The sequence below is a fragment of the Podarcis vaucheri genome, assembly GCF_965113315.1.
Source record: "Podarcis vaucheri genome assembly, chromosome: 4".
Taxonomy (NCBI): Eukaryota; Metazoa; Chordata; class Lepidosauria; order Squamata; family Lacertidae; genus Podarcis; species Podarcis vaucheri.
The window spans coordinates 83,726,977-83,871,155 of NC_138762.1; the positions used below are offsets into that span (position 1 = coordinate 83,726,977).

General features: G+C 43.6%; 1 protein-coding gene and 1 pseudogene across 4 annotated transcripts; one reads left to right on the plus strand and one right to left on the minus strand.

Annotated features, from left to right (window-relative positions):
• The first annotated feature begins 3,536 nt into the window (after positions 1-3,536).
• On the plus strand, positions 3,537-58,267 carry EFNB2 (ephrin B2). 3 transcript variants are annotated; one of them, XM_082218826.1, is made up of 5 exons: positions 3,544-4,515; positions 30,678-30,961; positions 51,293-51,385; positions 52,157-52,270; positions 54,447-58,267. In XM_082218826.1, the coding sequence occupies exons 1-5, from the start codon at positions 4,388-4,390 to the stop codon at positions 54,827-54,829; spliced, it is 1,002 nt and encodes a 333-aa protein (XP_082074952.1). In that variant the 5' UTR covers positions 3,544-4,387; the 3' UTR covers positions 54,830-58,267. The 3 variants fall into 3 exon arrangements, with proteins under 3 accessions (XP_082074953.1, XP_082074952.1, XP_082074954.1); XM_082218828.1 differs by lacking the exon at positions 3,544-4,515 and adding an exon at positions 5,202-5,442; XM_082218827.1 differs by lacking the exon at positions 52,157-52,270 and having other exon boundaries at positions 3,537-4,515.
• A 73,972-nt stretch (positions 58,268-132,239) lies between these two features.
• Positions 132,240-132,809, minus strand: LOC309531582 (small ribosomal subunit protein uS19 pseudogene; annotated as a pseudogene). Its single transcript has one exon. The product of its transcript is annotated as a small ribosomal subunit protein uS19 pseudogene (transcript).
• Positions 132,810-144,179: the final 11,370 nt, after the last annotated feature.

Consider the following 144,179-nt stretch of genomic DNA (forward strand, 5'->3'; position numbering starts at 1 on the left):
AAATGTTATTAAGGGGATATGCGTGCAATCCCGAACAAGCAACCCGAAGTTTGTGATTCTGAGCTCGCTCGCAACGGTGGCGCAACCCGCTTTCCATGGAAAGGAAGATTTGGGTTCGGGGTGTTGTAAGTCGCTTGATGGAAACCCTGCCGGTCCCCTTGGCTGGATTTTCCACGGGGCTGCAGTCCGGATCCTCTGCAAACTGTTTCCACGGTCGTGGGTCGGAGGAGGGACTTCTTGTATCCCAAAGCAGAAGTTGACCAGAAGGGCGACTTTATCGCTCGCCACTTTGCGCACCAGCCTCGTGCGCGCAGAAGCAGCTGCCCAACTTTTCGCCAGGAGCAGCGCTTGCTTGGGAACCGCGCCGGCGAAGTGGCCACTGAACTTTGGTGGAAGCCTCTTCAGGGTTGAGGAGGGCCAGATCAGACCGATTTCTTAAAAGAAATACTTTTATTTTATTTTTTAAGTTCTAAAACAAGCCCGCAGTTCTCCACCTACTTACCTGGACGCAAATCCCAGTAAACACAATGGGGCTTCCTGCTGAGTAGACACACACACATATATGATTGAATTGTCGAGCGTATTTACACGTGTAACCTTCAGAGCCTCCCTGAATCGCTAGAGAGTTTGCTTTTAAAAGGGGAATCGGATTGTTCCCCTGTAAGAAAATGTTGCTTGTTTGTTTTTCTTACTTTTTTTTTTTTTTAAAAAAAAATGGTATTCCGCTCTCAGACATGGCTATTTACAGCTGCCCTTTCTTGCAGCCAAATCTCTTTTGTGACGTCCCGTATTTTTAGCTCCTTGGGGCTATTTTTAGGCTTTCCAGATGTGCCTCTTTCTTCGAAAGGGGACCCCCCCTCCTTCTTTGACAAGGTTAACCCTGATTCCGGAGCCTGGAAGAGGAAAAGGGACACGAGGCGCCCTCCCTGCCCCCCAAGCCCGAGGCTGGCACTAATTTTGGACAGGCTTTTCTTCGCCGGGCTAGCCTCTTTTTCAGCCTCTTTTCGTTTCCACCGGACACTCAGCACCACGGAGGATGCAATCAGAAGCCGTTTCCATATATACTGTATATAGAAACGGCTTCTCGTGTGTGTGTGTGTGTGTGTGTGTGTGTCCTAAAACACATATGCACACCTTCTTCCTTACTTTAACAGCAACTCAACCGGCGCGTTTCTAAACAAACAACCCCCGTCTCTCCAAAGTTCACCTAACTTTATCTCGGGTCCTTGCAAAAATCCGTTGACGGGCTTCCTGGCTCTTGTGAAAGATCCACCTTATCTATGCAAAAGTACCGGTATCTTTACCTTTGCAAAAGTTTGGACAGAGAATCTCTCCAAGTGAGCAAATGGTGTGTAAATGACGCCTTTTTTGGGCCCCCTCCCGACCTTTCACCTTCGGATATCTGAGTCACCTTTCCAGCGATTGTCTCCTGGGTGCGAATCCGGATTTCCTCCTCCTCCTCCCCCCCTCCTCCTCCTCTCTGGTTGGCGTCGGGTCTCCCCCGACAAAGGACACCGAATTCACAGTAGACTCAGCCCCGCTTGGCACTTTTGCGAGAGAGAAACCGACTGGGAGGGAGGCGAGAGACCCCGGCGCGCCTCGGACGCGCGTCTGTCGTGCAACTGGCGAAGGCAAGCTCGGGACGGAGTGCTAATTCGGACCAAACGGTGCCGGGAAAGCAGAGTCGCACGGCTTTGGGAAAGGGGAGTTTCACCCGCGGCTTCTTCCAAAAGGAATCAAGACCATGCTTTCTTCAACTCTTAAAAAAAATAAAATTCCAACAAAACTCTTATACACCTCCCCACCACCCAGAATTGTCTTAAAAATAAAAAAGGGTTTCTTCATCCCAAAATATTAAGATATTTGGGTTGTTTTAATCAAATGAGAAGAAACGGATGAGTTTTAAAGCGGGGGGAGTGCGGGCAGGAGAAAGAAATATGCATGGATTTAAGATAACTTTTCTACTGTCTTTGGTTTTTGATGTTCCAAACTTGGGAGAAAGTTTCCAGCTTCTAAATTCTGACAGAGCAGTTTGTGGCCTCGCTCGCTGAGTCTCTCCAAATGTTTATAAGAGGGCAATCCAAAAATGATCGGATCGTGCCAGATTAGAGACCGCATCTCCTTCGAAACATTGCAGGGAAATTGCTTGATTGTTCTATCCATTGCAATTCGTATCATTCCACGTAATGTCGGGTTGCTAACTGCCCCGCTACGCAAAGTTCTAATCCGGAACATATGCGAAAGTGGGATTTTCCCTGGCGCGCTCCTCGGTTTTGGCCAGCATCCCGGGATGCAGAGGTGATCGAAAGCAGGACATTTCACCAACAAATCTCCAAAGCTCCCCTTTTAATTTTTTTTTAAAAAATCAAGATGAAGCGCGCGCGCGCGCGTGTGAATGGAAAGGCTCCCTATTCAACTGCAGCGCAAAGCTGCGCTCAGGATCGCGCCGCTGAAGCGCCCGAGCGGGGCTGTAATCGGCTGCGGTTACCGTCGCGGCCGCTAGTGGGCGCTGTGGCTCCACGGAATTGTGCAGGGAGGCCGGCTCCGCTTCGCAGCGCAGACCCGGCGGCGGCCGGGTTTGCGGAGCCGGGGAACCTGCCGCGCTGCCGGGTCGGGCCTCCCTCTCCGCGGGCTGCTGCCCCGCTTTCCCTCTCGTGGGAATGGGGGGGGGGGGCTTCCATTTTTCAGCCGGGCTCCACTCTTTCCAAGCCGCGCCACCCAAAGACGCCCCCCCTTCCTGAGCGCCCTCAGACCCCCGGGGGCCGTGTGGGTTTTTTTTGGGGGGGGGTGTGATATGCGAGTGGATGAGCCAGAACCGAAGGGAGAAGCCCCGTTTGCAGCCTCCCGAAGTGGGAACGAGGCGCCCCTCAGCATAAGGAACCCCCCTCGTTTCCATGGGGAACCAGCGGCGCCCAGGTGTCTCCGAGGTCTCCCGCTCGCCTCAGGAGTTTCTGTCACGGCCTCCTCTAATGCGTGTGAGGGGTTGTGGCGCGCTCTGCGCCTCGTGAGGGGAGTTAAGGCTTCGAGCTTCTCAAGCCAGTGGTCCTCAAGGGACTTTCGCGAGGGTTATACGGCGCCGTGGCGCTGTGGCATTGCGGGGCGGCTCGGCCCAGCGAGCGCTGCGCTCCAGCCGCCTCAGGAGCGCCGGTCCGTCCCTCCCTCAAAGTTTGGGAGCCCAAAGAAGCCGCCCTGCGCTCCCCCGACGCCTTCAAAACAAAGGTTTTTATTTTAATTCAAACGGAGCAAAAATCGACGTGCGCTTTTATTTTCAAACTAAAAAATACTCGGCTGGGAAAGAGCGTTTGCGACCTATAACGATCCCCACCCTATGAGGTGACTGACTGGAGCTACCTGTCGCCGCCCTTCCCTCCCTCCCTCCCTCCCTCCCGCCACCTCTCCCCCTCCCCTCGCGCGCAGGTCCCGCCCCTTTCGGAATGCGGGGCCTGAGCCTGGGCGCGAGGTTGGCGTAAGTGACAGCGGCGTCGCCCAACCAGCGCCGCCGTTGCCGGGGAAGGGGGGTGACCGCGTTTATAGAGAGGAGCGAGGACGCGGCGCTCGGAGCCTCACTCTCGCCTCTGGAGCCCACGAGGAGTCCGCGGCGGGGAAGTCCGGCAGCCGGCGGCGAGGAGCGCTTGTAGCCGCGCGGGGAGGAGGAGGAGGAGGAAGCGGACCACAGCGCGGGGACGAGGGGAAGTTGAGGGGGGAAAGGAAAGAGAAGCGGGAAAGCAAAGAGAAAAAAAGGGGGCTGCTGCTGCTGCTGCGGAGAGCGAGAGCGCGCCTTCCTCGGTGCGCCTTCGCCAGCCGTGAGCTCTTCGCCTCGCCTGGTCGTCTTCGGCGCGGGCGCTGGGAGCCCGCCGGAGCCTTCTCGCTTGCCTCGGAGGCCGGGAGGAAGGCTGCCTATTTTTGCGGGTTGGTTTTGCCCTCATCCCGGGCCAAGGAGAGGATGAAGCCCCGTGGATGCGCCGGGCGGGACCTGCTGCGTCTCCTTCTCCAGGTGGATTTATAGAGGCGGCCAAGGACGCGCCGGCGGGGGACTTGGGCGTTCCGCCGCTTTTCTCCCCTGCTCTTGCCGGCCTTCGCTCCGGTCCTTGGGGCGGCGGCGGCGGCGGCGGGCGTCTCTCTCCTTGGCGGGCGCTTCCAGTTGGGGATTGCGGCTCCTCCTCCTCCTCCATGCCGGCGCCCGGGCGCCCGACGCACTGAGCCGGCAGGGCGAGCTCCTTCCCTGCCCGGGATCTGCTGGTGGTTGTGGCTCCTTCTTCTTGGCGGAGGAATTGTGGACGCCGCCTTCGCTTGCCTGGTCGTCGTCGTCCTCGTCGTCGTCGTCTTCCTCCGCGGAGTTGGCGAGCCTTTGGGACAGGACCCGGCGGCGGCGGCAGCGCCCCCGACCATGGTAGCGCGCCGGGGGGGATCCCCGTTCGGGAGGTGCTGCTGGGGGATCTGGGTGCTTTTGTGCCGGACGGTGCTGGCCAGCTCGCTGGTGCTCGAGCCCATCTACTGGAACTCCTCCAACTCCAAGTAAGTGCGCGGGGAGCCCGGATCTCTCCCCGGACCGGGGTTTGGGGACGGGGGGCGGTGCGCAAGGACAGGCAGGTGGGTGGGCACGTCTGGCATCCCTCGCGCGCCCAAGGCCCTTTCGCCAGGCCGCAGGATCTGGTCTGGGGGTGCGCTTGGGGATCGGTTCTGCTCTCGGAGTAAATGGAGGAAAAGTCTTGGCCCTTCTAGGTGGCCTGCTTCTTCTACACAGTGCGGAGCTCTGGGCCTTGGTTAGCGGGTGGCGAGGCTCTCTCTCTCTCTCTCTCTCTCTCTACCAGAGTACCCGTGCGTGCGTAAAGGAGGAAGGTTCAGCTATTTTTGCTACGTGCGCGCGCGCGCACATCACCGATCCTAAACGCACCGGATTCCCCCGATCCACAAGCGAAGGTTGGAGCCTGAGCCTGCCCTCTGGGTCCTACTCTCGGGTTTTTCGTGTGAATGAATGGAGCGCAGCGGAAGACACTTGTGTGTTTATTCTGCCGCTGATTTTGCGGGAAGCAAAGCTAACCAGAAAACAACCCTCTTGGACCCGGTTGTGTGGCGCCCAGGAAGCTGGCAGAAGTTTAGACAGTTTTGACAATGGGTCTACTTGAGGGCAGCGCTGCAGTGGTGTGGAGTGAGGAGCCAGCATGAGAAAGTAGGGAAGGGTGCCAGAATACACCAGCTGTTCCCTCTCCACTGCTACATAAACTCCCAGTTAGCTTGACCATTAGGTGAAGTGAAGTCTCTTAGATCCTTGGGAACACGGCTGATGAGTCATGATGAACCCAGCTTTTTCACTTCTGGCCTTCCATTACTAAACCATGCAGAACAAAGATTATGGAGGTGGCCCCAGCAGGGTCAGAGCATGTCTGTACGCATAACTGTTGGAGTGGATTGAGATCGTTTCTCCAGAAAACCATTGATGCAGTAAGGCAAAAGGTGGGAGTTTGAGAGGAGTTTCCACCTTGATTCCTGTGGATTTAAGATTATATCTCTATGTGCCACCTATCAAAACCTCTGGGTAAAAAGACTAGGAGAAGGCATGGCCTGTTTGTAGTTCAGGAGCATGTGAATCCATGAAATGCATGCAGCGGTGGACGGCAAATAGTGAACTTTAGGTATACTTGGAATAAAGTGAGGCTTCTGGGAAGAGAGATTTCTCTTGCTTTGGAAGATGTTTTGCTATAGATAAAACTGACTATTCAAACTTTGAGAAGCCTCTTTAGGGTCAGGTTTCTTCATTAGTGTGTGTGTGTGTGTGTGAGAGAGAGAGAAAGATGTACAAGTGAAAGTCTGGCCCGTGCCCTCATCTGGAGAATTAATTTTCGAGAAGACGTGATAAACGGTGCCTTGTTTAATGATGTCTTAGGAAGTAGTTTATTCAAAATGAGCAGAGCACAACATGCCTATAAAACCTGAGCAAGCTTGCTGGATGTGAACAGAAGACAGGCTCTCATATAAAACACGGTCAAACGGCTGTTAAAATACCTTTAAATGAGCAACGCATTGAGGAAATGGTCCGGTTCACAAGTGCGAAATAGCTCTTCGGTTGGGCGCTGTGTGTGTTGCTTGCAGGCTCCGTGTGAAATGACGCAAGTTTGGATTTAGACCTAGAAAGCCAAAGGAGTTTATTCGGTAAATCACATTCTGACTCCATTTTTCTTCTGCTCCCTTTTAGATTTCTCTTCCTGTCCTTTTCCAAGGAAAGGAAGATTTATGAGCAGGCTTCTGGACCTTGATAACATGCAGGGCTTTTTTTTTTAATGTGGAAAAGCAAAGAGGGGCCATTTGTTTTCATTATAATGCAGGAGCCTTGGTCCATCTTTAGCGGGATCTCAGCCCAGCGGTGCTTTCTTCCCTTCCCTAGGCAGACATACAAAGAAATTGCTTCTCTCTCTCCCCCTCTCTCTCTGTCTCTGTGTGCAGAAAACGGTCCTTGCTTGCAGTTGACACTATGGATTTGAGCTTGTTGTTCCAGTTCTCTCTCAAACCTGGAAAATGTCAGATAGGACATTTGTGTTTAATCAAGGAAGGTGCCTGTTCTTAAGGGGAAGATGCATTTCTTGAAATTATTGTGTGTGTGTGTGTGTATTTGTTGGGAGTGGGAAAACCCACATAGCTGATAGCATTAAGTTTAGCCTTAGAGGAGAATGGCATATTCTCCCGCCTGCTGCTGCAGTCTAGTGATCGCTTTATTCCTACAGAGGTCACTCTTCCAATATATATCGGTATTCTGCTGTGCTGTGGTCATTATTCTTCTGGCTGCTTCCAGGCCTAACCTGCCTTCAGGGCGCACCCCCCTTTTTACAGAAAGCTTTCCTTTTCAGTCTCAAATGGCCTGAGTCGCTATTTACAGTGCGTGGCCTTGCCCTCAAAGCAGTAATTCTATCTAACATCTTCCCCTTGTTGCGTAAACTTATAAAAAGCCGAACGTTTATCAAGACTACAGTTGAATTACTTGTGCTTTTATTCCCAACTTAAAATGTAGTACTTGTTTGTCCGCTGCTGTGATTTTAAATTTTGTTTACCCAAATAGATTAGTCTTACTCAGCGCGCTGGCAGAAGCATGCTAAAAGTGACCTGAGGTTTGTGCTCGCTCTCTCTCTTTAAAAATGGCTGTGGCCTGTGATTTTTATAGGCCTTGCGGAGGCCTGCACTTAAGGAAAATTTTCAAATGTACATTATTCGTATTGCTGTAAGTGGTGGCAGGATCTTCACTTTTCAGAGAGCGTATTTCAGTTTAGAATTCATCACTGTTGTCTGCCTGAAGAAGAATAGCTAATGTTTCCTTATTAAATTGGAAATAAAATGCAGTTGTCTTCTGGAGAGCTTCCCTCCCACCTCAGTAACTTCTCAGGAGAATGTTAAGACCAATTCCAAAGATAACTGCCCCGGAATTAAGTGTTTAATTCATTTAATGAAGTTAAATACGAACCGTTTACGATTCATATCTCTGTTATACAGGGAAGCAATAAAAGAAAGAATTTTAGCCAGGCTCATAGTGGATATGTGATAAGACTGTAGAAGAAAGTAATCCAAAATCCTTCATGGCCTCCTAAACTGCGATTGCTCTGTGAGTTGCTTTAGTGACCAGAATTTTTAGCAGGTGGTAAGGAAGGGATGACAAGAAGACACCCAGATTGTATTTTCAATTGTATTCTGCTGTAACCTAATAGCTCCTTCATTTAAATATTCCATGTTTTTGTGAGTGAAGGATACATTGCCTGTATCGCTTTGCCTAAAAGGTGTGAGCATATAGGTAGGATGAAAGGAATATTTTGCTTGGATGCCACTTTTGATGTTGTAAGGCTTCAGACAACGAGGAACCCAGGTTCTAGGAAAGCATAGCAAAATAGACTTTTAGTTCACTACAGGGACACTTCTCAACATAGGATATTTCCCTTCTTCCACTCTCATTTCCTCAGTGGAGCTAACATGACCACAACTGCCCAACTTAATAGTACAAACCACAAACTGCAGTTTATTCAGTACCTTTTAGTTTGAAGTAGATGGAGCTTTCCTTATCAATAACATTGGCTAAATTGATGTTGCCTTACCCCTTAAATGGAGTAGTTCTGTCAGCTAATCATTTTTCTTTATCCGCCAACCCTGGGACTATTTTCCTTAGCAAGATGTAATTTGACCAAGGGAAGGCAAACAAATAGCTAAATAATATCTCTGATAACCTATTACACGTAAAAGTCCGCCACAGTTAGCCTGAGTAAACACTAACCTGTCAAGGACTGATAAAACGGCCTACAATTGATGGCCCAATTTAAGCCATCTTTTCAGTGGCAAAAACCAGCCTGCTTCTCATTGTTTGTTTGTGAAATTCTTATTTTTTTTTTGTAGGCAAACAAATGCACATTCACTGCCGACTGAATAGCCCCTTGAACTGTGCTCTGCAATTTGTGTTTGGGTTAATCTTGTCGGTTTTAATATAGAGAAGTGGGGGGCGGGGAGGGGACAAAGTGCCAAGGATAGAGTGAATTGTTAGTGCTGCCACATCCCCATTCCTTGCATTTTGTCAGGATGATAAACTGTAAGTAATGGACAGTCTTGCTTCACAAGAAAACTCGGCCTACTGGAGCATAAAGAGCTTGCTGAAATGCTATCTTGCAGCGCGTTTGGAAGCACTCCTACTTGACAAGGATTTATTTGGGAATCCTGGAGCTTTGCTTCTTAATCCTAACCATTATAGAGTTACATTGGAGAAACGCAATATATTATATATGAAGATGCTTGGAGCTGGCTCGCACACTGGATTATGTATCAAATGGTTGGGTACTTCCTTCTGAGCTAGCAAATCTGAAAATGGAACACTTGCACGCCTCTTCTTTGATAGGGCAGGCAAGTAGCATACCCCAAAACCTTTCAGGTATTTTTTGCATTAACTAGGCTGCCAAAGCTCATAAAATTTTGCCTGGCAGTGGCCTAGTACTTCCAGCGCTGAGCGAGCCAAGACTGTTCCTTTTAACAGCTATTTCTGGTGTGCTTTGTGCCAGTCAAGCTGAACTTAACAAACCAAAACACTTTGTTTTTTTCAGATTTCATCTAAAACATAGGGTTGGATCCCAGACATGTCATGCGTAGGGTAGACCCACTGAAATCAATGGCCGTGAAGTTAGCCATGCCTTCAAAAGATCTATTGTAATCATGGCTATCTCTGAATCCAAGCCACGATTTTGCCACTTACTGCTCAAAGGCAAAGTCCCAGGCAGCGCAAAACTTATTTTATTTACTATGCTTGTAATTCTGTGTCTTTCCTCCAAGGAGCTCCTTCCAACTCTGATTCTCACTCTAAGCTCAAGTCAGTGTGCATGGTTCTCACCCACCATCTTATCTTCACAACAACCCTTTGAGGTTAGGCTGAGAGGTCTGGGATCACCATTGAGCTTTGTAGCTGAGTGGGGATTTTAACATGAGTCTCCCAGGTGCTGTTCTGAGAACACGAACCACTATGTTGCTACGCTACACTGGATTTAGGTATGTTTAATCAATTCAGTGTGGTTTACTCCCAGGTAAAATGTCTATAGGATGGCAGCCTTTAAATGCTGTACGTTCCTTACAATGTTTGCAGGACGTTAACATCTTACATTTGGTGACTCTCTTAAACATCTGCATGACACTTAGAGAATTTCTGGACTGTCGTTTTTCGACGGTCAGTTAGAACACACGATCGGTCACAATCAAAATTGCTGTAATTACAGCAGTCATCTCAAAGCCTCTTATCCGCATGCCTTCTAAAGTAAAGTTCTTACCTGGGAGTAAGTCCAGTTAAACTCAGTGCACCTACTTTTGATTAGACATGTCTAGAATCACATTGCCAGTTCAGTAAAGGTAAATTGCTATCGTATAAACTTGAAAGTGAAGTCATAATAGGAAAGGGCGCTCCCCACCCTTTGTCCTATTTTAAGGGCCACAGAACAACTTTCTGCTCAGGAAACATTTCTTGAGTAGGAATTTGGTAGAAAGTTTACCTCAGGATAAGTCTCTGTGAGATGTTGCACCTTTAGGAAGTCTGTTAGAGATGCTACAATTATGTGGGGTTTTGTGGTAGATGGGTACAGATCTAGTCTTAAACAAGCTTGGCTACTCACAACTTTACTGATGCAAGCAAAAGACATGATATTCTGGGAAATAAGTGTTCAGAACTCCACCCCCCCCCCCAAATTCATTTATGGCCTTTATGTAAACTTGCCATTAGCATGATGTTAGGAAGGCTTGAGTGGTTAAACATTTTGATTAAAGCATGGGAACTTAATAACTTTAAATGCCGTGCTTGGAACTTAAAATGTTTTCATATTTTCAAGTTATAGATCCCCCCCCCCAATTTGTATCTGGCAAATGTAAAGTAGACTGCCGGGGGGGGGGGTGTGATGGCCCAAGACAGTATAAGAACTGCTTGGAAAGAGAATTCCCGTGGCTCCATTGTTTCTCTGCAAAGCTGGTGCAGACAAAGACATAACGCTATTCATCCCTTCACCCATGATGGAAAATGTAAACCGTTGACACGGTCCCTCTTGTTTAACTTGTTTAATTCTCATTTTAAATTCAGTAGTATAGCGGCCGTGTGAACTCTGGAGATTTCTTTGGTAATCCATTTTGTAGTTCCGAATCAAAAACAAAGTGAAAAGGTCTGACACAATTTGCTTTTATTTTTAGGCAAATCAACCCTGCTCCTAGTTAATAAGGGGATTACAACCCAGACTAGGCCTTTACAGATGTAATGTAAATCAAGGGCAGGGTATAAAGAAAGTGATCCCCTTTGATTGAAGTATGGTAAAAAGGCATAGAGAAACTAGCAGCGGTAATCTGATTGTATGGCAATAAAACCACCATTTTCTGTCTTTCAGATAAAAATAATGTGGTAAATCCATGCAGCTCATAAGATGTAAAGGCAGATAAAGGGGGGTGCCATGGCAACATATAGATTAGCTTGATGTTAGAAATGACACGTCTATGAAAGGAGAAACTAAGGGTCTTGCTTCGGGGCTGCAAGGTATTATGTGAGAATTGCAAAAAAAAAACTTGGGGGCTGGGATTAGGAAGTATGAAAGGCCTACTTGTAGCCTGGCTGGTTGAAGCAGCAAAGAAAAGCTGCTCAGTTCTTGCTCATTGGTAGCGTATAATATGGTAAAGGTAGATTTCATTTACTGCCTTTTTTATTGCTCGAGATTTGGGCTGCTTAAAACTTCGGATGACTGCAATTGTTCTGGCGTAGAAGTTTTTCCTTTTTAACTCCTGGCCCAGCGGCGACGGTCATTCTGTAGGATTAGCTGCACTTGGGAGTTTGTTTCCTTAATCTATTTGGGATATTCAGGCAGGGACATGCTGGCAAGGAACAGAGAGCAGAGGGGATAGGTGGCGTTGAGGTTATCTGAAAAGAAAAGAGAGGAGGCTTTTGATTCTAGCCATCTTTCAGACAGGGCCCTTGCAGCTCACACACCACAGGAGAAGCTAAAATAAACATTCCACATTGTCCTTTCCCCTTGGCCAGATGATCCTTCTGGAGATATTTTTTTAAAAAAATTGTTTCTTATTTCGCAACCCCCGAGAAGAGAAAAGAAGTGGAGAAATCCTTCTTTACATTTTTCCAGACACCCCAAATAAACTTGAAGCGCTTAATCCAGGTGGCATTTATTTCTGAAGGGCTGAAGCCTGAAGCTCGAATTCCACGGTGGACCTACTTCACTTTAGAAACAGTTGGATCAAACTCTCTTGCATTAATTTCAATGGAATTAGGCCAGCATAAAGGAAGTTTACCCCTGCTGACTGCCATATATCCTTAGGGCTTGTAGTAGCTGTAAAAGTAAGAAAAGAAATGGTTTGCTGCTGCACGCATTCTTCAGTACATCTGCTTTTAACTGCCCTTTATAAAATAACTTAAGACTCCTGTCTTGCTAGAGCCCTCACAGTTAGTAAAAAGAAGCCAAAAGCTAGTCAACTATTATTACATAATGAGCCACCATATTACAGATGAGAAGCTCCTTCTTTTATCACTTGTCTGCATGACAGAAAAAGCCAAATAAATTGTAAGTCTATATGTAGAAAAACAAAAGGCAATTGGTGTAAAGTAGATCATGGAGTAAGTTTGGCAAAAACCCACATGTCAGCACTTCCTGGCTAGCTGTAATATGTTGTTTTTGTGGGTTACTGCGCTTTAGAGTTTTGGCATATTGAGAGAAAGCCAACTGATTTCACCCCCCCCCCCAAACTTGCAGCATTTTCCTTTCCTTTTGCAGAACCTCTGTGAAACATTCTTTTGACCCATAACCATTTTTCCAAACCCAAAATTGACATGCTGCTCAAAGTTAATATGGTTTAATAAATGCATTGGTGAGGGTTGAGTGTATTTGTGTAATGTCTAAAGTCTCATGCACGGCGATGTTCTCCAGTGTCCCAGCTTAACCTTCAGAAATCTATAGCAAAATATCCATTTCTGCTGCAGATACTATGCAAAGCTCAGGGGCAATGCCCTCTACTTTACAGGCTGGTCACATCCAAGCACCTTGCATTCTGCATTTGACAATGATTGCTAATGGGCTATTCAACTAAAGTATTTGCTTGTTCACAGGGAACAGGGCATGATAAATGTCCAGCAAGCTTGCGGCCTCCTTCAGCTTTTCAAATGCAGACTGGTGCATATTTATGGAAGGCAAATCACAAAAGAAGCAGCTGAATTACTCTGGCCTTACCCTTTCTGTTGGAACAAGGGTTAAAGTGATTAAAGAAATAATGCAAGAACCAATGTCATTTGTTTGCTAACCATTATCCAACATTTAGCTTTCGAACCTACCTGTCATGTCACATTTCAGAAACATCACAGATAAAACTGTGCACATTTAATACTGCATAGGAGAAGAGGAAATTGTTTATGAAGTGCTTCCTGTGCAGTAGCCGTCAAGCAGGCTTCTTTATGTCATCCCCTCTTGAAAGCAAGTGTGGATGCAAATCTTAACATTGTACTTACCTGTATACACGTCTTCAAGTGCAGTACATGAAATTTTGCAGCTGGGAGATAGTGCTTTCTCTTGCAAAGCATATTCGCAACACACAAAGGAAGCCATTAGCGCTTGATCTGTTGCTATAACTAATTTTGCACTTAAAAGCAGCAATTTTTTGTGGCACTAGTTTGTCCATTCCCTTCTTTTAAAACAAACGAACCCATAAATTGAGACTGTTTTACATTAAGGGCCCACGGAATAACTTCTGCACGCTGGACATGCCATCATTTTAATGATACCGAATTATGTTACCATTGCATTCCTCTGAGGTCAGTGGAAATCTGGGTCTAACTCAACTCAGTTTTGGAGATAGTATGTTGCAGCAGTCAATTTACCTTTTGCTTTGCAATCAAAATGTTTTGTCCGTTTCAGAAGGAATGGTTTGACTCCAAATATAGAAATATTTATAAAATATGTGTTTACACATGTGTGTTGTGTAAAAGGCCACAATTCAGGCCTTTTGGAATATGGTTCCCCCCGCCCCCGTAATACATACCCCTCTGAACTATTGAGTACCCAAGAGTCATACAGCAGTCTAATAAATGCATTTCCGTACTTGCGTTGAAATTAATGTGAAGCTTGGATCCAAGTGACTCTGGTCATGCTGCTGCTGAAAGATTAAGGGTCTGCAGCATGCGATGGGTGATGCGATGAAGCATTGCTATGCTTAAATGTACCCTCCAGCCCATCCACCTTGGGTCTTCACTGCATCTGATATTTAGACCCAGATTGCACAGGTTGCTTTCGTCCAATCTCTGAGAGCACTTTGGGTTATCCAATCCATTAAAAGAAACATTATCATTAACACATTGTTACATCATCTTTCAAAAGACATGCGTAATTAAGTCCTCAAGTCATCTCCCATTAGAATAATTGGAAATACATTAGGAGTTGGGTTAAAAGCAAAAAAGGAAAAGAAAAGCTGGATCAGCTCCTAAAAAGTTTACAGTATTTAAGGAGTTGAAATTCAGTTTCCTGCTGATTTGCAGCTGTTGCAATTTACTTCACAGGAGTTATAACATAGCTAATATGTAGTACAAAGTAGCCAGTTTAACTAAAAAAAAAAAAAGAACTTGAGTGGATTTGATAAATGGTGCAGTATCCATGTCCTGTATAGCGTGTCTACACTAAGATTACAGCAGAGGGAACATTGCGAACATTGCTGCAGATTCCCCCTTTGCTTGCTTTCTGTAAAAGTGCAACACAACACCTTTGTTGTGTGCAATACAAAGATGTATTGTGTTGCACTGTAAAAGTGCAACACAATACATCTTTGACCTGTATCTAGTGGTAACAGTTAGAAGGTAGCAGGGTGAGTGGAGCAGTGGAAGTTTGTTTTTATTCCTAGTCAAGTGTACCTGCGTGGTTGCCTCATTTTGGTGGACCTTTACAGAGTAACGTGTAAACAAAACATACACGTAGCAGACTACTTAATGTTTATATTATTATTATTATTTTATTATAGTTATACCCCACCCATCTGGGAGGTTTCCAACAAAATATTAAAATACAGCAGTGCATCAAACATTAAAAGGGTCCCTAAACAGGCCTGCCTTCAGATGTCTTCTAAAAGTCTGGTAGTTTTTCTCTTTGATATCTGGTGGGAGGGCTTTTCACGGGTGGGTGCCACTACCAAGAAGGCCCTCTGCCTGGTTCCCTGTAACTTGGCTTTAACCTGGAAGCAGCAAAATGCCATATTTTAAGGTTTGAAAAAGTTGCCTTCATATAGCTGCGTCTTGTCCAGAATGAACTATATAAAGGCTGATGGGTTTATGTCTCCTCATTGTGCCCAAAGAGTTTATACAACACTTGCGAAACTGCAGAGCTATTAAAAGGAATAGACAAGAATAAACCCCAGGGTCACATCCTCTAGGATCTTCCAGCTATCAGTGTCAGGTTTGTGCTGCATTATTAATCCTTGGTTAATAAATCGCATCGGACTGATGACCCTTCTTCTGAAGCTGTGGGGGAAAGTTACGGATAACATCCAGCTTGACTTCTATTAAAAGCTTGTGTGTGCCCTTTTAGAATTAGAGATCCTTCGGAACACACCATTCTATTCTGGATATAGAAACTCCTGCCAATTGTGGGAGCGGAACAGCCAGATGTGTCCAGAACGTTTTGTATTCAGCAAAATCCAATGCCTCGAAATAAGACTTGAGTCTATCCTGGTAGTTGTCTACAGTAATCCAATAACAAATTGGGATGTACGTATTCTTATTTATATATCACATTATTGATGGGGTTAGCCAACATGATGAACATGAGGCCTTCAACTGGCACCTGCATAGTGTCTTAGCACCCTCTCCACTAATGAAAAGTGTACAGTTAAAGGTGGAAGTTGGAAGAGTGAAGTTCTCTTCCACCTCTTTCTAGGTACATTTTCATCATACCAGATCAAGCTTTAACCCAGATCTCATGGGAAAGTAAAGCATGTGTACATGCAGTTTCTATTTTTCTTTCTGTTGTTGGGGTGATCTGGAAGTATAAAGGTAAAGGGACCCCTGACCATTAGGTCCAGTCATGGCCGACTCTGGGGTTGCGACACTCATCTCGGTTTATTGGCCGAGGGAGCCAGCTTCCGGGTCATTTGGCCAGCATGACTAAGCTGCTCCTGGCGAACCAGAGCACCGCATGGAAACGCCGTTTACCTTCCTGCAGGAGCGGTACCTATTTATCTACTTGCACTTTGATGTGCTTTCAAACTGCTAGGTTGGCAGGAGCAGGGACCAAGCAACTGGAGCTCACCCCGTTGCGGGGATTCGAACCGCTGACCTTCTGATCGGCAAGTCCTAGGCTCTGTGGTTTAACCCACAGCGCCACCTGTGTCCAATCTGGAGGTATACAGGGAGAGAATTCACCAGAGGGGATGTTGCCCACAGGACTCAAATCAAATTTTGCAAGGCATGCCTATACTGTATATTTAAAATATTTATATATTTAAAACATCTTTACTCCCTTTCGCCACTGCTTGAGGCAGCTTGAATTGAGAACTGATGTTACTGGGCAGCCTGTGTATAACTAAAATAAACAGCATTGTGAAATGTTGCAACATAAACAAGAAAAGTCAGTTCCCTACCTGCGGTGCTTCCCATCTAAATTTGGCACAGGGCTGGAGGGCAGGAATATTTTTTAGCCAGGCAGGCCAGACTGTTGTCTTCCCACCCCTTCATGGGCCAAGTTTGACAAGTGGGAGGAGCTGCCCACCCATCAAATCACCCAACATTGCAATAACATCAGGCACCAGTTTTTGCCCACGGGGGTCCTCATAAGCTTGTTCAAAATGCAGGGCAAGGTTGCACTTTGAGAGAAACTTCTGAAGGCTTCGTCAGAAGTCTCAAAGCACAACTCATATTGATTAAATTTTTTATGTATATATTTCAACAATCCCAAAGTTTGAGAGTGTGGAGCATAGATGTAAAGGTAGAGTGTCATGGTTAAGTTGGCTGTTCTGCTGAAGAGTGCTTAAATTCTTTATGCACATTGTCTCTAGAAAATGACATTGCAAGGAAGCTCTCAGAGGATGAAACTGTAGGTGCGCAGCTTGCTAGAAAAACCAGAAAAAAGAGTGTTTTTGCAAACGTGCTTCATGTTATATGAGATAATTCAGTAGAGCAAGTTTAATCAAAATTGGAGATGTAGTAGTTACATTTTTAAAAATGTGGTGATCTGTTGTGGAACAATCCCACTGAACCGTGATTACCTACACCTTGATGCCGATTGCGAAGGGGCCCCCGTAACAATTCAGGGCCCCCAAAATGTAGGTCCACCGCTGAAGTTAGGTAGGAGTGACATAGCAAAATGACATAATGGGCCAAATGGAGAGACTTGGTGGGCCGAAAGTTCCCCTAGCCCTGGTATGGGGGAATGCATTGGGGGGTGGGAGAATACTATTGAGGCAATGGATGTGCACAGATGCAGTGAATATGTACTTGGGCATGGACGTTTCCTTTGGTGCAGAATTCCATGCTGACCGAAATGTTTTGCGCATGCTACCTTTGATGAGTCTTAACCATGCTGGGGCGAAGGCAGAAACCACAAGAGCCCCTTCCCCATTTCCTATTGTGCAAAGTGATTCTTTTCACCACAAGCCCACTCTTCTTACCAGAGGTCTCAGAGGCAGGAGAAAGGTCTCCTCTTGCTTCTGTAAATTCCAACATAGTGAAATGTCCTTTGGTTTTAAGTTACTTCATTTCACAGACAACTCTTGAGAGAAGGGTTGGTTTTTTGTGTGTGGATCCTTCATGGCATTGGAAGCGACTGAGTTTGTGAACCCTAGAATGAGTTGTGTCCCTTTCTCGATTACCCAGCCACGCGCCACGGGGTGCCATGCCATTTTGCCAGTTGGAATTCTTGCTGCTCTAGCAGGGTAGTCGTTCTGCAGAGCACCAGCTCACAATGCCAGCATAATGTCACCAGCTGTGATGTGCTGCTGTAGGAGCTATTGGGCCTCGCCCTGAACACACATTTGGCATGGAAAAGGGGAAGCAAACAAATCGACTTCGTTTTGCAACAAGCTAGCACAGTTCACTCCTGAACATCAAAACCTTCATTAAAGCTTACCTGCTTTGGCAAGTGGGGTTCAAGGAGTCTGGGCAGCCCTGTAGTTAAATCTGCACATCGCTGTACGGTTGGCTCTCATTGAGTGAGGTATCTTCACTACAGGTCTACTTCGGCTGGTGCTTACCATCTGTTTAACTGGTGCCCAAGCAGCGGTTGATTTGTATGCCTCAGTGGGCAAAATTGCCATTTGGCATTAGCATCACCTTGACTCCTGCGAGGGGCTCTGCCGTCCTTTTGCGTCTTCTGTCCACACTCCAGTTGTTTTCTTCACATTTAATTAATTTTCAGTTTTATTTCAGGAGCAGTCTGGTTTAGTCATTCTACAGAGCTTAACCTTTATCTCCACCCCCCCTCTTTTTCTTTTCTCAAGGTAATTCTAGATTTTATTAGTGAGCTGAGCAGGGAAAATCATGTTGGCTGGCAAGGCAGCCAAGCTGTGTGAGAGAAGGGTTTTTGTTTTTGTTTTAGCAGCACAGTCCTATGCACCATCTACCTGGAAGTTAGTTCCATTGAGTTCACACCATGAGCAGCTCATTGCAAGCCGCAACAGTCGCCTGATTGTTGACACTTGTCAACTGCATGGGCAAGAACATGTCACCTGGTCATAGCTGTCAACTTTCCCCTTTTCTTGTGAGGAATCCTATTTGGACTAAGGGAATTTCCATTAAAAAATGGGAAACGTTGACAGCTATGCACCTGGTGCCATCTTCATTATTATTATTTATTAAATCTGTATACAGTTGTATCTCGGCTCCCAAATGATCAAAAACCGGAAGTGAGTGTTCCGGTTTTTGAATATTCTTTCGGAAGCCGAACGTCTGCTGGGGCTTCCGCGGCTTCCAATTTGGAAGTCAAATGTTTTGGAAGTTGAATGGACTTTCGGAACGGATTCTGTTTGACTTCTGAGGTATGACTGTATATCCCTTCCTCCGAAGATCACTGGGTGGTTCACAATACACAATATAAGCATGTCCCATTCTGCCCCCCAAAGGGCCTGCGTATCATTTGGACCCACTTAAAATGGTTGCCACCTGTATAAAAATATAAAATGAGAACACCTAATACAATAACCCCCTTCCCACAAACACATTCAAAAGGCCATAGAATGTTAATCAGCCAAAGGCCTGGGTATAGAGAAAACATCATTGTGATCTGAGGAGATTGAAATGTGGGTGACCCCATGGGCTTAGCCAATTAAAGCAATAGAAATACTTAACTAACTGACCAATCAACTGTCCCCCTAACAAGAGTTCTGCCCCCCCATAAGATTCTGGCTACACCCATGGGTGACCCCTTCCTTTCAAACTTAGCCCACAGAGACTGGATGGGTGGGTGGAATAGGTTAGGCCTACTGACCAAATTCTGTTCACTGGCACACACCATAGGCTTTTATCACCCAGATGCAAAGCACCACACACCTGCGTCCATATGCACAACTCCCGTGCCTGAGTCACTGCCTAATTTGCCTCACACCCTTGGGAGAGATGGTTCTAGATAAACACTTGGCAGGACAGGAGGAGTCAAAAATAGGCTCAGTAGAAGGTTTTTCCGGTGGACCCAATTCTGTTCTCCCTCACCCACACACAGGAATTGTGACACGAAGCCATTGTTTTCATTAGCCCTGGCCTGTGTGCAATAATGAACTGACTTTGTCCTTTTTGAGCCACCATAATTGGGCATCACAAGGATTCCATATTGGACAAGTCTTCAGTGAGAGTATACATACTCCGATGGCCTCAAATGTTTTTGTTGTTCATTTTTGGCTTCTAGCAGTCTACGGTGTTAAATATATTCTGGGTGCATCTGTGGGCGTGTTCTTGGTGTTTTTAGATTTACACTTCTGCTGTTTTACATGTACAGTGATACCTTGGTTTAAAAACAGTCCAGTTAAGAACGATTTGGTTTGCAAACTCTGCAAAACCCGAAACAGTGTCTTGGTTTGAGAACTTTACCTCGGTCTAAGAACTGAATCTGAACAGTGGAAGGGCACCGGCGGCGGGAGGTCTCATTAGGGAAAGCATGCCTCGATTTGAGAACAGTTTTAGTTTAAGAATGGACTTCCTGAATGGATTAAGTTCCTAAACTGAGGTACCACTGTACACCTAAAAATGTTAGAAATGGTTTCTTGTCAAAGTACTTGGGAAGCCGCACACGAAAAAGCAAATGGAGGTTTGTGTTTTTCCTGTGTGTGAAGCACCAATTTTGGGTCCCAGCGAACTATGCAGCCCAAACTGTGAGGTGCTTGCTTGTATATTAGGTGTGTGTCAGTGCCTAACACAGCACCATGGGATACAAGGTGAATTGTGGTGCTGGTGTGTTCCGTGGTTGTATAGATGGCGGGCTATAATAAACACCATGTTCTTTATTTATTTTCGCTTTTACAGACAACCTTTTTGTTCCATCTTGCAATCCTTTTCACATTTCTTCTGCCAAAGTTGTAGTAAATTCCCTGACTAGGAAACTGGATTAGATCAAGATTGCACATGAGGTATTTAGATTTGGGGTTTTTTTTTTTTTTTTTTGCTCTTTCCTAACAAATCTTCCCTACAGTGTTTTTTGGTGTGTTTTTTTAAAGTTGACGATGGATAAACAGTTTGAATGGGAATACTTTGACACAAAGATGTTTGGGAACTCCACATGTAAATTCTAAAATTTACGTGAAACGGATTTGAGCTTGATTCATTCACTTTATATATGCACATTCTCAATTACCTCAGGAGATCTGCATGATGAGTACCCTTCTTCAGGTAAAAAGAAGCTTGATTTCTGTACTGGCTGAACCCTGCAATTTTAATTTTTTTGAGGCTTGTGACTGTGTGTATCTTTTGGGCCTAGTATTCACAAGTGTGGTATTACGAGGCAACTGCAATAATCAGTTTGCATAGGGGCAGGGGAAAGTAAGTTTTGGTGTGAATTGGCCACAACTGCTGACACTGCCATTGTTAGAAATGACTGGTGCTACACATCCCAGCTTGAAAACAAGTGTGCTTTAAGGAAGCTTGTGGTTTCTTCAACTAGGCAAAAACCACATGCTCTCTTTCTCTCAAGGAACAGCAAAACCAGTATCTCTTCTGACACATAAGTCAGTGCTTGAACATTCCAGCCAAAGGACACGGGAGTCCCCACCCTCTTTTGTTCTTGCTGTGTGACTCAGAACAAGACTGCACAGGTGCTGACAAATTGTAATTAAGAGGAAGGAGTCTCAAAACTTTTAAGGGTTGCCTCCTTACACTCTTACGTCTTGAAAAGGGGATTTCTGAATCAGGGGCGCTGAGCTTCTGCTAGACTGCCACAGTCTTGTTGCATTGTCTCTACCAGCTTCGGCTTGTGATTTATGGTGCCCTTTAAAAAGTGCACTCTGGCAGATACCAGCTGGTCTCTCTGCAAGCTTGGAAAGAGCTGAGATTCAGAACTTTTGAAAAGAGGTGCTTGCTAGGCTTTCCACTCTCTCCTCTTACACACTTAAATCTTTACATCTTTGCAAGGAAAGGGTGTTTCCTGCTTCCCAGATTGCAGAGCTCCCACAAGAATTCTCTTGAGTCAAGATATATATATATCTTTGCAGCAAGTTATGGTGCAGAGTATTTTTATTTTATTTTAGGTACTGTTTTGGCAAATTTGCTGCCATTATTTAGACAGAATAGCCATAAAACGATCTGTGCAGTATATTTTGAATAGTGTGCATGCGAACACATGCAGAATCAAGCTCTTCCTGTATGTTGTGGCTACAAAACAGAATGTCAGTCTTTATATCGAAAGGGAGTCTGTTTTCATTGCAGTGCAGGTTCGGTTGCACAGTGCTGTAGGCAGTGAAATTTAATATTATTGTGACTTGTTTAGTAATTTTAGGATGACAGAAGGAAATGGATTAAAGTTTAAATATAAAGGCACACATGGCTTTTGTCAAATGGAATCCGAGGTTACTTACGGAGGGAGTGCCTTCTTTCCCATTGTCAGTATGAATTAGTAGTTTCCAAATAATCAGCCGCTAGGCGGTAGATTCAGTGTCTTGTCGTCAAAAAAAGGAGGTTTACAGAGGCATGGCCACACATACAGACTTGACAGCAAAGTAACACTTCAGAGCTGTTGAACTGGTTTGGTGCTGTAGGCTTTCAGAATTTGGGTTTCTCATTCATTGTGCACTTGCATTAAAATATTTTTTGTTTGTTTGCCACTATATAAAGATCTGGCGGGGGGGGGGGAAGGAAATAGCATACTCTACCCTTCAGACTCTGCAAATGCAGCCTTGTGGCCTCCCAGCACATTGCCTCTTTGCTATGCCTTTCTTTCCGTAACTATAACAAACCAGCCTCTACTGTTTTGCCTTGGAAATGTCCGAAAGTAGGTTTGCCTGAAATAACAGGAAAGACCCCCAAGTGTGGATGTGCCTATACAAAGGCAGGTGATTTCTGTTTAACCCCCTAGTCACTGACTTGTTCTGTAGCTGCTTGAAATGAATTGACTCACCATCCTTACGGTTTGCATCTTTGGCAATTACTCTAATGCTTCAAAACACAGCGTTTGACAGCCTATTGCTGTGTGAACCTACAGCACTGTTGCCCTCTTGTTATCTTGCTGGTATTTAGAACAGTGCATTCATGCTCAAACCTGTTCTAATGTTACAAGTGCAAAAGGGGGCAGTAAAGTGCTATCCAGAAAATGCTATCTTTTTGAAGAGTGGGGATCTACTTTTTTTTATTGCAGATACTCATTTTACTCTCAATTTGTTATCTCAGTTATTCATTGGTTAGTTATTTTAGGGGACACTTTTCTGCATTTAGTGGTTTTTAAGTGTAGTGGATGTGTGTTTGCAAAAGACTTACCAATTTTAACAATAAATGCAGTGGCGGGGAATGGTACTTCAGCTCCTGTCTGAAGTTGCTTTTCCCTTTTATTCCCCCCCCCCTCTTTTTGCAAACGGCCAGAACTCTTCCGTACATACACATGTCTGACAAAGTGCTTTTGTAAAGAGCTTCAGTTAACAGTTTCTCTTATGTGTGCTGTACTTCCAGCACTGTATTCCTATGGAAACTATGTCCTCCCCCCCCACACACACACAAAAGAGGGGGAGAACGTTGAGAGTTGGGGCTGACATGAGATGTGGAGAAGTAAAATGTGGAGTGGGGTCAAGGAGTCAAGTGTTGGGCTCTTGGCCAGAGGTGCATGCATGATTCACCAAGAAGTGGTAGGAATGAGCATCTAATTGCCCTCCATTTACCAGTTACTTTTTCCATCTGCTCATTCTGTGGGGCCAATTCATCTCTATAAGGACATGCCCATGATTTTACTAAAGGTGTACAGTGGTACCTCGGGTTACATACGCTTCAGGTTACAGACTCTGCTAACCCAGAAATAGTACCTCGGGTTAAGAACTTTGCTTCAGGATGATGACAGAAATCGTGCTCCAGCAGCGCGGCAGCAGCAGGAGGCCCCATTAGCTAAAGTGGTGCTTCAGGTTAAGAACAGTTTCAGGTTAAGAACAAACCTCCAGAACAAATTAAGTACTTAACCCGAGGTACCACTGTACTATGAATGTATATGTACCGTATTTTTCGCTCTATAACACGCACCCAACCATAACACGCACGTAGTTTTTAGAGGAGGAAAATCCGTAGGCATGCCACCCGTAGGCATTCCCTCCATAACATGCACAGACATTTCCCCTTACTTTTTAGGAGGAAAAAAGTGAGTGTTATGGTGCAAAAAATACGGTATACGTATCTGTGTACGTAAGGGCAAAAAAAGTATACTGTATGCATATGTAGGTATGACTCCCTATCCCCACCTGCAGAGCAGGCAAATACAATATTATAGTGTGATGTTCAGCAGTGAATTCTGGGGAATGCAGCTTCCTGCTGTGTCGATTGGTGGTTTTCTGATGGTGGCATGAGTCCACTGCAGTTGACAAGATTCATATGGCTTTTTAAAAAAAGCTACCAGGGTGATAATGCAATTCTAAAATAGAATATTCATCATATCCATAAAGCATTTTTTTTTTCATTTAGTAGACCAAAAAATAAAAAAGACACTGCTGCGCATTAGCTGGTTCTTTGTGGGAGCTGAAATTGATTTAGCAAATGGAAGAAAGCTCTCTAGTGTGACAAGTACTTACAGCATTCCAGTAATTGTTCAGCACAATATTGCAAAAATAATAAATAATAAAATGAAAATAGTTGTGATGTTACTATGTAAGGAGGTCATTTGTAAAAGTACCATTTATAACTCATCATTTTCAGCTAAAACAGGCTGTCCCTGCCCCCCCCAGTAAACAATGCGTGAACTACCATATTTTTCGCTCTATAACACGCACCAGACCATAACACACACGTAGTTTTTAGAAGAGGAAAACAAGGGAAAAAATATTCTAAACGAAATAGTGGATATATGATTTTTGTGGTTCATGCTGTGGCCACAGACATGTGATCTGACAGTGAGTTTGGAGTAGCGCAATGCAAAAATGCTGAGGATCCATGTGGATCCATGCTTTGTAACCATGGAGAAGGGAAGGAAGGGGAACCATGGATCCTCTGCTCACGACTGCAGATCCCCCCCGCCACCCGCAGGCATTCGCTCCATAACACGCACAGACATTTCCCCTTACTTTCTAGGAGGAAAAAAGTGAGTGTTATGGTGCAAAAAATACGGTACATACCTCCCAATTCACATTCTTTTAAATCTTAGATACCCAACGTAAAACAGTCTTGGCTATATGAGAGTAGTGCAGGCGGGAGAAGATTCTGTATATAGTTTTTCATTTGGGAAAAGCTCTCAGCAAATGATACTGTTCCAGTGGGAAGATCATTAAGCTTGCTGCATTGCTGCCAGTCTCTAGGCTCAAATTCATGTGTTAAAAGTATTGCATGAAGCTTTAGTCTCTCCTCATGTTTTTACAATAAATACATGGTCCTGCAATGTGCATTTAAACAAATGCTTTTCCTTTCTTACATTTAGCAAGTAAACAAGAGGCGGTTTACTAAACAATCTCTATCAGTTATAACCTCTTGGATGTAAACTATTAGGCCCAGTTCATTTCAGTGTCTTGATGTTGGAAGACCTTGCATAGTGTCAGTTCGGTTGTCAATTTCCACTTAGCAAAATGGGCTTATGAAGACCCTTGAGCGCAAAGTACTGCTGCACAGAACTCTTGTGGGAGGACTAGGAGAGTGACATGGTAATATTTTTCACATATGATGATAAAAGTATCCTCGAGCTCTGCTGGCCTTGCTTGTATGCCCACATGATTGTGTTAATGTGGGATCAAGAAGGCATCTTGAAATAGGATGTGTATTTTTGTAGCCAGTATTAATACTGCTCTGTATTCTCAAGTGAAAACACACTTCTAGTCCCATGTGTGAAAATACTCTCAGAGTAGGCTGGTGATTGAGGTTGGACGGTAGTTTTGTAGCTGATTCAGGTTGCACCTGGCGTATTGTGGGGGTGGGGGGGCAGGCACTGTGTGTGGCAATAATGCAACAAAACAACAACACCACAAACTGGTTTATAATAACTAGAATAGAGATAGACTTGTAACCGTTCAAGCAACAAACATACTAAGGTCCCATGTGCAAAACAAAGCCTGGAGATACTGTAAACATAGAGTGGATAAATGTACAAGTTACATGTGCAATAAACGTTTATTCTAGTTATTATTCTAGTAAATTTGGTTTTATACTTATAAGCCAGTTTGTGGTGTTGATGTTTTGTTGCGTTATTATTACTGTCACCAGATTTGATGCTTTGTGTATATACTGTGTGGGAGCCTGCTGAATCATCGTTAATATGGCTAGTTTTAGCTTTGTCTGTTTTATTTTGTATTAATGTTTATTTTCAATAGATTTTAATGTAACCTGCTCTGGGATTAGGGCTGGGCGATATGTCATCCAAAACAGATTTGAAGTCCAAAACATGATATTGTGTTTGTGTGTATGTGTGTGTGTTTGTGTGTGTGTGAGAGAGAGATGGGAAAAAAATCACAATGCAGGGAAAACCGTGAAGCCAGCCAATGCCTCTCTATACCTCCATCCTTATTTCAGACATTGTCACATGCCAGTGTATCGTGATGTTTAGCTGGTGATATATCACAATGTTGAAAACCAGATATCGCCCAGCCCTATCTGTCTGGGATTGCCTTGGCAATGAAGTATTTCATAAAAATGCATAAAGAAGGAAGTTCAGTAACCATGGGAACTAGAAAACACTGGGAGAGGCAGAGTACACCTAAATAGTTGGGGATTTTTAAAAAAATGTCATTTGGGAAGAGAGATTACAGAAGAGTTGAGGCATGTACAGAGGCAACATCTGTAGTGTATTGGAAGTCTTCATACTCCTGCAGCAAATGATACACATGAGTTGTTTCCTGCTATTTCATGTTTGTCATAATATGTATATTACTTGGCATCCTGACACTGTAGAGGAACAGCCTTCCCACACTCTTTTACCACACACAGGTAATACAGTGGTACCTCAGGTTACAAACACTTCAGGTTACAGACTCCACTAACCCAGAAATAGTACCTTGGGTTAAGAACCTTGCTTCAGGATGAGAACAGAAATCGTGCTCCGGCGGCGCGGCAGCAGCAGGAGGCCCCATTAGCTAAAGTGGTGCTTCAGGTTAAGAACAGTTTCAGGTTAAAAACGGACCTCCGGAATGAATTAAGTACTTAACCCGTGGTACCACTATATAGCATATGAAATGGATCCCACATGGACTTCCTATTTCATACGTTATATCATCTGTGTGACCAAGGTGCCTGGTGTTCTTCCACCAGATGTAACTCCCAAGCAATGGATTCCTCCGTTAAATAATTTCTGGCAAACAGGTTTTTCAGGTTTTCAAAGATTTTCTTAAAATAAATACAGTGGTACCTCAGGTTAAGTACTTAATTTGTTCTGGAGGTCCGTTCTTAACCTGAAGCACCACTTTAGCTAATGGGGCCTCCCGCTGCCGCTGTGCCGCTGCCGCGCAATTTCTGTTCTCATCCTGAAGCAAAGTTTTTAACCCGAGGTACTATTTCTGGGTTAGTGGAGACTGTAACCTGAAAAGTATGTAACCTGAAGCATATATAACCCGAGGTACCACTGTACCTCTTCCCCTGAAGAACAGCTTTTGCACGTTTGAAATGCATTTGGAATCATGGACTGAATATATTTTGTACACATGCATAGGAGCCTGTTGTCCTCTTTTCATATTCTAAGCATCACTGCATTTCATTTATAATGAGCGAGCATCTTATGTTTGAAATGTCACCATTCAGACTCACATTTGGGGAGTAAAAACAACAACAAGGAGGCTTTTCTTTCTTTTTTTTAAAAGGAATGAAAACAACTTGACATCTGTTTCTGAAGCTTGTGTATTTCATGTTCAAATCGCTTGCCCCAGTGCTTCGGTATAGAAGCTGGCTACGCGTTGGCAAAGGGTGCCATCAGTCTGTACCTCTTGGCTGCTGGAATGGTTCCTAGCAGCCATATGCAGCTCCATATTTTCTGTTGCAGGAGCCACGAGAAGGGCAAATAAGGCAGACATAGGGAGATTAAAACCAATTTTGTTCATCAGCTCCATCTGGTTCTGTACGCCAGCCCTAAAAGTAATATGTTCTCTGTCTCCCCTTATCTTGCATCTATGTACACGTGATTAACAGCGCACCATTTGCTTGTTTGTACCCTGCTCAATTTCAACGGGGTTCTTGTTTGAATGTAAATTTGCGGTGAGAATGAACAGTGAAACGGCTGGAGGTTTTGCATTAGAGCTCTAGGGTTTTGCATTTGGATTTGGTGCTTTGCATCGCATACCTTTGCTCTGCAAGATAACCCAACAGCTGCAGACATAATGAAACTGCCCTTCCTGTGCAGCTTTCAGCTGAACTCTTTAGAGGACATGTCCTTGCCATCATTGGTTTGGCACCAGGTGTGGGTTTGGGGAGACTTTTGCTTTTGTGTATTAGTTACAGTTCTGTTTGAACCAATTTTTTAAAAGTTACTGTATTTTTTGCTCTCACTTTTTCCCTCCTAAAAAGTAAGGGGAAATGTGTGTGTGTGTCTTATGGAGCGAATGCAGGCTGCGCAGCTATCCCAGAAGCCAGAACAGCAAGAGGGATTGCCGCTTTCACTGTGCAGCGATCCCTCTTGCTGTTCTCCCTTCTGAGATTCAGAATATTTTTTTCTTGTTTTCCTCCTCCAAAAGCTAGGTGGGTCTTGTGGTCTGGTGCGTCTTATAGAGCGAAAAATACGGTAGCTAAAGCACTACCACCTTTTTCAAAGTGTTGTCAGGGAATCTGACTGGATTGTGGATATGTAAAATCTCTAAAGACTGTATGTCCCACACAGATGGTGGCACAAGTACACCAGCAGCCTCTGCTTCGTGAATGCAAAACGTCACAGAATACTTAATGCCACAGTCGATAAATCAATTAAGCCTTGCTTTAAGGTGAATCAGAAGTTGCGGTCATTCCAGTTAAGACAGTAAAATCATTTAAAATATTTACTGATGGCTTATTGTAAAACGCTTACACTCTGCCTTTCCAAAACAGCTCAAGGCTACCTGAAAAGCAAGAGAGAGAAAAGGAATACTAAAGATAAGTGAATGAATGGGACAGATCAATTAAAAATACAATACATTTGAGGTCTTGTGGGAGCTAAACTCAGAATGATACATCCATAAGACCCGTTGTAAAAGCCTGTCAACAAAAAAATCACTAAAATCACTAACAGCCAAGCCTTTCTACCTTCACAAAGTACCTAAACTTTCTGCCCTATTAAATTGGAGTTTACATAACTTTCTTATTTCTAAGCTTCCTCATAAATATCTGGACAGCCTCTTTTTGCCTCTCTAATCCCGTGCCTTGTAAATTAATATGTAGTTTTTGAAGTAAAATGGCTGCAGAGCAAGTGACTTAAGGAAACAATAAACACCCACACATTTTTCTTCATGTATCTTTTAAAGAATACATTTACAATATATTTATTGACTATCAGGCTGTGTTCTTTTTGAATGACTCCGCCATTCCAGGGGCAATTGTAAGCCTCCTTACCTGATCTTTTAAATTAAAGATGACATATAAAAGCTGGAAGAAGGAAGGAGGGAAGTCAGTTGGGAGAGCAAGAACAAATGTGAAACATAATGTATGTGTATGTATAGTATGTAACTAAAAATTCAATAAAGATCATCTGAAAAGAGAGAGAGAGAGAGCAAGCCCCTTTTAACTTGGTGGGACTTAATTCCAAGGAAGCATGCACAGGATTGCACAAACAGATTGTTTTTGGGTGAAGATGCAAAAATAAAACAAAACGGTGATCTCTGCAACCTTTTAACAGTTTTTAGGCAAGCTGAGATCCATTTCTAGCTCACAAACTCACAATTAAGAGTCTCTGAACCATCGTCACCATCTTCTTGCACGCACCTTTTTAAGTGCATGCTAAGGCACAGTCCAAGTGTCCCTGTTTTCCAGGGACAGTCCCGGATTTACAGAAGCCGTCCTGGTTTCTGATTTGATCCAGGAATGTCCTGCTTTCCCTTAGGACATATGGTACTTGCTTTCATCAGAGAAATGTTGGAGGGTATCCTAAGGCAGCCTTTCCCAACCTGGTGCCATCCATATATTGTAGCCCACAGCTCCCATCGGCGAGCATGGGAGGGTCAGGGAAGGCTGGGGCAAGTTATTGGTAGGCATATTTAATCAAGCGCAAGATAACAGGAACCTCTGGTTTAATTATTAAGCTTTCATAATGGAGCAAGCACAAATGTTTGTATGTTTGTGTATATGAGGGAGAAAGATTGCTCTTGCGTTTTAATGCTCGCTGTTGGATAGGGCCATTCCTTAGGAAGCCATTCCTTTCAGTCTTCAGAGACATTTTCTATTAAGGAAGATCTCTGCAGCAATATGGCTGACAGGAAAGATTTAGGAAGAGGGAAAGGAGGCTTTCAGCTGTAGGTATTAGGGGGATATTGTATCCATAGCTCTAAAGAGCAGCTTCAGCTTCGAGGCATTAATTGGAACACATGCATCCAGGCATGGGGGTGGGGGAGAAAGATTGCAGTGGCCTTTGTTGCTTACGAGAGCGTGTCTTCATTTTGCGGTTGAATCAATATTACAAGCAATTATTTTAATTTTGAAACGTTTATTTTGTTTAAGGCACCACATTAAAATGAAGACGGTTGCTTGACTGATGAGTAGCCAACTCGATCAGGAATCTGAAATATTTCAGATAACCATCTGATACCAGACAGTGCACACTTTAATGGTTTACGTAGACCTGCCCTAGTTTTAAGGGAAGGCAAAGCTTTCCTTTCCTTTCCTTTTTTTTAACGAAAGGAATGAGGGAAGGAGATGAGTTGGAAGCCTTCTAAAGGATCAGCAAGCAGAGGGAGGTATTGTGGACAAAAGGAGGTCAGATGTGTATCCATTGCCTGGAAGCTGAAGCAACTGTTGGTTCATTGCCTGTCCATATGGTAGGCTAGGAAGGGGCCAGCCAATGCCTCTGTTACAGTTGAAATTGCTCTGTGTAACATTTAATTATCTAGCACATTTATCACATACCTTCCTTAAATCATGCAGCTCATGAATGGCTTCCCAGGCAGTCTCCCATCCAGGCACTCACCAGACACAGACCTGCTTAGCTTCAGCAGCAGCATCTGCCCTAGACAGTGCCTGTGATATCACTGAAAAGCAACATAAACCCCACCTACGCCATTATGAGGGTTATGTCGTATTGGAGAAATGTAACTTTAACAAGCTTTCTAGGGTGATTGCTTCCATGAGCAAGGCTAACATCATGGAATTGTAGAGGTGTAAGGGACTGTGAGGGTCCTCTAGCCCAAACCCCTGCAATGCAAGGAATCTCAACTAAACCACCCAGCTTCTGCTTTAAAGCTTCTTTGAAGCCGCTAAGGAGTGCACAGCCTTAAAAAGTGGGGTTTGTGTGCGAAATAGAGGTCTTGTGGCCTGTAGCTCCTGTCCCATTCATTTCCTTTAGCAACTTAGATGTGGGTTTTTATCCCCAGTTTTCAAGCTGTATTTTGTTCCCTTTGCTGCCTCCTTTTCAAAATATGTTTCCAAGTGTCTTGACATTTTCTCTTTCCCCCCTGATTCTTTTTAGATTCCATCCTGGACAAGGACTGGTACTATACCCAAAGATCGGAGACAAACTGGATATTATATGCCCGAAGGTGGACTCTAAAACTAGTGGCCAGTATGAATACTATAAGGTCTATATGGTTGATAAAGACCAAGCAGATAGTTGCACTATTAAAAAGGACAACACACCTCTGCTCAACTGTGCCAAGCCTGATCAAGATGTTAAGTTTACCATCAAGTTTCAAGAATTCAGCCCTAACCTCTGGGGACTGGAATTTCAGAGAAACAAAGATTATTACATCATATGTAAGTGAACAATGACTTTTGTTTCCTTTTCCTTCTGTCTTGCTGCTTCTTAATTTATTCATTGTATTCAATCAAGTAAGAAGCTTAAAGGATTTATATTGTTTTCTTTAAAGTATTTTCATGGCAGCTTATTATTAACCAACTCCCTGCTGCTTTAGAGCTTTTTTTATTTATTAAAGAAAAGGTTCCAGGTTTTCATAGATGTGAGCTGTGTAATTGTGGTAGCGATGCTCATAATGCAATTTATGGAAAACACGGGCATCTTAATCTGGTTCCAGCCAATGCATAGAGGGCTAAGGCACCGCCAGAAACAGCAGCTCTGCATTTACCCAAAGCCTTGAGTACACATTATGTATGTATGTTATTATTTTTTAATGTTACAGTATCGCCCCTCTGAAATATGGTATGTCAATCACTGCGCATTGAATGGTGAACAGCAATAATTAAGTATAATATACTACAGTTTTGTAAATCCTAATTTTAAGCAAACAGAGGAAGGGGGAAGTAGGAGAAAATAGCTCAAGATGTGAAGTAATCTTTCTGGGTAGGAAAAAAAAAGAAGAAGTTTCTAAAATATCACCTTGGTAGATAATTCACAAATTGATCATTTACATCAAAAAGTGGGTTTGGTTTCTATTTGCATAATCTTAAGTGTTCCGTCTCCAAAGCTTCAGAGAAACTGGAGACTTACAGCTTTCTTTTTCTTTATGCATGCCTTGCCTTTCAGGATAAGTCCTATCAAGCTGGCTTACCTTTTCTTTTTTTAAAAGCAAATATTCATTTAAGATGCAGTTGGAAATAGCTAAAAATTAAAATGTACACTTACTTGAAGGTTAGTTCACTGATATCAGTAGGACATTACCAGATAGGTGGGCACTGAATTACAGCACCAATGTGCTCTCATTTCCCCACTCTATTGTTTTGTTTGCAGGACCCATAGTGAAAGTTAAAGAAAGATCCGAATTATGGCCTTATCTTTGAGTGCAGTCTTAACAGTCCTTCTCTGTTGATGTCTGTTAGGGTTAGAATCAGTGCCGGAGTTACATATAAGCTAAACAAGCTATAGCTTAGGGCCCCACTCTCTTGGGGGCCCCCAAAAAAATTAAAGGAAAAAAATAAGATAAAAAATAAAATAAAATAAAACCTGCATACAGCAACAGTGTTTTGTAGGCTCCTATGATGTAAGTAGTGGATCCCCCCTGCTAGCCTGCTCCCTAAGATATCACCGGTTTGCTCATTTCTTCATATAGGATGCCTACATTCTGCATGGACTGGTTGCATGGAAACATGTAGCAGTCAGCTGCACATTGCAGTGCAGCACAGTTGAATGTAGGTCAAGCTGTTGTACCTGTTATCTAATATTAAATTATTTCACTATTAATATACTTCTTAATTGTATTTCAGTTCAGCATATATTCAATACAAAAAACAGCGACAATTTGTTGTTGACAAAGGACAGCTGGACATCTAAAGGGCCCCATTACCTCCAGCAGCTTAGGGCAGGGGTCAGCAAACTTTTTCAGCAGGGGGCTGGTCCACTGTCCCTCGGACCTTGTGGGGGGCTGGACTATATTTTGAAAAAATTATCATGAACGAATTCCTATGCCCCACAAATAACCCAAAGATACATTTTAAATAAAAGGACACATTCTACTCATGTAAGAAGACCAGGCAGGCCCCACAAATAACCCAGAGATGCATTTTAAATAAAGGGACACAGTCTACTCATGTAAGAACACTCTGATTCCTGGACCATTTAGAAGGCGATTAGGCCAGATCTGGGCCCCGGGCCTTAGTTTGGCTACCCATGTTTTAAAGCCTCATCAAACCTAAATTCGGCCCTGATTAGAATGGTGCGTAGCTGCCTCTCTGCCAGCCTTTGCCTGGGGAAAGCCGTATGGCAAATAACTGCTATAGTGGAACACCTGAGATTGGTCTGGTAGGCAGGTTGCTATTGCCAGCATTTCAGAGCAGAGGCTGAGCTTAGAGGCTGTGGGTCCTAGAAATCTGAACACTTCAAATATTTATAATAACTGAAAAATAGATAAAATTGGGCATGGGGAATAGCAATGAAAGTAAATAGCTATTTCAAAGTTACAGTCATTCTCCTTGTTTCCAGTAGATTCATTTATAAATAAGAAACAGGAAAATAGTCGCAGCAACTTCAGTGTAATTAAAACCTGCAGCAATCAGAGAGTTGATGAAATAACGATTGTGGAATATTTAAAAATGCAATTTGCTGGGTTGTAAGATTATGTTGTAAAAACGCACTGCGCTGTCTTGGTGGGTAGAAATGCTGTTGCCTGTGACTTTTTGCAGAAATGCGCAAGGGAATTTCTATTTTGCTTGAGTGAGAAGTGCAGCGCCGAAAGCAGAGACAGTTGCCAGTAGGCCTGATGAGAAAGTGCAACATAAAAACGTCTGTCTGTGCTCAAATAGCTGGTTCTGAGGATGAAATATTTCAGTTATCTAATGCTAGGGGGATTAATTCTCCACAGTAGGCCAACTGTGACATAAATGGCACCATTTTAATTATGACTTGAGAGTTATGGACACAAACGGAACTTCATGGTAGACTGTCAGCTTTGTCGTATCTGTGTCAGTAATCCCTCAGAGTAAATCCATAAGTAGGACTCATTTTCTTCATTTTTGTATAATTATTTCATTATGGCAATAAGGTATAATAGACATTACATTTCCGGGAGGATTAGGACATTCTTTAGGGGTTACAGAATTCACTGTCCCTTCAGCCTGGTGCCTTGGATATGGCATGAGATTTATCATAATGCCTCAGGAAGACATATTACTTGAAATAGGAACGTCCTGACAGGACGTTATGCATGATTGGCTGGTGGTGCCTTAAAGGTCTGGTTTCAGATCACCTGTGACCAAAGCTGAAACTTAGTGAGGCATATATTTTCTTCACAAAAACAGGACACCAACATGGTAGAAGTTCCCTCCATTTCTCAACTCCTCCGGATGTCCAGTTATGATCCTGCATTAGCACCAAGAATAGGACTTGTAATATTTGGATTGTCAGCCATAATTGTTCTTGCCACAAAGGGTATGTGACTGGGGAACAGCAGGTACTGCTTCCCCTTAGGAGGAAAGATAGGAGGCTGTCTTGCAAGAGAGTCAAATCATTGGTTCATCTAGACACTGGGGCCTTCCTCATGTGGTGCTCACACTCTGTCACTGAGCTTCAGCTCTTTTCCCTTGAGGAAAGAAAAGCCCCAAACCTATTATGAACAAAAGCAACAACTTTTTTTTGTATTTTTAATGAATACAATTTGCAACCAGAGAATTAGTATGCAAAAGCTTTCTTTATCCGACAAATACCTGAAGTAATTATTTGTAGGCGTCAGATACAAACATGTGGCTGAAGCGAAGTAATGCTGGGAGCTTCTGAGGGAAATGTGGCTTCCCTACCACTTCTTCATTCTTTGGAGAAAAAGGATGTGGACACTAGATGAGAAGAAAGACAGGAATGAGGATGAGTAATGGAATTGGTGTGTTGTTCCATCCTCGTCACATTTATTGAGTAGGAGTGACTACTTAACTTGCTCAGATGTTCACAGAACCTGTTCAGACTAATTTACCTTAATTCAGTCTGTTTCCAAGCCCATTCTGTGGCTTGACGCCTCTGCTCCGCCTGTGGTGTAATTCAGGTGCGAGAAAAACCCCACAAACATGGGATAAAAGACCATATCCAAACATAAATAGCTGTTGAAAGCATATCTCAGTTGCTTGTGCATGGAATCAACTTTTCATCATCATCATCATCATCAGCTTAAATCGGTACAGAATTAGTCTTTACTTTAGGATAGATTATCCCATTAATTATTGTTTTCATGGAGGCCCTTTCTCTTGTTGTGATGCCTGTCCCCCCTCCAATGGAAGAGAACCTGGGAACAGGAAGCACAGAATTCCTCTGGGACCTTGAGCTAATCAGGGGCCAAGGAAGAAAGAAGCAGAGGTCATTTCCTGCTCAACTTTCCACCAGCCTGAAAACTGGGCAGCTCTTCCATCACAATACAAATTGCAGTCGAGGTGGAGGGTTATTTTGAAATCTGCTCTCTCTCTTTTTTTTAATTGTCCCATTCTTTATCCAAAAAACCCCTCTCAGAATAGTAACGATGAGCATAAGTGACAGTCCTTGCCATCACGCTTAGACTCTAAAAGACACAACACGTAAGAAAAATGGGGTGGGAGGTGGAGAAGAGTTGGGGGGAGCTTAAGGATCAGTTCATAAAGTTACAGTGCTTATGTCGCCTAGCTGGGATAGAAACTGTTCAGTTAGCCCGATGGAACTGCCAACACTAGTTCACAATTGGGGAGAGCCAAAATCTTTCAGCCTAGGTACTAGAGTAGTACTGATTCCCTATTCTTGTTCCCTTTTATTTAAATTAATGACTCACTACTTACATACCATTTTCCTGGCAGAGATTAAAATAGTCATTTGTCCAGCCCAGCCTTTAGTCCAGGCATCCCCAACCTGCGGCCCTCCAGATGTTTTGGCCTACAACTCCCATGATCCCTAGCTAACAGGACCAGTGGTCAGGGATGATGGGAACTGTAGTCCAAAACATCTGGAGGGCTGAAGATTGGGGATGCCTGCTTTAGTTTCTAGAGGTTGCTGGACTACAACTCCCATCACCCCTCACCAGCATGGCCAGTGGTCAGGGATGATGGGAGCTGTAGTCAAGAACACCTGGGGACCCCAAGGTTGCAAAAGGCTGGTGTAGCACATCATAAATGCCTTTACTGAATTATGCCACATTTGATGCAAACAATTGTGGAAAGAAATAATAATAATAATAATAATAATAATAATAATAATAATAATAATAATAATAATAATACAGAAAAGTGTAGAGAGTTTTCTGTGTGGATAAAACAGTATCAACTATTTGTATAATGTGGCTGGGATTATGAGTGTCCAATTCAATGCTTTAAGATAAATCTTGCTGGTCTTAGTACCTCAACAGAAGCCTGAAGGAGAATTTACAGGGTTACTTAACACATGTCATACACTTTAACACAGAGCCTTCCACTTAGTCACACAGCCAGGAATGAATATTACTAAATGAATTGCCTTCCAAAAATTAATTGAAGGCCAGGTTGATTATCTTAATTTGAAGGTCCTCCAGATGTTGTTGTACTCCAGCTCCCATTGGCTCCAGACAACATGGCCCAGTGGTCAAAGGTGATGAGAGTTGCAGTCCAGCAACATCTGGGGGCCCACAGATACTCCAACCCCATTGTGAAGTAATAGATATAGATCTGTTTGGGATTGTGAGAAAACACAATTTGTTTGGAATATTGTCAAGCAGTGGGACTATTGACAGGTTGCTAGAACAGAAGCTGTTCCTTGGATTTTCCTGTTCAGTTTCTCAGATAGTTTGACAAAATCTCTAGACCAGGCTGCAGTTTGCTTATTTATTAATTTTATGTCCCACCCTTCCACACAAAGTACCTATGGGTAGCTAATTATGGGTCTTAATTAGCGCTCTCATTTGCTCTCTCATTACTATGTTGATCTAGTCCAAACCACAATACAGTGATACCCTGGGTTAAGTACTTAATTCATTCCGGCCAGCCGTTCTTAACCTGAAACGGTTCTTAACCTGAAGACCACTTTAGCTAATGGGCCTCCTGCTGCCGCAGCACGATTTCTGTTCTCATCCTGAAGCAACGTTCTTAACCCGAGGTACTATTTCTGGGTTAGCGAAGTCTGTAACCTGAAGCGTATGTAACCTGAAGTGTATGTAACCCGAGGTACCACTGTAAATGAACCTTTCCTGGGTTGGAGACCTAATTTCATGTGGGTTCCATAGTATGTAAGAGTAGTGATAATGGAGTCCCTCAAGAATATATATTTGTTTCTGATAAGGCATTTGAAAGACGGACCTAGTGCTTCATCGCCATGGTTTAATTCAGTTTAACATCTGGAGCTGCTGTCTGCATACTCTTAAGATAACCATTGGCTTTGCTAGCAGAACAGAATATATGGCTTTCCTTCTTCTTTTTTGCCAACTTTTTCAAGTGACCCATTTTTGTAACTGCCTTCTGACTAAGATTAACAGAAAGAAAAACAAAGGTTATGCACAATGCAGAACTTGCAGCAACAGCAGACAATCCTCCTGGATGGAATAAATTCTTATGTCTGCTGGTCCCACTATAAACTCTGAGCAACTTCCGATAAAACATGCCTAAGATCAAGCCGAGGGGTGTAATCAACCTGGCATGTATTAAAAAGAGTGTTTTGTGTCTCTTGTTAAAGGCAAGTTTTTTAATGGATGGAATTTTCAACAGGCCATAAAGTTGTTTTGTTTCCTAGCGGACAGTCTTCGGTTCCCTGCTTGATGTCTCCACCCCCATAAGACACATATATTGTTATTTGGTCAGTTCCTAAATTACATTTGTGCAATAGAAAACACGCTTTTGCAAAACAAAGCTAACAGACAACATTTTATTCATATGCCGCTTGTGTTTGCTAAGCATCTGAACAGCCACACATCAGGAAAGAAGGCCAGTTAAAAAACTAAAAAAACTGGGGAAGGATTCTGGCAAAAATAGAAGCAGGCAAGCTCAGAACAAAACACAGTCACTTAGCCATTTTGTTCACTATATCAGGGGATCTACTGTGGTCGAAGGAGGTGTGCACTATGTCAAATGATAAAGCTTCTGCATGCTCTCAGTTTTCTTTTCTTTTTAAAATTTATCTGAAAAAATGAGTTTTCTTTTGAGACAAATCTTAGGAATGGTGGTTCATCCTGTCCCTGAGTTTTATTTATAAAAATATGTATATACCCCCCTTTCATGTCTGGGTGGTGTAAAGTAATATAAAACCATAAAGAAGCATTTTTGGATTGAGGCATAACAAAGAAACTACAGTTCCGCTTCTTTTTGCAATATATAAATAACAATATCTCTCTGTATATATATGTGAATAAAAGTTATTACTGGTTTCTGAACAGTTGCTCAACATCACCCTCTCTCAGTTGATTCCGTATGCCTTGTTTTGTTTTAATAGACTGAGCTGATTTGTTTTTTCCACAGCTGCATTATCATCCTTATTTTTAAAAGAATAAAGTTGTGTTTACTTTCAGAAACAGAACATTTGTGGCTATAGCCTGCCCTCCATGCAGTAGGGAAATGCTTATCTTGAAAGCCACCTTCGGTCGGCAAATTGCATTCCTTGCTCTCTTTCTCCTACCTACGTCTTCCAAAAGAATAAACAAATTACCTTCAGCCCCTCTTAACTATAAGATGATATATGGTGGTCAGTTATTGCGAGCCTTTTAAAGGGACTCTTGTTCAGCTGTGGTGGAATTAAATATAATTTTCACAAATAAAATTACTGGGTAACCCCCCCCCCAACATTTGCAGAGCTTCAGATTCCTGTACAAAGCTGGTGAGGCTAATGGAGGTTCAGTCTGCTGGGTCTGCCTTCCCAACCCACATAGGTCCTATAAACTGAACGGAGCTGCTGTAGATTGCCTTTGTTCATATTAAGGTGCCATTATCTAGGCAGAGTGCTGGCTGCTCATCTCATTTAAAACTAGCTGGAATGGTAGTACAGCAGGAAATATGTAAGTACCCCTTGCTTCATTCTCAAGTGTAGCAAATGAGAGGACAGGATGGCTTTGCTTCTTAATAAGTGGGAACTACTGAGCGAAAAATGAACCCCCCTCAAATTCGCTAATGTGTACTAGATATGAAAGAAGACAGGAAACAAGGAGTGATGGCTTAGAAAGGAAGAATTATTATTTAGGAATTGCTCAGACTTGAAAGGGTTTTTAATATTTTATCATATGTAGTTGAATATTTCCAGCTTCTGTTTATTTATAGCATTCCCCCACCCACACGCTCTGCTTTGTAAATGATTTAACAATGCCAAGGATAAAATGATGCCACAAAGGAGAAAGCCATTTCTCTGCTTAAGGAGCTTTTATATATTCATTATGTAGATTAGCATTAAATGAACTAAAATGCTTTAAACAAAATAAATAACTTAAGCCACTGTGTTACAAAGGCTTACACACACAGAGGTTTAATTTTATGTATATAAAGCATCTCTGTGACTTAAGTAGGACTACTCCCATGTGTAAAGTTAACTACTGGTGTAAAACTCTGCAAAATGAGTGCCCTAAGGCCCTTTCCCTCTTGCTATGGGATTTGAAGAACTCTCATTAAATCAAAGGGAGTCATTTGCATCCTGCTAAAGAGTAGGCCCATTAAAGAAGAGCAAGAATAAATTTAAATGAGCAACATAATACGTTTTGGAAATGTGCTTAATGTTTCTTTACATAGATATGGGCAAGCAGAATTTTTATATATGTGTGTGTGTACATATGGTATGATATGATATGAATATTGGTATTGGAGCAAACCCCACATACAGCGAAACCCATTTATAGATTTCCACCTGCAAGTTTTATATATAATTTTTGCCTTGATGTATTTCATTTATGTTTAATTTAACAGAGATCGGAATCTTGTGCCAAAAATAATGAGTATTATTTTTATTCCAAAACGAGCACTGATTTATTCCGCGCACCCCTTATTTCTGCACCATGGTAGAAATGACTGAAAAAAATGAGTAAACTGCCTTTTTTATGTATAAAAATGTTATTTTGTAGGAACCTTTTAAAGGCTTAAATAGTTGCCAACTCAAAATATCAAGGGACACAACTTGCAGCAGTATACTGAATCATTTTCTGCATAAAAACGATGCATCGATTATATTTTGTTAAAAGTGTAATTATGCCTGGGCGATATATCAATATATCGCCCAGGACTGATATGAGGGGCAGTCTGTGACGACAGCTTCACTCAGCAGTATATTGCTAGTGAAATCTCCACCGCTGCAGAGTCCCTCTGCTACTTACCAGTGGCAGGATGGAGGCTCCGTTAAAGTGCTCCCCCCACCCTCGTCTGAAGGAGCCCCGATCCTTCTTCTGCTCATGTGCAAACCAGAGAAACATCGGAGCTCCCCCAACTGGAGAGCAGGAGGCTTCCCGCTCCCCAGCTGAGCAGCGCAGATCTTTTTCCTGTTTGTGTTCAAAGAAGTCCCCGTCTCTTGCACTTCACTGCCCCATCCCTCCGGCTCATTGTGTACGTTCTGGAGGGGCTGGTGGGCTTTCTCAGCCAGTGGGGGGGGGGCAGACAAGCTACCTCTTTCTTGGGGAATGGGGGGCGAGTGAGCTGTCTCTTGCTCCTGGGAGAAAGAGGTAGCTATGCCATACTCCCCTCCCCACCGGCGAAGGCAGAGGGAGTCCTGCAAACAGAGCCTGTCACATAGCACCTTTCTGGGTGCTGCTTCCAATGTGTGGAAGATGGTGCCTGCTTGCATGTTGCCCTTGTTGCTTTTGAGGGCTGAAGTTTTATCGCTTTTTTCTGCAAACTCAGAAACGTGTTTTGTGTGCATTTTCAGCATTTGATTATGTAGCAGGAAGCCAAATTTATTACCGGGGCAGTGATTTCTGCCTAAAATATTTAAGGATGTGACAGTACAGAGCATACTGATAAAACTTTGCTTATCTGTTTGATAGGCAATATACATAGGTTGCATTGTTCATAGCCAGTTCTACTAAATTTCAGAAGATTATGAACTAGTGGGTTGTCATGAAGGTTTAGATGCTTGGCAGGGTAAGCTTTGCTGCTCAATGTTGCCTTTTGTGCACAAGAAACTTGATTTTTGTTAATTGTTCATTTTCCTACAAAGACTTTAATGATAAAGGCAACAGTATTGATGCATATTCAGTAATCCATGTACCAGTTTATAAGCCTGTTTTAATATTATTCTCTGAAGCAAACTGGGGGTGGAGTTTTTGCTCTACTTGAGTGGGGAAGTGAGGTGAAAATTCAAAATACCACTGAAATCAGTCTTAATAAAAATATTTTTCTAACTCTATGCATAAACCTCTTCAGTACATACCCTTAAAACAACAGCTGTGCTAAACTTCTCTCTCTTGCTTGTTTACTTGCTTTTCAAAATTTCATTTACAAAGCATGAAAACAATAAGCAACTTCCTTGTAATATTAAATAATATTATGTTTATATTATTTAATGTTACAAGGAGGTTGCTTATTGTTAAGCAAGGAAAAATAACTGTGTTATCTTTCTTGATAGGCTCCATAACTGACCTGGAGACTTAAAATGCCAAATCATTTTTGTGTGTGTGATAGACAATGGCCAGAGGATCTAAATAGCTTTTTGTGTTCTGCAATAAAGCTTGCTTCTGTTTTTGCTAGAAGTAAAAGCGGGAGATGAAGGTATTCTTTTATTGAAGTAAACATGTGGAAAATTGCACTAGATTGTTATAGTAGAGAATATCTCCCCTGAAAGGAATGAGGTTCATCTGTAGGGCAAACCCTTACTGTGTCACTGCGTTGGGGGTTACTGCTGGACTCTCTTGCGGTCACTGCAAATAACGTCATGTCCATCTAAGCCATTAGAGCCGTGCGAGTGGCACATTTTCTCATCTGTAGTGTTATATTCTAAAATGTCACTAGGCATTAACTCTGTCAATGGTGATGTCCTACCACCTAGAGATGAACCCTGCCTCAAGATGATGTTTTCCACTCCAGTGCCACTCTTACAGCAATTACTGGGTCATTAATATCATTGCATGCAATTAGTGACAGCAGACTGCACACAAGGAGTTTGCAATATTTTTTTCCAACCCCCCCCTCCCCACAGGAACTTTTTATTCTAACCTTTTTACTAAGAGGGGAAAAGGAGGCGAGAGGTTTAGCAAATAAAACTGTAGAAGATTTAAGGGATGCAGATGGAAATCATTGAGGGCAAATCTGTTGACGGATAATATCTTCCCATGCTCCCTTAAGGCAGCCATTTTTCCATGGGCAAACCCATGCATCATTTAGAACAATTGGTGTAACTCAAATATGAATTCGTTTTATCCATTTTTTTGCTCAGCTGAAGGTTTAAGAAAATATCATAGAACGGGGCTGGGAAGTATTTCTTGGACTCTTTCCAAGCTTGAGGTATATAAATATATAAAGAGAGAAGCCTCTCTAGTATGAAGAAACAGCATGTAGAAACGGCAGGTTTTTCCATTGGTTTGTTTATAGAAAACATATATAGCGGATTTCAGCACATAAACTGTGGTATTGGTCCTACAGAGAGAGAGAGAGAGAGAGAAAGAGAGAAAATTGAAGCTTGGTGATTCCTTTTTATTGTGTCAGTGTGACTCAAATATATTCAAAGGCAGCGTTTGAGTTGCACAGAAGACTTAAATCCGGTATAAGTTGTCCAGAACAGATATATTGTGGGAGCAGGCTGATAATGCCGTTTTGATAAATGCCACTCTTTTCTGTATGGCTTTGACTTAACCTTTGCATTGTCAGCCCAAGCTGCAACCAACATCTTTGCCCATCTTATTCTCTATTTCCTGTCCTGTGTTGTTTCCACGCTGTCTTATTTTAGACACCAGCCCTTGATGGTGATATCAAGTAACAATGGTGCATAGCATCCTCTATGGGCCACTGGTTTGGGTGGTGCCTCCGTCAGGGTACCTTAGCTGTACCTGATAGGGTGGTAAGCTCCCACTGTGGCAGGAGGCAACAAGAGTCCTAGAAAAGAGGTGTTTCAGGTCATAGTGCTCGCAGCGTTGAGTTTTCTGGATCCAAAGCCCTGCAGATCCCCTGTGAACCTTGAGGCCCTTCAGCTGTACACAACCTGGCTAAAGTGAGCAGTAAGCTTCGGATAAGGAGGTGTATCTGCTGGGTTTGGATGGCTCTGCACAAAAGTAAATGCTTCATTGTGCCAATAAAGGCCTTTCCAGGTGAAAAACATTCAAGTTTGGGGGAAATCCATATTCCTTTCCCCTTAAGCCTAGTGCCTTCCCCCCATTTCTTCTTCATTGTTTTTTTTCCTGGATAATGTATCTTTTCCAAAGAAAGGAAATTCCTTTGGGGAAATGTGATTCTCCTTTCCCCTCTTCTTAGTCGTGCTTGCATTTGTGAAAGCAGTACGAGCAGAGTCTGCGTGAATATTTGCAGATTGCTAGTGCCTGTGATACTTATTGGTGAGCAGTGATATACTCACTGTCCTAAATCTGCAAATAAAGGGGGGGGGATATGGGCAGCAATACAATGGTGTGCCCAGTGGTGAGACAGTATGGGAGAAAAGGTAGATCGGCAGAGATTTGGTCAGGTTTTAAAAGTAAATTAATTATTATTTTTAAATGCTTTGAATTTACAAAGACAAAAGAGTTCATTTCCACTGGAATCGGTGGAACACTCTGCTTCTAATTATATTCTGCTGCTCCACTTCTAAAAAGGGGACTGACCTTCTTTTCAGCAAAGCTACTTGCATCCACGTGCATTGTGGGATCAGAGAACTTTGGTGTTGACTCTTGTGGGAGTGTTGCAGCACTATCTCTTGTTATGACCACAATTCTGGTTTTTCTTCCCATCTCAAAAGGCTGTGAAAACATTCCCAGGAGCAATTCCTGATAGAGAGAACACGCTAACTGAAACAACAATGCAGAAAACTCTTAGCTGTAATGGAACATTTGGATTGTGTAAATTATCACTCTTCATAAAGTAGACTTCCAATTATTATTATTTTAAAAAACTTTAAATTGTGTGTGTATGTGTGGCATTTAGAAATAAGCTACCATGTTCTGGTCTCCTTGCCTGCCACTGAATAAGCAACTTGAGATTCAAGAGGAGAAAACTGTTAGCTGAGAGACGTCCTGTGCTTGCAACCGTCACCCTTTTCCAATGAACACTGCATGCATTTCTTCATGTAATGGAGGGCCAGGATGGTTCTGCTTGACTAAAATGGGCTCCCCCTGTTGTGTGGAGGATCCCGGCATGGACTGCAATGTACACATGGAAACCCAGTTCTCAGAGTGAAGGTGGGTGGGAGGGGGCTATTCAGGAGAAGAGGGCTCCTGATCACTGGTCTTGTCACATTTACAGTCTTAAGAAAACACGTGACACACATGACAAAGGGCATTGAGAAGTAGATGATTGTTGGGGGGGCTTGTAGGTGGTGGTAGGTCATCAGCTGGAGGGGGTCCCTGGCACAGGCATCCCCTGCACTGATGGTCTCAGAAGTATGGAAACATGTGAATTGTCTGGACCTTCTCATGGGAGGAATGAGTCCTCTGGTCCTCAGCTCCCTGGTTGCATGTGCATAATGTTAAATCAGCAGTAGAAATGTCTTCTTTATGAGCAGCAAGACCTATGTGTTGCTTCACCTCGTGATACCATTAGAAAGCACTTTGAATTCAGGATTCAGTATAATTTAAAATGGCGTGTTGCTTATTTTTGTTAGTTAAACAAACAAGGAAGCGCACTCCTTCCCCAACGTAAATTTGACATGGATCAACAAGCACAGCAATGGAGCAACTCAATGTGCTTAAAATGAGTTTCTTCTACATCTTCCAGGCTCTCGAAGCTCTGGGATCAGAGGATTGGTGTAAGAAAAAAAAGCAACTTTAATACCATTTAATTAAAAAAACACAGTGCTCAGATCACCACAGCTGGTTTATGTGCAATTTCTAGTTGTTCCAGAAACAAGCACCTTGATTTGTAGTTTTTCAGTCTGTGTGGTTCTGGGTATTTTTAAATCTGTCTTGTAAAATTAGATAACACATGTGTAAGAAGAAGTAATTACTTGATGCTTTACCAAGGAAAGCATTTAATGAAGGTAAAAGCAACTGGCAGCAGCTACGTTACAGATATGCAATCCCATGGCAAGCACACACACTTCTATTTTTTGTTAAGACCATGTACTCAATAATCCTGTGAATTCACATTAGATCAAGCACAGCTTTGCATCAAGAATAGTTCTTTTTGCTATAACTGTATCTAAAGCTTTGGTGATTTCCCCCCTCTTAGGATTCCCCCCCTTTTTTTTACTGATCTGTCTTTTAAGGATAGCATTTGCTGAAATTTGGATAATAGCCCACATTTGCAGGTTGCCTTAGCTTTTAAGAACCTTAATTTTTAAGTACCTAAATTTTTGAAAATAGGGTTTTAACTATCTAGAGGAGCCTTGACAGTTCTTTGGATGACATGCCGCTCAGTTGTAATGCTGCTGAAGACAGTAAGATGAGGTGGGTTGAGGATAGTAGCCAGAGATGGCTCTCCCAGGAGAAGACTTTGTTGACCTTGCAGCAGGTTCATTGGCATGATAAGTTTTGTCCTAGCTACTCTTACTCACATATGTACTAAGCTCAGAGAAGCTATAAAGGGACCCCTGACCATTAGGTCCAGTCGTGGCCGACTCTGGGGTTGCGGCGCTCATCTCGCTTTATTGGCCGAGGGAGCCGGCGTTCAGCTTCCGGGTCATGTGGCCAGCATGACTAAGCCGCTTCTGGCGAACCAGAGCAGCGCACGGAAATGCCGTTTACCTTCCCGCTGGAGCGGTACCTATTTATCTACTTGCACTTTGAGGTGCTTTCGAACTGCTAGGTTGGCAGGAGCAGGGACTGAGCAACAGGAGCTCACCCTGTTGCAGGGATTCGAACCGCTGACCTTCTGATCAGCAAGCCCTAGGCTCTGTGGTTTAACCCACAGCACCACTACCTCTGTGTAAACAGTTTCCAAAAACCTGTTTGATCTGATACAAGAGGACTATAGGAGGAGACAGCCCCATTCAAAACACTGTCATCTCTTTTAAAAACCTTAGTTCTTAGGCCAAGACACATTACCACCATCACCCTCGTGTGTGTGTGTGTGTGTGTGTGTGTGTGTGTGTGTTTAGGGTCAGAGATGGTTAACGTTTTAAGCTTTGTTATCCCACCACTGCCAAGAATCGGTTTATATCTTCACAACAATACCGAGAAGCAGCTTGAGGAACTGAACCAACCAAATATATAGATAAAGTACCATGAATGCTTTTGGATGGTATTCGAAATCCAACAGCTCTGATAAAAGCAGAACATTCCATTGTTTGTTTGCTTGTTTGTTGTTGTTTTTGCACAGTGACCATTTTTGGGTGCCGCAATCTCTTCCTGAAAAAAAAAACACTTTTCAAGGCCATGATCTTGTGCGCGTCATGTGACTTGTGTAGGAGTGTGGACCTGGAAAACCACATCCCATTTACTCACCTGGGACTGTGTGATATCTAGAGTGCAGTAGTTATAGTACTGGACAAGGACTTGGGTTCATATCCTCACTCAGCTATGGAACTCAGTGGGTGATGGGTCAACCTAAGCTCTCTCACAAGGCTATTGTGTGTGTGTGGGGGGGGAAATGGAGGGGAAGAGGGGCATGCACACAGAGACCAGTACAAATTTTAAAGCAATTAATTTTTTCTTATCCAGTTGTACATAGTGGTTTTACAGGGCTGCTTGTATAGGGTAATGCAAACAAATAGATCCTCCACTTTTTTTAACATCGAATATTAACTGATTGCTTGAGTTATGCTAGCTTAGCCCAAAATATTTAATATTAAATTTTAAAAGGGGGAGGGATTGTGGTTGAAGTGGACACCATCACCCAGCACATAAAATACAATCGGTAGCTGATGCCTAGGACCTGTGGTTTCACTGCAGTACATTCCTCTTGCTTTTAAAAAGCAATTTTGCATTCTGTTTGGAAGAGGGACATGTGTCTTGATTTTGTGTGTGTCTTTGCTTCATTTCTAATCTCTTAGTGAATGAAAGGCTGTATCCAGGCACAAATCCAGCAGCTTAATTCTCCATCTGATTAGAGCAATGTTACTAACCTGATGGGTTGAAAACAGCCAAGATCCAGGCAGTGGCTTAGCCTCCTGGGAGGCAGAGTAATAACAATCAAATGAAGATGTATTAAAATGTAATATTACTTGCGCTCCATAGGGACTGGATGGAAATCATAACCCAGAAACTTTCTTGTCTGTCTGTCTCACTGATTTCTTTTCCTCTGCATTTAGAGTGAGCCCACTTCATTCTATAAGCAGTGGTGGCATAGCTTTTGAAGCATATAAATGTGACGAATCAAAACTTGGTTTATAGGATTTTCAGTGCTTTTAATGTAAGATTACCCTTTGAAGGCCAGACTTTTCAGCCAAGTAAAATGTTCCTTGAGCTTTAAACCATGTTTAGAATTGTATTTTTGAATTGCTCTGTGTTCCCCTCAGATTTTTCATTGTGTTTGTTAATTGTGCATTTTTTTAAAAAACCGAAAACAAGGAATAATCATGCAAGCCCTGCTTTCTTTATAGAAATATAATTCCTGTAACTTCAGTGTATGCGATACAAGTTGGGATACAGAGATAAAATAACATAACAGTGACAAAAACATGTTACACTAGTTTATTCATTACGTTGATATTTTGTCTCTATCTCTGGGCGATTTACAGAAATAAAAAAGCAAGCGCAAAATTTAAATGATAAAAATGCTAAAACCAATTATAAATCGAGACAGCCAAGGTCACAACACAAGCACTGCAACTAAAACCAACATAAAAGCAGCAGGGGGAATATCTCAGCCTGCAGAAATCGGCACTCACCAAGCAAAATGCAGCCTAGTGAGTATATATGTGGCCAGTTTTGCTAACTTACATGGGCAGCAAAAGCAGCAGGTTCATAAAGTCCTCAGTGGACTGGTGTTTATTTATTTAAAATTTATATCCCAGCTATCTGCCTGAAAACGAAGCACCCCAGTCAGGCACAACTGTATCCAACTATCTAGAATACAAACAGTATAAAAAATAAACTTCAGATCATGTTCCGAGAGCAGAAACAGTATCAGTCACAGAGATATGAGACTGTCCTTGGCAGGGTCAGTCAAAAACAAATTGTGTAGGAGACAATAATGGGAAAACAACCTTTTTTGTCTTCAGCTTTATTATTATTATTATTCTGAATTATTTATTTTCTTTAGCGTTAAGTTATTCACTGATTCAAACGGGCTTCCAGTTGTGGTTTTCTGCGTAACAAGTTTGTTGAGTAATAAACAATATTGAGATTGAGGTTAAGAGATATGAATGAGACAGGGCTGTATAGGTCAGTTGGTTGGAGCGTGGTGCTGATAATGCCAAGGTTGCAAGTTTGATCCCCATAAGGGACAGTTGCACATTATTGCATTTCAGGGGGTTGGACTAGATGATCCTCAGGATCCCTTCCAACTTTATGGTTTATATATATATAGAGGGGGGGGACAGAGAGAGAGAGATTTAAACTTGGAGAGATTTATTTATTTTTATGTCGGTGAAAACCTTACTGTTTCCTTACATGGAATAGAAATGGCTCCGATTTCATAGAAAGGCAAGCTAGACCTTTTCATCCATGTTGGGAGCCTGAGTTCGTCGTCTTTAGTTTGCGGGGTGATACCAGCAAAAGGAGGACAAACCACTGTTCTGTTCCTAAGTAACTGCAATTTGAGAGGGGGAGGGGAATTCATTTGACAAGTTACTATGACAGTTCAGTTTTTATTATGGTGCCAACATTAGACCATGTGATGACTGTCGGCTGCCCTGTGGTGAAGTAATGCTTTCATTTATATGGATGTGGATAGTGTCATAGCATAGCTTGGGCCATTGGGTGGCGCTGGACTTAGTCTTAGCTCAGTGGAGTCAAGAGCTCCTTGTTGCTGTTCTGTTCTTCTTTAAGAGACATTTAACACACTTGTTGATATGTCCTTTAAGCCTTCATTGGAGAATGGCCTCTCAGCTGCGTTAGGGCTATGAAGGAGTCACTTAAACAAAAAAATCTATATATTTAGCTGAAAGGAATAAATGTTTCAGAATATAACAGTTCTATTTTAATTGCAACTTTGATTCTAAAGAAGTAAGGCATGCAGGGATCCTTTAGGAGCGCAGTGGTATAACAACTCCTATATTCCTTTTGGGACACTAGTTTTGAGATTTCGTCTTCTGCAGCGTTCTTTGCTGTGTCATACAGAGGTTAAGCTGTGAATTGTTTAGGTTGCATTGCCATTGCCTAGATCATGGGTTAAACAAGATGGTCTCTCTCTTTTTTTTTACAGTGTAGAAAGACACCGACTGCAGTCTGACTCTATTATGTTTTAATCTGCAAAAGGCAGCTGAATTCCTGAAGCTTAGTATTAAGAGCAGAATGGTCATTGTTTATTTACTATTTTCTCTACCGAAGTTCTATTTCAGTATTTCTGTACGCTGTTGGCCAGAGTACAGATTACAAGGACAGAAACAAAGAGGTCATAAAAAAAAACACACAGCAAAAGATGCATTTGATTTATGTCCCAAACTGGTTCTTAGTATTGATTTTTCTTTTCTCTGAGGGGGAGAAAAAAGATCTCAACAAAACAAAGCTATACATCTCCATTATTTTCCGAGCTTGGCCCCGCAGATGTGCACAATTTTCCCAAGCCAAATTTCTCACTTTAAAAATGCACATGCAAGGAGTCAGAAAACAGAGAGGTGAAATTTGGCCAGCTAACATTTGTGTGAGATGGAAAGCCAGAATTAGCCCGGGATGCCTGGGCAAGCTCAGCTACAAGGATAATATGAGAGGGAGCTGCAAGAAGGAAGTTCATGTAGTGAGGAATTATGTTACACCCACAAGGAGGGCGAAGTAGAACAAAAGCAGGAACTAGATCAAAGGGAAGGAAAAGGTTCATAGTTTTTGCAGCTAGTGAGAAGATTAGAGAAAGAAAAATATCAACATGGGGCTGGGAAGACACTTAGTGAAAGGCGGTCCGGGAGTATGAAGGAACTCAGGAATGAATATAAGGTACATCTTTCTAAGAAAAAGAAAGAGTTATGGGGCCATATCTAAATTAGATGAAAAGGAGATTCTTCTTAGTACCAGAAGTGCCGCTTAATTGCTTTTTCTTCATGTAAACCCCCTGCAAGGACTTTCATGGCCTTCCCCTTTCCTTTAATAGTTTAGTAAGTTAGCAGATGTTGTTGCAAATGTGCCTTGGAAAGGCTATAGAGCACTAGGGTAGGAGAAAGTACTGGGGAAAACCCCCAATAAAGTTGATACCAGATTTATTAGGGCTATAATCAGTTAGTAATATTAAAAGTTGTCATGGCATTATTCATCAAGATAGATAGTCTGTGCAGCTATTTCTGCTCAGTGCATGAAATATTGTTTGCAACTTCAAAATCCTTGCAATAGATAAATAATGTCCGTTCTCAAAGTCCCATGAATTAGAATGGGGAACTGCAGGTTCCATTCAGCCCATTCTTGCCTTCAGAGTTTCCCTGCCTTGCAACTAGATAATTAGAATACCAAGAGCTAGCCCAGCCCCCCCCATCCAATCCCACTCTTCTTGCAGCTTTCTTGAGCAATTTGCCAGTGACCTCTTCCCCTCCCTTTTGGCTCTCAACTGATCAGCAACTTCCCCTAGAATTTGGGAGTGTGCATTGGTCTCTGGGAAGAGAATTTGCTGCAGTGGGATTTTTGCCAAATTCTATTTGCCCTTAAGGGGAGATGGATAGGTAGAATATCTCCCTGATGAGTTAGGCAAGCTAAGGAAGCATAAATGAAAAGCTGTCTTTGAGTCTTCATTTTGTCTGTTTTTGCTTGAGTGTGTGCATCAGTTTGTTGAAAACTTAGTCTTGGGAGTTCATAAAGCATCCTGGGCCACAGTTTCCTTGCCCTTCAGGTGAAGGCAGAAATGGAAATACATTGGTACCTCGGGTTACATACGCTTCAGGTTACATACGCTTCAGGTTACAGACTCCGCTAACCCAGAAATAGTACCTCGGGTTAAGAACTTTGCTTCAGGATGATGACAGAAATCGTGCTCCAGCAGCGCGGCAGCAGCAGGAGGCCCTATTAGCTAAAGTGGTGCTTCAGGTTAAGAACAGTTTCAGGTTAAGAACGGACCTCCAGAACAAATTAAGTACTTAACCTGAGGTACCACTGTAGATGCAGATAGGTTTAGTCCAAGTGATAATACGCACAGGTACTGGAGTACACAAATGAGCAACTGCAAATTCTGAGTTGTGTTTTTTTCAATCGGTAGGACTCTCTGGCTTGAGAGGAATGCAAGTTACTTGCTTTGCTGAGGCTGGCAGGACTCCCTTTTCTTTCCAGCCAAATCCCAGTTTTTCAGGGCAGTGTAGGTGTAGGTGTGGAGAACTGTCTACTCTTTCAACCAGTGGCATAATAACAAGACAGCCAATTGTTCATGAAAGAAAAGTGCCTGGATAAGTTAGAAACCCGATAATGCATTCCAGCTTTAGGTATACAACACAGCCTGCTCTGTTTGCCTGGCTGTCAAGCGTTTCACAACTTTTTCTGGGTAAACCTGAACAGCAGGAGTGAATTTGAACAGATAACATCTATTTTCAGGTACTCTTGCTTTGTGTAACTTCACCTGGTAGCATCCTGAAATCTTTCACTCTTGTGTTTTTGTTTTTTCAATCAGCAACATCTAATGGATCACTGGAAGGCCTGGATAACCAGGAGGGAGGGGTGTGTCAGACAAAAGCCATGAAGATCCTAATGAAAGTTGGACAAGGTAAAGACCATCTGTGTTTTTCATCAAACAACTTTGATCAGCCCCTGGGCCCCATTGAGTGTCTCAGCTTCTGCTAATAAGGTGAAACAGCATGAAACAGCGGAGTCTATATTAGTCTGCCTTTCTTTGGATTCTGAAGGCAAAGCCTATTTTCTGCACCTAAGTTACTGACAGATTTTACAGGAAGAGAGTTAATGCAATAAGATCTCTTCATTGGAGAGCTCTCCTTGGAAAGAAAGGTCACCCATGAACAACATGTGCTGCAGTTATTCTTGCTTGCGTTCTAAACATTAAAGCACAGTTTCAGAGCTCAGAATTATTTAAAACAAATGAAAAGGAAAGGGGGCTAATGCTCCCTTCATTTGCTTGTGGCAAATCCTCCCTAAAGAAGAGAGGGTTTTGTTCATTGTCCTTTTCTCATATACAGATAACCTATTGTGCAGAAAAAAACCTATTCTTTCTAATTAGAGGTTGGTTTAGTAGTCAATCAACTTGCCTGCTATGCTGAAATGTCATCTGCAAAGGTTTTCCTGCCAATTTCAGGAATCCCCTTCATTTTCTGCCACTAGCTTCACAATCTAAATCTCTGAAATAACTCTATAGCTTTTTCTCTCTTGCTTGCTTTAAAGGAGAAAATTACATTCTCATATCTTCTTGTATTCCTGCATAAAGGATCTTCTGTTCAAAGCCATTCATGCCTCGTGAAAATTGATAACCAGCTTATAAAGCACATTATTGTTAGTTTGTAGTGAATAATTTGTGTTGTTTCAGTTCCCAATTCTGGTGGGTCCCCAAATAATGCTGATCCAACTAAACGCCCGGAACAGGAAGCTGGTACCAACGGGAAAAGCTCTACAACAAGTCCCTTTGTAAAGGATCATGCAGGTAAACAGGAGAGCTTTTAGATTTTGAAGGAGGTGATTTTAAAGGCTATTTCTTATACATTTTATCTCCCACCATTAAGGGTTTATTATATAATAAGAAACAATAAAAGCAAGCATTTGCATAGGGAGAGGAAGCATGCGTACCAGTGTGTGAGAGGTCAAAGATCATTACTTCTGCAAAAGTAAGCCTCTCTTCATTTGCATTTCATAGAAATGGAATGGTTCCATCTGGAAATACTGCTGACTTCAAAAAGAAGGGGGGGAGAGAGAGGCAGGAATCGAAGTAGTTATAACAAGCTTACCAGAAGAGATGAGTTGGTGGTCATTGGTTGCAATCCAGTTCATGGTTAAGCACACTTGACTCAAGCCTAATTGAAGTCAACTAAAGGATCCTTAACTGAGCACTAGATTGTAGCCATTGTCTTCTGGCAGTATTTATGAAGAGTTTATCATTGGCACTTATCAGGCTTGCTTTAAAACATGCATAATTACTGCTGTCATCCTCTGGCGGATCACATTGGCACTCTGAATAACTCATCTAAGCAATATATAATGACTGAGCTGATTCTTGGATGAGTATAAGACGAGTATTTATCTTAAATGTCAGAATGACAAAAATAGCAGTAGCAGCCATTGAGGTGGTTCACGGGGTGAAATGTATCCAGCAGCAGCACATCTATGGAGGGGGAGCAGCCTTTCTGCTCTTACTTCTCTGAAGGTGGCAGTAGAGGTACGGGATATTGCATAAACGTTGTGCAAGGGGTATGGTCATTGCGATGGCATCAGCCACCCTCACCTATGGCTGGGCAAACCTCTCAGGCAGCCATGGGATTGCACAGTTCTGGCTGTGTCATCCCATGTCTGCCTTGCCATTGGCGGATATGGGTAGGAAGTCCCCTTGTCCGCCATTGCCATCTCTTTCACCTCGCAAACCACCGCATGGGCCACCACTGTAAGACCAGTTTCTTATCTTTATTTCACTTGAATGAAGAAGAATAGTGAGGGGAAGTCAGCGAGGAGAAGAATCTCAGACTAAGACCACTGCTCAGTCAGTTGACTTCAGTGCCATCATTGGGTTTTTTTTTAATAACTCCTTAACCTGTGCACCATTATTTGCCATATGCCATTAAATCTTTTGCTTGTCAGTTACTTGAGCAGGCATCAGCAATTTTGTGCTAAGGGAGGATTTTTCTACCCAAATTTAGCCTCCACAGCAATATTTTCTCTTGAAAATAGGCATCAAGTTGCAGCAAAACCTATTAAAGGTTTTCTCAGCGACAAAGCACCAAATTTGATTTAATTTAAAACATGCTTGTTGTGTGAGCTCCAGATCAGTTTGCATCCTTGTTACCACTATTCTAGCTGCAGGTACATGGGAATCTTGTTCCCAGCAAAGCCCCCTTGCTACCAGCTATGACCAGCACTCATCCCTGCTGGCCTCTGTAGATCTAGTGGGCTAAATAGCTCCACTGGATGCTACACAGAAGGGCAGGGCAGGTGCCCATCTCTGCCCTAGCAGATCTGTGTGAGCTGATTGACCCAGGATGAGGCTAGACCCTCTGAGGCATCCGTCTGAGGCTGTTCCCACCTGCCCTGTTTTAACTAAACCGTAGTTAAAACAACCAAAACGTAACAAAATGAAGCAATATCTCTTGGGGTCTCTTAGCATTTCAACCTGCTTTCCACCTGGCAACACAGATGCGTCTCCAGATAGAGGTTAAGCGCACAATGGCAAAGTTTAGTCCAAATTAGTGTTTGGAAAAGAAAGTGGCAGGGGAATAGTGAGTCTTGAGAATTTCCTCCCCCACCCCCGTTTTTATCCCTATTAGCTGCTTTGAGCTGACCAACATCTGTTAAGACATGGTGTGCATCAAAGGCTGCCTTGTCAGTGCCAGTCCTTGCTGCTGATGGGTGATGATAGATGAAAAGAACACAGTGTGGTTTGGGAGCAACATAAAAGTGAGAGAAACAGACACAAGCGTCTTGCTGAATGTGAATGGCTGACTTGTGGCTGGTTGTTCCTAGATGTCTTGCGGGGTAATTGGTTTGTCAAAAGTTCAGTCAACAGTCAAGTCTTTCAGTGCTGCAAACTGGTGATGGGACAATGATCGTTTTGAACTTAGATCTCTCTCGCTCTGTCTCTCCCCTCTGCCCCTTCCTTCCAACTTTATCCCTAGGTCCCAACTCAGATGGAAGCAAGGCTGGACATTCCAGTATCCTTGGTTCAGAGGTGGCCTTATTCGCAGGGATAGCTTCAGGGTCCATCATATTCCTCATCATCATCATAACTCTGGTGGTTCTATTGTTGAAGTATCGGCGGAGACACAGGAAGCATTCTCCCCAGCACACGACGACACTGTCACTTAGTACATTAGCCACCCCCAAACGCAGTGGGAACAACAATGGGTCTGAACCCAGTGACATTATCATTCCTCTGAGGACTGCAGATAGTGTCTTTTGCCCACACTATGAAAAAGTCAGCGGCGACTATGGACACCCAGTGTACATCGTTCAAGAAATGCCCCCTCAGAGCCCAGCAAACATTTATTACAAGGTCTGATGAACACTCAGCGCGGTACCTTTTTTGAAGCTCTCTCTCTCTGGTCAAAATGCTATCCGTGACGTGGGGTGGGGTGGGGTGGGGGGTTGTGATGAGCCCCTGCACTGGTTACTGGACCAGGTGCAGCGGAGGGAACGGCAAGCCCCACCCTGTGACAAGAGAGCCACGTTGAGATGGACAGCTTCCCTAGTCTGTAGAATTCCTGCCTTGGTGAACAAGCATTTACTTGGAAGCTGGAAGGATTTGCATAGAAGATACCTGCCCCCATTGCTGTACGTTCATCACCTCCGAAGCCATGTGCTGCTGGCATCCAGACACGTACGAAAAGCCCAGGGAAGATGGAGCAACTCATGGATGCTAATGGTTTTTAGGCGTTTGGGGAGGGAGTCGGAAGTCATCAAGCTTGAAATGCAGCCCTGTGACTTTGTGTGTACTCTTAAGAACTTGCGGATTTGTCATACAGACCTGCTTTTAAGTAAGACTTTTTAATCATCCTTCTTGCTTTTAGTCAATCCCTGATGCATTTTGCTTCAGCCGGGTAGCATTCTCCACACTAGCATTCATTCACACTCCTCAACCTACATCACTACTGTAAAGCATACAATTATTATTATTTTATTTTTGTCATTCCATACACCATCCGTTTGTGGTAGCAGCCTCACTTGAATGATTAGTGCTTTTGGGATGGGTGGGGAGGGGAGGGTAAAACCGGGCTTGCTTAATAAAGGAATCTTCCGTCCCGAAGCTAGCTTGTCAGCAGAGCCAAGAATATGAGGAGGAAGGGCTGATCGACTGTTGTTGCCTCTGGAATATCAACTGGGCCAAGCCAGACAATTTAGGCAGCGCAGCACTTTTGATATCTGGAGTTCTAGGAAGCAAGTTGGAACACACAGCAACACAAGCAGCTGAATAGGGTCTGCATTTGAAGGATGCCAAGGTTGTTCTCCAATAGCAATGTGCGGGAGAGAATAGTTCTCTCCCTTTAAAGTAGGACAAAGAGTGTAAGTAAATGGACGTGCCTGGGAGACAAGACAATAGTGATATATGAGGGCAGGACTGCTGGGGTACTTACTGTGCCAGCAATAAGATGTACAGCTTTGAACTAGCTGTAGCAAAATCTCGGTCTGCTTCAAATGACATTTCTTTTTCTTTCTTTCTTTCCTTCCTTTTTTTTTGAAAAAAAATAAAAAAGCAGACTCCGCTGCTACGCTTATCACATTTTAATTAATCACAGGACAGGGGAAAATTTGTTTAAGAAAACAGCAACATCTGACATAGAAAAAATCACATGCTTAACAGTCAAGAGGGCTATAATTCCATCACTTAAAAAAGAAAAAAAGCATTCACATCTCTGAATATTAATCAGGATTTTATTTTTCCTCCAATCAAGCCTTGTTTCTGGCAGTGCATTTGCAAGGGAGTCCTGTACTCCCGACACTGCTGCTATCTGGGGTATTCTCTTTCAGAGTTAAAGCACATATGGTAAACTGCTTACAGTCCGTAAAGATGCAATACATTTAGACACATGAGAGGGAGATGTAAGGTATGACTTATTTATAGTAGGTGTATAGAACCCAAGGAATATAAAGTAGCAGATTTTGTTATGATTACTAATATATATATCTATATATATATATCTAGAGAGAGAGAAAGATTGCACAGACTCTGCACCAGAAGATGTGAAGTTCATCTGTGGCAATGCATTCAATCTTAAATTGTCAGTCCTAAAGCAAAATGACTGGGCAAGCCTTCTTGGGGGAGGGGGGCAGCGAAAATAGCTTCACTCCAAAAAAGAACAATACTGAGAAAATAACAAAAGCCCTCTAAGCTGTCTTGCATAACTCATAGACTAGGAGAGACAAGCCCCAATATACCACAGAATTGGCGTAACTGCATCATGTATTTAACAACCGGATGTTCTGATGTGGGTTTTCTTTTTCTTTCTTTTTTCTGTGTTATGTCCCTGTTTTGTTCCCGCCCCTTTGCCTTACAAGATGGAGTCCATTCAGCTGGTCACAAAATACGGAGAGTTTCAGTTTAGAGTTTCTGCTTGAAGCATGGTTGCTTGTCCTCCTTCCCACCTCTTATACCCTGGGGGAGGGTGGAGGAGATCTACTTTTTTATGTGCTATGCAAAATAGATGTCTTTTCACATAGTCCTGTTACCATAGCAACAATTCACTTTCTGGACTGGAAAGAACATGTAACTACAGCATTTTAAGGTTCTCAAACCTCCACTGAGCACGTGCAAAAAAAAAAAAAAGTACTGTCATAGAAATGATTACTCTCTGTATTTCCTGAACCTGAAAATGATGTTGGTCCAAGGAGAAGCAAAGAGGAAGGGAGGGTGGAAGAGAATCATGGTTCTGTGGGAGGTTACCATGGTAACCAGCTACAATACAGATGTAGTTCTTTCCTAAAGCCTTCCTTTCTGTGAATCCATCCATGAAAGATTTTTTCTTGTAAGTCATTAAGATTTGATTTGGGGAGGTGGGAGGAGAGTTAATAGATGGGCCTGGGTTTTTTTTGTTTTTTTTGTTTTAATCAAGAGTATGTTTAGTTGGTTACATTCTGATCATGTACTAAACTTTGCGAGGGGGAAATATTGGATGAATCAGTGGAGGAGGAGAAGAAGAAGCAACAACCTGCAACCAGTTTTAGGGGGGTGAGGAACAAGGAAAAGAAGAGCCCTGCGTATCTGTGTTGTGTCTTGTGCAGAATAATGACAATCTTACCAACTGTTCCTTTTAGTTGGTGTTTGGTTCAGCTTTGAAAAGTTACTGTAAATGCCTTGCTTGTGTTACCCCTTGAATCACCTAACTTTTTGAAATTTACACCATCATGTCTAAAGAGTGAAGATGCTGTAAATAAGTTCAAGATTTACTGTATATGGATTTGGGGTGTTACAGTAGCCTTATTCACCTTTTTAAATAAATATAAAATAAAAATACACATGGAAACGAGAATAAACATCTTTTCTTAACCAGATTGTGTATATAGAGCAACATTGGTTTTTTAATAAAGTCTAAGCGAGATGTTTTGTATAAAATCTGACTTTTGCTATGTATTTAGCTACAGCTTGTTTAAAGGCCGTATCATTCCCCCTTTGCACAGTATCCAGGAAAAAAAAAAGATAAGGTATAAAAAAGGTTGCCAAATTGCTGCATATTTGTGCTGTAATTGTGTACCATGAATATTTATTTAAGAATTCCTTTTGTCCAGTTTGTAAGTAACACAGTATTATGCTTGAGTTATAAATAATTTTTTTCTCTCTTTTTTTAAAAAAAACCTAGAGTGTCATAGATTTGAAATCTGCTTTTGTTCTACATTGCAGTTAGCCCCTTCCAGAAAATGAAATCTATGAAAATTCACATTCCACATCTGTTTCAAACTGAATTTGCTCTTTAAAAAATAAAATATTTTTTTCCTATGGAAACAATGCCTTCTACGGATCTTATTTGGTCCCCCCCCCCCTTTCACCCACTTCAGTTTGGGCCATATCCGCTGGGAAGTTTGGAGACACCCAGTTCCACACCTCAGCCAGGATGAAGGAACCTTTACCAGCAAGAGTGTTACATTCCATTGTTATCAAATTTCCGAGTTCTGCATGCAAGCACGGCCTGGCCTGTGGGTGTCCTGAGCAGGGCGATGGATTTTATATTCCTTTTTGTACAGTACACTGCATTCTAGCTGTGCAAAAGTTAGATGCTACACCCAACCAAGCCACAAGCTTTATCATAGTTCAGGGACACATTCCAGCCAGGCAAGAGCAGGGCCAATGAGAACTCTGGTATGGAGAGATTTAGGGTGTTCCTGGGCTGGAAAATGAGGCTCAGGAGAGCTATATTTGGCTCCATGACCTGAGATTCCTTCTGCTGCATTTGGCTGATGAACTTACGGCATGAACCACACATCCTGTTGATTCCATCATTGTAATCAAGTTTGCAACATCTCTCATGGTGGCAACCACCTTACGATGGCATGCCTTTTAAGCCATATTTATAAAGCAAGCAGTTTTGCAAGTAGATAAATAGGTACCGCTCCAGCGGGAAGGTAAACGGCGTTTCCGTGCGCTGCTCTGGTTCGCCAGAAGTGGCTTAGTCATGCTGGCCACATGACCCAGAAGCTGTACGCCAGCTCCCTCGGTCAATAAAGCAAGATGAGTGCCGCAACCCCAGAGGCAGTCATGACTGGACCTAATGGTCAGGGATCCCTTCACCTTTACCCTTTACCTAGTCTTGCACTGTGTAGGTGCTTTGGTTATTCCTTTTGAAGTATATCACCAAGAACACATTTTTAAAATCTGAAACCATAGGAATGAACTCCTTGTTTTCCTTTTTTTATTTATTCTCACTGATCTGGATCTAGTGTGTGCACAAAGCAACCCAGAGGGCAGAGCCTTACACTTTGGAGATATGCTGCTCTTTCTGTTGGTGGACGTTTTCATAGCTGGGGTTTACCAGTGGTCTCAGCTGCCAGTCCACTTGTGTGCGATAGTCATACAAGTAGATCTCAAGGAATCCTTGACTTCTCTGTTGTGCAGCTTGACAAAGAATCTTAACTCCAGGTTCAACCACTTCATTCTGTATTGATTCACCAATGCTTATCTTCTCATTCTTGGGGAAAATGAGAATATTAGAATTTTTCAGCAACCATTCTAGAAATCTTTAGAATTGTTACTGCAGCCTATTCAGTAGTTGGTCCCATTGACCCTTGCCTCTAGGCTGGCTGGTTTCTAGCCACAAAGGAGCAGACAATGGTACTTGAAGAAAATGGTGGGCAGTATCTTCTGCTTGATTGATGCTTAATACCTTCCCCTGTTAATGAATGGTGTCCAGATTTGTCCCACTAAACACTTATGGAGTAGAATGTATCTAATGCAGACTTAGTCCTAATTTCAGCCACTGCTGAAGGCTCAGTCCTTGTTAGGGAATCTTCGAACCAAACAGAACTTAAGTAAGTTCATACTTGAGGAAATTTGTGATGTCTCATTTTCTTTGAATCCCAAGCACAGAATGGAAGCACCCACATGAATTCAGCTGATTGCTTTTTGGAGATAAATGAACATTTTCATTTCATTATGATACCTCAGACACACCGAAGCTATCCAGCATCATATAAATCTCTGGCAATCATCACACAGAGAGTTTGATTTGGGTGGAATCAGCCTATGCTAATTCCATGCTAATACCTATAATTCCATTTATATGTATTTTCACCGTCCACTTAGGCACTTGTTTGCCTCTATAGCATTTGCATATCCTGCATATTTTAGCTTCTGCTACACACTGCACTGTTTAAAACTCATTAAGTCTATGATTGAAATGGAATTTGAATCCTGATCTCCCAATGCCTCAGGGTATGGCTGTTCACTAGACTACATGGGCCTTGCAGTATGTTCAAGTCCCTTGTATTTTCATGTACATCCCGTGTGATTTCAAAGATCACACAATCCTTTCATTCAGCAAAACATGCTTAGAGATGTGAAAGTTTTCAGCATGGAGCTGGTTGAACTGTATCAGGGAATGTGGCTTAAATTATGCATTTGCAGACATGACAGGATTATTGGCTAGAATAATGAGAATCTGAGCCCACTGATAAGATGGCTACAATATTGCTTGGATTCTGGACTGTGAAACTCAACAGGACTGTAATTCAGTGGTAAACCACATACTTTGCATGTAGAGGTCATTAGTTCAATGGCATCTCCGGGTAGGGTTGAGAAAGAAAGACCTGGATAACCACGGCCAGTCTTTGGGGGCAACCCTCAGCTACACTGACTTTGTAGAATCATAGTTCGAAGAGACCGCAAGGGTCATCTCGTCCAACCAATGCAGGAATCCTTTTGCCCAATGTGGGGCTTGAACTCGCAACCTTAAGATTAAGAGTCTCATGCTCTGCCAACTGGGCTACCCCACAGTCTCCCCATATTCCCAAGCCAAGTATTCTCAAGTAACTGCAACCAGCACTCTGCAGAAGCTATTCACCTTTCAGAAAACATACCCAGCATAAAGCTGGCTGACTTACAACCCATGTTTTATAACTTGAAGGGAAAGATGTACTTGCATTTTAAACTGCTGCTGACATGGCACTATTAATTATCAAATGAGAACAAAAGCAGAATTTACTACCTCATTATGAAGCTTGTTTCTCTAGCATGAGCCTGGGCTGAATCAATAGGCTCTAAGTGGAAAATAAAATGATAATGCACAGTTGTGATCTACCCTGAAAGGAGCAAGAATCTATTAAAGGAAGGAACAAGCAGCTCACAGATTGTGCAGAAGATGTGCAACCTGGTATGTTAAAAAGAAAATTAAGGGAAACATGGTGTTGCCTCAATATAAATGATTTCCCCCCTCCCCCCAGTGAGCACCCTGACTGCCTGCTTGCTATAGCTCTTGAACCTTTCTTTCTATGCTGTAGTTTTTTTGGTGGAAAGGCTTATTGATTTGGGGCCTAGCCATGGAACTGTACTAAAGAAGACCGGGAACTATAACTTAAATAGAGACATATCTCCTTAGCCAAATGACATACGACTGGTGAACAATGAATCGAGAGGTCTGCACTAATAAAGTCAAACAGTGCATCCATCAGGGATTCTCTTTGTTTTCCAACATACACCAATGACATTTTTATTGCTTCAGTCCAAGGCACAAGCTACCATAAGCAACGCGCACCGTGTGAGATGGACTAGCAAACCAAAGCTGCGGGAACTGGTGTGATTGGGGTTCTTGGTTGTCCCTGACCCAAACCACAGTATATGAAACTGAGTACGCTCCTGTAAGCACAGAGGGGAAGACTTAAAACTATTTCCCACGAACTGGATATTGCTAGTTTGACTTTGGACCTAGGAAAGACATTAGTAACTCTAGTGGTTCCTGACCTAGGGATCTAGCCTCTTGTCATTCAAGCCCTGAGCTTGATTACAACAATGTGCCTTGTGTTGGGCCAGTGCCGGATTTATGTATAAGCTAAACAAGCTATAGCCCTGCTCTCTTGGGCCTCCCCAAAAAATTTAAAGGGAAAAAAACCCCTGGATGTACATTTCCAAAATATAAGATAAAAAAACAAAATGGCTTTAGATACCTATTAGGTCCATAAATTACCATATAGCATATATTCAACATAAAAAACAGTGACAATTTGTTGTTGACAAAGGACAGCTGGACATATAAAGGGCCCCATTGCCTTCAGTACATTAGGGCCTCATCAAGCCTAAATCCGGCCCTGTGTGGGGCTACCCTTGAGAGCTGTTCAAACACTTTGGCTGGCAATGTGATGTTTTACTAGAGGAAGCTGCAGGGAGCACACAGATTCACTAGTGCTGACTTAAAGTCTTAAGTAGTGTCTGAACCCCAGTTATATTCTCTTCCTCCTTGCCCCAAATTTCTCTTTGTGGTGGTGCCTTTCTAATCTACCTCCTGGGAAGGCTCAAGTTCTTGGAGGACTTTTAGAAGATTGGTGAAAAACCTTCTGTTCCATGAGGTCTTTGGGATTGCAGACTGAGCTAAATATACAATATCCTGCTGCTGACTTTCTGTGTTGTTTTTATCGCATTTCACACCATCATGGTTTTTTAAAAAATAAAAATTAAGAGTGATTATGACAGTCACCTTCATCATTTGCCAACTTGTTTCTGGGCTCAGTTCAAGGTTCTGGCTTTGACTTTTAAAATGCTAAACCAGGAGCTACTTCTGAGGCCCTTCTCTCTATGTCTCTGGTGACAGGTGTATGGTAGCTGAGTATGAGAAACAAAGGCTTTTCGGTAGTCACAACCTCCTCTCAGACTCCATCAGTTTCCTTCTTTTCTTGAAACACTCTCCTGCCTTTTCACCACCCAAACCCTCAGCTTTCTTCTTTTGGGATAGAAGACTCTGACAATCACATGGGACATGACTTGTGAAACATATTCTATTGTGAAGGGTTATTACGAACTTGCGTTCAAACCTTTCTTAATTTGTGGAGTTCTCTGTGAACAGATTTTGTAAGTGCCAATGTCTCCTGCTGTTGATAATGCTTGTTAGATGGTTTCCTAAATATTTGGTCGCATAGGCTGAAATTTGGCTATCTTTCCAGCAGTGGTTTTTTTAGGCTGCATATTTTCTACTTAAGCAGATTGAGAATAAAGGTGGCATTTTTTTTAGTACTTCCCTGAGGAAGAACAAGTAGCTCAAAACTTCTATATATTGGACATCTTATAATAAATATATCTGCATGTTGTACAACCGTGGGTATTTATATTCTTCTTTCTCCCCCTGTGCATCAAAAGAAATCTGCACTTTAAAAAGATTGATTGGGATATGTTTCCCAAACAGCTTTCAAGTCTTAACATTTGCAGAGATCTAGATAGAGATTGAGATATAGATCAGATTGGATCATCCTGCAAAGCCTATGAAGAATTTTTACTGCACTACAGCTACCTGATAAGAAATCTGAAGAGGCAACAGTAAGGATCTTATCTCTTAACAGAAGGCTAGAGGCTGCTTGCCAAATGATTACACACACACACTGCTTTGTTTCCACGTAGGGTTCATCCAGACTTTCACTTGTCCCACCACTTTCCCTAGGGAAAATCTGATCTTTACCTCAACATTGGCGTAGCCACGATTTGTGTTGGGGGGGGGGGCGGGCGGCAGGATGCCCACCTGTCATCATCCTCTGTCTGGCTCTGTCCATCGCTCAGTCAGGTCGCCAGTCCCTTCGCTAGAATGTGCCACAACATCACCCAAGTGACCTCAGTGAGCTTTTTCAAATATTCTGATGATTTCTACTTTTATTTATTTATTTGATTTAGGGGGTGGCAGCTGCCCCCCCCCACCTACCATACCCTCAAATATTTAGCACACCCACCCACACATCATGATTCGCGATATATTTCCAGGTTGAAAATTATGAAACTGATACCACAATATGGACTTCAAAATAGTTTGGAAGGCAATATATCACCCAGCCCTAATTTTTCCTACCCCGTTTTCTGTCCTGGGCAGCGTAATCTTTATCAATACTTCTTCATCTTGCCTGGCTGGGGTTAGGATTGCTCTGTAAATGTGTACCCCAAACGTCTGAGCCATTTCTTATGAGGGAGCAATCTCTAGGCAGGACAGGGAATAATAATTAATTTGTTTCAAATAAATAATAATAATAATGTTTGTTTATTTATATCCTGTCCTTCCCAGCCGAAGCCGGGCTCAGAGCAGCTAACAACAGTAAAATATGTTTTATTATTTATTATGACTTTGAAATACAGACTGAATTGAAAAGAGGCACACGCCAAAGCCTGTTTTCCCCAGGTGAGTCAGCTCACTTTCATGCTTTGCATGATAGTCATAGAATCACCTGCTGCAAATCTCACCTCTAGTCTGTTGCTTCAGACCTGGAACCCTGCAGCCCTTCAACTAACATCAGCCCCAACCAGCAGGGAAAATTATCAGGGATGATGAGAGTCTCGCTCTGAAAGCATCTCACCTACCTTTATATATTTATTTGTTCAGAGTCCGCCTTCTTAACAACATCTTTTAAAGTACAGTGGTACTCTGAACGGCTTAGCTGTCAAACAAATTGGCTCCGGAATGCCCAATATTCTGGTTTGCGAACGTTTTTCGGAAGCCAAACATCCGGCACGGCTTCCATGGCTTCCGATTGAGTGCAGGAAGCTCCTGCAGCCAATTGTAAGCCGTGCCTTGGTTTTTGAATGGTTTTGGGAGTCGAACGAACTCCCGGAACAGATTCAGTTTGAGAACCAAGGCACCACTGTATAAAACTGCGCTGAGGAGCAGTGAGGAGTTTTCTTTGAGACATCACGAAATGGCAGCCGAATCAGCCCTGTGCGCAGCCAGGATTTCTTCTGGAAATGTGTAGAGACTTTTTGTTTTAGCTCTAGAGCTTTAACCTGGAAAAGAAAGATTCCTTTGGGCTGAATGCACTGAAGGTGCTTTAAAACTAGGCTTAAAGTTCAAATAAAGCTTAATCTCGATTCACCCTGGACAGATCCACGCCATGAAAACACATTTATTCCTGCATTGCAGGGTTTGAGACTAGATGACCCTTCCAACTTTACAATTCCAAGAAAGTTCGACTTCCCATAAAGAATCCTGGGAACTGGAATTTGTTGAAGATGCTGGGAACGGTTGCTCTATGAGTTCCCAGGGTTCTTTGGGGGAAGTCATGTGCTTTAAACGATTGGTGTGGATCTGTAGCACCCTGCTTGTGGTTAACGCTTAGCTGGAATGAAATATTCAACGCAGCAATAGAGAAATTAAAATAATAATTTATTTGTCAGACAAATAAATGAGAGACACAGTGGTATATGGTTACCAATGCTCTGCCTTTCCAGCCCTGATGGCCAGCACTTGCTTAAACAGGGGCCCTTAAACAGGAAGATAAACAGCTGCCAGAGCACCCAGCTGGTTTATGCCTGGCATGAGAGAATGAGAGATACAAACATTTACAAATATATATTTTTAAGCTCATTTTAAAAATGCAGGTCTTCATCAGATGCCTCAGATCTGCACGACAACTTTGGTAGAAATCAAAAAGTGAGCCCAGATGAGACTAGAACCTGAGGTGCTCTTAGTGTGTTGTGCATTTGTCAGGTAGTCACCAGCAATGGGATTATTTTGCCAGTGTGGTGTAGTGGTTAAGAGCAGTGGACTCGTAATCTGGTGAACCGGGTTCAATTCCCCGCTCCTCCACATGCAGCTGCTGTGTGACCTTGGGCCAGTCACGCTTCTCTGAAGTCTCTCAGCCCCACTCACCTCACAGAATGTTTGTTGTGGGGGAGGAAGGGAAAGGAGAATGTTAGCCGTTTTGAGACTCCTTCGGGTAGTGATAAAGCGGGATATCAAATCCAAACTCAAACTCTTTTGTAACAGTGTGCCACGTTAACAATAAAATCCAAGCGTGCTTCTACAGAACACCAGCCAGTTCAGTTTGTGTTATTACGTGACTACATTTATACCAACGCACTGTCTGTTCTTTCAACTTAAATGCCTCTCCCCTTTCTCCCCATGTTGTCATCCTGCTTTACAGCAGTAGGTTATTTTATTTAGTCAATCCCCCCTTAGTGTAAATATTTTTAGGATAAAGCAGCAAGGGTCCTGTATGCCAAAAATGTACTAACACAAGCATTTTTATCCATTTCTCCATTGCATCTGGTAGAAACATGATGTTTATGCCATGTTTCTTCAACTCAGAGACAAAACATAAAATTTAAAAGGTGGCTTAAATTCAGCCGTTCCACTTTGCAGCCTTGGAAGGTCTTATATGCCTGTGGTGTTCTCACGATATGCTTGCAATTTTCAGTGACAAAAATTTGAAATCTGGCATGTTTTGAATATTTATACCTCTTAATGTTTTGCTAAATTCCATCCTCCAGTATCTTAAAAAGTGTTCTTCCCCTGCGAAAGGAGTTTCTATTTTTTCTGCCTTATTCTTGTCATGACAAGGTGGCTGTTATACTTTCCTGCAAAAAATTATCTAGCACTCTTAAAACAGTGCTAGTGCTGAACTGTGGACCTAGCAGTCTTTCAAATGACCACACAGAGAGTAGGAAACAGCTGAGGCATAGAGTCAAACAGGCCCAAATGAGCACCAGGATTGGCATACATGTCAGGGCTCACAATGGAACATCCTTCATTCTTCTTATATCTTTTTAAAAAATCATTGTCAGGGGGCACTTGGGCATATACTGCTGTCAAAGTGGCAGCGGCATGGACATTACATTCCTCACTCTCAGTATGGGGTCCTTTCTCAGAGTGAGAGATTGTGAGCAAGCATGGGATGTGGGTGGCGCTGTGGGTTAAACTACAGAGCCTAGGACTTGCCGATCGGAAAATCTGCAGTTTGAATCCCCGTGACGGGGTGAGCTCCCGTTGCTCACTCCCTGCTCCTGCCAACCTAGCAGTTTGAAAGCACCTCAAAGTGCAAGTAGATAAATAGGTACTGCTCCAGCAGGAAGGTAAACGGCTTTTCCGTGCGCTGCTCTGGTTCGCCAGAAGCGGCTTAGTCATGCTGGCCACATGACCCAGAAGCTGTACGCTGGCTCCCTCGTCCAATAAAGCGAGATGAGCACTGCAACCCCAGAGTCAGCCACGACTGGACCTAATGGTCAGGGGTCCCTTTACCTTTACTGTTTTACTTTACTATCTGCCGAAATATTCATAGGCCACACTTTCAAAAGAACACTGCAAGATGAAATAACAGCCTACCAAATTACAATAAGGTCAATAAAACTATCAGGGCAAATGCCAGTAAATACTGGTTGGTAAAAAGAAATATGTGCAACGCTGTCAAATTTACAATACACTTTAAACATCAAAAGATATGCACATGGGGCCATTTCCCTGTTTCAGAATGAATCATTTTCAGATAGGTTAGATGCTATAAGCAAAGTTGTTGGAAATGGAGACTCCTTGTTTTCAACAAGGAAAAACAACAACTCCACAGAGGTATAATGCTCAAAGCAAAACTAATGTGACATTATCTGGACACTTTTAATTACTGTTTTGCTTTTGCATTTTTCTACTGGAAAGAACCAGTTTGGCTAGATTAACAAGTAGGGTAGCTCTCTAGCAATTAGCACAAGTTTCAGAACAGCCTCCATGTGATACAGCACTCAGTGGAGGGGAAAATAGTACTATAGGAATTGAGAAGTGGTTTTGCTCTGGGAAAAGCATTCTTTGGAAAAGATACCCTAGCAACTATAAGAAACGAGAAGCAGTTGTGCTCTGTGGTAATCAAATGTGTTTTGTGGGGAAAGTACCTGTCAGGGGTTCAGAAGCAGAGACGCAGAGAAGGGTGGAAACAGAGAGCGAGGGGGAGGAAGCCGAAGGGAGAATGAGTGATGATGACGACCCGAGATCTCCAAGCCTAAGCAGTGAGTCAGAGGACTCCCAAAAGGGAGCCCCAGTGAGCAGAGCAAGGGGGGGATCCGGGGGGACACCCCAGGAGGAAGGGAACAGAGGAGATTCAGAGAGCAGCAGCTGGAAGTCGGGACCCACGCTCATAACTGAGGGCGGCAGCAGCTGGAAGTCGGGACCCACGCTCAAGACTGAGAGCAGCAGGGAGGAAGGTAGCCAGGCATCGGGTTCCGGAGGCTGTCAGCAGGAGGGAGGGCACGAGTCAGGGGTGGTCACGCCCTCCTCAGAGAGCGAGGCAACGGTTAAGAGGAAAGTAGAGAGTTGGGCGCGCGCGCCAAGTTCAAATGCAGCGGAAGCTGGAGCAGTAAGCAGCCCGGAGAGTGAGCCAGGTCCTAAAGCCCGCCGCAAGGAGGCAGAAGGATCAGGGGGGTCAGCGTCAGAGGAGAGTAGAAGGGAGGAGGCCCAGGGGGGCAGAAGGACCCAGAGACGTAGGGAGAGGCGAAGGAGGTGGAGCAAGGCTAGGGTATTAAGCTGGTGTGCAAGAGGCGGGGACTCAGACGGGTCTTCGCCGACCTAGAGCAGAAGGTGTAGAGCTGCACGCTGCAGTTCGGAAATGAAACCTGTAACTCAATAAAGACTCTTTTAAAGTGGACGCTGTGTGGCGTGGTCCTATGTGAGCTGGGACCTGGTAGCAGCTCTGACAGTAAGACCCGTCACATCAAAGCTTCAGAAACCTGAAACCTCGCAGCGGGAGCAGAAGCCGCTAGGGGAGGAAGAGGGGTGTCTGTAAGCGAGCTCACAAAGGTTAGCAAGATGACGGAAGAACAGAGGATCTCCGCGCTGCAAGAGGCAGTGACCCAGTTGTCCTCAGAGGTATTGGCTTCCAAGAAACGGGAGGAGGAGACTACAGCCGCCTACAGAGACCTACACGCCAGGTTTGAAATGCTTGTTAAGCAAGGGCAACCGGGACCCAGACCGGAGGGCGTGGGATTGGCACGGAGAGCAGGAGGGCTTGTGGCTCACTTCGATGGGACTTTGCAACAGTACCCTAATTTTAGAGCAGACGTAATGTGCGCACTGCAACTGCTGGCAAAAGACTTTAGAGATGAGGAAGAGAAGGTGGGGTTCATATTGTCCCATTTGCATGGGGATGCCAAAGCCTGGCTGCGCAATTTGTGGAGGGATAAAGATCCGGCGCTTCAGAATGCAGATGCCTTTATCAAAGCGATGGATGCGTGTTTTTTGTCTACTATTGATGTGGATCTTGCCAGACGGGAGATTCATGGACTAAAACAAGGGAGGGCGAGCGTCCGGCAGTATCACGCCCGATTTTTTGCGCTGGTCAGCGCTTTAGAATGGGATCGGGATTCGCCCCCTGTCAGAGACCTCTTCTGGGAGGGTCTAAGTTCAGCGGTTAAGGATGAAATTGCAAGGGGGGAGAGGCCCCGAAGCACGCAGGAGGTGGTCCAAAGGGCGCTGACTGTGGGGGTGAGGCTGGAAGAACGTCCATGGTGCAGAGATGAAGGACGTGGAGGGCGCGAAGCAGCGAGAAGTTTCTCTTTCGTTCCGAGGGAAGCAGCGCGTGCGCAATCCACACCTCCGCCAGGAGGGGGAGGGGAACCGATGGAGGTTGGAGGTGCAAGGGCTCAGTCAGCAGCCAGAGCCCTAGCACCGGCAGCAGTGAAAGCGAAGCCTCCTAGAGGGAACAGGAAGTGTTACATCTGCGAGGATCCAGGCCATTTGGCGAAGGAGTGTCCCCGGAGGCTCCACAAGCACACTGCAGCCTCAGCAATGGTGACTGCAGCAACGCAGCAAGGAGAACCACGGCAGGGAAACGACAATGTCTGGCTGGAGACGGAGGCACTGGGGCCCAGCCAGACGCATCTGTGAAGCAGTCCCCAGCAATCTTGCAACCCACGGATCCCCTCCCACCCAAACCAGTAGTGCAGCTCACAGCATCTCTCCAGCTACCCGACGGCGTCACTATCGAAGTGCCGCTTTCTGTGGATTCTGGAAGCAACGCAGACTTTATAGCGCAGAGCTTTGTGGAGCAGCACGCTATACAGCTATTGCCTGCCACTCTGCCCCTGCAAGTCGTCACAGTGGATGGCAGAGAGTTGCTAGGGGGGCAGGTGGTGAAGCAGACGCCACCGATGGTGATGCGCCTTGGCAACCACAGGGAAGTCATCAGTTTTAATGTCACCCAACTGTCGGACACGCCCATTGTGTTGGGCATGAGTTGGCTGGACAGGCACAGTCCGACACTGGCTTGGTACCAGAGACAACTGATCTTCGGCTCCTCTTATTGCGCAGAACACTGCATCCTGCCCCGACGGGAGGGAGAGGAGGAGGAATCACAACTGCAGTTGGGAACGTTGCAAGCGGTCCCCCACAAATACGCGAGCTTTTTGGAGGTCTTCTGCGAGAAGGAGGCGGACAAGCTACCCCCTCACCGGCCATATGACTGCAAGATTGACCTCCTACCGGGGGCGACGCTGCCGAAGGGGCGGCTATACTCCATGTCTGAAGATGAAATGCAGGAACTCAAACAGTTCATCGAGCATAATCTGGAGCGTGGCTTCATCAGAGAGTCCAAGGCAGTGGGGGGCAGTCCCGTTTTCTTCGTGAAAAAGAAAGACACGCCCCAAAAAAGACTAGTTGTGGACTACCGCCTTTTGAACCAGATGACCAAACCGTCTGATTACCCCATGCCCAGGATTGACGACCTCCTCGCGACGGTGCGCAAGGGACGCGTGTTCACCAAGTTGGACCTGCGAGGGGCGTACAATCTCATCCGCATGCGGGAGGGTGATGAGTGGAAGACGGCCATGTTCACACCGCTGGGCACCTACGAATACAGAGTTATGCCCTTTGGATTACAAAATGGCTCTCACTGTTTTCAAGCTTTTATGCATCACGTGTTGGAGGGACTCCTCTACAAGACATGCGTCTGCTTCCTGGATGACATCCTGATTTTCTCTGACTCGCAGCAAGCTCACGACCGAGACGTGAGGGAGGTGCTCAGCAGGTTGCAACAACATAGACTGTACGCCAAGCTGGAGAAGTGCCAGTTCGACACGACGGAGGTGGATTTCCTGGGATACAAGTTGTCGGACAAGGGGATAGCCATGGACAGCGCCAAGGTTCGTGCGGTATTGGATTGGAAAAGCCCGCGCAACCGGAAGGAGGTCCAGCGGTTTGTCGGCTTCGCCAACTTCTATCGCAAGTTTATCAAGGGGTTCGCGATGCAGACGGCAGCAATTACGGACACGCTCAGCTCCAAAAAAAAGAAATTCATCTGGACGGAGCAGGCGGAACAGTCCTTTCAAGCGCTCAAGCATCTCTTCGCATCGGAGAAGCAACTGCTGCATATCGACCCCAGTAAACCGTTGAGGGTAGAGACAGACGCGTCAGACAGAGCCGTGGGAGCTGTCCTGCTGCAGCGAGACCCGCAGGGGGTGTGGCGGCCGGGAGCGTTCTACTCCAGAAAGCTCAGCAAGTCGGAGCAGAACTACACCATCTGGGACAGGGAGTTGCTGGCCATTCATGCAGCTTTCAAGGCGTGGAGGCACTTCCTAATCGGCGCCAAGCACACGGTGCAGGTCTGCACGGACCACAAGAATCTGGAGCACTGGCGCACGGCTCAGTTCCTGAACCAGAGGCAGATACGTTGGGCGGAGTTCTTTGCTGACTTCAATTTCCGAATAGAGTACGTCCCAGGCGACACCAACATCATGGCGGATGCACTGTCCCGAAAACCGCAATACCTAGAAGAGGTGACGCCAGCGGCGGCCATGCACATCTTCGCACCGACGGCGTGGGCGTGTGCCTCAGCTACAGTAGACCTGGATGCGGTGCGACGTGCATTGCGGGACGACTCATTCGCGCAAGACAAGATGGCGGAACTGCTCAGAGGCACGGCTACCACGGACGAGTTCCAGGTGCGGGACGGCTTGCTCCTACGCAAAGGGGCTGTCTATGTACCAGGAGACGACCTTCGCGCCAAGGTACTGCAACAGTTGCACGACGCACCCACGGCCGGTCACTTTGGCACAGAGAAAACGATGGAATTAGTCGCGAGAGACTTCTGGTGGCCCAGGCTGAGAGGAGAGGTCGCGGACTACGTCGCGAGGTGCGACACCTGCCAGAGGGCCAAGCCGGTACACAGACCACCGGCGGGACTGTTAGAACCGCTGCAAACACCGTTTGAACCGTGGGAGAGGGTGGCCCTGGACTTTGTGACGGATTTACCCAACTCGAGAGGCAAGACAGCTGTGCTAGTGGTGGTGGACTTGTTCACCAAGATGGCACATTTCATTCCGTGTGCGAAGGTGGCCACGGCGGAACAAACCGCCAAACTGTTCATAGATCACGTGTTCAAAGTGCATGGCCTGCCACGGTCTATCCTGTCCGACCGCGGACGCCAGTTCATCTCGTCTTTCTGGCAGAAGCTGATGGGTTTTCTAAATGTCAAGGTCAATCTGGCATCAGCAAGACACCCGCAGACCAACGGGCAAGCAGAGAGGGTCAATGCCATCATGCAGCAGTACCTGAGATGCTATGCCAATCAACAGCCTGCGACGTGGGTGGATTACCTGCCGCTAGCCGAGTTCGCTTACAACAACACGAAGCACGTGTCCACAGGAGTGACGCCGTTCTTTGCCAACAATGGGAGGAATCCCAGAACCTTCCCGGGACTGGAGAGAGTGGGGGAAGGAGAACCACAGACGGCGGACGCGTTCGCGTCAGAGCTGCAGGCGGTCCACGATCAACTCAGACGGCAGCTGGAGCTAGCTAAGCACGCCTACAAGGTGCAAGCTGACAAGCACAGGCGGGTTGGCGAAGTGATCCAAGTGGGAGACTGGGTCTGGTTGGCAGCCCACGCAGTGCCGACCAGGTCGCTTGCCAAGAAGAAGTTGGGGCACAAGCAGATCGGTCCGTACCAAGTCGAAGCGCAGATCAACCCGGTAGCCTTCCGACTGGCGCTGCCGGAGGGTTCCAGAATGCATCCGGTGTTCCACAGGTCGGTGCTCACTCCCTACAAGGCACCTCACAGGTTCCAGGAGCCAGGGACGGCGCCAAGTCCGCTCCGGGAACGGACGGAGACGCGGGAGGTGAAGCACCAGGACCACATCAACGAGGTCACGGAGATTTTGGACTCCAGATGGGGGGAAGAGGGAGTCGAATACCTCTTAGCCAGAGAGGGCACCCGGGCCAGCGCCAATAGCTGGGTACCAGACTACGCTTTGGAGGAACCCCTGCTCAAGGACGAGTTTCATGCCCTCTTCCCACACAAACCCATGCCAGCGAGCTTCTTCGACGACTGGTTGTTCACACCCACACTTTCTTCCAGCACGTTCCATGGATTCGACTCAGAAGGGGAACCCGCACGGAGCACCCGTTCCCCAGAAGGTTCACCGGCAGGTTCGGCATCAGGCAACTCGTATTGGTGGGACGATCGACCAGAGGAGCGATGGCGCAGGAAGTGGCTGGAGATGCCAGGTCGAGCGACCGACGCAGAGACTGACATGGACGTGTTCGGGGAGGACCTCGGGTTCGAGCACGGCGGTACAGAGATGGAAGAGCAACAAGTCAACGTCGCCGACCGCGAGGGGGAAGACTCGGAGGTCTTCAGTTGGCGGCCACCCACGGGGAGCGACCTGTATCCAGCATTCCCTCCCATGATGATGGAGCGCCCAGCACCCACACCTGACAGCGGGGAGGGGGGAAGGGGGGGCTTCGAGGGGGGGATGGATGTCAGGGGTTCAGAAGCAGAGACGCAGAGAAGGGTGGAAACAGAGAGCGAGGGGGAGGAAGCCGAAGGGAGAATGAGTGATGATGACGACCCGAGATCTCCAAGCCTAAGCAGTGAGTCAGAGGACTCCCAAAAGGGAGCCCCAGTGAGCAGAGCAAGGGGGGGATCCGGGGGGACACCCCAGGAGGAAGGGAACAGAGGAGATTCAGAGAGCAGCAGCTGGAAGTCGGGACCCACGCTCATAACTGAGGGCGGCAGCAGCTGGAAGTCGGGACCCACGCTCAAGACTGAGAGCAGCAGGGAGGAAGGTAGCCAGGCATCGGGTTCCGGAGGCTGTCAGCAGGAGGGAGGGCACGAGTCAGGGGTGGTCACGCCCTCCTCAGAGAGCGAGGCAACGGTTAAGAGGAAAGTAGAGAGTTGGGCGCGCGCGCCAAGTTCAAATGCAGCGGAAGCTGGAGCAGTAAGCAGCCCGGAGAGTGAGCCAGGTCCTAAAGCCCGCCGCAAGGAGGCAGAAGGATCAGGGGGGTCAGCGTCAGAGGAGAGTAGAAGGGAGGAGGCCCAGGGGGGCAGAAGGACCCAGAGACGTAGGGAGAGGCGAAGGAGGTGGAGCAAGGCTAGGGTATTAAGCTGGTGTGCAAGAGGCGGGGACTCAGACGGGTCTTCGCCGACCTAGAGCAGAAGGTGTAGAGCTGCACGCTGCAGTTCGGAAATGAAACCTGTAACTCAATAAAGACTCTTTTAAAGTGGACGCTGTGTGGCGTGGTCCTATGTGAGCTGGGACCTGGTAGCAGCTCTGACAGTACCTTAGTACTGTAGGAATTGAGAAGTAGTTTTGCTCCGGGAAATTATTCTGCGGGAAAAGTACCCTAGCAATATAAGAAATGAGAAGTAGTTTTGCTCTGAGGAAATTCAACGTGTTTTGTGGGGAAAGTACCTTAGTACCGTAGGAACTGAGAAGTGGTTGTGCTCTGTGAAAATGAAATGTATTCTGCTGAAGTCTCAGCAGATTTAAAGAAACTTCCCTTCAGTTCTAATGATTGTCAGCTAGATAAGGAGGCAGAGGTGGAATGTTCTCCCATCATCTGTGGACTTAAAAGATCAGGGAACAAAGTTTTTCATGCTAGCCTTGCACCTCCATTCAATCCTATTAGTAATAATGGAGCAGTAGTTTGTACCTTCTTGCTTGTGGGTAAGCACTCTCCTCCTCTGGAATAACCATTTCTGTTCTTTTAAAAGGCCATTTCTTTTATTTCAATTCAAAACAAATCACCCTGTGCTTTAAAGTCAAAGTGTTAGAAAACTTAACGCAAACTGTCAGAAACTTTGAAAAACCTCATGGCAAAAATTAATAAATGCCTTTGAATGTTTTATGCCCTGTGCGCTTCTTGTTTTTGTTTTTTGTTTACAGGAAGAAAAGTGTAAATTGCAAGTGGCTGAAACTTGAGGATGCTGTTTGTTACTGTGCAGGCGACAACATCCTCCAACTGCCTGCATCCTTATCTCTCCTATTTCATGGGCCAAGATTGATAGGTGGGCAGGGCTGCCAATCAGGTCACCCACTTTTGGCTGCGTGGTTTGAAATCAATCTCCTCAGGCAAAGGAAGGAGTCTTGCAAATGAATGAATGAATGAATGAATGAATGAATGAAACTTTTTTTGCGTCAGCCATCGGCCATAGCAACAAAAGAACATTGCGATGTACACAGAGCAAAATTAAAAGTCGATTATATAAAACACAGTGTGGCAATCACACAGGGTCCCCGGACGTTTGGCGGTCTATTGATCCCTGTGCCACCACTGTGCTCGCTTCCCCGCTGCCACCAACCCGTTACTCTTGGGTAAAACACTGAGTCCAGACAGTTGTTAAAATTGAACCAAATAAACAAGTTTATTTTATAAGCATTAACAAGTTTATGGTTTCTCAGATAATATCCCTGTCAGTTTCTTAACTTTAGTTTCTTTACTGGCCTATACTTTCCTAATACTTTCTGAATGATTATGTCAACTATTTGACTGACTCCTCTTAACAGATTCTCTCACTCTGTCCCATCAGACTAGCCCACCCCACAGACTTATCCTCTCTGTCTCTTCTCTAACTCCAGACTGACTTCTCAACTCTAACTCTAACTCTAACTCTAACTCTAACTCTAACTCTAACTCCTCCCCTTCGGTTCCCATTGGTTAGTCATTTTACAATTAGTTAACATTTTCCTTATGAATCCAGTATGATGTCACACACCTAGGAGGGCAAACGCCACACACAGCTTAGGGTCCTGAATCAGCAATCAAATAGTGGACCTTATTCTGATTGCCCCAGCAACCTTGCAACCTTTGCAGTCATCTGCTCCTCTTGATCTGCCAGGAAAAAAGACACAGTGGCAGTGGCTGGGCTACCCAGAATAGACAATAAAAGAGAGGTGATAATCTCGTTCCTCAGGTCTTTGTAAAGAGTGCAGGCCAGGAAGACATGTGCCGCTGATTCAGTGCTGCCATCTCCGCAGGGACATAAGCATTTTGTGTGTGGAATCTGTTGGAATTGCCTCTCAAGTACAGCCGAGGGCAGTACATTCAGTCTTGTGAGGGTAAAGGCACATCTATACCTTGAGTTACAAATGCCCCAGGTTACAAACGCTTCAGGTTACAAACTCTGCTAACTTGGAAGAGTTACCTTGGGTTGAGAACTTTGCCCCAGGATGAGAACGGAAATCACATGCCGGCGGCGCAGCGGCAGCAAGAGGCCCCATTAGCGAAAGCACGCCTCTAGTTAAGAACAGTTTCAGGTTAAGAACGGACCTCTGGAATGAATTAAGTTCATAACTAGATGTACCACTATATTTTGGAATTGCTAGATTATACAGATAGGGTGCCAGAGAATTAAAGTGGGAGGATGGAAAATGGGCAACATTTCCTTATTGTGGCCATGTTGTTCTGATACTTGATATCATTTAGGCATTGGCAAATTAGACTGTTTGCTTTACTATAACCCACGGTGAGTAGCTGTTGTGGGGATAAACCACAAGAGTGAAGTTTTTGATTGACAATTTTAAGGGGTCTTGCAAACCTGACAGTGATTGCCAGAGCTTGCAATGCCCTGTGCATCAGGCCTGGTCGGGGGTCTGCAATCCTCTTTTTGGCCCAGTCGTGCCTTAACATGTCCCACACCTGGGCATGGCTTGCCTGGTAGGCTTAAACAGGCCTCCAAGAGAGGGGTTTGCCAAGGAAGCTGAGGGAAAGGGTTGCCTTGGAAGGAGAGTAGGAAGAAAAAGGCAGCTTCTGGGCAGGCAGAATGAACAGAGACTAGTACACACTGAGAGCCAGTGTGGTGTAGTGGTTAAGAGCGGTAGTCTCGTAATCTGGGGAACCGGGTTCGCGTCTCCGCTCCTCCACATGCAGCTGCTGGGTGACCTTGGGCCAGTCACACTTCTTTGAAGTCTCTCAGCCCCACTCACCTCACAGAGTGTTTGTTGTGGGGGAGGAAGGGAAAGGAGAATGTGAGCCGCTTTGAGACTCCTTAAAGGGAGTGAAAGGCGGGATATCAAATCCAAACTCTTCTTTCTCTTCTTCTACTGCAATGGTGAGGGCTGTTGGTTTGAATGAACCCATCAAACTGTGCACCTCTCTTTAGAATGCAGGACTCTCCTTTCCTCACAGTTGTGTCACAGATGTGTGTATATTGCTGTGCGTGTTTTATTCCCACAAAGTGAACTGAACACCATAAAGGAACTTGAAGGATTTATTCCGGAGCTCTCTGAAGGCAAGAGATGGCAGCTATGGCCCATTAGAAAGCTGAAGGATCTGGCTGGAACCAATTAATAAGTTATAACAGGACAAAGGCATTGCAGGACTAAGCAGGGCTTTGGTCATGGGTTAGGTATCCAGCACTGAGGTGCTTTGCCTGGATGTCAGTCGACTTAGATGATTTAAGGCTTCCTGCAAGAAGGACAATTGTGGTTTATAAAGGCCACCCGGCTGCAAGGAGGGAAGCAGCACGTGATTAATGGCTCTGCCACCAGGGAGACAGAGGGTGGCACAATAAAAAGTATCGCCTTACCCACTTGCATCTCTCACACAAGGGGGACAGGAATTGTTCTCAACGAGGACTTTGAGGAATACTCCTCAGATGCCAGAAACGATAGCAGCAGTCTTGCACAAACCGCTTCTGCAGTCTCAAGGCTGTTGTTTTCCTTTCGCCTTGTCTGACACCTATGCAAAGGAGTGAAGAAATGACCCACAGTAATACAGCTGGGGCTTTCCTTGCAAGGCATTTCCCACACCCTATTTTCAGGGGTGCCTGGTTGTTTATCGGCCCTGCTAATCTGCCTCCAGCTGCAGCCTGAACACACACAACACACACATACACACACACAAACGAAGGTGGCTGAAGTTTTTCCTGGCTTGCAGATAAAGTGATGCAAGGAGTTTCATCTGGCTACTGTTAAAAGTGCCAGGCCAACTAAAAAAAAATATTGACAGCCATGCCCTGCTTATGAGTGTCTCATGGTCCCTACACATATTCTGAGACGAAGAAAATCGGGGTGGAGAGGGAGGACTCTCTCTCCTCCTCTGAATAATATCCATAATAAGTAATCAGGTAGATAAGTCCACTTCCAAGCCTGTCTGCGCCACAATACTTGTGTAGGTATATATTTTGCTGTCCTAGACAGGCCTAGACACCTATTTTTCCCACCCAATCTGTGCACAGCTTGCATTCTAATTCAAGCTGACATTTTCTAACACATTCCAGTATTTCACTTAGAAGAATCATAAAGTGTCAAGCATACCATCTTCTGCGTATTTTTTCCCTCTTATCCCCACAGGCATTCATTCATGCTTCTAAACAGTCCCCCTCCATGCACTTAGAGGAGTGGGGGGCGGGCGGGGTGGGGGGGATAGCACGAATCAAAAGCTGCCTTGGTTTTCTTTTCCTTCATATTTTAATCTCCAGCAAATGAATTCTTGGACACTTTCCCTCCTCTCTTCCATTAACCGAGGTGACAATTTTCGGTTGTTCAAATCAATGTTAACAATTTTATTAAAGACGAGGACATGACAGATTCTTGACAAATGATAGACTTCTCTAGGTTTAAAGCAAACCTGAATGCAAAAATGTGGCGCGTGTGTGTATGCGTGATATAGATGCTAAGACAATACACGGGTACGTGGTTTTTTTAAAAAAATAAAAAAATGCAATCGTTGGGGTACTGAATGAATTAACTGATTGATATTTATACACCGATCTTTTTCCAGCTGCTGATGTATGTATGGGCTTCTAGGTGATCTCACATCTAAACACAGCTCAGAGCCTATGGTTTTAAAATCAGAAGCTGAACTCTGTCACCTGCCTTTGACCCATTCACAGCACCATGGAGCAAACCAAAGAACATAAGATGTGTTTGCTGGATGAGGCCAATGGCCCACCTCGTCCAACATCCTGTCTTCACAGTGGTCATCCAGATGTCCATGGAAAGCCTGCAAGCCAGACACGAGCACAAGACACACACCCTCCAAGTGTCCCTATTTTCCAGGGACAGTCTTGGAATTACAAAAGCCATCCCAGCTTCAGATTTGATCCCAGAATGTCCCTGTTTCCTCTGCCGGCCCCACCACCCCTGAGCTTGGGGAGGAGGATGTGCTGGCACTTGTTCTGAGTGATGGTGGCAGCAGTGGTGGCTGTGAGGAGCATCCTGTTTCCTCTCCATGGCTGCCGCAGCCGGCTTCCTTCCTTTGGCAGCTTGTAGTGTCTGCTGGAGAAGTGGGGACACCCCATTCCATAATGACAATTTTATTATTTATACCCCACACATCTTAATGGGCTGCCCCAGCACTCAGGGCAGCTTCCAACATATCTTAAAAAGATAGTAAAACATTGAATATTTTTTTTAAAAAAACACCTTCCCTATACAGTGGTACCTCTGGTTAAGAACTTAATTTGTTTCGGAGGTCTGTTCTCAACCTGAAACTGTTCTTAACCTGAGGTACCACTTTAGCTAATGGGGCCTCCTGCTGCTGCTGTGCCGCTGCCGTGCGATTTCTGTTCTCATCCTGAAGCAAAGTTCTTAACCCGAGGTACTATTTCTGGATTAGCGGAGTCTAACCTGAAGTGTCTGTAACCTAAAGCGTCTGTAACCTAAAGTGTCTGTAACCCGAGGTACCACTGTAAATATATAAACCACACAACCCCTGGAGACGCCAGCCTTGTCTGAACCGAAGTTCTAAGTCACACAATTCCATAACGTGAACACCACCTAAATTCATTTGCTTCACTTTTGTTTGCTTGTTTTAAAAAAAGATTGCCACACAACTTTATTGCAGCGTCTGTAACCTGAGGTGCCACTGTATAGGATTGCCTTCAGATGGCTCAGGGGTTGGATAACTCCATACCCACCAACATTTCTTCTATGAAAATAGAGACATCCTAAGGAAAAGCGGGACAGTCTGGGATCAAATCAGAAACTGGGATGGCGTCTCTCAATCAGGGATGTCCCTGGAAAATAGGGACACTTGGAGGGTCTGAGAAAATGACCTGGGTTCGAATCTCCACTCAGGAACGAAGCTCATTGGGTGACCTTGGGCCAGTCACCATCTCTTAACCTAAGCTACCTCACCGGTAGGTAATAATAATAATAATAATAATAATAATAATAATAATAATAATAATTTATTATTTATACCCCGCCCATCTGGCTGGGCCTCCCCAGCCACTCTGGGCGGCTTCCATAAAAACCAAAAATACAATAAAATATCACACGTTAAAAACTTCCCTGAACAGGGCTGCCTTAAGATGTCTCCTGAATGTCAGGTAGTTGTTTATCGCTTTGACATCTGCTGGAAGGGTGTTCCACAGGGCGGGCGCCACTACCGAGAAGGCCCTCTGCCTGGTTCCCTGTAGCTTTGCTTCTCGCAATGAGGGAACCGCCAGAAGGCCCTCGGCGCTGGACCTCAGCGTCCGGGCAGAGTGATGGGGGTGGAGACGCTCCTTCAGGTATACTGGACCGAGGCCGTTTAGGGCTTTAAAGGTCAGCACCAGCACTTTGAATTGTGCTCAGAAACGTTGTGGTGAGGATGAAATGGGGAGGAGAAGAACCATGCTCACCACCTTCAGATCCTTGGAATATAAAAATGGTATATAAATATCATAAATAAAAATAATAGATGGAAGAATATTCTTTTGCCGACATGCTGCCCTCCAGGTATATTGAACCACAACCTTCAACGAGCCCAATCATGTTGGATGGATCTGATGGGGATTGTAGTCCAAAAAATCTGGAGGTTGGCAAAGACCACTCTGTTGACATACAGGTAAAAAACGGAGATAGCTCATTCGGTAGAGCATGAGACTCTTAATCTCCAGTTCATGGGTTCGAGTCCCATGTTGGGCAAAAGATTCCTGCCTTGCAGGGGGTTGGACTAGATGACCCTCGTGGTCCCTTCCAGCGCCACAATTCTGTGATTCTATTCTATGATATGCGGTGGAAAGAAGCAATGAAGGGGAGGGTGGACGATGCCTGCAGCCACATCCCAACAAGAGATAAGTCTGATAACTGTTGCACTAATTTAGCTTGCATTATATTTCCCGCCGTACAATAGCATAATGAGATCAATTTACCGCTGAGTACAGATGCTATTAACAGGGTGCTTCAGTTTATTCTGTCTTAGGGCAAGGAAAGTGAACTAGAACGATGAAGCACTAATGATGATATCCAGTTCACCCATTCCGTAACTGAAGCAACCAGCTTCTTTCTTTCATCTTTCCAGCTCCGAGAAGATAACGCCGGATTTCTCCTGGCTCCCCCAGTGGCACCTTTCAGCGCAGAAATTCTTCTCCCTGACAAGCCAGAGACGTGAGATATAGGGTTATCCTCTGTGATGGCCTTAACATGGGACAGTTTCATCAACTGATAAAGGAATTTGATCTGTCAAGAGCTGCGGAGTGACTTTGCTACTGTGCGGAGTTAAGAAGCAGAAACCAGGAGATGGACAAGACAACATGCTCTCGAAAGCTACTGTGCCTCTCTAAGGTTCAAGGATGGTTGCCAGTGCTTCCTTTTGTTTTTCTGGAACGACTGCAGTGCCTTAAACAGCTCTTGGAGAACAAGCAATTGACAAGAGAAGCATTTCCTGGCATTGAGATGAGATGATTGTGGGGGGGGCGGGGGGGGCGTTGCTTGTTAATGTAGACACTATGCCAGGAAAAAGTTGGCTGAAGAGAAATATTTTTTTTTAGAAACAAACAGTTGGATGCAAATTTATGGAGCAATCCTAAGTAAAGGAAATCAGCAAAATTTACGCCAACGGCTCAGGACCGCAATACCTCAAGGCCTGCCTCTCCCCTTATGGACCGACCCAGACTCTGTGTTCATCATCAGCGGCCCTTCTGTTCGTGCCTCTTCCACAAGAGGTCCAGAGGGTGGCAACACGAGAACGGGGCCTTTTCTGCAGTGGCCCTCATTTGTGGAACGCTTTCCCCATGGAAGTTTGCCTGGTGCCTTCCTTATATATTTTTAGGTGCCAGACAAAAATGTTCCTCTTCAACCAGGCCTTGGGATGATTAATATTCTGCAGCCTTTTAAATGTGCCTGTGGAAAGAGGGGTGTGTGTGTGTGACCTTTAAAGCCCTAAATGGCCTCGGTCCAGTATACCTGAAGGAGCGTCTCCACCCCCATTGTTCTGCCCGGACACTGAGGTCCAGCGCCAAGGGCCTTCTGGTGGTTCCCTTGCTGCGAGAAGCCAAGTTACAGGGAAACAGGCAGAGGGCCTTCTCGGTAGTGGCACCCACCCTGTGGAACACCCTCCCTTCAGATATAAAAGAAATAGGCAGATGTCTTTAAAAGACATCTGAAGGCAGCCCTGTTTAGGGAAGCTTTTAATGTTTAACAGACCACTGTATTTTAATACTTTGTTGGAAGCTGCCCAGAGTGGGTGGGGTATATATAATAAATTATAATATTATTATTATTGTAAGAAAGAAGGCAGGCAGATGGGGGCTTGCTGAGGGCCCCATCTCAGTGTGCTTGGTTGTGTGGGGTGTCTCATCAACTCTGGTGGACCAGACTCCACTTAGCTGTATGCAGCCCTCGAGCCACCACTTGCAATAAATGACTAGTGTCTCTCCCCTCCTGGAAGACAATGCAGTGGAATCTCAGCAGTCGAACAGAATCTGTTCCAGAAGTCCGTTCGACTTCCAAAATGTTCAGAAACCAAGGCGTGGCTTCTGATTGGCTGCAGGAAGCCAATCGGAAGCCGCAAAAGTCACGTCGGACATTCGGGTACCAAAGAACATTCGCAAACTGGAACACTCACTTATGGGTTTACGCCGTTCAAGTCGCAAGGTGTTCGGGATCCAAGGTACGACTGTATATTAATTGTGGCCTTGTTGTTCTCAGGATCTAACTACACATTTTATGCTAATGTCTATTACTGAGTTCCAGTGCCATTTAAAATGGGGAACCACCAGGGGAAGGAGGAAGCACTTAAGCTTGCCTCTTCCCATTTTCCTGCTATCTTTTTTTATTCACAAGATGAATTCAAAATAGATACACATCTATTTTATTTTAAACAGTACTCACAATCTCCCATGTGCTTTCAAATCTCTCTCTCTCTCTCTCTCTCTCTCAACTGAATCAAAATACAGAATGCCTTCGTTTAAAAGAATAAGCTTGTACAATTTGGCATTAATTGTTAAAAACTAAGTCAAAACCTATCCAGTCCATTCCTTTTCAATACTCTTTGTCCCTTGAGGCAAAATTATTAGATGGTCTGTTGTACTGAACTGTTTCTTTCTCCTTTTTTTTTAAAAAAGAAAGTCTGCTGTTCTTGTTTGTTTTAACAAGATGCCTAGGATAAATGCAATCTCTCCCCCCCCCACCCCACACATATTTGGCTGTTCATCTGCCTCTGACTAAACTCTCAGAGTGCTCATGCCAGTTTATACATAGGCCAGTTGTTCAAGGTAAAGCACTAATTGAGTGAGGTCATTGCTGCCTAAGGTTATCAGTTGATTTGAAAGAATGGCTGGCCTTTTTTTTTTTTTAACAGACAAAATTATCAGTTAAAGCTTCCATCTCCTCAGAGGATAAGAATATGAGCATTTTGGCTCATCCGATCGAGGGCAAGGGCAAGAAATATCAGCCGGTTGAATTGCTGGGGCTTAACAGCCTGCCAAGGGCCAATGCAATGTTTAGACTCCAGTATATCCATGTCAGATTCAATTCAGATAATCACAGGTCACTTTAACCCCTATAATTTATCTCCTGCAAAGCTGCACATGCACGAGACCTAAAATGGAGGAAGAAAGGAGGAGGGGGACAGAGGTTCCTGGATTGCTTCATAATTGCGACGCCTTGTTTGACTTCTGAAAGGAGCGTTTACAAAAGAGCGCTCAAAGGGGAAGCCCCAAGGTAGCCTAACCCCATGTGGTGGAGGTGTCAGGCAGTCAGAAGGCCAGGGCAGAGAGGTTAGAAGAGATAATGGAATCGAACACACACACAAAAGAAGGAGGGGGGGTGGAAACACCACATAGATGCCGCATGACTCACTAAAGGGAGAGGAAAAGAGCCCGGTCTTTTTCTTTTTCATTTTAGGGTGGGGGGAGAGTATTGTGCCACAGCACTGAAATTCTAGATTTCCTCCTTCCCTTCCGAACGGGACTCTAATTTATTGATGATCTCTTCTTATAATATGGAAAGATATTAAGCAGGTGATCAATGATTCATATAAATAAAAAAGCAGAAACAAAGAGATGAGTCCTGCGCAACCGAAATACACAGAATATTGAAAGTTGTCACTGTGAAAGTTACTAGGCTTGCTAGTGGGCTGAAGTGACAAGTGAATTATTGATGCGATATATATGAATGTAGCTCCGAAACACTCTCCTTCTGTCCCCCTAGAATCACTCTGGGTACATCCCTCCTTTCCTATCTGACTCTCCCAGGCAACCATGTTCTGGGCTCTGTTGTGGTTAGACGGAACATTATTGTTCTGTTGGTTCATCAGCCTGACTCCTAACTCTGAGGAAAGGCTTGCTGAGACCTGAAGTTCCCTTGGCAGCTATTGTATGTCCTTGGAAAGCACCTATGAATCAGAGCATTATAACTGTTGAAGAGCTTGACAGAAGTACAGTGGTGCCCCGCAAGACGAATGCCTCGCAAGACGAAAAACTCGCTAGACGAAAGGGTTTTGTGGTTTTTGAGCTGCTTCGCAAGACGAATTTCCCTATGGGCTTGCTTTGCAAGATGAAAACGTCTTGCGTTTTTTGCAAGTTTGTTTCCTTTTTCTTAACACCGTTAATACAGTTGCGACTTGACTTCGAGGAGCAACTCATAGAACGCGGTGTGGTAGCCTTTTTTGAGGTTTTTGGTGATTTTTGAAGTTTTTCCAAAACTTTTCCGACACCGTGCTTCGCAAGACGAAAAATTCGCTAGACGAAAAATCTCGCGGAACGAATTAATTTCGTCTTGCGAGGCACCACTTTAAATCTTGCAGCCCATCCATGAGCGTAGCCAGAATTTTTGTTGGGGGTGGGCGGGCCTTTTGTTGTTGTTTTTTTGTGGGGGGGAGAACCTCAGTTAGCTATGTATTTTTGTTGATTGGGGGGGGGGTCAGCTGCCCCTCCCTGCCCCCCCCAGGCCCATCTTGCTGACTTGGATGCATTATCCTCTACTCAAGTTTCTTCAGGGCGGTTTTGAATACCTGCGACCAAAAGGCCTCACAGGGGATGTGCGTCACTGGTAATGCTTTGTGTTGATGTCACTGCAGACAGCAATCTCCCATCACTCAAATCAGAAACCAGGATGACTTCTGTAAATCCGCTGGCCCTGGAAAACAGGGACACTTATTTCAATGTGTTCCCATTCTTCCTCCATTTGTGTTCAGATGAATGTTTGAACAGGACGTACAACAGGGACTTTTTAGTTTAGAGAAAAGATGAGTAGGGAGGCAACATGATAGAAGTCTATAAAATCATCCATGGCATGGAGAAAATGGATAAAGAAAAGTTTCCCCCCTCCCTCTCTCATAACACCAGAACTACAGTGGTACCTACGGTTGCGGACAGGATCCGTTCTGGAGGTCCAGTCAGATCCTGAGGTTTCCGCAACCTGAGGACTGCTTCTGTGCATGCATGCGTGACGAAACCGGGTCAAATACATCCAGGTTTGCCACTTTTGCATCCTGAAGTTTACATAATCAGAGGGTTACATAACCGGAGAAGAAGAAGTGTATCTGAAGAAGTGTGCATGCACACGAAAGCTCATACCAATAACTAACTTAGTTGGCCTCTAAGGTGCTACTGGAAGGAATTTTTTTATTTTGTTTCGACTACGGCAGACCAACACGGCTACCTACCTGTAACAGAGGTACTACTGTAGTGGACATTCAATGACACAAAATGTTGGAAGTTTTAGGACATTACAGATCCATATTAAGGTCCGATGTTTGTAATAAGCACCTATATTTTGAGGCCAATGGCTTACCTTATAGGATCTTTGTAAAGACAATTAACATTTTGCAACGTATGCAAAATATTGTTCACAATAATAGTGCCAGGCTGGCACAATTTATGGAGGAACCAACATATGTTAAAAGAACATAGGTCTGCCACCATAAATTGTGCATGGAATTTCCCTATATTAACATTTCCTTGATCTTAACCTGTAGCTTTGCACCATTATGATACATGTCTTTTCCTTCTGCTGGCATTGGCCTATGGTGAAGTGGAAAATGGCAGTTCTTTGTGACGTGTGAAAGTTTAGCATTAGGTGGAGACTCATTGTGTTTTTCTTCTCTGCAGACCAAAGGCAAACTCTTAAACTAAAGGAAAGCTCAAATCAACAGTCCCTTTTCTATGATATTGTATCCTCCCCGATCACAAGCGCACATTATTTCCCTCAGTAACACAGTTTTCTTCTCAGCTTAGTTCCAGTTGTCGGAAAATTCAAATCCGTTAGAGTGTCACAAAAGGAACAATCATATCTTCACCTCCACATCCTGCCTGACTAATACTTGATTGACAGGAAAAGAAGAATGTGGCATTTCTTTCGATTTCCAGGTACGGGTATTGAATGCTTTTTCTCAAAGATCCTCTCCCCTCCACCCCCCACTTGGCTATGCAAGTTTACGTACCATGGATAATCCTTTTGCCTGATATATCTGTCTTCTTGGCAATAAGTTTGCCTTTGCCACCTCTCCCAAACCATAAAAACTGCAACCATCCGTTTGCATCGGCTTAATTCATTTCGGTGTTCACAAGTTTTCCATTTATTTCAAAATGGATGCTTCAAGTTTGGGTGGTGAAACTGACAGAAAAGCCAAAAACAAAATCACAAATCCTGTACAGCTTTAACTTAAAACTGTCTGGTTTGCAATACAGAATGATCTAGAATTTAACACACATTCGCATCATGGGTGATATTCATCTATGTTTTACTTAGAGTAGAACCCCCTAAAGTGGAAAAATATATATGATGAAGTTAGGTCCACTAATGTCTGTGAGTAAAACTTAGTTGAAAAGCACCCCATGCTTTTAAGTCACTCTTATACCACTTTTGCAGTCATGGCTTCCTGCAAAGAATCCGGGGAACTGTAGTTTGTTGAGGTTCCCCAAACAACTCTCAGCGCCCTTAACAAAGTACAGATCCCAGGATTCTTTGGGGGAAGCACTGACAGTTAAAGTGGTATAAGACTGTTTTAAGTATGTTGTTGTCCTTGCTCATCCACAAACTCTCTGAAAAGCTATTGGTGAAGTCACTCCATCTCATCCTCTCATTCCCTGTCTGTACAGTGGTACCTCGGGTTACATACGCTTCAGGTTACATACGCTTCAGGTTACAGACTCCGCTAACCCAGAAATAGTGCTTCAGATTAATAACTTTGCTTCAGGATGAGAACAGAAATCGTGCTCCGGCGCCGTGGCAGCAGCAGCAGGAGGCCCCATTAGCGAAAGAGGAGCTTCAGGTTAAGAACAGTTTCAGGTTAAGAACAGACCTCCAGAACAAATTGTACCACTGTACAGTGCTGATTAAAAGTCAGCATTTTGGGGAGAGTGAGGGGTGGGCATGATCTGAAAACTATCTGTCAGAAAATCAAAGTCTATAAAAAGAAAAGAAGAAAATATCAGGAACCACCCCAGACAGAATGGAAAAAGCAATTTCAGAGAGGGAAAAGGTCACTAATATGAGAGAGCAAAGCAAATATGGCATGAGAATCTGTAAAGAACATTTGTTTGTTACCCTTTGCAAATTTTTTTGTCTTTGCAAAAGACCAAAAATATCAGCTAATAAGTTACTCAAAAGAGTACATTTAATATTTGGCAACTCTACCTTTCTCTTTCAGTCTTTGACAATAAATATCCTGTTTCATGTGTGTCTTGACATTTTTGTCCAATTTTCTTTATTCCATTGGCCCGTTTTTGGAATTGCCAAACGTGCTGCTTAATATCTGGCACATAGCTGACTTTGAAACATAATTTGTTCTTTTGTAACACTTCCTTCCTGTCTAGCCCTATGCACACAATTACCTGGTGATTGTCTCTCATATTGTCTTGTTTCTCTTGTGCTTTATCTTCTCTGCGGTCCTTTTTTTGCATGTACTCATGGAAGGCCTCTTCTATCATCTCCTTCTCCCTGAACAGCAACCAGCCATGTGTGTCATTTATCTGTATTTTAATATGTGGTGGTAAGATTGAGCTGATTCCTCAGTACTTTTGCAGAAAGAATCAGCTCTGTGTCAAACAGCAGTTTGCATTAATGGGTGCCAATTAAATCACAAACGCAACCCTTTAGAGGTTCAAATATTCCAAATCTAGTGATTCATAGATGCACTTACGGAATATGTGTGGCTTTTATAACGCCATCATTACTTGCCCCCTAAATATTGGAAAAAAAATATAAATCTGAATTTATGCCAATAACTTGAGACATAGACAGAGCAACCCTGTCAATTGATTGCAGCAAAATAGGGAACACGAAACACAGGAAATACAGTCGTACCTTGATTTCAAACAGCTTAGTTCTCGAATATTTGGGCTCCCGAACGCCTCTAACCCGGAAGTGAGTGTTCCGGTTTGTGAACTATTTTTGGAAGCTGAACATCCGACAGGGCTTCCACGGCTTCTGATTGGCTGCAGGGGCTTTTGTGGTGTAGTTTTCCCAGCTTGCATTACTTACAGTCTCTCTCGAAATTGTGATGACGTGTGGTCATCGCTGGGGAAAGTTAAGGCTGGGAATCTGACTTGTCCAAGGTTATCTGCTGCATAACTCAGCGCTGCATGCATCAGACTTATGAATTTTCTCTCTGTGAAGATAGGAAAGTTGGTTTGGCTCTCCTGCCATGCCCCGCGGGTAGCAGGGCCTGCAAAATCAAATTTCTGTATGGTCGTTTCTTTCTTGCTGTCAGTTCTAACTAAGAGTGGGAAAGCACTTTATTTTCCTTCTCTCCCTTGTACAAAGCCCAAGAGGTAGCAGGGCAACCCCAGAGCTATAAATTTATCTGTTCAGCACCTATAAAAATCCTATTAAAATACAGAGTGGAAAAGTAGCAGATACCCAGAGGAAAGCAAGGGTTATTGTAACAGCCTGTATTGTATTTAAAAAAGCAGACATTTCTTTAAACTCTGTTCCACTCATGTTAAACAATGAGATGCTGCTGAGTGTGATAGGATTTTTGTGAAACAGGACTCGGGATCAGCTGTGGACAGGATTTGTCTTTACATTTTTGCTAAGAGTAATTAATTTCACTTTGTCTGTATTAGCCAGGGAAAGTTCTTTCCATGAGGCATTTGAAGAATGAATGTGTTCTGTGATGCTTCTTCTAATTAATTAAAGCGGTTTCCCATTGGGGTTCATTCATTTCTTTTCATATCCTACATTTTATTCCATTAGCATTTATTTGGAGTGTTGCAGATGGATTAATTGCCATGGGGGAAATAACCACGCGCAGATTCACATAAGCATATAGGAGCATGGTAGCTCTTAGCCGAGAAACGCGGTGATGGTTCCTTCCAAACAACTTGTTTTATTGAGCATTCATCCTGATTTGTTTGCACAAAAATTGCGGGGTAGTTAGATTATGTTGGCAATTTACTGAGCATTGATTCTGATTACAGTGGTGCCTCGCAAGATGAAAATAATTCATTCCGCGAGTCTTTTCGTCTTGCGATCTTTTTCGTCTTGCGAAGCACGGTCCGTCGCAACTGCGCCTCTTCAAGCGGCTTTAAAAAAAAGCGCAAGACGTTTTCGTCTTGCGAAGCAAGCCCATAGGGAAATTCGCCTAGCGAAGCAACGCAAAACCGAAAAACCCTTTCGTCTAGCGAGTTTTTCGTCTTGCGAGGCATTCGTCTTGCGGGGCACCACTGTAGTTTGTAGAGTGTTCATACAAGCAAGCAATGCATCAAGTAAGCATTATCCTACCCTTCCCAGTGCTTTTCTTACAAAAAGTCCAATATTAGGGGGGGGGGAGAGTTGTTGAGCAAGAGCACCCAATCAACTTTTGCACAACTTGAATTTGCCAGAATTTGATGGAATCCAACCTGAAATTTTTCACATATAATGTATAATGTGGAACTGTGCACATACCCAAAGCCATGCCTTGCAGCTGCAGGTAATGTTCTCTGGAGGTTGTTGGTTTTTTTTTAAAAAAAATATTATTAAGATTTTGTTGGGTTGTAAAAGTACATACATTGTTTCTCTTTTCAGATCATAAAGTCGCTTCTACAGATCAGTCATATTCAATGTGAGACTTTGATGTTGCATACAGTACAGTGGTACTTTGATTTATGAACTTAATCCATTCTGGAAGTCCGTTCTTAAACCAAAGTGTTCTTAAACCAAGGTGGGCTTTCCCGTAGAAAGTAATGGAAAATGGATTAATCCGTTCCAGATGATGAAAAACAACTCCTAAAACAGCAATTTATCATGAATTTTACTATGTAACAAGATCATTGATTCATAAGATGAAGGCAATAATCAATGCACTGTACTATAAAATAAATAAGACAGTATTGTAGATGATAAAAATAAAAATAATATTTTTTTCTTACGTGCACTGATGATAGTCATTGTTTGGATGGGGGGCTTTTATCCATTTCTGCAGTCACACAATCAACCAGTAGCTGAACTGGGTTCCCACCAGATGTCAAAGAGAACAACAACTACCAGACTTTTAGAAGACATCTGAAGGCAGCCCTGTTTAGGGAAGCTTTTAATGTTTGATGTATTACAGTATTTTAATATTTTGTTGGAAGCTGCCCAGAGTGGCTGGGGAAGCTCAGCCAGATGGGTGGGGTATACATTTTTTATTATTATTATTATTATTATTATTATTATTATTATTATTATTATTCCACACAGTCACAAAAACAAGTCACAAAAACGAAGCAACAAGCCAAAAAAATGAAAAAGCCACACAAACTAAAATGCAGAAAAATAGCAAAAACAAAAGCTCCACATATCACCTCTGTGTTGTGTGGGTGCTCGGGACTGAACAGTCAACACACTCAACAGAAAGCCTGTGATTAGCAGTGGGGGACTCCATTTACAGATGGAATACACTCACAAACCAAAACACCTCCTTCCGGGTTTGCAGTGTTCTGAAGTTGTTCATAAACTAAGCTGTTCTTAAACCAAGGTAGCACTGTATAAAGTTTGGGGAGGAAAAGAGCTGGGGGGGGGGGAGAGAAGAAGAGTAGTAAACTTTCATTCTTATGCATAGTGTATGTGTGGTTTTTGTGCCAGCATCATGTGGGTAGGTTCTCTTCTTATTCATTTATTAGTTTCCACTGGCATTGAGGCATGGTTGGTTGCCTTGAGTTGACTGCAGTGAAGTCTGTTTGCCTGTGTGAGGGGCAGCAGTTGTTGGGACAAGTTAGCCATATCGAGGTGCCAAAGAAGGACAGAACTTTCTTTATGTATGCTACAACAGCAGCAAGAATACTCATTGCAAAGTGTTGGAAGACACAAGATTTACCCACTCTGGAAGAATGGCAGATGAAGGTGAATGACTACATGGAATTGGCAGAAATGACTGGCAGAATCCGAGACCAGGGAGAAGAGTTGGTGAAAGAAGACTGGAAGAAATTTAAAGACTATTTACAGAAATATTGTAAAATTAATGAATGTTAGAAGGATGTTGGATAGAAACTAAGGGGTTTCCAGCTGTAATGCTTTAGGAGATACGAAAAGAAAAGGCTTTACAAATGGGTAAAAGTTTAATGGTAAGGATTTGCTGAACTAACAAATTGAAGTGGAATACAAAGAAGGGAGGTATGAGGAGGTCTGGGGAAATAAGTGTAAGGAAGATATGTTATGGAAAATTATTTGTTTTTTAACTGCCGGTGAGTTCTTGTTGTTGTCTTGTGGGGCTGTGCATGTAATAAAGGGGAGCCACGCTGGAGATGGTGTCCTCTTATTTGTCCCCGTGTTAGTTTCAGTTTGTTGGTTAGCTTTTCTGGTTGTCTCTATCAGCACAGTTTCTTTCCCCCCTCATGGGCTGAGCAATATATGGTAACCTTTCCATGGTGCAGCATCAGGGCTTTTTTCCCAGCCAGAACTCACCGGAACTGAATTCTGGCCCCTCTCATGTGGGTGCCATTGCCATTACAGTGATACCTTGGTTCTCAAACTTAATCCATTCCGGGAGGCTGTTTGACTCCTGAAACCATTCAAAAACCAAGGCGTGGCTTCCGATTGGCTTCAGGAGCCTCAGAAAAACATTTGCAAACCGGAACACTTACTTCTGGGTTTGCGGTGTTCGGGAGCCGATTTGTTCAGGAGCCAAACCATTTGGGTACCAAGGTACCACTGTATAAGAGAACAAGGGAGGTGTTTATGGTGAGTTCTGGCACCTCTTTTTCTAGAAAAGTGCCACTGTGTAGCACAGGGATCAGCAACCTTTTTCAGTTGTGGGCTGGTCCACCGTCCCTCAGACTATGTGGGGGGCTGGACTATATTTTGGGGAAAAAATAAAAATGAATGAATTTCTATGTCCCACAAATAACCCAGAGACAGTGGCGTAGCGTGGGTTGTCAGCACCCGGGGCAAGGCAAGTAATTTGCGCCCCCTAACCCGTGGATTTGCGCCCCCTAACCCTAACACCCAGATGTTGCGCCCGGTGCGGCCGGCCCCCCCTGCACCCCCCATGCTACGCCACTGCCCAGAGATGCATTTTAAATAAAAGGGCACATTCTACTCATGTAAAAACAAGCTGATTCCCAGACTGGCTGGATTGAGAAAGCCATTGGGCCGCATCCGGCCCCTGGGCCTTCGGTTCCCTACCCCTGGTGTAGCAGAACCATATCTCTCCTGCACAACACCCCCCATACCAGTATAAATAAAGTTTGGCATTGATCTGCCCATACTTTTAAAATACAGTGTCATTTTTTAGTTGTTTCTCCACCCCTCCAAAAGAACTGTATTTGTATTTTTCCTCTTTCTTAGCTTTCCTGAACCTTTGAAGAGAGACAGAATGTGAATGTTTTAAACAATAAGAAGTTGCTTGTTCCCTCCGCCCTGCTAACTTTTAGCCACCCTGTCTGCTGCTTCACATTCAGGTCCCCTGAAGAGTCAATGGTGTTTTCACCATGGTTGCTTTTGCAATTTTGTATTGGTTTGTTTCTTTCAAAGTTGCTCTGTAGGAATAAAATTAAGGCATGAATTGTCATAGGCAACATCTTCCTCTTTCCTCCAGGCAAAATTAGGTAGAATTGGAGTGGGCTGTGGTAGAATTAAGGTACTGAAGGAACCTCATGTGAAAATACACCCTTGTGGTGAATTACCTGTCTAGGAAAGCTTCTCTTCATGTGAGGCGAATGATTCCCTCACATGTTTTCTCGCTTTTTTTGGTTGAAACTGCAGGATTTCCTGAGGAAAAGCAGTTGACTAAGATTTTAACCTCTCATCCCCATTTCTTGTTTTCTTTGGCTACTTGTACAGCAGAATTCTTTTAAAAAGTAAAATAAAATAATTAGAGCCAATTATGTGACTGACTGTGTGCATCTGACAGGCCATCAAATTGTAATTGCTACACAAATCTTTTGATAAAAAAATGTAACTTAGAGCTACTCATCAGGCCCTCTATTTGTGAACAATACATGATAAAATATAATTGGAGGGCAAAGTACAAATAAGCACGAAGCAGAATATGAATGTATGCAACAGGATTTAAAATGTATGAACAAATCTCCACTCTGCAGATTTCACTGCTGGAATACGTACGTTGGAGTTTTTGGCTGCATATTCATGATAGCTACTAACAATCCTTTTAAACAGAACAAAGGGCTCGCTCACTTAATACTCTGATTTATTATAGCATTCCATCATTATCCTATGAGCAGAAATAGGGGCTTCCATTTTGTATCTCATAAGTATTCCATGGGCACTCAGATCCAATTTGCAGAACTCCACAGCGCATTGGAATACACTTTAAATCAGACTATCTAGCTCCTTCCAGCCTATGACAAGTCAGTTGTTGTTGTTGATACAGTATTTATATTCCCACCTTCCTCTCACAAAGCACAGGGCAGCATACAGCATAATAAAATGCAATGCAGCAATAATAATGGAAAGCCATAAATCCTAACAACCAAACTCAAAGCAACACAGCAGAATATAAATAATACCGAAGACTCAACAGTAAGGTCCTGGTCTTCCATTGTCTACCCCAAGCCTTGTTGAATAGGTACGTCTATAATTGTCACCTAAAACTTAACAGTGTGAGAGTTAGCCATGTTTTCCCAGGGAGGGAATTCTACAGATGAGGTGCCACCACTGAGAAGGCTCTGTCTCCTGTTACCTCCTCCTGGGCCATATGTTTATGACAAAGGCAGCCAATCATAATACTGTGCTATATAGTTTTATGAAGGAAAAGACAGCTTCCTATGCCTGGCAGTGAGGTGTCACACCCATTACCCTCTTGAAACCGAGTTGCGATCAAATTTATAGCCAAGAGTCAGGTCAAGCCGTAGAATGACCATGAGAATCATTCCAAGATAGAAAAATGTGCCTTTAGGGCACAGAAGCTGACTGGTTATACTGCCCAGAAAGTTACTGAGTTCATTTCTCAACGAAGCTGGAACTGATGATGATGATGATTTCTTGAATTTATATGCTACTCTATACCCGCAGGTCTCAAATAAAATCAAAATGTGAAACCACAAAATCCCTAATGAAAATAAAAACAGCAGCAATCCAATACTCCCCCCAAAAAAAAACAACAACCCACCCCACATTTTTAAAGGGCATATGATGTCAATCAAATCAACCAAAGATCTGGTAAAAAAGGAAGGTTCTTGCTTGGTGCCTAAGGGTGTATAATGAAGGTACCAGACAAACTTGCCAGGGGAAAGCATTCCACAGATGGGGAGCCACTACAGAAAAGGCCCGTTCTCTGTGCTGCCATGGCACACACCAAGAAGGCCCTCAGAAGATGATCTCAGGGTCCAGGTAGGTTCATATAGAAAGAGGCAGCCCTTGAGGTATTGTGGTCCTGAGCCATTTAAGGCTTTATAGGCCAAAACCAGCATTTTTAGTTGGGCACAGAAACTAACTGGTAGCCAGTGTAGTCGGACAAGGATGGGTGTAATATGCTCAAACTGTCTTGCTCTGGTGAGCAACTTGGCTGCTAAATTCTGCACTAGCTGAAGTTTCCGAACCATCTTCAGAGGCAGCCCTACGTATAATGCATTGCAAGGTTAGTAATCTAACCTTGAGGTTACCAGAGCATAGACAACAGTAGTTAGGCTTTCCTGGTCCAGATTGGGGTGTAGCTGGGCCACCAGCCAAAGCTGATGGAAGGCACTCTGGGCCACTGAGGCCACCTTGGCCTCGAGCAAAGAGCAAAGGATTCAGGAACTAGATGTTACAAGAGTCAAGTGGCTCGCTGCAGAAAACCACAGCTCCATGTCTCATTGTCTGGTAATGTCTAGTCAGTCAAGACACTAGACAAGATACCCATGCTTCAGGTTTTCCCCAGGGGCCAAAGAAACTCAGAGGTTGGTGGTGTCACATCCTATTTCGAGATTACTAAAAGGCGTGGAGAAAAGCAGATGGAGAAATCAGCTGCTACATGACTTTTGCAACGTGTAGTGTCCGGCTTCAAGGCTGTCTCAACCTGTGTCTAGTGGATTTTGAGTATACTCTGAGACTGGAGAGGCAAAAGGGGTGGCTATAATAATACAGGGGGTGTGGGTGATTGTCCATGTGCTCAGAAAAGATTCCTCGAGTGCCTGTAGGATCCCTGCTGAAATTAGGCTTGAAAGAACTACTCTCTTGTAGCCGACAGAATAGCTAGGAGTGTGTGCTTAACTGCAGGGTGTCATATCCTCCAGCACGAGGCTGGGGAAGACTGGTGTGCCATTTTCTGGGGCCGCACTCCTGTGTGAGTCACGTGACCCATGCAAGATTGTGGCCAAGATTGGGCACAGCACATTTTGGAGCACCACTCATAATCACAGCCCCGAAAAGGCATGTGGGGGGCAAGATTGTGTCCCAAAATTGCATGAGAGCACGGCAGCCATTTCTCGTGAGGAAAAACAGGATGTCCTGGTTTCTCTGGGCAGTAGCAGGTTATTTGTGTGTGTGTGTGTGTGTGTGTGTGTGTTTGTGTGTGTGTGGTCTCCACGGCAGTTTTTCTGGTTTTCACATGTCCCTGTGGGTCCCAAAGGTTGGAGACTTCTGTAATAATGGTTACATCACTTACTTGTATATTAAGAGCACACGGCTTATTTGTGTTTCATAAGCTCAATGGAAAAGGGTTCCTAGGTAACTTACAGTGCAATCCTGTACATGTTTCCTCAGATGTAAACCCAGTTGAGTTCAACTGAATTTTTTCCCAGTTAAACATGTATAGAACAGCAGCCTTAGAAATTTGAAGTTTTGCCTGTCGTCCTCTATCAATGTTTTTCTCAGCACAATCGAATTAGAAGAGTACTGTGGGGATCAGCCAAGAGAAACAAACTGAAATGTAAACATGAAAGCGTTTAGACATAAGGATACTTTCCGGCTTTTCAGCTGATAAAATAATTAATCCTGGAAAGCAGATTGAAACGGGTCTAAGAACATAAACAAAAGCCCTCCACCCAAGTTTGAATGGAAACCCAGAGCTTTAACAGGACTTGTCTAATTTTTATTTATTTATTTTAAAAATGGCATTCACCCTCACAGCATTTCGATTGCTAAGCATTGCCTACCAAGGAATTGTGACATCTCTTGATCTTTATTACTAAACACAACTAAGCATCTCCATTAGGGGTTTTTTTGTTTTTTTTATGCTTGGTGCATTTGCCAGGATCCAAGAACATTACAACCAGGTCTGTCTGCTCAAGGGAGATCCAATAGATCTCAGAACCAGAAGTTGTCCCAGAACCAAAAATAGTAGGTTTGACAAATTCATGGAGGGCTATCAATGGCTACTAACCATGATGGCTATGTTCTACCTCCACAGCTGACGGCAGTAACGCTCCAAAATACCAGTTGCCGGAAACCATGGGAGGGGAGAGTGCTCATGTTTGAGGGGCTACTGTGAGAACAGGATGCTGGACTAGATAGGCCATTGGCTTGATCCAATAAGCTATTCTTATATGCCACACCAGAAGTGGTGTTCCCACCTCTCAAGCCTCAAACACAGGCAGATGGAGACTTAGCTCTTCAATCATGTTGCAATCCATAGTGTCATCTTGGGCAGGTAGAGGACACATGGTGCTTACACATGAGAGCCAGTGTGGTGTAGTGGTTAAGAGCGGTACATTCATAATCTGGTGAACCGGGTTCGCTTCCCCGCTCCTCCACGTGCAGCTGCTGGGTGACCTTGGGCTAGTCACACTTCTTTGAAGTCTCTCAGCCCCACTCATCTCACAGAGTGTTTGTTGTGGGGGAGGAAGGAAAAGGAGACTGTTAGCCGCTCTGAGACTCCTTTGGGTAGTGATAAAGTGGGATATCAAGTCCAAACCCTTCTTCTCTTCTACATATTGGGGGGCTGACCTGAAATAGCTATATATCTGTTCAAAAGAATCTTCTGGCCTGCTTAGTTGTTTGCAATTTGACTTATGCTTTATTTTGAATCGGCCTTTGTCCTTGCCTACTGATTCACCCTCAGCATTGTGATGTGACATACATCTTCATCCACAGATTTGTCACTGGCAGTATCAGCCAGAGCCATATTGAGGTGTGCTTTTTGTTTGTTTGTTTACCAACTTGATAATGCTCCAAAATGTATTTTAATTCACACACATAGTACATGCAACTACAACACACCTGTGCTTCAAACTCCACACTTGTTCTTGTATCAGCGCTAAAGCTGGTTTATGCATTTCACAGTTATAATAAGAGAATATCCATCTCATGGACACCTCTGCTTTTGAATAAGGATGGGAAATGTTTAAAAGCCTTTATGGAGTTTGATTTTGTTTTTAGATGCTCAAGATAGTACCCATTTCATCCTCTTCCCTGCCAACAGGTTGGACTCTTATGCCCCGCCCTGGGGGTCAAGTAGGGGGACATGTCCCCCTGGGGACATGTGGGCAGCGCCACTTACCTCTCAATTACCTGACATTTCAATGAGGTACTCCCATCATCCCTAGCAAGCATGACCAGTGGTCAGGGAATGCTGGGAATTGTAGTCCCCAAACAGCTGGAGACCCAAGTTTGTCAACACTCTGTCCTTTTAATTGGGTATTTAAATAACCATTTCCACCTTTTTTGTAGTTCTATTGAAAAACATTTGTAAATTAAGTTACTAGAGAAGCAACAGGTCCCATAATGGGACATGTCCACAGGGGCCACACTCCAGTTATAGACCCAGAATGATCCCACACTTCTGTCTACAGTGTGTAGATGAAAGTCCTTCTTCACACTGTGCATAGTTAAACTATGGAACTCGCTGCCACAGGATACAGGGATGGCTACTAACCTAGACAGCTTTAAAAGAGTAGGCAAATTCATGGAGGAGAGGCCTATTGGTAGCTACTAGCTATGATGGATTTCTCTGCCTCCACAGTTTCAGCAGAAATGCTTCCAAATAACAGTTTCTGGAAAGCACAGGAAGAATTGTGCTCAAATCCTCCTTGCAGATTTCCCATAGGCATCAGTTCTGCCACTGTGAGAACAGGATTTTGGGCTAGATGGGCCACTGGCATGAGTCAGCAGGCGCATCTTATGTCCTTATATAGCCCACATAAGAGGGGGAATCCTAGCATTAGATGGGAGCCTCTCCTGTCTGGAGAATGAATTGCAGGGTTTACTGGATAATACTAGGGACGTGGGTGGCACTGTGGTCTAAGCCACTGAACCTCTTGGGCTTGCCGATCAGAAGGTCATTAGTTCAAATCCCTGTGATGGAGTGAGCTCCCGTTGCTCTGTCGCTGCTCCTGCCAACCTAGCAGTTCAAAAGCACACCAGTGCAAGTAGATAAATAGGTACTGCTGTGGTGGAAAGGTGAACGGCGTTTCATGCACTCTGGTTTCCATCACGGTGTCCCTTTGCTCCAGAAGTGGTTTGGACATGCTGGCCACATGACCAGAAAGCTGTCTGTGGACAAACGCTGGCTCCCTCGGCCTGAAAGCGAGATGAGTGCTGCAACCCCCATAGTCACCTTAACTGTCCAGTGGTTCTTTACCTTTACCTTTACCTTTGCTAGATAATGTGAAGTGTTAACACATCCAAGAGACTTTGGTGATGTAGAGAAAAAGTACAGGTGATGATCAGTGCAGTGATTTTCCGCGCCTTCCAGTCAGGCACATTGTTGGTTAACAGGATTTCCCCAATCCTTATCTAGCTGGTGGCTGCAAAATTATGAGCGACCCGTGCTGTATCATTTAGTAGTTATTAGCCTATATAAAAAAAGTTGTGTGAGATCTGCATTTACACAGCAGCAACCTATTCCCTGCCCTCATGGCTGTACCATTGCATACTTGAATAACCTAATTTGCAGCATAGTTGGTGTAATGAATTTATGGTAACTATTTAATTCTTTACAGTTCAGAGAATAACTCATGAGGAGACACAGGACTAAAATTAAACTCTTTCCAAGTGTTACTAGAGGAGAGGATGTATTCGCCGATGCAAACGAGAGAGAAAATAATTGCAGGGAAACATCCTCCTCACCCCCTTTGAAATAGCACAGAGCAAAAATAAAATAAAATAAAATAAAAATGGCTGAAACCTGGAGAGAATCCAGACTCAGATTCACAGCTAAACTTAGGAAAGAATTGAAAAACCCACCCATCTGGCTGATGCCTGTTAAAAACCTAGCTCAATTTTAAACTGCAGTGGGGAACTTGTGACACACCCAAGATGGCATTGAAGTTGATGAAGATTTCAAAGCTGGTGTTGGGGGTGGGGGAGGAAACATAACTATTTATTTATTTATTAAATTTCTATACCGCCTTTCATCAGAGGATCACAGGATGGTATACAATACAAAAACACAGAGCAGGGCACGGAAACGCCATTTGCCTTCCCGCCAGAGTGGTACCTATTTATCTACTTGCACTTTGACGTGCTTTCAAACTGCTAGGTTGGCAGGAGCAGGGACTGAGCAAAGGGAGCTCACCCCGTCGTGGGGATTCGAACCACCGACCTTCTGATCGGCAAGTCCTAGGCTCTGTAGCTTAACCCACAGCGCCACCCACGCCCCGAATATATAAAGTAGTAACAAACAAAAACAACACACACACCGCCCAGTTTAAAAGACCATAGATTGTTCAATTAGCCAAAGGCCTGGGAGAAGAGGAACTTTTTTGGCTGGTGCCTAAAGATATTTAATGAAGGCACCAGACCAGCCTCCCTGGGGAGAACATTCCAGAAGTGGCGAGTCACCGCAGAATAAGCCCCTTCTTATGTTGCCACCCTCTGGACCTCACATGGAGGAGGCACACCAAGAAGCACCTCAAAGGATGATCTCAGGGTCTGGGTTGGTTCATATGGGGAATTCACTTCTATACCACGTTTCTGTAGAAATGGTGTGTTTGGTGTTGTTAATTTCTAATTGCATTTAGGCCAAACCATTGATTTAGTATAATCAAGTCCAGTGGAGTTTGGTGGAGAAAAACACAAATAAGGGCACATATATTTAGGTTGGGGTATAGAATACATTTGAGGAAGGGGTGAAGGAATCTTGTAAATCAGAAAACACATCCTACTTGTGGAGTTCAGATTTCCTTCCTACTATTTCACAATTGATTATGTAGGAAAGTTGATCCTTATTGAACTATTCATATTCAGAACCCTGTTTTCCCAAGAAATAAAGGCTCAGAGGTATATTTGACACATCTTTGTTGACCCCACTGCTACACAGGCAGCTTAATTCACAAGCAGTTATAATCTAGAGTTAAACCTCATTCACTTCAATACCAATACAGTATTTATTTACTATGGTTTTAATTGCCAGCCAGAATTATTATTATTTTTCAAGCCATATGGAGTGAGTGTTCCATTAGACACGCATCATCTTGTCTTTTTTACACAATAGGTCAAAAACATTTAATAACTCTGCTTTAAAAGATTACTTTCCATTTTGTATCCTGAAGAAAGTATGACATCAGATTTCATGGTTTTATCCTATTCTACTACGTGTTCTCTGGTTGCCTTAGAAACATAGTTGCTATGGATTACACAGTGGGAGTTGTAAGGGTCAGCAAAGATCAGAGACCTGTCATTCTTCATTCAAAGGCAATTGTCCCTGAAAAATGTAACTTACTTCAATATTTAAGAGCCAGGCACTGATATTAAGCCAAAATGAAACTTCTGTTAAAAACCCATAATTAACCTTGTCTTCAACTCTAGGTCACACATTAATAGCAATTTCATAAAGTGGACATTCCTCTGTCTTTCATTCTGGAAGCCCCAGATAGGCTTTAAATAACATGTCTCTTGGAAAAATACATGGGTAATCGTTGCAATTTATTTTATGTCATTATCTAAGCCCTTGAGACCTCACATTCCCAGCTCCTCTCCCTGAGGTAATTGCATACATCTTGGGAATGTGTGAAATGGTGTTAATATGCAGTGCACCGGGCCTTTTCAAAGGACCCGGCAGCCCACAATGGTGCTCTGTGCTGATGGATTTTCGCAAGACTTTTGTTTTTGCTTGAGCACCAACTGCTGAAGAGGCAACTTTTTCACAGGGGCTGCAACAGATGACGGGTTCTAGGATGTTTAATGCTCTCTTGGTTTCATCTCGGCCACAAGTGAAACGACCTTATTTTAAAAACATGTAGTTTGTAGAATGCAAATATAATCAATGTGCAAATGGGACGTTGCTTTCCACTATCATATCCATGGTCTTTGCTATATAATTTTTATCATAAGCTTTGAGTCACAAGAAGGAGGCAGAAACAAGTTTCATTGGTGTGTTTTTTTTAATCCAAGTCTTCTTCTGTGCTGTTTTTGCACTTTGCGTTGGGCTATGTGGAGTGAATGTACATAATGCTCTAGCACACAAGGAAATTAAATAACAAAGAACTTTCCTGAGTTTAATTACATTGTACTACATACATTGCCAGTAAAAATTAATCTAGCTAAGCTAAACCAAGTCTTTGTCTTTATTGCTACAGTATTTCATTTTTAAACCAAATGTTACCGAAAGGTTCAGATCAAGTCAACTAAAACTGCTGAACGCAATTCTTTTTCCTCTGAAATAACATTTATCTTTGTTCTTTGCTAGGAAGCCTAAAAAAACAATACACTATCTTTGTCTTAAATCGTAGCGGCACACAATAACTGACAGAAAGATTGCCAAATCTGGGAAAGTAAAAATACTTTTTAGAGTTCTATAAAGAATGAGCATCTATTCACAAAGTTAAGTGGTGCTAATGTAAATCTTTTATGCTCAATGGAGCTACAACTGTGCTCTGGAATAAGAAATGTCCATTGTATCTTAAGGAGATTTGAGCATCTGGAATAAGGGATGGTTGTTTTTGTTTTGTTTTGTTTAAAGAGTCTGCTTTTTACTATACATTTGCATAAACTTTGCCTCTTACCATAAACTGAGGAAAGGAACAAAATAAAAAAACCCCTTCCTGTAGCACCTTAGAGACCAACTAAGTTTGTTATTGGTATGAGCTTTTGTGTGCATGCACACTTCTTCAGATACACTGAAACAGAAGTCATCAAACCCTTCTATATACCGTAGTGAGAGGGTGGGGAGGGGTATTACTCAGAAGGGTGGTGGGAATGGGTGATTGGCTGATAGGTGAGGTAAACCTGTTGACGACTGTTAATGACTGCAAAGCTATAACATGCAAGCATTTTAAAGAGAAAGGCCATACCTTTCGCAAAGTATGCCCCATGCCCTTCATATTAAACACGTTGAGGCCAGGCAAATGAACCCTCTGGGTCTCACATCTCAGAGTCGCCACCTTCAATTCCATCCATTGACTGTCACTGCTGCTACATTCTTCTTGCTTCATAGCCAGTTGGCACTCGTCGCTTCCAAGCAATGTGGAGCATCCTCTGAGGAGACCAGCAAGTAAAATATATGGATTATCTAGAAGTCCACCTCTCTCCTTCACTGTGAATATCTGCATAAGTCAATACCTTTCAACAGAGCAATGCACTGTGTATTGTCATCTGATTCTACCAGTGGAAAGGAGTACCACATCTTCTACAGTAGTCCTAATGGTTTAGAATGCCCTTCATGAGAAGATAAGGCCCCATGAAGCCATTCCATCACACCAATTTATTCAATTTATCTATATAGTATATTTAAAAGCAGGCATAGGCAAACTCGGCCCTGCAGGTGTTTTTGGCCTACAACTCCATGATCCCTAGCTAGCAGGACCAGTGGTCAGGGATGATGGGAATTGTAGTCCCAAAACATTTGGAGGGCCGAGTTTGCCTATGCCTTTTTAAAAGCATTTATACATTTTACAAAAACTCCAAGTAGTATACAAAAACACAACACCAAAGCAATAAAAACAGATGCAACCTAAGTACTAGCAAAACAGTCTTATGAAAACAGATAAAAAACAAAAATTCAGTAATACTGGGAAAGCCTGGGCAAAATGATCTGTCTTTATAAGACGTTTGGGTGATGTTTCACGTGTGACAGAGGGATGGACATTACAAAGTGCAAGGCAATGGCAGAAAAAACCCAGTTTTTAGTGTCACCACTCCATATTATTCTGCGGGGTGTGGTGCCGTGAACAATATTTCCCCAGGTGAACTAATGATCTTATAGGTCTATGTCAGGTCAGGGGGTCTTTCTGGTAGCCCGGTTCGGAAACCTCAGCTAGTGCAGAATTCAGTGGCCAAGTTGCTCACCAGAGCAGGACGCTTTGAGCATATTACACCGATCCTGGTCCAACTGCATTGGCTGCCAATTAGTTACCTGACCCAATTCAAAGTGCTGGTTTTGACCTATAAAACCTTAAATGGCTCAGGACTGCAATACCTCAAGAACAGCCTCTTTCCATATGAACCTGCCTGGACCCTGAGATCTTCTCAGGCCCTTCTTTGTGTGCCTCCTCCACAAGAGGTCCATAGGGTGGCAACACAAGAACAGGGCCTTCTCTGCAGTGGCTCCCCATCTGTGGAATGCTCTCCCTAGGGAAATTTGCCTGTCACCTTCATTATACGCCTTTAGGCACCAGGCAAAAACGTTCCTTTTTAACTAGGCCTTTGGTTGATTTGCTTGATATCCTTTGCCCTTTTAAAATGTGCTGTGTTTTTTGAGGGGGAGGAAAATTGGATTGTTGCAGTTTTGATTATGCATTTTGTGGTTTTATATTTTGATTTTATTCTATGAACTGCCCTGAGATCTGCGGGTATAGCGCGGTATATAAATAATACCATAATAATAATAATAATAATAATAATAATAATAACCTGACCCTGAGTTGTCCAGTGCTTTGTGTGTTCATAAAAAGACCTTGAATATGATAATGTGGAGGTAGAAAAATCCACACTGACTTCTCTTTCTTTTTCAGAAAAAGAAAACCCTCACTTGTTACAACAAAAGGGGATATGGTGTAGGGATGGCAGCCCTAGAAGAAAATAGCTGGGTCCTTTAGGGTGAGGACACCCTTGAGGAGGGGTGAGCAGAATAATGGAGTTTCCCTCCCTCCCTCCTTCTTCTGAGTAGATGGGAGAAGAGCAGAAAGGCCAGCAGACATCATGGACCACAGAAGTTAGTGTGCATGTGTTATTCAACACATCACATTCCTAGAGAAACAATGACTGAAGAGGGCTGCCCAGTCAGCAGTGAAACAGAAACACAGAACTGGAGGTTGCGGCTGGCTTCAACTAGAGACATAATGTAGACATATGTGCTAATACGCCCTATCATGGATATTGCCACACGACAAGCACATAGGCTTCAGGAATCTTCTGTGGCTGCTCAGCAGCTGCCAGCAGCCCAGTTTGGGGTTTCCACTGAACAGCAGTATTATATCAGAGAAACAGAGCAACTATTAAGAAGCATTACTTTTCAATTAATCTCCTGATGAGTTCCTCTTCATTATTTCATAGAAGGATAAAGAAGTCTATCTCGAAACATTGAAGACCGCCTTCAGATAATTTTGCTTTGCAGATGGTCTAAAATAATGAGGGGTAATATTTACTTCATAAAAATCTGAAAGATTCTTAAAAACACAGTCGTAATAGATTGGTGTCCCCAATAATGAAATATACTTAATCATATTTATATTGAAGCATTTACTTAGATGAAGATGGTTTTTAAAGAAAGCTTTGTGCAATTTCCTCTCCCTCTTATATTAGTGTTTATCCACCAAAATTTAGAAATGATTAAAATGTTTAAACTCAGAGAATTACCAGCAATCTATATTACTTCAACAGCAGTAAGCCGCATATTGCTTCATATTAAGGTTAGGCACTCTGTGGTCCTCAGTCCTAACATTTACACAGTCCTCAGCCCAAGTTCAACAGCCCTTTGCAAGTGACCAGTTTAGACTTTTGGGTCAACCAATGGTATATCCAGATTGGGTTGGGGAAATTTCCACTCTGAAAACCCTTGGAAGTCATTGGTCGTCAATGCCAAACCCTCTAACATTTCTCTGATGAAAATAGGGACGTTCCCATCCCATAATGATAATTCCATAATGATACTATTTATAACCCCACACATCTTACTGGGTTGTCCCAGCCACTCTGGGCAGCTTCCAACATATATTAAAACATAACAAAACATTAAACATTTAAATAACCCTTCCCTATACAGGATTGCCTTCAGACGGCTCGGGGGTCGGATAACTATAATGTATCCAATGAAAATACAGACAACCTAATGAGAAGTGGGACATTCTGGGATCAAACCAGAAACTGGGACGGCTTTTCTAAATGAGGGACATCCCTGGAAAATAGGGACACTTGGAAGGTCTGCAATGCAGGCAGCAGTGAGCTAGATGGAGCAATGATCTGAGAGGAAAGCTAAGGCGGTTTGCCACATCCCAAATTTATTCAGCTGTGTCTCCTTCCTAATGAACATTGATTGAAGGTGGGTATCCCTCAACAGCAATCCCCTTTTAAGAGTCTACTATTGTGCCACTTTCATGATAACTTGGAAACCAAAAATTGAGCAGGGGAAACAAACCATCACACACACACACGGATTTGTGTGTATGAAGTGAGGTGAACAGAAGTGCAGTCTCTCTGCTGTAGTGAATTATTTTGCCAACCAAGCAAGGAGCTGCCCTCTCACAAAAGTGCCTGAATCTGCAATTTTTATTTTATTTTATAAATCACGGTCCTTGAGGGGAGCTATCAGCGCAATGCCCTGCATTGTATACGCATATACCTCCTGAAACCAGCAGGAATCCTCATGACGGAAGGTGCTCTTTAAGACGAACAAGCACCCGGAAAACCAATATAGGACTTTGTGTACCGAGTGTCAAAAAGCAGTGCTTTGAAGCACCCTCATGTGTGCCTGTGTTTCAAGCAAGCTGTGCTCTTTTCCAATTGAAACCAAAGTTCCCGAATGCCATCTCCCTCCTCTTTTTCAGAGGCTGATGGGATGGCATTTCCTGAATGACAATAGGCCCCTAAAAAGCACATCTTAACAAAGAGATCAAGAGGCTGTAACTACAAGAAAAGGTTGTGTGGTGGGATTTATTTATTTATTTATTTTAAAAAAGAGGGGAATAGACTCCCTACTTGTGCATTCTCATTCTCTCTCTCTCTCTCTCTCTCTCTCTCTCTCTCTCACACACACACACACACACACACTCTTCCCCCCAACATCTCCCAACCAATAGGCTTTAAAACCAGTTAGGCCACAAAACAGGCATGCTATTTATTGCTTTCATAAACAAAGCCTGGGCTCTTGTCCTCTGCCAGCTCGCTGCTGAGCGAGATAAGCAGACCTCCTGCTGCTGAATTATGATCTTGCTTTCAGGCATATGCCCCCAGGATCTATGGCAATCCCTCCAACAGCTTGAAAAATTGAAGTGCTTTAAAAGAAGAAGAGCTTGCCGGAGCTGTGACTGACAGGCAATGAACCTTTCCTGTTGCTTAGATTTGGGGGGAGAAAAAAGGACTTTCCGTTTGGATTTCAGCAGGTCCCTTTTACTAAATGGTTTCGCAAGCAGCTACTGCGAGACCAGGGATAGCGGTTTATTCATTGCCCAGTTTAATTACAGGGAAAGTCCTCTCCATCCCTCTCCTTTGCATAGGAGGAACTTTTTTTTGTTAAGAAAGAACCTGGGACCAAGTTACATTTTAATCCATAGCAGCAAAGTTACAAAGATGTTGGGATTCCTAAAGTGGCCTCCTTTAAACAGTCTTTTTCTGTTAAAATGTTCATAGGATACAAAATACGGCAGAGAAATATGTAAATGCCCTTGCCTACCAACAATTCAGGCTGAGGCTTCCACTATACTTACTTGGAAATAAGGTTCATTGACACTGATGTTCTCGTAAACATACATGTTTGGAATTAGGAGACTCTCTGAAATTCTTAATCTAATTATTCCCGAGTAATCTTACCAAAAACAATCTTTTTATTATCATTCTTACTAATATCAGATTGCCTGGTTTGAGGATTCCAGCCACAGAAGTACTTAACCTCAGTTAAGAGGAAATGCAGCTGTTAAACTATATTTGAGACAATATAGATCATGTCACCAATAATTACAAACACTCTTGCACCTTCCACCATCTCTTGATCAATATGATTAAGATGTACATTTGCTGAATACATGAATGAATATTCAGAGAATTTTGTAGCCTTTCATTTGGGTCAACCACTGCCAATTTCTTCTTTGAGCCACAGAAAGGCAATCAAATGCCGATGAAAAACTTTGGTCAATAGGGGTCTGAGTACAAATATCCCACAGATAGTCTACTATAAAAGTACTCAGCCAGATAATCTGACTGAAGCCCCCAAGGGAGGGCCGACGTAGAAAAGTATCCCAGTAATTTTGTTCCTTATTATTCTTTTAACTTGCTACTACAATAGCTTATCTGTTTTGCAGTCCAGTAAATATTTATAAGGAACCCCGTCTATCCAAAAGGATTTAACAGCTGTCTGTTTCAGCAGTACCCCTGGCGAGTTGGTCTCCTACTGTACTCCTGCTCCAGTCAATCACGCCAACCCGTTGAGTCAGCAAAAGTCCTCACAAGCCTTCATTCATGCAGAAGAGGATATGGAACAACCTGTTGCGTATTTTATTCACAGCACCAAAATGTCATGGAAGGGCAGAGGGGGAAATTCTATGAAGATATTTGGGGGGAAAATGTAACAACAGACTATTGATGGGAATGAAAACAGGTGTAGGGACTGCATATTCAAATTAGGTGCTATAACTCTAAGAGGGACCATTCAGACAGATGAATCTGGGTGGACAGAGAGCAACCATGGGTGGTTAGATTAAATTGTGGCCCAAATAGGACCACTTGCTAGCCAAATAGAACCACTTGTACTTCCATACAAGACTCAAGCAAAATTTAATTCTCTGGGTGGTTTGGCATACATCAGTTTGATTACACCACGTGGATCTATATTTATTCTAATTAATATTTATTTCATGGAAGTTATGCCACAGCTTTTATTCATTGAACTGGTACGTTTCAAGCATTGTAGTCCCATATGGCTGCTTATGTATTTGCCATGGCTTTCTGCACATCTTATTTAAACTAAGTTTGTTGATGATCGCTTCCTACTCCCAGGATACCTCTTACATTTGCAAAAAGCTCAAGAGTTTAAGTTTACATAGTGTGAAGTTTAGGTTACAACTATGCCTTTTCATGGACTGGAAACAGCAGGAATGGGGGGAGAAAACATCCACCGGGTGTTGGAATCCTGGAAGCCAAGATTCAAATTTAGGGCTTGTACTCTTTCATGAGAGAATCCCAGCACAGATTTAACATCACAAAGCATGTAGAAAAACAGGCTGTAACACCTTTAAAATGTGCCCTTCCAGTAAGTCCACCCAAGCCCCCCCCCTTTAAAGGCTATTTCCAAGCTGCCTCACTTCTGTAGCATAGAGGTAGGCCACATTTTGGTATGTCTTAAATGGTTTACTTGCAAAACTCTTCAAAGGTCAGGTTCATGTGCTTTTGCACACAGCAGTCAGAAAAAGTACACAGGGAGTCAAAATGTTTGGTTACAAAAGGGAAGGTTTTAATGTTTTGCTGGAAGCTGCCCAGAGTGGTGGCATATAAATATTACTATTATTACTATTACAATTACTACTACTACTACGACTACTACATAAAAGTTTATAAAATATTGGTCAAGAGAAAATGCTAGATTCAAACTCCATTCTGGTCTGAAACAAAAGATGCTGGTTAAAACTGTGTCTACACCAAGCACCAATGTTGAAGGCATAACGGCCACAACTTTTTATTTAGTACAACTTCACAGAGGCAAATGGCTTGCCATAACAGCAGAGGAGCCTGCCAGATAGCCTGTGCTTGTGCCTCAATGCCTCTCAAGGTAGGCTCTCGTGTGTGAGAGAGTGGGAAGCCTATCCCCAACACCCTTACATGTCAAAGTTGTCAACCCCCCCCCCGCTGGGGTATCAAGAGCACACACCACATACAATTTACTAGAATCATAGAATCATAGAGTTGGAAGAGACCACAAGGGCCATCGAGTCCAACCCCCTGCCAAGCAGGAAACACCATCAGAGCACTCCTGACATATGGATGTCAAGCCTCTGCTTAAAGACCTCCAAAGAAGGGGACTCCACCACACTCCTTGGCAGCAAATCCCACTGTCGAACAGCTCTTACTGTCAGGAAGTTGAAGGCAGAAAACCCTGAGACCAATTTAGCAAAATCTGGGCCCTAGGGAAAATTCTTTCTTAGTTCCATCAATTGGCCACTTATACTAGATCCAGAGCAGTGGATTACTTCCATTTCTGGTAAACAGAAGTAAACAAAACGTATGCCAAACCAAGAAGAAAATAGCAAGTGCTCTTGGGGAGCGGTGACCAGAAGAATATAGTTCTTTCCCAGGTCTGCCCAGGTGTCTTCTACCCTCTCCTGACTGGCTTGGGTGTGGGTGGAGGTGGGGCAGAAAGCTCAGTTGACACCATAGGCTGTACATGCAACATACTCTCCACGAGGAGCACAAACAGGCTTCACACAAACACATGGAATTTTTCAAGAGACCAGAGATAACAGATCTTCCATAGAAAATATCATGTGAAAGGTGAGCTTCAGTTATGGTTTCCATTTCTAAATCTCCTCCAAAACATTTTGGACCATTTGGTTCTTTGTTAATCTTACTATTACATATTTCACCAAGTGCTTATAAATAAATATATGGAGCCATAGGATGGAAACAGTTGCCTGGGCCAATGCCGAGAAAACACCTCAAACTAATACAGATGTAGACAATGCTATTTTTCTTTGGCCTTAAGAAATCAAGTGTAGAGAGTTTTGTGTGTGCGCTTTTTTTTTTTTAAGTATGTCTTTCAGTAGCATCCCCTGATCCAATAAACTTAAAATAGATTAATCTCTAGGGAGAGTCAGCTTCCCAGACATGGCAATTACCGTGAAGGATAGCCAGGCAAAGACATCCATTTAACGGAAACCTGCAGACCAGTACAGCTAACTGCATAATTCTAGCTTTTGTCCTGTCTACACTGCAACCCTCATTAGATGCTGCCAGAGCTTTCAATACCAATACCTCTGCTCCATGTTTAAAAAGGACAAAAAGAGAACATTCGGTTTTTACAGGCTCGATCCATAAAAACCAAACATCCCCGGTGATTTAAACGGAAAGCAGTGAAGGAGTGTCAGCTGCTGTGGGTCTGGAATTAGAAATCCTGCGAATCAGAAACAGGTCCCTGACTCCCTGTGCTGGGGCTTGAGGTTAGAAGAGAGAAGAGCAGACAGCTCTAGTTGGGTATGTTGTACAACAGCTCAGCATCCTTCTGGCCTAAGTAATTGGATGGTACCTTGTGCCAGTATCTGCTATAAAGCTCCTGATTCTGCTGTTCTCCTTCCATTTAGGCAATGTGTCTAAGAGAGGTTTATTCCTCTGCTCTCCCACCAAGGAGGCAGATCCACCAGGGCAAGTGAGACACTGCTCCACCAACCGCAGCCAATCCTCTCACCTGCCTTCTTACTTACCACCAGCCCACCGGTTAATCCTTTCTAGTCTCTGTATTGCCCCTTGCAGAACTCAGCAAACAGAAGAGATGGAGAACAAAAGTGAAATTAGTTGGCTCCACCTGTCTGGCTTCACCTACTGTTGCAAACCCTCCAGCATTCCACTGATGAAAATTGGGACACATATCAGTACATAACAGTTTGACTCCCTTCACCTTGGTCCTCACCTTAGTCCTGGACAGCTCTGCTCCTGAACTACAAGTGATGGCAGTGCCTTCTGCTGCTTCCACTGAGGTGTGGTAGCGGCTCCCAGCCCTGGCCGGTCTCTGGCTCAGAGGCAGTGAAGCGTACGACCAGGAGCAGCAGACGAAACGGCCAGAGCCATGTGGGGACCACTATTCCCAGCATCGGACCTGACACAGACTCTCCTGCAAGCAGGAAGGAGTGCGGCAGTGGCCGTGTCAATAGCAAAAGGTGCGATGGAAGCTTTAGAGGCACCCCAACCCATTGCTCCGGATCCACTTCTATGATTTGAAAACAGGGAGGTGTGACTTGCGAGAGAGTGCTAGACTGAAAAACAGAACATTCTGGGATTCAATCAGAAGCCAGGATGGCGTCTATAATTCCAGGATGTCCTGGTCAAATCGGGGCGGTTGGGCAATATGTTGTAGGCCTCTTTGCCTGTGGTGTAGTGGTTAAGAGCGGTGGACTCGTAATCCAGTGAACCGGGTTCTCGTCTCCGCTCCTCCACATGCACCTGCTGGGTGACCTTGGGCTAGTCACATTTCTCCTAAGTCTCTCAGCCCCACTCACCTCACAGAGTGTTTGTTGTGGGGGAGGGCGGGAAAGGAGAATGTTAGCCACTTTGAGATTCCTTCGGGTAGTGATAAAGCAGGATATCAAATCCAAACTCTTCTTCTTCTGCCTCACCAGTCCTAATGGGCATCATCCACCACTGCTTTAATCCAACCTACAACTTTGGACTCTCTTTGAAATATCCGTTTATATTTATTTTTTGCTATATACATATATGTACCATCTCCCTTCTCGTTTTCTCTCTGTGCTGTGCTTTGTCTCTTCTCGCTTCCTCTCCCATGTTCTTTAATAAGAATGAACTTTAAAGAGAAGCTGGTGGCGGCTCTCCTTGAGACTCTTCCTAAGTCAGGACATGAATGAGCTGCAGGCCACGACCCATCGGCTGAAGGCCAACACTGAGGAATGAAGCAGTTCCAAAATGGGAGTTTAGTGTGGAGGCGTGTATTGATATGCAAAGTGTGTCCTCATCTTCACAGCCTTTAAGCGGTGGGGTTAATTGGAAACAACACAAGAATGCTCCAAATATAAGCAATTTCAGGGGAATGGATGTAATGCTATAAAAACAATTTTTAGCCCAACCATTTTATATAGCGCATGGAAACTAAGCAGGGCTTGACTACACTATTTCCTAGAAACCTCTCAAGAAGATGAGCATTGATGTCATATCCTGCAGTAAATGCTACCCTTGTTTTCATGACTGCTAACCCAACAAGATTGCCTAACCTTGTGAAGTTATAGATCCTGAATCAACCCAACACGAAGTCATTAATAACATTTAATATTTGTATCAGTTATGGCTTATTAATTTGCTTTAAAGCCTGAGTCTGCTTCTTGTTTAACTAGAGTCTTGCTGGTATCTAGAGCTAAATGTGCAGAAAGGCAAGGGTGCCTAAAGGGTCCTAGTCAAAATAAATAAATAAATAAATAAATAAATAAAAATTCCTTCCAGTAGCACCTTAAAGACCAACTAAGTTAGTTCTTGGTATGAGCTTTCGTGTGCATGCACACGAATCTGAAGAAGTGTGCATGCACACGAAAGCTCATACCAAGAACTAACTTAGTTGGTCTTTAAGGTGCTACTGGAAGGAATTTTTTTTATTTTGACTATGGCAGACCAACACGGCTACCTATCTACTAAAGGGTCCTAGGTTATGGTCTGCACATGGGGCCAGAGAGCTAAGCAGGGCTGGATCTGGTCAGTGCCTGGATGGGAGATTTCATCTTCCATCATGGAACCCAAGGTGTGGGACACATGATTCTCAGGGAGATGATAGGATAGATGACAGATAGATAGATGACAGCTGATAGATAAATTCCCTTTCTCTCTCAGGGTTTGAAGGAGGAGGAGGAGGAGTTTGGATTTGATACTCCTGCTTTATCACTACCCTAAGGAGTCTCAAAGCGGCTAACAATCTCCTTTCCTCTCCTCTCCCACAACAAACACTCTGAGGTGAGTGGGGCTGAGAGACTTCAGAGAAGTGTGACTAGCCCAAGGTCACCCAGCAGCTGCATGTGGAGGAGTGGGGAAGCGAACCCGGTTCACCAGATTACGAGTCCACTGCTCTTAACCACTACACCACACTGAAGGGATGAAGAAAGTGAGAAAGCTGGGACTCAGCTGCACCTATCTTTATTACTACATTTCCATATACAGTTGAACCATTTATGGACATCTCAATAGTATACCTTAAGTATCTAAACAGAATTGCATACATAGAAGCCAACTCCTTGGGGCAGAGGTCCCTTCAGCCCCCCCATTCAATATTTGAACTGCCTCCCCCAAGTTAATGGGCATTGCCATTCAAATGGTGTGCATGCACCACCTCTTGTGATTGATTATGCAGGATGGGGCTTACCTGCCTCCCCCCCCCCAAATATATGGTTGCATATCAATATATGGACCCATGGATGGAAGAAGAATATATATATATAGATTTATCATTTGAAAAATCCTTCCTTCCTGTCACAGTCTTCAAAGCCCGAGATCCAACAAACAAATGAAAGATGATCAAATGTACAATCCAGGCTGGAATATTTTCATCTCTGTCTGGCTCTTCCTCTTCTTCAAGCCATTTGTTTAATGGCATATTTATAATGCTGCATCACACACTCCATTGTGCATTTTATATTTAAACATATTTCTTTCCTTCAGAGCCACTTAGTATCATTTTCTAAATCCGTCCAACCTATTTTCTTCCCCTGCTTGTATCTTATCAATCTTTGATCCGTAATAGTTTTCTCACACCTCTGTTGTTTAATCAGAACCTGTCTGGCTGAGGCAGTAGTATTGCTTCAGAGCTCTTTAATCATTGTATTGAATTAATGCAATTACACAGCTGATGCATTAGAATCCTCACCTCTGGTCTCTATATTTGCAGCTCCTTTTGAGTCTTTTGTAGCCTTTTTATTCCACCATCCCAGAGGCTGGATTTCCAAACTCCAAATGCTTATCTGTTTGTAAGGTATTGCTGAACAGGACAGCAACCACAAATATGTTTGCAAAAGAATGATAAATAGCCGAAAAGCAAATGAAGTACGTAACTGGTGCCTTATTTTCTTAACTCAGCAGAACAGGTTTCATTAAAATTAAATCAGGTTATATATTTAGGGCGAAAACATTTACTCTGTTACATATTTAGGATGAAACACGTACTCTGTTTATTCTGCTAGCTCTCTCTCTTTTATTATTATTATTATTATCAAACCCAGCTATATTGTTATGGTTAGAGCAGGCGCAGGGAACATTTGACCTTCCAGATGTTGCTGAACCTCATCTCCCATCAGCCCCAGCAAGGAAAGCCAATGGCCAGGAATGATGACAGGTGTAGTTTAGCAACATCTGGAAGGCCAAATGTTCCTCACACCTGAAGTAGTGAAATGGACTGGAGGTCAGATTAGTGCATTTACCAAGAAGTGTCTGAAGGCTGAACAATGTGAACATGGGCTGGTTCAGCTTCTGATGGTTCCCATTCCATTATTTGGGATAAGAAAAGTGAGCAGAACCCCACACATTGTGCTTTGTCTTAGTATCCTCTGGTGCGTCACTTTATTTTTTTCTTATGTAACTGAATGGCTGCCATTCACTCCCATGGGAAAATAAAGAAATCACTCCCCATGTGGACATTGCACCTCTCTTAATATACAGTGGTACCTCGGGTTACATACGCTTCAGGTTACATATGCTTCAGGTTACAGACTCTGCTAACCCAGAAATAGTACCTCGGATTAAGAACTTTGCTTCAGGATGAGAACAGAAATCGCGCAGCGGCGGCACAGCGGCAGCAGGAGGTCCCATTAGCTAAAGTGGTGCTTCAGGTTAAGAACAGTTTCAGGTTAAGAACGGACCTCCGGAACAAATTAAGTACTTAACCTGAGGTACCACTGTAATCATTTTAATCCCCGTCAATAGTTGCTTTTTCAGCTTCTTTAACCATCAATATAGCAGAAAATGAAAGGAAGTGAGTTAATGTATTAGAACTTTTTTTTTTTAGTCATTCAACATGCAACTGATAAGAAATGCTACAATGAACTGAAATGTTTTCCTCTGCAAGCACCATTAAAAAAGGAATGGGACCGGAGCTGGAACATGGTTATACTCTCATGCTGTTCCCGTACATTTCAGTGAGATGTGTACAGGAGAACTGTTAGATTGTGTCTTCCAGATAATGGGATCTCATGTGGGGAGAGGGTCTCAGCTCAGCAGCAGAACATCTGCTTTGTTCCATGTTCTGTTCCTGACATCTGAAATTCTGGAGAGTCGCTACTGGTCAGTGTAGACAAATGCTGAGCTCAATGGATCAAGGGTCTAAAGCTGTATAAGGCAGCTTCCTATGTTAGTAGCAAAGCTAAAGGGTTGTATTCAAAGGCTCCCTTACTCTGGCAGGAGGCCTGACCTCCAATGAAAAAAGTTCTTCCATCAGCAGCAGGTGTCCACCCATCAGAAGAAGACTTCATCTATCAGAGAAAGCCTTTGCTATCAGTAGTGTCACTGGCAACTTGTACCATTTCCGTTGCTATTGGGATTTGAATCAGATTTCAGACCTTTTGTAAAAATTGTAAAGCTCTAACAGCTTCAGTATTTGGGTGATATTATTTTTAGTAATTAATTTGGTAATTTGGAATTAAAAAGGGATGCAGCCAGCCTTGCCCGTAGTGGTGTGTATCCTTATTTTATACATTTCCTCTGCCACTGATAAGTCTGGTCAAGCAGGTTTGGTATGTTTCTGTTGTTCTTCTAAAATCTGCAGAACCTCTTTGACCAGAGACTATGGGGGTACACAAGAAATGAGCATATGTACACGAACAACAATGGCCCTATGATTCCATTTGTCACTGGTGTGTCACCGGAGCACTTACCTTTTTTGAGCAGAGTTGTAAAGTCTAGCAGGGGCGTGAAGTTGAATAAAATACAGTGGTGCCTCGGGTTAAGTACTTAATTCGTTCCGGAGTTCCGTACTTAACCTGAAACTGTTCTTAACCTGAAGCACCACTTTAGCTAATGGGGCCTCCTGCTGCTGCTGCGCCGCCGGAGCACAATTTCTGTTCTCATCCTGAAGCAAAGTTCTTAACCTGAAGCACTATTTCTGGGTTAGCGGAGTCTGTAACCTGAAGCGTATGTAACCTGAAGCGTATGTAACCTGAGGTACCACTGTTTGGCAGGGGCAGGTATGCGCCTCCCCAGATAATCAATCACATGACACAGTGCACACACACCATTTGAATGGCAATGCCCATCAACTTGGGGGAGGGGTCAGCCCCCTCAAATATTTTATTGGGGTACCAAAGACCCCTCGGCCCCTATGTGTAGGCTCCTGTGCAGTCTAGTTTTATAAATGGGTTCTATGATTGTACAATTCTACAAGTAGGGTGCTTACGTCTGGTTTTGCAAATGGGTTGGTAAGCATAAATGACTCCTCCTTTCTGGTTCCCAGAAAGGTTTTTCAAACACAATTTGTGGCATTCCTTTCTGATGGTTTACATATGGTAGCGTGTCAGATCTGCAACACTAATTACAGTATTGAGTCCCGTAGACTTTGGTGCAATTGGATTGCCTTATGCTCAGCAGGACATCATATGGTGTTGCTTGTTCCCCACTGCCCTGTAATCCTTCACTGTGTTATGGTATGTTGTCCCATGGATGCCACCCACCCCTTCCTCCCTCCCTCCTTCCCCCCTCCCTCCTTGAACTGGCAAGATGCAGGCAAAGGTCAAAACTGCAACTTACTATTAAAAATTCACTGTGGGAACCAAGAGTGGCAGGTGAACTGTGTCAGCTAACAAAGGCTGTGCTGTGCTGGTGTTCCCCTTCGACTTTCCCAAAGGGCCCAGGATATTCCCATTTATTTTTAAAAAGAGAGGACTTCTCGCCCTTATATTAATAAAGGATTCCTCCTCTTTACAGACTCTTCTGTGAAATAGATTGTGAGCATTTGCCTTGGGGGGAAAGTTTTTATTGATCTTTATTTTGTTCGAGGTTTTTAAAAATCAACAACTGGAGCAGTTGATAACAATGCAATATTTAAGCCTCTTTAAAGATACTATTCTCCTCCCAGAGTGTCAAAATCTTTTACAGATGTGTGTGTATGTGTATATATAGACCCTCTTTCCTGAAACGGTTCTCCTTTGGACAACAACCAGAAAATCCAGATAACGGTGTTTTTCAAGTGGGGCATGGAAAAAGAATACTTGGTCCTGTCAGCCTGTGCTGCCTGCATTCACAGCTTTGAGCCTGGCTGGTGGGTCAAGCATCCATCTGCTGCGCCTTCCTGCCTTCTGCAGAAATGGAAATTGTGTCCCTCTCCCTTCGTTGCTAAAATGTAGGAGAAAGGGCTCCCAAAAAGAATTGGTGCTCAGCAATGAGATTTGGTTTGGAGGAAGGACAATGGCTGAGTGGTTGAACATCTGCTTTACATGCAGAATGTCCCAGATTCAACCCCCAGTACAGTGGTACCTTGGGTTAAGTACTTAATTAATTCCATAGGTCTGTACTTAACCTGAAACTGTTCTTAACCTGAAGCACCAACTTTGGCTAATGGGGCCTCCTGCTGCTGCTGCGCCGCCGGAGCACAATTTCTGTTCTCATCCTGAAGCAAAGTTCTTAACCTGAAGCACTATTTCTGGGTTAGCAGAGTCTGTAACCTGAAGCGTAAGTAACCCGAGGTACCACTGTATCTCCAGGAAGGGCTTGGAGACAACCCGTTCTGAAATCTGGTCTAGGTGGACCAGCCGTCTAACTCAGTGTAAGACATGTTCCTTTCAAACAGAGGACTATCCTCTGAAAAATAAGGCACTTGGTCACCCTATGCCATACACAAAGAGCCAGTTTCTGTTTTCTGTCTGTCACCTTGGCAACCAGAAAAACCTGCTTTTCTGGAATTCCCACTTTAAATGTTAATCAGCCTTGTTGCCAGGTGAAAGAGTGTCAAGTAGGAGTGCTGTCTTCCTTGGTAATTCACATCAACCCTTGATTAGCAGGAGGAATGAAACCTCTATAATATGAGGCTTCCTGATTAGTTTTTCACAAATCCTTCATTTTGCCATCTTGTAAATTATTGATTGGTCCAGATCGTAAGAGATGGCTGGACACCTTGTCGTCCAATCCTGGTGTTTTGATTTTAAGAGAGAGGGAGGAATGGGAATGTCTCTTGCCTTCTTCATTCTTCTGGAAACCTACACACACACAAAACCCTACATGGTGGATTTGAAGTTGTTTCAGTGTTTTGGAAATATGTATTCATTGTCATCATGGGCATTTTGAAATGACCTGAACACACAATTGCACACAAGCAACTTGTCATGGTATAAAATTTGCATTTTAACAAGATTCCTCTCTCTTTCTTTTAGTTCTATGTGATCCCATGCTGTTTAACATCTACATGAAACTGCTGAGTTTTGGAGTACATTGTCAGCAATATGCTGACACACAACTCTACTTCTATACATCTGCAGGTGTAGCAGTGGACATGCTGGACCATTGTCATGCCCCGGTAAAGGGCTGGATGAGAGCAAATCCAGATAAGACCGAGTTAGTGGGTGGTTCCCAAAAGGAACTAATTCCAGTTCACGTTCACTCCTTTTCAAATTGAGCTAGTCTGGTTCACGTCCAGTTCACAGCTGTTCAAATTCATGCAATTGATCCTTGAAAATCTACACACACACACACAATCTCACTGTTGGTTAGATAACAAAGAAGTTGCTGGTGAACCATATTAGAATAGATTTTGAACTTCATGGGAGCCTCTTATGGGAGCCTTATTTAGAGGTTAGTGTGTATTACTTCACAACAGCGCATTTTAAACAGTGCAGCCCTAAAGAAATATATGCTTAATCTAGTTTTACAACTTTCTAAAGGGACAGTTTAACCACACTAAACCCTGTCTGTCCTTGGTTGTCCATCTCTCTGCCCCCTCCACCACAAAGTGGGCTCTTGGAATATTATACTGCCATTAATGAAGGCATTTTAAATGTGTGGGTTTTTTGTGGGTTTTTTTATCTACAGGCCGCTCTCTGTATGCCATTCTATTCCTTTGAATTGCATCGCGCTAAAGCAAAAGATAGCAGAGACTTGGCTTCTGAATACAAATACAAAGCTGCTTTTCAACAAACATTAAAAAGCCAGCCTAGCTGGGAAAACCCTGAGGATTTCAAGCTTCTGGAAACTTTCGGTGTTTTAAGCAGATAAACACATTTGCTAAACAATAGCCATGTAATGACTCTCAATAACACATGATTGTCTTTTATGTAGAGAACGATTTACAGTCATTAAATATAGGGGATTGAGAGAGAGAGGAAATGAAGAACCTCTGCTGGTTTGAATTAAATGACTTTGGTACAGAGCACCTCTGCTGTTCTGGTTTAGTATGTGGGACTTGCCATCTTCAATGAGACAGGGGTGCTGTTTTTCACGTTATAGGATTGACATTTAATGACTTAGCAGGTTGCTTTTTGGGGGGAATTCATCATGTGGGCATTTGTCAACTGCTTGATATAAATGACAGATGTTTCAATGAAATGGAGCAGTGGAACAAATCTTGTTGAGCAAGGGTATGAGCCAGATGTTTGCAAGACTGGATTGGTGTTGTATGGAGAGAAACACACACACACATTAACACACACTATTAACTTTGCTTGTGTCTCGTAAGCAAAAGGGAAATATGTTTATCGCAGGAACTTACAATTTCAGGACTTATCTTTTCAGCAGTGACATAAAAATGATGAACTAGCAAGTATTTAAACAGCACTCACACTTTTGCAAACACGTGTGGGTCTACACTGAGACAATCCTGGCAGCCCTTTACTGTCATCATTTCTGATTAAATCTATAGGTTAAGTTTTATTTTAATTTTTTTTTCTGGGGGGGAGAGCTGTAATTGCATGTAGCATCCACAGCTATTTTTCACCAGTCACAGATTAAATTGGAAGTCTTTTTGGGGAAAGGGAGTATGAAGAATTTAATAGTTTGGATTAAAAAAACTATTCAGATCTACTTCAACCTTAATGAATTTCCTGTGCTGCTGAAATATCAAATGTTTGCATGCCTCTTTTATTTGTGGGAGTACTTTTTTACTGAAAGTTTGAAATAAAAGTTTGGAAACTCCAGCTTTACCAAGTGGGGATTTGCCTCCAGAATTTACAAAAAAGAATAATAAATTAAACTGCTTTTTCAAATGATGCATTGCTGCACACACAACACTAACCGTTGGTGAGACAAGTTAGTAAAGTCCCATTGAGTTTAACAAGGGCAGCTAATGTAGGCTGTATACTTGGAAATCAGTCTCTTTGAATTCAGTGCAGCTTTCTTCTGAGTAGTTATGCATAGGATTTCATGGCAAAGCTGCATTTCTTTAATTGGTATTCATGGGGTAAGAAGTGGTTTCTCCCTGCATGTTTATCAAAACATATAAACAGGACACATGGAAATATTTGCCCTTTCCAATTTATGTTGTTGTTGTTTAGTCGTTTAGTCGTGTCTGACTCTTCGTGACCCCATGGACCAGAGTACGCCAGGCACTTCTGTCCTCCACTGCCTCCCGCAGTTTGATCAAACTCATGCTAGTAGCTTCAAGAACACCATCCAACCATCTCATTCTCTGTCGTCCCCTTCTCCTTGTGCCCTCCATCTTTCCCAACATCAGGGTCTTTTCCAGGGAGTCCTCTCTTCTCATGAGGTGGCCAAAGTATTGGAGCCTCAGCTTCACGATCTGTCCTTCCAGTGAGCACTCAGGGCTGATTTCCTTCAGAATGGAGAGGTTTGATCTTCTTGCAGTCCATGGGACTCTCAAGAGTCTCCTCCAGCACCATAATTCAAAAGCATCAATTCTTCGGCGATCAGCCTTCTTTATGGTCCAGCTCTCACTTCCATACATCACTACTGGGAAAACCATGGCTTTTACTATACGGACCTTTGTTGGCAAGGTGATGTCTCTGCTTTTTAAGATGTTGTCTAGGCTTGCCATCGCCTTTCTCCCAAGGAGCAGGCGTCTTTTAATTTCGTGACTGCTGTCACCATCTGCACTGATCTCCAATTTATAGATCTTTATTAACAGTTCCCCACACTCAAGATATCCATTTGGCTCCATTCCATGTTCATTGACTTGTGACACTGAAAATCTGCATCCCACCCCCCAAACTAATGCACAGAACTAGCACAAAACTTTGGCATCGGTTTTTTTGGGGGGATCCTGAATTTTGGGGTCACAGGTTAATGAAGCCCTATATTCCTGGGCTAGCAGGCTTTCCCCAATATCTGACCCGCCAATTGTTAGGTTTTTACCTCCGTGAATTTTACACTGATGCTTTCTTTACATATCTATATTTCTTTTTGTTAACAGTTTGATATTTTCTGTATGCTTAAGCAGTATATAAATTTGTACGAGTAAATAAATAAAATATGAATATCCTTTGACGTTTTCAGGGCTTCAACGTAACTGAGAAACATAGCGCTGCACATCCTCTCTCTTTTTATATAAGTTAAACACACCCTACTAAAGACAATGAACAGTAGCCCGATGCTCTTCTACAATGATGAGAGAATATCAGTAATGCAGTACTTAAAGAGTACACAATGCCATTTCCTTTGCAGAGTGGAGGAAATCTAAAAAAAGAAGCAGAAATGCAGTACGGCCCAAAAATCAATCGAAATACTTTTTCTTTTTTTAAAGAGGTCACAGACTTGAAGACTTCCTGTGGAAGAAACAATAAGCAGGATACATAAGGGGCCCAATTCAGCTTCAGTCTTGGATTTGACTACCAACCCTAGAGGCAACTGAACTGCATATTCCCATCCGCCTCAGACACAACCATTAAGTTCAGTGTGACCTGGGTGTGCACCACAATGCATGTTTACATCAGTTGCACATGCAGAGCAACCTTGTTGCATTACAGCAGGAATTTGGGAGCATGTACTCCCCCCCCGATGTTGTTAGACTCTATCAGCATGGTCAGTGGTCAGGGATGATTGGGGGAATGGAGTTCAGCAACATCTGGAAGGCCATGGCTTCCTCACCCCTGGATCAGAGTGCTTGTGTCTTCATTTGTAAATAGCACTTTTGCCATCACCGGCCCACAGAGATTCCAAGCAGAGTTGTAAGTTAGGTATTTGTAGCTTATTTTATTAGCTTTATGCCAAACCACAAAACAGATAAAGCCATTTTATGGTTTACATCTGGGGGAAATAGTAAAACATATGGCTACAGAGCAAAAGCATGTGCAGCTGTGATATTCTGTAAATACACCAACCCTAGATAGCTGCAGAGATAAAGAACTTGTGGCATGTGCTCTGGGTTTATCCTGCTATCCGTCACTACTCAGAATATTTATGATATCCCGACATTTGTGGCATATGTGTTAATTAACCACTTTTTAAGGAGCAATCTTCAGGGCTTTTTTCTTCTATGTAGAAGGATAATTCTATGACAGATCTGTACAATGGTTCACAAGCTGGGGATCTCTCAACGTAATGGCATTTTCCTTCTCTCCCCCTTCCTTACATATGCATTTAGTGATGTCGGCTATGGGGTGCTTTATCCCACTGATGTCCTCTGAACTCCCCCCTTCTGTGGATTCTGCAGTATCCCCCAAGCTGCACCCACACCAATCTTTTGAAGTTGAAGAAACCCACTCTTTTCTCTCTCTCTGCTGTTCCTTCACCCACACCAATCCTCCAGTGCGTTGCCACCTTGCCTGAAGAAAGTTTGAGTGATATAATAATGCTGGAGGAGAGGATGCATGGAAAGCAGGAGAGCCTGATATTTGTGTCTCTTCTTTTTCCTCCACATCTGTTGACAAAGACAAGGAGACCAGTGTGGTAGGGAGAAGGGGGAGTGACAGCCAAACCGCATACAGTGGTACCTCAGGTTAAGAACTTAATTCGTTCCAGAGCTCTGTTCTTAACCTGAAACTGTTCTTAACCTGAAGCACCACTTTAGCTAATGGGGTCTCCCACAGCCACCACTGCACGATTTCTATTCTCATCCTGAAGCAAAGTTCTTAACCCGAGGTACTACTTCTGGGTTAGCGGAGTCTGTAACCTGAAGCATCTGTAACCTGAGGTACCACTGTACTTGTTGGCTTTGCAAAGTATGAAGACGCAACTAAGGCCACACCCACACCAAACTTTTAAAGCACTATTATTCCATTTTAACCAGGCGCGGCTTCCCCATTGAATCCTGGGACCTGCAGTTTGTGAAGGGTGCTGAGAACTGTTAGGAGACCACGACTCTCCTCCTAGAGCTTCAATTCTTGGAGTAGCTTAACCACCAATTCCTCTTCATGGGTAAACAAAGATATTGCTACCTTTGTGTCTCTGGTGCTTTCACTGTATCCTTGTCTCTGTCCCAAATTCCTCCCTTGCTCCAGTACAATTTGCAGTTCCATCAGTTGTATTTCTCTCTTTGATGTTTGCATTCTCTGTTGTCTGCCCTTGGCAGGATTTTTTTTGGGGGGTGTTGTGGTCTCTGATGTAATTGCCTTTAGTGGTTGATTGTGACTGGAGGTGTCCTGCCACAGGTTCACTAGCTCATTTGAGCAAACCATTTATCAATCTTAGTATATCAAATCTGTAAAACAGGCAAATGCTGTCTAGAATATTTCCTGCAGGCTGAATGCCCAGACTGCAACGTGTTCATATGCCACATGACCTGCGGTTTGTCTCCCTTCTTTTTTGCACTGCATGGAGGTTGCGTCCTGGTTTCTGGTTTGGCACCCCATTGCAGTCTGGATTGTTCTGTGATCTTCTGATAGTCAACAAAAGGATCTTACATTGTCTGGTATATGACAGCCCTTAGGGATGGAAGAGCGACGGAATGTTTTTATCTTGCCTTGGGTGACGAAATACCTTGAACCACATCTGTAGGTGAAAGATGTAATTTTAGAGTCATGCTCTCGATAGGTACATGTGGGTTATGCAATGTACCCCAAGGCTCCTCCTTGCTGGGAATGTGTTCATGCATATGCTGGTGAGCTATGTTGCTGCACAGAGCCATCTCTGTAAATCAGGCTTCTCAGAAGATGGGAAACAGTGTTGGTTTCCCAAAGGCATCATGAAAGAGCAGAAGTTACTCAAAGGACCAGCTGTCTACTACTAAGGGCACTACCAATTCCCACAACAGGTCCCATTCGGGGCTTATGCTTCATATCCCGTTGCTGAGGTTGTTACTCCTACTTTAAGTTAGGTTTGCACCACTGCGACATTGCCGTTTCTTGCAAACTGCCCCTATCCTTCACACTTTCCACTTGGAATCCTCCAAATCAGAAAAATTAGGACTTCACTTTGGGAACAGCCAATTTAAAATGCTGGACTCCTAGTTACTCAAAAGTAAAATGTACAGAGCCTTCTGACATGCTTAGAAATCCAACTCTGCAATATTTTGCATGTCTACTCAAAAATACTTTCAGAGACATGTATACAGAATTGCAGCTTGAGTCTGGACAGGTTGCCTATCTAGTTCCTTCCCAGTAACCGCTACAGAGGCAGTTTTCCCTCTGTGGATCTAAATATTCTGCTACTTGCTCCATTCAGAACCTAACTAGGACCCATATAGCATATATTGCAAGAGAGTACAAGTCTAGGGGGTGTTAGTTGTGCTCTGTGGGTCTCTGTGCCTTTGAATTAGCTCAGTGTTTGACTTGTGACTGGTAGCACAGCTCAATAAGTCTTTGTTCACCAAAACAACGTAACAAGTTTGCTTCTGACACATTTCATAGTCACTGGGTCAAAAGAGCCATTTTGTGCAATGGTTTCACCATGAAAACTACCTTCTGCAAATGTACGTGCGAGTCAGACCTGCTACTCTTGCTGTTTTGTGGCTGAGAACAACCAAGAGGCTTAACATGGAAGTATGCTTTCAAAAGTTCTCAGAGTAGTTAGTCTTATTTATATGCAATAGCTGAGATCTAAAGAGCTACTTTTGGAGCACCCAAGGGTTTATGTTAGCCCAGTGGGGTTTAATCTTCTTGCTGCATCACAAACTTCTTTTGAAACACCTATCAGCTTCAAAAGTGACTTGCATGAGTATTTGATGTTCAAGAAATACAAGACCAAAATCTCCCTGGAACACATGGGACTAATTCTGCACTGTTTTTTAATCCTGATTAGGGAAGAGTCTGTGGCAGAGCACCCGCTTTGAATGCAGAAGGTCTTGACAAATACTCAGCATCTCCAGGTAGCATCTGAAGCCCTGGAGAACCATTATCAGTCAGTGGAGAATATTGAGTTAGACATGCCAATGGTCTGACTCAGTGTAAAGATGGCTGCCTATTCCCCCATGTTTCCTTTTGATAAAGGCTTCATCAGCTCTGTTTCTGAAGCCAAGATTCTGTGCATGCTAGGAGACACAAAGGGAAATTCTGCACTGAGGATTTCCATATTCAGCGATCTATATAAATGATGCAAATGAAACAAAATTGAATGTTCCCCAATTTTGCTGAATGCCTAAAAAAACTTACACTTCTGACTCCTGAGGTTTCACCAACCTCCAAATGCTTTTGCACCTATGTATGCACCTACATGAATGTGATATATACTATTTTTATTTTTATTATTAAACAAATAAACATTCAGATTTTGCATTGCAGGGGGGTTGGACTAGATCACTCTCAGGGCCCCTTCCAACTCTACAATTCTATGTTTCTCAGTGAGCAACATGTTGGGTCCAGATCTTTTTATTTCCTGTATTTACAGTGGCTCCTGGATTAATTTTTTATTTTAATCTGTAAACCACCCTGTGATCTTCAGATGAAAGGTGGCATAGGGGCCAAAGTCCCTTTGGCCCTCCGAATAAATTGAGGGGGCTTCCCCCCCCTAAAGTTGATGAGTAGTGCCATTCAAATGGTGCACTGCATCATGCAATTGATTATGTGGGATGGGGCTTACCTGCCCCCCCCAATATTTTAGTCATGCTGGCACCCCTGAAGGGTGGGATATGAATGTAATTAACAATAATAACAATTCAGGGCCTTTTTTCAGCTGGAACTCAGTTCCGGCACCTCTCAGGTGGGCACCATTGCCATTATAAGAGAACAAGGGAGGCATTCATGGTGAGTTCCAGCACCTCTTTTCTAATAATAATAATACATCCTATATACCCTTTTAAAGGGACGCGGGTGGCGCTGTGGGTTAAACCACAGAGCCTAGGACTTGCCAATCAGAAGGTCGGCAGTTTGAATCCCTGCAACGGGGTGAGCTCTCGTTGCTCGGTCCCTGCTCCTAACAACCTAGCAGTTCAAAAGCATGTCAAAGTGCAAGTAGATAAATAGGCACCGCTCCGGCGTTTCCTTGCGCTGCTCTGATTTGCCAGAAGCGGCTTAGTCATACTGGCCACATGACCCGGAAGCTGTATGCCGGCTCCCTTGGCCAATAAAGCGAGATGAACTCCGCAACCCCAGAGTCGGTCACGACTGGACCTAATGGTCAGGGGTCCCTTTACCTTTACCCTTTTAAAACATGGCTCTTTTAGGGTGTGTGCTATAGGGTTGTTGTTTTTATTCTGATTATATATGTTGTGATCTTTTCTGTGAACCGCCCTGAGACCTCTGGGTATAGGGTGGTATATAAACTCAATTAATTAATTAATAATAATAATAATGGTTTTAAATCCAAAGAAACAAATCCATTTAAAAAGAGCAACATGCTCTTGAGCAGATGCAAACCATGACTTTTTCTTTTTGCTCAATACACCTCCACCCTCACCTTCCTCCAAGTAGCTCAGAATGACTTGCAGATGCATCTTGAGAAAGGAAAGGGGGAGGCCAGCAAATGGTATTCCCTTCTCGAGAAGTCCGGGCTCCTCCAAGCCCGGTGTGGGTGGACTGTGCGTGCGCGCGAAAGAAAGAAAGAAAGAAAGGGAAACCCCAAGGCTGCGAGTTACGAAAGGGAAGCCAGCCTCTCCGCCCTGCAACGAGCTTCGGGGGAAGAAAGCCCCTTTGACTCAGCCGGCAGTGGCGGAGCATCTTCCTCGGCCACTCCCGATAAAGAAGTGGCGTTCTCTGGCACGTCTTGAGGGAGATGCAGGCGATTTGCTCCGTGGGGAGGAGAGGCGGGCCGGGCCGGGGTGGATGCGGGAGAAGACACGTCCGCCTTCGGGGCTCGCCCAGCCCGAGGCAGCTCCTTCTGTTCAGGAGGCGCCGCGAGGCAACAGCCGGAATGCAGGGCTCCTTGATCCTTATCTGAGAGGGAGAAGTGCAGCCGCCCACGGGGCCCGTGGCTTCTGGGGGAAAGAAGGGCGGCTGGGCGGTGACTCAGCCTCCGAACCGGCTGACCTCTTCGACGCTTGCACGGCTTTATTTAATACCCTCCAACATTTCTCCAACTAAAATAGGGGCGTCCTATTCCATAACAGCAGAAGAAGCAATTTTATTACTTATAGCCCACCCATCTGACGGTTACCCCAGCTTCCAACACATATAAAACATAAAAAACCCATTTTTTTAAAAAAACCTCCCCTATACAGTGCTGCCTTCAGGTGGCTAGAGGGTCTTAGGGTTGCTATATGTCTACTCTAGGCAATGCTTCCCCCCTAAAAAAACCTTTTAGGGGTACTCTCATTTTACTACTCCTATTGCAATACTGCCCCTCAATGAAGCCAAACTTAGATTCACAAAATGTTTAGAGTACTGTATGTGTACTCCTATGTCCCCTCAGAAAAAAGTCCTGGTCACAGCTGGTATTTGGGCCTCTTAAGCAGTATTGGGGAGGAAATTGCTGAAATTTCCGGGAAAATCTGTCCATATGGCAGCCTATGTTGGTAGTGTAAATTCTGGTGAATGTTATTTGAAATTGCTCAAAAACTTCTTTTTTGAGATTTTGTAAAAAACAAAAACAAAACACCTTTGGCTAAAACCTGAAAAACCTGAAAAAACTTTGGCAAGAATACAACAAAACAGCTCAACAACTTTGCCAAAGAAGCTCAACAACTTTTTGAAATATGGCAACCCTAAGATAACTCCATACCCTCAAACATTTCCCTGATGAAAACAGGGGCATCCTGCCCTATCCTTCAATATTTCCCCTAAGGAAAAGTGGGACATTCCAGGATCAAACCAGAAACCGGGACGGCTCCTGTAAATCTGTGACTGTCAGTGGAAAATAGGGACACCTGGAGGGTCTGTTATTTATTTATATGCTGCTGACGAACTAAAGAAAGAAAACACCCCCTGAACAGTTGCATAAATCAATATGATATGAAATGATCCGCAAGGAGTTGCCGATGAAACCAGCGAATGGAAGACATAAGGACATCATTAAAAGAGAGATAAAAATCAGCCCTTTGGAAAATGGAACGTGTGCGATAAATGTACATGTCTGGGTTGGCGTGCCTAAACAAAGAAAGCGGTGAGCAGGTGTCAAAAACAAGAGAGCTGCCCAAATATTACTGAAAAGCATTAAAAGTACTCAAAGTACATTTTTTCCTTTTTTTTAAAAAAAAGTCAACAATTTTGGCTGCCCCCTGCCCCTAACAAAAATTCTGGCTATGCCTATGCTACTTTTTTATTTTTAATACTGTTCTTTTGTGTGACTGCACAGAAATGCAAGGGCGGCCCCAGCATGATGGGGAACTGCCAGTTCTACAGATGGAAGAGGTTCAATAGGCTTGTGAGGAGTAAATATAAAAGAAATGCTGACCTGCAACATATCTAGTTCTTACGCAAGAAAATACTTCACACCTGCCACCAAATAACCTCTGTGAACCATAGAGTCTAATACCCTGCATGCAGGAATCTTTTTGCCCAATGGGAGGGCTCGAAACCATGGAGAACCATATACTTTGCATTGAATTCATTGAGGGAAAGGCAGGATATATATATATATAGTAACACTGTATGATTCATGTGTTTGCGAACACATCTATATCTTTCAGTGTGCATTGTTAAGGGGACACTTAAAATTTAAGGTAGGGTCACACACACACACACACACACACACACACACTATGCCTGGAACACCCCAAAGTTTCACGCTGAAAGCAAAATTTTGGTGTGAAAACTGCAGGAATAGATTTCATGTTTAACTCTGGATACTGGGGAGAGAAAGAAACCGGGGCCTTGGGATTCTGATGGTGCAGTGACAGAAACAAATAAATACAACCGCATCAAAATGGCCAAGGGATATCCTTTTCTCAAGAAGGCAAGCCAAAAGCAGAACCTGAGAAGTTTTCAAAGAGGCATGTCATTAAAGTGATGTCAAGCAGAGCACAAGCCCATGATCAGTTCCAGGAAAGCGTTGCCCACTTCCCCCTGTTTTATGGTCTAGCAAGGTGCTTTAATCTGTGCCTTCATGTTTGAAGCACAGATTTACTTTTAAACAGCAGAGCAAAGAGCCTGGCTGTAGATTCTAGAGTGAAGTTGAGGAGGGGGGAGGGAATTATCTTTTATGAGTCCTAGCAGTAATTCTCAGTAGGATTACATCTTGGCAAGCAGCAAAGCTAAGTGCCCAAAGTGATCCTACTGTGTGTTAATCACATGGCTAATTTGTTAAATTTGCATTTCATTTGTTTCTCAGGCTTTGAAGAGAAAGATTATTGATAAAGACACCCCCCTCCCCTTTTCTGTTCCTTATGAACTTTCCAAGAGATCTGCCTTCGATCAATCGGGCTTCTGTCCGTGACTCTCTCATGATTAGTGCTGCTGAACAGGAAGAGTTAATGATGGGGCAAAGCCTTTTGTGTCTCCCTGTGCTGCTGTGTAACTGTAATCATCCTTGGTAAATCGCTTGATGTGATTTTCTTTGGCTTTAGACTTGTTTTCTCGAGAATTTGCTTTGAGATAAAACTTCACTCACCCCCCCCCCCAAACAACACCATCGTTGAGTTGCTTATTTAATTGTTCTGCTCTATTAAATCCCATCTGTTTGATTTGTTAACCCTCTTTTCTGGCATAAGAATGGCATGAAGTGGATACGGACCTGCAATAATTTTTTATGTGTTTGGGAGGAAGAAGGACTGTCCTGTCCCCAACATCACCATGGTTCCTCAACCCTAAGGAGATCTGCATACTAAAATGGGAACCGTGGACATAAGTTAGATGCATCTCCCAATGCCCATCTGAACATGTATTCCACTGGATGCACCTCCCAGAATGTGGGTGATATCTGTGCTCAGATTGCTATTCAGTTTGTACCCTGGTTCCTGATATAAGTTGAGTTTGAAACATAGGAAGCTGCCTTCAATCAAGTCAAACCCATTGGTCCATCTAGTATTCACTAGCCTTTCCCTATCTGGTTCTATCCAGATTTCTTGGGCAACAACTTCTATCAGCCTGGCTGGCATGACCAATGGTTATGCATCATGGGAGTTGTACTTCCAAGTATCTGGATAGTTCCAACTTGGAAAAGACTGCTGTAGACAGAGAGACAAGTTTGACTTCTGTCTCCCTGAAGTGTAAAGTTATAGAAAAGTGTTTTTTGTGTGTGTAGGAGATTCATGTAATGTACAGAATGACCCTTTAAATGTCCACTGTCTTGGACTTCAGATACCTGAATGTTCACAATGGCAGAAAGAAAGTCCCCATGTTAATATGAAGACAGTCTTGCTTTTGCCATCTTTCAAAAAGGTTGAACGTTTTGATCTCTGACTTATGAGTCCAGCATGAACATACTGATGAGGCTGGAACCCTACCAGAGGTATAGGGCTATATCAGTAATTTTCAAGCTATTAATCCATATTGTGAATTGGAAACTGGAAATGAAAAGAAACAGCTTGCCTGGTTAGAGAGGAGAGTCTCTTTGTGCATTTACAGAGCACTTCTTTCATTTGTCTTTGGTCTGTTTGAGCCAGCTCTCCCCCTTTTGTGGGTTGAGGTCAGGGGTATCTAAGAGTTTCTCTTCCTACACAACATTTCCTCACACAGATAGGAAATCTGCCTACAGACTGTGGAAGAGTTGGAATTCACCATGCAACGTGTCTGTTTTATAGTCTTATACGTGATGGAAAGCCACACTGAATCATCATAATGTAGATTTTGGGCTGGGGTGTTGTCTAGGGGAAGGCATGTTGTGGGTGAGTGTGTTGCTGTTGGTTTTTTTGTATCTTTATTTCAGATTGTGTGATTTATGTGGAAATTGTTCAGTTTGGTTGTGTATTTTAAAATGCTTTATTTATTGCTTATGACTACTTTTGCCATTTGTCATTGTATATTTTTTCATGTTGTAAGCCACTTTGAACATGGTTTGAACTGTGGAAAGGCAGCATGCAAATAAAATTATGTATGTATATATGTAGATGCAATTTATCCCTCAGGATAAAACTGGTGACATCTGAAGAATCCTTGTTTCCCTGGTCCGAAGCATGCTTGCTTTTAGAAGAAGAAGAAGAAGAAGAAGAAGAAGAAGAAGAAGAAGAAGAAGAAGAAGAGTTGTTGTTTGGATTTGATATCCTGCTTTATCACTACCTGAAGGAGTCTCAAAGCGGCCAACATTCTCCTTTCCCTTCCTCCCCCACAACAAACACTCTGTGAGGTGAGTGGGGCTGAGAGACTTCAAAGAAGTGTGACTAGCCCAAGGTCACCCAGCAGCTGCATGTGGAGGAGCGGAGACATGAACCAAGCTCTCCAGATTACGAGTCTATCGCTCTTAACCACTTCACCACATTGGCTCCCAGTTCCTTTAGTTTTAAAAAAGGAACATTTCCAGGTTTTATTTATTCACTGCATTTATTTCACTACATTTTTCTCCAGGGAGCTTGAGGTGGTGTACATGGTTCTCTCCTTCCTAAATTAATCCTCACAACAACTCATCAAAGAAGGTTAGATTGAGATGCAATAACTGGCCCAAGGTCACCCAGTGACCTTCATAGCTGAGTGTGGAATTCAACCCTGGTCTCCCAGGCCCTAGTTGGGCATTCTAACCACAACACCAGAGTTTTTCAACCTTTTTGAGTCCACAACTCTCTTGACCAACTACATTCTTTCTGCAGCACCCCTGTGGGGCTCAGGAGTCCAGTTATGTCACCCCTTGCCTGCAGAATTGGCAGCCTGTCCTTTTTCAAACACTCTTTTTAGTTAGTTTCTTTCTTTCTTTCTTTCTTTCTTTCTTTCTTTCTTTCTTTCTTTCTTTGTTGGGAAACCCTTTTATTTACACGAGACACAACTCTTCCCAAATCCTCTGACTTCAGAGGAATGAACCGAGAGGAGAACGTGGCCCCAATTCCAGGTTGGCTGTGCTTAACAGGCTTGTAAGTGATGGAGAACTCTCCCAAATAGTGGCCAGTCATTTCAGGCTTGATTTCCACTGGTTGAAGGTCTTCCCATTGTACACGCTGGCCATGCTGCCCACCATTTCTGGAAGGATAATCATGTCTCACAGGTGGGTCTTGACCACCTCAGGCTTCTCCTTGGGCAGGGCCTCTTTCTTGGCCTTGCGAAGCCACTTGAGGCGGGAGTACTGCTTGAGCCGCCAGCGCTGGCGGGCGCTGTACAGCTGCATCAGCTGCTCGTAGGACATGTTGAGGAGCTGGTCCAGGTCAATACCCAGATAGGTGAACTTCCAGAAAGTACACTTCTTCTTCTGCTCCACTTCCGCCATCTTGGCCGCAGTCTCCTCCAGGAAAAGGCCGAGATCCTGCGCGGTTTGCCTTTTTCAAACACTCGTGTGGAGTGTTCCCTCAACCGCCTCTCTCCTTGGCAGTCTTCTGGGCAGCTGCCACCCCTAGTCTCTGAGCTCCTCCTCCTGCCGCTAAGAGAGGTGCCTCCTCACATTGCCTCACAGGGGTCTGGGAAGCACCCCCTGGCCAGCCCCAGAGGACCATTTACCTGGGCAGCTTGTAGCCAGGGCTGCTGCAATGAACAGCTGTGGAAGCCCTGGGGAGGCAGAGATGCAAGAGGCCATCAGATGAGGGAAGAAAGGAAATGGGGACAGAGGCCAGTGTTGCCCGTAGCACCCCTGATCATCCGTCAAGACACCCTAGGGTGCCATGGCACACTGGTTGAAAACCATTGTACCACTTCTGGTGAGCATGCTTAGGATTGCAGAATTGGGCATTACATTTGAAGGATGAATATAAACTGGGAGCCACACTATTCTCCAGTGCTATGGGAAGAGTGACAACTTATTTTCAGAAACGCCTACCTAGTGGCAGACTCTGGGCTCTCAGGTTTCAGTGGCGCCCCGTGCGATGCTAAAATTTGGTGATCCACCTCTTGTGCTCCATTCTACAGCATTGTTGTGATGCCGCCTGCAAAATGGCACCCAACGTGGCTGAACCAGTTGCACCACCCTAAAACCACCTCTGGCCAACCACAACAGGAAGAACTTAACAACAGGGCAGCCATCTTGTAAAATCCAGCAACCATTCACCACCGTGAGCACAGGAAACAGGAGACAGAGGCAGTAAATTCTTCAGGAATTGGAAAGGAAAGAAACTGCCTAGGTAGGCGAAACTTTTTGGCATGTTTAGCTGCTATCAGTAGGATGCTGTAAGCATTTTTATTACAATATCAAAGGACAGAAATTAGATGAATACATGTAGCAGTTGGAATCTAATTTCAGATGGCTTACTGCAGCTTGCAAAATTAAAACATATTGTAATAATATATGATTTCAGCACTGCACTCCCTCTTATTCTTCAGTTTCTGACAACCTTGGAATGTAAACACACATTTGGCATCATGACTGAGATTTCTCCCACCTGGTGTCTACCTTTTATGTTTATCGGCGCTCCAATAGGAATTGTACATAGACTGACTTGTTGCCAAATTATAGCATAGTTTACTTTGCCCAGTTCACTCCCAGGTGCAGGCCTGTCTAGTGTCTATTATTTAGAAGATAATATACAGTACCAAGAAATGACATGCAATCTCTACCAGACCAGGAAGTAATTACTTTTTGACTATGGCCTAATTGAACTGTTCAGTTCTTCTCTGCTTTATTTGATCTGATTTGACCTTCTTACTCTGTGACCATAGAAACAACTCAGGATGTGTGAGGCATCAGCCCATAAAGATTCTCTCTCCTCTCTCTGATTCCTGCAGCAGCTGTCTTGATATGAGATGATTGGATTTTATCCCTTAAAGTTTGTGATCCAGATTTGATTTTGACTTTTCTACAGTGTCATGCTTTGGACACTTCCTTTCAAGATGGTGGGCAGTTTGTTCAACACACTGATGCTGTAACAGTGGTCTGTCTTGAAGACAAACACCTGTTTAAACCTCCAGTTAGCTGTGTTTATTTATCAGTTTCACCCACTATTCAATTGGGTGCTAATCTGAGCTCTTCTATACATATCTCTCTCAGGTAAAAACACCAGAAGAGCTTCAATCAAATATAAGTGACAAAGGAGCCTGTTTGACATACCAAAAGGGCTTCCTTAATTATAAGTAACACAACATTTAATTCATTTATTGTTCTATTATTTTTGCATATTATTATTTCCTGCCGTGTGGAAGTCCCTTGCAGATGACCACAGTGCCTGGAGACAGGCAGTCAGGTTGTGAATCCACAGCAGTGACCAGAGGAGGAAAGACTGCTGGGATGAGTGCAGAAAGGGGTGGAGCGCTTTAGAAAGATGAAAATAGGGACGTTCTATTTAATAATAGGATGCGGGTGGTGCTGTGGTCTAAACCACAGAGCCTAGGGCTTGCTGGTTGGCTGCTCGGCGATTCAAATCCCCATGATGGGGTGAGCTCCCATTGTTCAGTCCCAGCTCCTGCCCACCTAGCAGTTCGAAAGCACTTCAAAGTGCAAATAGATCAATAGGTACCTTCCCTCCAGCAGGAAGGGAAATGGCGTTTCCGTGCGCTGCTGTGGTTTGCCAGAAGTGGCTTAGTCATGCTGGCCACATGACCCAGAAAAACTGTCTGTGGACGAACGTCGGCTCCCTTGGCCAGTAAAGCAAGATGAGCACCGCAACCCCAGAGTCGTCCGTGACTGGACCTAATGGTCAGGGGTACCTTTACCTTTATTTAATAATAGTCCCATGAACTGCAAGAAGATCAAACCTATCCACTCTTAAGGAAATCAGCCCTGAGTACTCACTGGAAAAACAGATCCTGAAGCTGAGGCTCCAATACTTTGGCCACCTCATGAGAAGAGAAGACTCCCTGGAAAAGACCCTGATGTTGGGAAAGATGGAGGGCACAAGGAGAAGGGGACGACAGAGGGCGAGATGGTTGGACAGTGTTCTGGAAGCCACTAACATGAGTTTGACCAAAGTGCGGGAGGCAGTGGAAGACAGCAGTGCCTGGCGTGCTCTGGTCCATGGGGTCACGAAGAGTCGGACATGACTAAATGACTAAACAACAACAATTTAATAATAATAATAATAATAATAATAATAATAATAATAATAATAATACCCCACCGATCTGACTGGGTTGCCCCAGCCATTCTGGGCAGCTTCAAACATATATAACAACATCCAGTGGTACCTCGGGTTACATACGCTTCAGGTTACAGACTCCGCTAACCCAGAAATAGTGCTTCAGGTTAAGAACTTTGCTTCAGGATGAGAACAGAAATCGTGCTCCGGCGGCTCAGCAGCAGCGGGAGGCCCCATTAGCTAAAGTGGTGCTTCAGGTTAAGAACAGTTTCAGGTTAAGAACAGACCTTCGGAACGAATTAAGTACTTAACCCGAGGTACCACTGTAATAAAACATTAAAAAAAACTTGCCTATACAGGGCTGCCTTCAGATGTTCAGGGGTCAGATAACTCCATATCCTCCAACCTTTCTCTGATAAAATAGGGGCATCCTACCATAACTGCCAACATTTTTCTAATGAAAATAGGGGATGTCCTAAGGAAAAGCAGGAGATTCTGGCACCAAATCAGAAACTGGGATGGCTTATGTAAATTTGGGACTGTCCCTGGGAAATAGGGACACTTGGAGGGCCTGTTCTGATATGTGGAGCCAGGGCATCTGTCCCTGATGGCACCACTGAACCCCCACCCCGCCCCCAAAATGGTTAACTTCTATCCATCCCTAAAGTAGGGTGCACCCCTACTCTAAGCATATCATCTCTGCTCTCAGGCTTTCCCTGTCCATCCTGTCAGGTGGTATATTGCACTGTGGCACAGAATAAGGATTAGTGCAGAAAGCCGTACTAAGGGAGAAATCCAGTTCAAATATCTGGAGCAGCACCCAGCCACTGGGTATGTGTGGCACTCACTCTGAAAATTGAATTTTAATTTACTGTTTTTAACCATGACATGCATATTGATTTATATTTATAATGAAATTTCACGACACATTCCATGAAACACCAGGCTCCACAAAGACAAGATGTTAATCTATATTTAATACATTTATTGTAAGGTTAAATATGGCATGAAAGACAATAGATATTACCATTGTTCTCCAGTTCAGTGCTTTTAAGAGTGAGAACAGTAGCGCAGATCTAATTTTACAAGGAAATTGCTAAAAGAATGGATGTATTAGAATTGATATAATAAAACAAGGTATTTAAAATTGCATGCTCAGGTGGGTAATAAGTGCTTAAAAATTACGGCTGGCCACTGAAAAAGATGCATTTGCTCAAAAACTACCACTGTTCTTTAATAGCTGATAGCCACTGTATTAGCTTTATTGTGTGATTTTGGTTTTTAGTATTAAGGTGACTTTGGTATAAGCATAATCTGATAGAAAATGATCTAAAAGGATTTTTTTTTTTTTTTTTAGATAGCAAAGTCAATGCATTCTTCTTGGTTTGGTGGGAGATACATAATCCCAGGCAAAGCTATATAACTATTCTAAACCTCAGTTGGTGGTAACTCATGTCATAAATGCTTGCATCAAAGAGTCATGCTTTAAAATGGTCCTCCCCCCCCCCCCTTTGTGCTTGAATATTATCAAACCCGCAGCCAAAGATTTGGCAGGCTGTTCCGAATTGAAATGTGAAATTCAGCTGACTGTTTCAGAACTTCAGGACAGCAAGAAGGGTCATCATCAGATTATCTCCAGCAAAGTTTAAGGGCAGGGGAGGACTTGATCAATAGGGATAGGCAGGAAATTTGGTTCAGTCCACATTTTAATCAGAACTTACTTAACTTGAATTTCCTGAAATGATATGTGAACCACAACACAGCTATCTGCCAAAACTCCAAATTTTGCGATGCATTTCACCAGTGAAGAGTATCATACAAAACTGTATATTAAGGGAAATTATGCAAAAAAGGCCTGTTAGTTTAAATAACATAAATGTAGGGAATGTTGCTTTCAAAAATGCGTATATCTGCTGAAACTGCATGTTAAACTGTGTATATTAGGGGGAAATTGCACTGAAATGCTGAATTTTTTTTTGTGAAGACATAAAAAAATATAAATTGCAAATAGTTGTGGAAAAGTGGAGAACTGAACTTAAAGACCGGAAAAACAAGAAACTGTGGGAAGCCAAAATGGGCAGATTTGTCTATCACTACTGATCAACCAACGATACCAATTGGGATTCTGAAAGGGCCACACAGAAGAATGCTATTGACAAATATATCACAATAGGAGAGTCATTGGCTCAAAACAAAAATAAAAATGTGAGATTTAGCCAAGAGCAAAATATTTCCTGTTTTGGAATTCCAGGGTATGACACTTGCTAAGCAGGATTACAGAAAAGTTGTTAGCATTAAGAAGAAATCTGGATTCAATTTGTTCAGCTAAACTTATCTACGAAAGCCACATTATGCCACCCAGTAGTTCTATTGGTTTAGATGTATTGTGCTTTTATGTGCTGTGATCCACTTTGAAAATTTCTTGTGAAGGACGAGTAAAAAAACAAGTAGTGTGTTTAAACGGCAACACTTCAATGTGTTCCCAGCAAATGTATTCAGCTCTTTCGAAGCCTTCTTTTTATTAGCTTACCAATTTATACCAGCCTTCCTCAACGTGGTGCCCTCTAGAATCTAGATAGTGTTGGTTTACAACTCAGAATAGGCAATACTCTCATGCATCTATAGCTTGATCTGATATAAGGCAGCTACATACTTACATGTGGAAATGGAACCAGAGATGGCTCCCACCTACCATCCCCAATGGTCTGCTGTTGGAATTGTTATGATGGACACCCACATACATTCCTATTGATGTCTAGATGATCTGGCAGTGGAAGGTTTATACTGTCTTCCATAGTTTGAGGTGTGAATTCTTGAGAATGCATTCTCAGCTTTCCCAGAAAGATGCTGTTTCCAAAATTCGGTGCAATGGATGTTTTGAGACTTTGGAGAATTGCTGTATAAGCCTGAATAAGGACTTGGTGTTGTGTGTGTATGTAAAATTTCCCCATGAATGAAAGAGAACTATGCAGGGGGCTGCTGATTCCAGGATGCATGTGTTGGAAATATAACAAAAACTACAATCTCACTCGTCAGCTAAACTGGAAGTATTGCTTATGGAGGAAATGGAAGCTGGGTTTTTTTTTCCCATGGATTGTGTGTGGAAGTATGCTGGAGGAGAACTTTGGTGGGGTGCATGCACAGTAGACTAAATAAATGTGATGTGCAGTGTGTGTGTGCATGTGTGCATGTTGACCCATAAGTGATGTCAAGGCATATTGATACTGTTATGAGTTTCAGATTCCCCTGTGTTATGCATTTCTGGGTGCCAGGCACTGAACCCCTGGATTCAGCAAATGTTAAAATATAAGCCAGGTCAGTCTGCTGATGAGTTAATCGTCTGGGAGATGAGCCATTAGGAGAACAAAAGGTAGGTAATGAGCCATTAGGAAAGCCAAAGAGAAGGGGATCTGTGCCAGACGGCAAATGGAAGGGGCCCTTTTCTCAGCTCAGATTCAGTAAGAAGACAAAGTCAGAGCTTGAAGTAGAGTTGCCCCCCTTTGCACATGGTAAAGGCAGCTAGTGGAAGAGTGGGTCAGAGCATGATGGTTGATTTCTGTTTGATTCCAAGGCAGTTGACCTAGACCCTCTTGGGGTGGTAATGCTCTGAACTCCTCCATCATAGGCTTAGGTTGTATATATGGGTAAATAAACCATATATCATACAGACACCACAGTCTCCACTGTGCCTCATTTCCTAAAGGAAACACGAACCCTGGGTAAATGACTAGTGATTCCTGGAATCTCGCACCACTCAGAGATTGGGCTGGTGTTCAACACTACATTCTTCATTTCATAAGTGTGGCTTGCTGAATCTCTTCACTCCAAAACATGCCATGGTCTTTATAAAACTATGCAAATAGTTTTCATTAAAATGTGTGCTCCTTAAAAAGTGCATCTTGTTTTTGGATGTCCTTAAAATATCTTATTTTGGAAATACTCATTTATCAAATTTGAGGTTGACAGACCGTGATCACAAAATACAAATTCAAAAAGTGAGCATCTGTTGTCAGGGAGTTTCTCTAATTTTAAAATCTAAAATATCAAATAATACTACAGCTTTCTCCAAAAAATCCTGTATATATTTGCGTTTAAGAGTGTGATGACTGGTAAATCTTCTTTGAAGCAAGGGCTTTAACTTGTCACTTCCTAAGCTGTAATATGCACGGATTGTGGAAAAGAAGATTGCAGTTGTAGCCCCAGTGAATTCCCTATGGTAAATAGGGGAAGAAGAAAAAAACCCACCCTGAAATGGAACAAACTAAACAATGCTTTTGAGGTAGGGGGAGAGATAATCAGAGGACGAATCAAGCCCATTTTGAGCATCCAGTTTTTGGTTTCCAGAATATAGTCAGTTTGCTTAGGGCAGGGCAGCCTTGAATAACGAGAAAAGTCTGCTGGGAAATGGGGAATACCAAGCGACACATCTGATCCATGGAGAACGTGAGGGGCATCAAGTTTGAACAGTTAAAATAGCTGCCTTTATTCATGTGAATACTTGTGTTCTTGCATGCCAGACCATACGATAGGACCAGCCCTACCATTAGACATGGTCATGCGGTTGCTTCATGTGTCAGCTTTTGCTAAGCCATATACAGTGTGTGTGTGTGTTAAGAAAATTTCAGTTATGGAAAATAAAGTGAAAACAGAGAAAAAAGGGAGACAGAGGGGAGGGGGAAATGCAATTTGTTTTCAAATCACAATCTGTAAACATCTGCCTCAGGTGCCATTATGTTTGACGCCATTCCTGTGATATTGACATGTGTGGGGAGCTTTGCTTCGGGCTTTCCATTCCCTCACATGATTAGAAGCACACGAAGAAGACTGGAAGATATGCAGGCTAACACAGGACCCTCTGCTGTATTGCTATGCCTGGTCCTTGCGGCCCTCCCAGCACCATGAAGGCTTCCCTGATTTCCCTCCTTTGATTCTAATTACATGGGGGAACTGGATGCCCAAACAAGGCTCACATGGGGATGCCGAAATGAATTGGCCTGTCTAGGACTCTCCAATGGCCTAGTGAAAGGGACTTGCAAAGGAGCAATATAAAAATTGCTTCAGGCTTTTGTTATGCTTGTGTGCTGTAGCTTGACTGAACTCCACCATGATCTTGCCAAAAATATCAGCAAGGAAACATCTGGGCTGTGTGTGACACTTGCTTGCATCTCTTTCATCAGACGAATTAGTAGCATTGTTACGCCATGCCTGTGCAAAAATAATAATAATAAAAAATGATGATGTAGAGCACAATGACTGCACATCACTTCCCATTCAAGGCTGAGCAGCCATTAAAGATGTGAATACCAAGCATGATTGGCAAGAGAAAAGAGCTAGAAGTCAAGAGCACAATATAAGGAAGCAAGTGCATTGAAACTTAAGGTGGGGAATGAGGAATGAGTGTGTGCATAGATTACAACCTATTGATCGCAAGCGCCTTTTATTCCACTCATGACTCACCAGCCAAAGAGAAGAAAAAACTCATTTAACATGAGATTCTTCTGCTCTGTTGACAGCTAGACCAAAAGGAATTCCAAAAATGAACCAAAAATGAGAGCCAATCTACCTGTTCCACTGCATACATTGTGTTGGACCCTCAAGAAGTTGCTGAATTGCATGGATTAATGATCCCACAACATATTGAGAGCTACAGTGCTCCACTCTGGTACAGGGCAAACCCATTTACAAATAAGGAGCATACATTCAACAGGAATCTGTAGCTAATCACATCTCCCCAATAAGTACACACAACTGCAAGCACATCTTCATTGCAACCACATGTTTCAATGTTAGGTGTACACTTAAAGCATCTTGGGTGTACATCACAAAGAATAAAGTGTGACGTGGCTTGCTATCTGCAGTTATTTGGAGCAGGCTCTCACTAGCCAGCAAACACAGAAAGCTGGGCTACGCAAAGTTTATTTAAACATTTAACAACCTACTTTTCCATTTAATTAATGTCTACAGCAAATTTAAAAACCAGTGCAAATCAAAAGTCAAATGAAAACATTTCCGATTCCAATATCAATGAAAAAGCAGCAGCAGCAGATATAAAAATGAAAACTATCCATAAATAAAAGCTTTTCATTGGCTCTGCTGAAAGACCAGCTCCATCAGGTTCCTCCATCAACTCTTATCTGCAGCAACCATTCCATCAGACTGGGCAGGATGGAGAGAGATGGTACCAGAGGGCCTTTTCATCAGCTGTGCTGAAAGACTAGAAACTTTTGGTTTCTCTCCAAACTCTTCCTCTCCTGCTGTTCACTCCTGTACTCTGTAACAAAGAATTACTGCTTGAGCCTGCCTTTTCCCTATTCCCTCCCAATCCCTTTTCCTTTTCTGTCTCCTCTTTTAGATTGCAAGTCTGAAGAAAGGGACTGTCTTCTCTCTGACATTTGTAAGCTGCTCTGGAGACTTCTCCATCTGAATATGAAACAAAATGCAAACTACAATGACTTATTAAAGGGTCTGATAAATGAAACAATACCTGGTGCTTAAAAGATGTTAAAGAAGATGCTAGGCAAATGTGTGTGTGGCCATGACACAACTGGGGTGCTATGACAATGAAGGCTTTGTCTCTGGTGGGTGTCCACAGATGGGCCTCGGTTGATACTACAGAATCTGGCCAAAAGTGTGTTTGTGAGAAGTTGCGGAAGATTCCTGCTCTCCTGGGCCCTCTCCCCTTTCTCTTTTGGAGATAAGGTAAAGGTAAAGGACCTCTGGATGGTTAAGTCCAGTCAAAGGCAACTATGGGGTTGCGGTGCTCATCTCGCTTTCAGGCCTAGGCAGCCGGTGTTTGTCCACAGACAGCTTTCCGGGTCATGTGGCCACCGGGACACCGTGATGGAAACCTATTCATCTACTTGAACTGGTGTGGTTTTGAACTCCTAGGTTGGCAGGAGCTGGGACAGAGCAATGGGAGCTCTGTTGGAGAATCCAGCCCTTAACATACACATACACATACACATACACATACACATACACATACACAAACACATACACATACACATAGGAGACTCAGTCCTTTGCCTCAGGCGGCAGCTGAACATTGTCTGGGGCCTGATTCTGAAGAGCCCCAGTCTGCACAGGTTCCCCTGCAACAAGCACCAACTGGGCCGAGTCAGGGGCCTGAGCCTGCCCTGGCTCCAGATGCGGGGATTCCCTCGTTGCCTCCAGCTGGGCAATCACTTACAGCTGCCCAACTACCAGTAGGGTCAGAAGAGGCTGAGGCGGCCTCTGGGTCTAGTAACCCACTGATATCTCCCGAGCTGCAGAGACTGAGGTCTGAGAGAAGGAGATACCTGAGTACTCGCAGAAGGAGTGTTTGCCTTCGGGCGAGACAGGGAGGTGAGTCACCGGGGGATCAGGACCAGCCGTTACCCCGACAGAGATAAAAGGCTGCCGGACCCTGAGCCAGGTTGTGGGAGCAATGTTGCTGTTTGTGAGAACCTGCCTGTGATCCTGTGCCTGACCTTGCCTGGTTCCCTGCCTCGTGTCCTGCCTTGGCCCTGTTGGACTGACTCCTTGCGGAACCCTTGGATTTGGGACCGGATCTGGACCGCGTTGCTCGGGTTACCCCCGGGCCCAGCACAGAAACCTACAAGCAGGACCCAAAGACATGAGCACTCTTGCTTCCTGTGGTTTCTAGCAACTGGTATTCAGAAGAATTATTGCCTCCAACTGTGGAGGCAGAGCAGAGCTATCAGGACAAGTAGCCATTCATAGCTTCCTCCTCCATGCGTTTGTCTAATCTTCAGCACCTCCTGTGGGAGCAAGTTCCAGATTAACTTTGCAGTATACAGAGAAGTATGCTCTTCTGTCCCAAATCTTCCAAAAGCTTTTCTCTATTCACTTTCTCCATGCTGTGCATGTCTTCAAGCTGTCACGTCTAGTTGCACCCCAGCAAAATGTTTGGTCACATTTTCATAACACCCAATTTCTGTGGACTTTTGGGTCCTCATTTGTTTTTCTTTAAAAAGAGAGACAGTGTGAAGTAGAGTATAGAATGTTGGAAATCAGCTGGCAAGAGCCTGGATTATATTTTTTTGGGGGGTGCAAGTTAGACCTTTAGCTCACACTGTTTCCGGATGAAGTTTACTGTCCCCAGCCCCATTTCTGTTTGTGTAAGGGGGGAAACTTAGACAATGTATAGGATCAAACAGATTAAATGGGATCATTCTAGGTGTAGCACCATGACTGTATTAAAGGGAGCATAGGATAAGAAAGGCTAATGTGATAAATACCATCTATGGCACTATGATACGTTGGCATTTGCAAAATACTATGTAGATCAAAAGTTAAAAAGGGAGTTAATCATAAAAAACACAATCCGATATTGGGAAATGTATTTGGTAATATGGGCAAGGCAAGGCTAGAGACATTGAGACAGTACAAAACCTTTCTTTTTAATCAAACTTCACAACAGAATTATCTGAGTTGGGGAAATGTTACATAATAGAATTTATGAATCTTAGTACAACATCTGCATGGCTCATCAGTTAATCATTTGAGCTCACACACTCTTTGGTCCCCCCCCCCAATGAATTGGGATATGACTGTTTTGTGTGAATACCTATATTTGCATGTGAACTAGGGTATTCATGCATGAACAACAGCATCCACCCAGCCACCCACCCACCCTTCTTCTTAAAGGGACCACTTCATTAATTTGTCAGAGAGTCAAAC

Coding starts and splice junctions, on each gene's coding strand:
- EFNB2 (XM_082218826.1), top strand. CDS start 4,388: ATGGTAGCGCGCCGGGGGGGATCCCCGTTCGGGAGGTGCTGCTGGGGG. Junction 30,962..51,292: donor CAAAGATTATTACATCATAT/GTAAGTGAACAA, acceptor TTTTTCAATCAG/CAACATCTAATGGATCACTG. Junction 52,271..54,446: donor CTTTGTAAAGGATCATGCAG/GTAAACAGGAGA, acceptor CTTTATCCCTAG/GTCCCAACTCAGATGGAAGC.